The 135,003-nt window shown below is 39.0% G+C and overlaps 5 protein-coding genes across 10 annotated transcripts in view; 2 read left to right on the forward strand and 3 right to left on the reverse strand.

The window, feature by feature from the left end:
* The window catches only part of LOC127650967 (vacuolar protein sorting-associated protein 28 homolog), an 11,043-nt gene extending 5,335 nt beyond the window's left edge, over nt 1-5,708 (reverse strand). The window contains exons 1-9 of the mRNA XM_052136650.1: nt 5,665-5,708; nt 5,138-5,186; nt 4,964-4,992; nt 4,836-4,873; nt 4,533-4,622; nt 4,278-4,383; nt 3,235-3,336; nt 2,724-2,777; nt 2,516-2,607 (exon numbers count right to left, since the gene is read on the reverse strand). Of these exons, the coding sequence (XP_051992610.1) occupies nt 2,516-2,607; nt 2,724-2,777; nt 3,235-3,336; nt 4,278-4,383; nt 4,533-4,622; nt 4,836-4,873; nt 4,964-4,992; nt 5,138-5,177 (551 nt within the window). The 5' untranslated portion in view covers nt 5,178-5,186; nt 5,665-5,708. The remainder of the gene's footprint in view (nt 1-2,515; nt 2,608-2,723; nt 2,778-3,234; nt 3,337-4,277; nt 4,384-4,532; nt 4,623-4,835; nt 4,874-4,963; nt 4,993-5,137; nt 5,187-5,664) is intronic.
* Nucleotides 5,709-19,802: 14,094 nt separating this feature from the next.
* On the reverse strand, nt 19,803-71,361 carry LOC127650898 (adenylyl cyclase-associated protein 2-like). The gene is made up of 13 exons (XM_052136540.1): nt 71,238-71,361; nt 59,775-59,905; nt 52,934-53,034; nt 42,367-42,444; nt 35,658-35,801; nt 34,724-34,809; nt 34,233-34,338; nt 28,371-28,545; nt 28,075-28,247; nt 23,113-23,236; nt 22,920-23,002; nt 22,499-22,642; nt 19,803-21,295 (listed from the first exon to the last, which is right to left on the reverse strand). The coding sequence occupies exons 2-13, from the start codon at nt 59,893-59,895 to the stop codon at nt 21,212-21,214; spliced, it is 1,419 nt and encodes a 472-aa protein (XP_051992500.1). The 5' UTR covers nt 59,896-59,905; nt 71,238-71,361; the 3' UTR covers nt 19,803-21,211.
* A 2,482-nt stretch (nt 71,362-73,843) lies between these two features.
* Nucleotides 73,844-85,564, reverse strand: rbm24a (RNA binding motif protein 24a). 3 transcript variants are annotated; one of them, XM_052136545.1, is made up of 5 exons: nt 85,417-85,514; nt 85,069-85,269; nt 84,006-84,129; nt 83,537-83,591; nt 73,844-76,492 (listed from the first exon to the last, which is right to left on the reverse strand). In XM_052136545.1, the coding sequence occupies exons 2-5, from the start codon at nt 85,234-85,236 to the stop codon at nt 76,147-76,149; spliced, it is 693 nt and encodes a 230-aa protein (XP_051992505.1). In that variant the 5' UTR covers nt 85,237-85,269; nt 85,417-85,514; the 3' UTR covers nt 73,844-76,146. The 3 variants fall into 3 exon arrangements, with proteins under 3 accessions (XP_051992505.1, XP_051992504.1, XP_051992506.1); XM_052136544.1 differs by having other exon boundaries at nt 85,069-85,564; XM_052136546.1 differs by lacking the exons at nt 85,069-85,269; nt 85,417-85,514 and adding an exon at nt 84,715-84,967.
* Nucleotides 85,565-95,916: 10,352 nt separating this feature from the next.
* LOC127650899 (phosphatidylserine synthase 1-like) lies at nt 95,917-112,758 on the forward strand. Of its 3 annotated transcripts, none has more exons than XM_052136541.1 (13): nt 95,917-96,168; nt 96,824-96,915; nt 97,760-97,804; nt 97,899-98,023; nt 100,120-100,278; nt 103,012-103,163; nt 104,525-104,666; nt 106,013-106,125; nt 106,647-106,712; nt 109,358-109,457; nt 109,775-109,843; nt 110,784-110,850; nt 111,098-112,758. In XM_052136541.1, exons 1-13 carry the CDS (start codon nt 95,978-95,980, stop codon nt 111,184-111,186), a joined length of 1,410 nt encoding a protein of 469 aa, XP_051992501.1. In that variant the 5' UTR covers nt 95,917-95,977; the 3' UTR covers nt 111,187-112,758. The 3 variants fall into 3 exon arrangements, with proteins under 3 accessions (XP_051992501.1, XP_051992502.1, XP_051992503.1); XM_052136542.1 differs by having other exon boundaries at nt 111,101-112,758; XM_052136543.1 differs by lacking the exons at nt 103,012-103,163; nt 104,525-104,666.
* A 1,832-nt stretch (nt 112,759-114,590) lies between these two features.
* Nucleotides 114,591-135,003, forward strand: part of LOC127650894 (nuclear pore complex protein Nup153-like) — a 22,344-nt gene continuing 1,931 nt past the window's right edge. The window contains exons 1-20 of one of the 2 annotated variants that reach the window (XM_052136535.1): nt 114,591-114,698; nt 119,790-120,006; nt 121,756-122,040; nt 122,248-122,372; nt 125,064-125,192; nt 125,345-125,461; nt 125,660-125,704; nt 125,809-125,862; nt 126,601-126,741; nt 127,034-127,077; nt 127,212-127,332; nt 127,445-127,594; nt 127,724-127,825; nt 127,910-127,991; nt 128,078-128,173; nt 128,570-129,160; nt 129,628-129,825; nt 129,952-130,857; nt 131,051-131,383; nt 131,550-131,813. In XM_052136535.1, coding sequence (XP_051992495.1) covers nt 114,621-114,698; nt 119,790-120,006; nt 121,756-122,040; nt 122,248-122,372; nt 125,064-125,192; nt 125,345-125,461; nt 125,660-125,704; nt 125,809-125,862; nt 126,601-126,741; nt 127,034-127,077; nt 127,212-127,332; nt 127,445-127,594; nt 127,724-127,825; nt 127,910-127,991; nt 128,078-128,173; nt 128,570-129,160; nt 129,628-129,825; nt 129,952-130,857; nt 131,051-131,383; nt 131,550-131,813 — 4,078 coding nt within the window. In that variant the 5' untranslated portion in view covers nt 114,591-114,620. The remainder of the gene's footprint in view (nt 114,699-119,789; nt 120,007-121,755; nt 122,041-122,247; nt 122,373-125,063; nt 125,193-125,344; nt 125,462-125,659; nt 125,705-125,808; nt 125,863-126,600; nt 126,742-127,033; nt 127,078-127,211; nt 127,333-127,444; nt 127,595-127,723; nt 127,826-127,909; nt 127,992-128,077; nt 128,174-128,569; nt 129,161-129,627; nt 129,826-129,951; nt 130,858-131,050; nt 131,384-131,549; nt 131,814-135,003) is intronic. The other variant, XM_052136536.1, reaches the window with a different exon arrangement.

Here is a 135,003-nt window from a genome sequence, read left to right on the forward strand (position 1 = left end):
ATTTTTAGAAAAATTTTGAAGCTCTGTAGGTACTCATAATGCAACCGATAGGTTGGTGTAAGAAACAAATCGATAATTGAAATGTTTTTAACTTCACATCGTTGCTTCTGGCCAGCATCCGATTGCTGTTTGAAAAGACCTAACTCTTGTGTGACGTTCATTCCTCTGTTGTATACAAAGTGTGCACATCCGACTTCTCGCTTGAATGCAGCATTGCGCTTATGTCACGGATACGTCAACTGCTGGCAGGAAGCAAATTGTTTTAAGTTAATAAAGTTTTAATTATCGATTTATTTCTTACACCAAAATATCAATTCACTTCAGAAGACATTAATTGATTGACTAAAGTCATGTGGATAACTTTTATGCTGCCTAAATATGCCTTGTGGACTGTCAAACAGCAAGCAGCCTGATGGCACCCGTTTACTTACATTACAAGGACCTACAGGTGAAACTCGAAAAATTAGAATATCGTGCAAAAGTTCATTAATTTCAGTAATTCAACTTAAAAGGTGAAACTAATATATTATATAGACTCATTACAAGCAAAGTAAGATATTTCAAGCCTTTATTTGATATAATTTTGATGATTATGGCTTACAGCTTATGAAAACCCCAAATTCAGAATCTCAGAAAATTAGAATATTACATGAAATCAATAAAAAAAAAGGATTTTAAATACAGAAATGTCGGCCCTCTGAAAAGTATAATCATGCATATGTACTCAGTACTTGGTTTGGGCCCCTTTTGCATTAATTACTGCCTCAATGCGCGTGGCATGGATGCTATCAGCCTTTGGCACTGCTGAGGTGTTATGGAAGACCAAGATGCTTCAATAGCGGCCTTCAGCTCTTCTGCATTGTTTGGTCTCATGTCTCTCATCTTTCTCTTGGCAATGCCCCATAGATTCTCTATGGGGTTCAGGTCAAGCGAGTTTGCTGGCCAATCAAGCACAGTAATACCATGGTCATTGAACCAGGTTTTGGTACTTTTGGCAGTGTGGGCAGGTGCCAAGTCCTGCTGGAAAATGAAGTCAGCATCTCCATAAAGCTTGTCTGCTGAAGGAAGCATGAGGTGCTCTAAAATGTCCCGGTAGGCGGCTGCGTTGACTCTGGACTTAATAAAGCACAGTGGACCAACACCAACCGATGACATGGCTCCCCAAACCAACACAGACTGTGGAAACTTCACACTGGACTTCAAGCATCTTGGATTGTGTGCCTCTCCATTCTTCGGTCCAGACTCTGGGACCTTGGTTTCCAAATGAGATGCAAAATTTGCTCTCATCAGAAAAGAGGACTTTGGACCACTGAGCAACAGACCAGTTCTTTTTTCTTTAGCCCAGGTAAGGCGTTTGACATTTGAAGCCCATGTCCAGGACCCGTCTGTGTGTGGTGGCTCTTGATGCAGTAAATCCAGCCTCAGTCCACTCCTTGTGAAGCTCCCCCACACATTTGAATGGCCTTTTCCTGACAATCCTCTCCAGGCTACGGTCATCCCTGCTGCTTGTGCAGCTTTTTCTTCCACACTTTTCCCTTCCACTTAACTTTCTATTAATGTGCTTTGATACAGCACTTTGAGAACATACAACTTCTTTTGCAATTACCTTTTGAGGCTTTCCCTCCTTGTGGAGGGTGTCAATGATGGTTTTCTGCACAACTGTCAGGTCAGCAGTCTTCCCCATGATTGTGAATTCAACTGAACCAGACTGAGAGACCATTTAAAGGCTCAGGAACCCTTTGCAGGTGTTTAGCTGATTAGAGTGTGACACTTTGAGCCTACAATACTGAACCTTTTCACAATATTCTAATTTTCTGAGATTCTGAATTTGGGGTTTTCATAAGCTGTAAGCCATAATCATCAAAATTATATCAAATAAAGGCTTGAAATATCTTACTTTGCTTGTAATGAGTCTATATAATATATTAGTTTCACCTTTTAAGTTGAATTACTGAAATTAATGATCTTTTGCACGATATTCCAATTTTTTCGAGTTTCACCTGTATATAGCTTCAACATTTTTCTAATAATCTTAATTTGTGTTCTGCTGAAGAAAGACAGTCATACACATCTGGGATGGCATCGGGGTAAGTGAATAAGATCATTTTTATTTTTTGGTGAACTATTCCTTTAAAGAAGCCCTGTATGATTAGGCTTGTTTCAGCATTACCTAACCGTGATCAAATGTGTTTCTTATGGGGCCTCTAGATAAGGTGCGTTCTTGCAATCAACAGCTATATGTAGCGCAATGGGATAGAACAGAATGCAGGGGTATTGAGACAGTGAATCTATTTTTAACTTGATACTCCGTCTTAAAAAGACAACATGGCAAGAGATGTGATGCAACATTCAAAGATGTCTGCCTCCACGTTTGTGGCTGTAGCAACAATGTTTTAAAGGGTATGGATTTAAAGACATTATTCTCCAAGCGCAAACTGTCTATGAGCTAAAGCACACTGTTAGCATGCTCATTAAAGAAAAAATTTAAATGCAAAAACATCTGGATTAGCCTTACCAGAGGCTGACTTTGTCTTTGGCCTCTGAATCTGGGGGCATGTTGCTCATCCTGTTTATGGTCTCCATCAGCTCTCTCAGGTCAGGCTGGATCTATCAAACAATCATCTGAATCACTTAAAGTTTACAATCAGAATGATGTAAACAATATCTAAATTATACAGTCTAAAACTAAATAAGCTGATAAACCCATGCTGTGAAATGAGTACCTCATCCATGGCACGAATTTCGAGTCGAAGTTTGTCCATCACTGTGATAAAGAGCTGCATGGGAGAAACAAACACATTTAAAATGTTATTTGACTATTTTTTTTTTTTTTGTACGAAACATTTTACACTGTTCAAGACCAGTATAACAGTCAATATGGATTTGCTCACAAGCAAGCATTCAAGCAAGCAAGCTTTGACAGTTGTTACAGCAGCAGAGCTTGCCAGTCAGCAGTATATCAATGCTAAGCCACTTAATTTGTAGCCTCTCTTTATATTAGCAAGACGTCATCCTCAATGCGCCAAATATTCTAGTACTACAGTGGAGCACTGTGACAAATTACATATTGGCATTGTGGAAGGAGGGCTTCTAGTCTGATAAAATAAATCTACTTAATGGAATTGCTGGAACCCAAAGACATACTCTGGGCTCAATCAATAATACAGGGGCTTTAGGCATTAAATCAAGAAGGTTTTTCATTCTAGGAATCTCTGCATCGAGAAGTTAACATACAGATACTATGTCTGCAATGCAGCGATTCAAGTTGCCCTTGTCATCCTTGATGGTGATTGGTCGATCCTCTTTGATCCTCTCCATGGCCAGTGGACAGTCGAGCTGCCATGTACACAGAGGGCAAGAAATATTAATTAATTATTATTTTTTTATAAACAGTACAGCATACTAAATGACATGATAAATTAATAACAAATTAAGGACAGCATGTTTTAGACAGATGTCCCCTGAATATGCACAATGTCATGCACCAATACATTACCTGAAGTGGGAAACCCACATTGACTCCATTGTGAAAAAGGCCCAGCAGAGGTTGTAATTCCTTCGCCATGTTGAGGAAGTTCAACCTGCCACATGCACTGCTAATCTAGTTCTACTCACCAGTCATTGAGTCTGTCCTATGCACTTCAATATCTGTCTGGTTTGGTTCAGCTACAAAATCAGACATCAGAAGACTACAAAGGACAGTTCGGACTGCTGAGCGGATTATTGGTTGCCCCTTGCCCTCCCTTTAAGAACTGTACCCTTCCAGATTGAGGAAAGGGCTGGTAAAATCACTCTTAACCAGTCACCCTACCCACTACCTTTTTGAACTGTTGCCTTCTGGCCGCCGCTACAGAGCACTGAGCATCAAAACCATCATGTACAGTTTTGTCCCTCAGGCTATCCATCTCATGAACAGTTAAAACTATACTATAATTACATGCAATACACAGCCTAGTCAGTTATATTCTTTAACATATCCTACCTCTTCTGCATTACATTCCCTTGCACTGTATTTTACAGATTTGTATTTGTACGTACTATATGTATATTTTTGTCTTATTGTGTATTTCTATATATACTTATATTTCTATTAGCTCTTTATTTTTATTCTATTTTTGTATTTGTTATTATTATCTCTATCTTGTTGTTGTATTGTTTGTGCACTGGAAGCTTCTGTCACCAAGAAACATTCCTTGTATGTGGAAGCATACTTTGCAATAAACAAAAATAAAGAATTTAGAGATACTGAAAATAGGAAAATATGAACAAAGTTGTACCCTATATTTCCGGCAAAAATCATCGATGGAGCCCACATCTGATCCCTGGACCTGTTTGAAAGCAGCCTTATACTGGACTAGCAATCTTGAGCAAGCACCTGTGTATCTGCAAAAAAAAAAATATATATATATATATATATATATATATATATATATATATATATATATATATATAAATTAAAGCAATTATTTATTACATTTTGCATAAATAGATATAAGTCATGACATATAGTACAAAATGTGGGCACAACGAACTCATTGGGAGTCACACAGTCCTTAATGTAGGCTTTCTCTAGGGCCTGAAGTGTCTTCACCACAGCAAATAACTCTGCCATGTTGTCATACCTTTCAAAACAATGTAAACAAGGAAATCAAATGCAATGCAACAACACCATCACCTATATTGTCCTTCTATACTGTCTTTATTGTAACATCCAAACAACAAACAAACAAACTAAGAAGCTCATAATAGCTAAAGAGGTTAAGTCTCCACATTCCTGGATACAGAATACAATCTCTATCGCCTAATATGACATTGGTCAACTCTGAATAACTTACTTTTCCCTTTCTCTGGCATTTTTGTACAATTTCACTTCCTGTAATAGACAAATGAGATTAATTTAAAGAGGAGTCAGAAAAGTGTCATTACTATAACGTATCACAATAATTTTTAGTAACACCCGTACCTCATACAGTTCTGGTTTGTTGGCAGGCGCTAATTAAGTTAAAGCAGAAAATAAAACAGAAATAAAATATGACACGAGTCAAGAAAATGCAGAACTGTCATAGCAATGAATGTGACAGGCATGAAAGTACAAGTTGTTAAGATGCTTATGATTTCAGAAGATATTCTCACTCACCTCCTCCCATCACTCCAGATGCAGGTATTCCATGAAACATGATGAGGATCTACAAAACCATTTTAAGGAGACAATCAAACTATTATTTTTGGTTTAGCAGCGGGCCAATGTTATCAAATAAATGATATACACAGCGGCTGTATATCAAAACCCGAGTTGCCTATAGCTCAATACAGACCAAGGAAATACAGATCCTTCTAGAGTGAAAACATTTACGACATTACAATTTAGAAGTTTCACGACCTGTTCGACGCAATTCATTCTATGCAAATGGTTAATAAAAACGGGGATAACACATCTGGTTTTGATTTGTTTTATTTGTTGACAAATAAACAGCGATGCTAGCACAGAAAGCTAAGATTCCTACATTAATTTCGCTGTGATTATACAAGAGACATTGTTGTCACTGATTAACCCACACCTTAGTTAAGTATATAACATGGATGTGATTATGAAAGGATGTGGAATTAAAAAAGGTAAACGTATTTTTAAGCGAAAAAGCACAAGGAACAAGAGAATTTACTCACTTATATTGACGTCACCCACTGTTGAAAGCAAGCAGACGTCGCAGAAATATTCCGTCACATCCTGTTTTCTCTATTATCCCGTGCCGTCTTTTGCTTTTTGAAAGTAATATTGTTTATTTCTTCTTTAATGACAACACCACAGTAATTAAAAATGTGTAATATTTATTGATTTTATCGTTCAAAGAATACAGTGATATGTTTTGGGCATCTTACAGTGTAGTTGTACCTGTGTACTTTTTATTGGGAAGTTTGGGATTCCAAATCTAAATGTTTACACAGCATGTAATGACTAAATGTGCGTTCTAATAGATCGAGTGGTCTGCGAAGTAGACTTGTTTTATAGGTATTGCAGGTTTATTCACTTATGTTTATTAACAGTATAACTAAAAAAATAAAAAAAAGAGCATTTGTCGTTGTTCATTGTGCACTTTTGTATTTTGTTTCCCACTCGAATGCGTGACAAGTCGTAGTAACCAGGGGCGCTAGAGTCATTTAAAAGTGGGGGGTGGGGCACAGCTGTCAGTAGGTGGCTTGCACAGACCCAACACTTGCAGTGCAGTATTTATATATTACATTATATATACATTTTTATGTATGATATAAGCAGGGATGTAGTGCAGGGTATATGGCATATACCCACTTCTTTATAAGCCTGCATTGCGTATACCTACTTCTAAATCCCCTCTGATGCGCATCAATCCTGCATTAGACAAAAACATGACAGTCCAGCACATGAGTAGCTAATCCAATCGCAGTGTTTCCCATTCATTGACTTGTCTAATTTGCCCCACCACGGTCTCATAATGAACAAAAAACACTTCTCATCTAAAATATTTTTTGCAATAACATCAAATAAAAGTCTGTTTTGCGCTCTCTCTCTCTCTCGTGCGCCAGTCAGTTCCCTATCGAGAGGTCTCTCCTATTGCGTAAGTAGCTTACGCTATGGGAAAACTCAGTTTCTCGAGAAATATTGAAGTCTTTATGTAAAACGCATTGCAGCTGCACAGCAGACAGCAATGAGCGAGGCAGCTCGGTCATTGGCTGTGCTGCAGCAACTTGCTCGAACCAATGACGGGGTTCGAGCGCTCGCACGCTCAGAGCCCGCCAATATGGGCGTGGCTTAGGGCTATATATTAGGCGCCCCGTCATGAGAGTTCTTTAGATTTAATCTCCTTCAGCAAAGACCTTCTCTTTGCTGGATCCTCCGGATTGTTGGAGTCTTTCGCCCGCCGTCGAAAAGCCTACAGCAGGACCGCTAAGAGGACGCCGGCACCTTCAGCCGCCTTCGAAGCCTTCTGCTACGCCATCCGGCGCGCATCGCTGTATCCTTTTACTACAAGCGCTCGCCTCTGCAATTTTCAAGGCGTTGTTGCAAAAGCCTTCAGCCTGCGCCTCGTGCAGAGGCCCTCTTCCTGACGGGGATCGTCACATCATTTGCACTCGCTGCCTGGGACCGGACCACGCAGAAGCTGCTCTCACTCAGGGCGGATGCCCCGAATGTGACTCCCTGGGCCTCGCCGAGCTGCGCTCGCTTTGCCGCCACGCAAACGAGCCTGCTTCCACCGTGCTGCCGCCCCCTCCGTTCGAGCCGCGCAAGAAAAAGCGCCGCTCACAGAGGCTGCCAGAGCGCGTAGACTTCAGTGACGTCACGCCGGCCCAGTCCCCGCATGCTTCACCGCTACCAGAGATCTCCCTGCCGCCAGTCCATTTCACGAGGGCGGACCAGCACCCCTCCAACGGAGCGGTGGGTCTCGTCTCGTTCGGCGCGTCAGGGGACGACGATGAAAAAGATGACAGCCTCTCTATTGACGCTGCATTCGACGACTGGCCGGGCTCGGCTTTCGACCCCGCGCCATCGACATCAGCGGACACGAGCGCGGGCACCAGCATGGACTCTGAGATCGTCCGCATCATGTCCAAGGCCGTGGAAGACCTCGGGCTCGACTGGTCTTCTCCGGAAGAACCCGCCCACAGCCGGCTGGACGAGTGGTTCCTGCAGGGGCGCCGGCAGGCCCCTCGACAGAGACCCTCTCCTTTCTTCCCCGAGGTTCACGACAAACTGACGAAGTCGTGGAAAGCCCCGCATTCTGCTCGCCTGAAGCCTTCTTTTTCTTCCTCGCTCTCCACAGTGGACGGCGCGAGAGAAAGAGGCTACGAGGGAACTCCGCCCCTCGAGGAGGCTGTGGCTAACCATCTGTGCCCACCCTCCACCGCTGGATGGAAAGCCAAAGCTTCTCATCCCTCGAAGCCCTGCAGATCCACCTCAGCTCTCGCCGGTCACGCATACGCCGCCGCCGGCCAAGCTGCGTCAGCGCTTCATTCAGTGGCGGTTTTACAAGTTTATCAGGCCAAACTTCTCCGCACCATGGACGAGTCTGGACCTGAATCTGAGGCTTTCAAGGACCTGCGCAGCGCCACTGACGTAGCCCTGCGAGCCACGAAGGCCACCGCCCAATCCATCGGTCGGGCCATGGCGAACTTGACTGTCCTTGAGCGCCATCTGTGGCTGACGCTAACGGAGATGAAGGACGCGGATAAGGCACCATTCCTTGACGCGCCTATCGCTCCAAGCGGCCTGTTCGGACCGGCGGTAAAAGAATTCGCTGAACGCTTTACTGAGGCCCGGAAGGATTCGCAGGCTATGCGTCACTTCCTGCCCAAGCGCTCCAGCTCGTCTCACCAGAGACCGCCTCAGCAGCAGCATAAGTCTTCCTAGCAATAGGAAGAAAAAGAGAGAGTACGTGTCTCGCAAAGGCCGAACCGCTCTCTCTAAAACATGTAAAACATTACCCAGTCCCCTTACAGGCGGCTGGAAATGTCTGTACAGCAGTCAATGGGCCAGTCACAGAACTCGCTCACCTGCAATCAAACGCCGTTTTAATGGCGACACACAGAAATCACGAAAAAAGTCATTTTCTGCCTGTGTCACTAAGGGTTCACATGTCCACACTAAAGTGCGCATTCCCACATATCAATACTGTCCAAACAGTGCCAAATACTTCCCCAGCTCAAGCTGGACGTCCCATAAATGTAGATTGTGTGCCTATTGTCATGTATGCACCACTACACACAAGCACTGTTCCCACAGTTATAAACACTTCCCCAGTAAAAGCGGGAAATACTATAAATGTAGCGCGCGTGCCTGCTGTCCTGCATGCACCCCTACACACAAACACTGTATGCATAGCCAAAAAACCCCCGCCTCGAGCGGAAGACTTTATGAAAGTGGTGCGCGTGCCTACTACAGTATATGCACCCCCACCCATAAGCGCTGCCCATACAGTTTCAAACAGCTCTCTGTCTCATGCCGCAAGCATCACATATGCGATGCACGAGCCAAGAGACTCCCCGCTAAGAGCGGGAAGCTTTATGAATGTGGCGCGCGTGCCTATTACGATGTATGCACCCCCACCCGAAAACTCTGTCCATACAGTTTCAAGCATTTCTCCGACTCATGCTGCAAGCATTTCGGAGACAGCGCGCGTGCCTGTACTCTCACACGCACCCCTGCACTCGGCACTCAACACGGCTGCTCAGCGCGCACCTGCGCCTCTTGAGAGCGGTAAACTCAGTGTTAGCACAAGGCAATTTGCCGGTGGGGCCCATACGTCACTGCGACACGCCCCCAGCCGGCATTCAGCCCATATCTGTGCGAGCAAATGCCTGGGAAAAAATCCCCGACATGCCGAAATGGGTTTTGAACATAATAAAACACGGTTACTCACTTCAATTCGCTCACAGACCACCCCGCTTTTCAGCGGTGGTCGAGACGAAAGTGAGGAAAGATGTGTCACATGTTCTACGCACCGAGGTGCTCAAACTGATGGAGAAGGGCGCTATAGAAACTGTTCCTCCCTCTATGAGCGAGGCGGGTTTTTACAGCCGCTATTTTCTCGTCCGAAAAGGACGGTGGCCTCCGCCCCATCCTAGATCTCAGACATCTGAACAAAGCGTTAATGATTCGCTCGTTCAGAATGTTAACAACCAAACATATCCTCGCGCAAGTTCGCCCCAGGGATTGGTTTCTATCAGTGGATTTGAAAGACGCTTACTTTCACATTCGATAGCCCCTCATCACAGGCCTTTTCTGAGATTCAGCTTCGAGGGACAGTCATACCAGTACACAGTACTACCATTCGACCTATCATTGGCCCCCGTACATTCACCGAAATGTATGGACGCTGCACTTTCCCCTGAGACAGCGGGAGTGCGGATACTGAATTACCTCGACGATTGGCTAATCATAGCACAATCAGAGGGTCAGTTAACAACGCACAGATCTTGGATTATCAGCCATCTAGAATGCCTGGGTCTGAGAATCAATTTTGCAAAGAGCGTGCTATCCCCCAGCCAGAATATCTCTTTTCTGGGAATAGTGCTAGACTCAGTGCAGATGACAGTGCGCCTCTCATCAGAGCGCGCGCTCTCTATTCGACGCCTTGCAACATCATTCAGAACGGGCGCGCGTGCCCCCGTCAAACGATTTCAAAGAATGCTCGGTCTCATGGCCTCGGCATCAGCTGTACTCCAGCTAGGATTGTTGCACATGCGTCCTCTCCAGCGCTGGCTCAAGAGCCATGTCCCCACTCACGCGTGGCGCTCGGGCCACTTTTTGATCAGAGCGAATCACGGCTGTATAAAAGCCCTGACGCCCTGGAAAGCCGTCAACTTGTATCAAACCGGCGTGAGTCTGAGCGTAAATACGCGGAGAAAAATGATCACGACAGATGCCTCCAAAATAGGATGGGGGGCCCTTTACGACGGCAGGCCTGTTTCCGGCTTTTGGTCAAACCTGGAAAAGCGCCTACATATAAACTGTCTGGAAATGAAAGCGGTCGCCTTGGCTCTCAGAGCCCTGCTGAAAAACGAACACGTCCTGGTCCGATCGGACAACATGACGGTAGTTTCGTATATAAATTGCCAGGGTGGACTCAGGTCGAGCTCCCTGCACTCTATGGCCAGGGAGCTCATCTTATGGTCACAGCACCACCTGCGCTCGCTGAGAGCAGCGCATGTGCCAGGCGCCCTGAACCAGGGAGCGGACATGCTGTCCAGAGACAAGGTTCTCCCAGGAGAATGGTCTCTCCACCCCTGACGGTTCAGTGGTTATGGCAAACCTTTGGCGAGGCAGAGGTCGACCTCTTCGCCTCCAGGGAAAATGTGCACTGCCCCCTTTTCTTCTCAAAGAGCACGGACGCGCTCGCCCAAATCTGGCCGAGCCGCCCCTTGTATGCTTTTCCCCCGATCGCGATGCTACCTCAGGTCATCAGTCGGATCATGGAAGTGAAATGTGCAGTGCTCCTGGTAGCCCCACTTTGGAAAAACCAGACGTGGTTTCCAGAACTGATGCAGATGATGCAATCTGCCCCATGGCCGATTCCGTTGAGGCTAGACCTCCTCAGGCAGGCCAACGGGATGATTCTTCATCCCCGCCCCGATCTGTGGGCCCTCCATGCATGGCCCCTCAACGGGTTCCCGAGAACCTCCCCGGTGGAGTTTTGAGAACCATCACTGAGGCGCGAGCGCCCTCTACGAGGCGCTTATATGCCCAAAAGTGGAAAGTGTTCAGTGACTGGTGTGATACCAAGAGCTTGAACCCTAAATCGTGCGAGATACCAAGTGTACTCGCCTTCTTGCAAGAGCTGCTGGAGGCTGGCCGCACACCCTTGTAGCGAATCAGCTCTATATTCTTCCACCATTAGGTAGCGAATCAGCTCTATGAAATATTAATAATCAATCATAACTTGTTATAATCAATTATGAATATTTGGATCAGTTAATCGGGTTGACTTGATGTAGCTACATTAACATTACAACCAAATACTCGGTTCATCCCGTGAACACTCAATTTTGGTTATTAATTAATTAATTAATAGAAATGTACATTTCCGGGGCAAGGGAAATGTCTTTCTTACTAAGTATTAAGAGCAAGTAGTCAAAATCTATGATTAGTGACTTTAGATATGAGCTTGAGACACAGACAACTTTACATGTGACATGAACAAGACATTATTAACTAGACTAAACATTTAAACTACTCTAACATACATATACATACATTCATACAGTTTACCAAGGGAAAGAGGGCTGAAGCAGAATACAGGAAGGCAAGAAGTTATAGCATTGTTTGAAGTTCAGCAGATCAACAGCCTGAGCAAACCATCATATTAGTTCTGACACGCCCTTTTTAGAAAGGGGTTAAGGATACTTAATGTATCAAATAATGAGACTAAGTTTGATACTTGCATGTCCCATTTGAATTAAACTGTCCTGATGCAATTTGTTGAGGCTCCAGTTGATCTTTGATGATGTTGTCTTGATGAGAGAGAACCAGTGGGAGTCAGAGAATCTTTGGTGAATGGAAAGTCAAGGCCGTAGCCTGGCACACGCTTGGGAGTCCTTGGGGCCTTCTAGTTTAGCATCATTCAGAAAGAGGACAAGAAGCAAGAGAGCAGGAAGCAAGAGAGCAGGAAGCAAGAGAGAGCGAAGAGACGAGAGCTAAGAGCATTTATAACCTTATAAAACATGTCCCACCTCTCATTGGCTCGACCAATGAGAAGGGTTTGGGTTCCAGGCGGGAATTTGGTTTATTGCTCTTTGTTCTCACATTTCTCATTGCATGAGCAAGAAAGAAACTAGGAAATATACTTGTAATACTAATATGTTGTTGTTATCAACATATCATGTACACAGTCATTTCGATCTTCAAAATACCAAGTTATAGAGACCAAATATGCCATACATATGATTTCGGTTGACCATAGTATGCAAAGTCTGAAACATTAACCCATTAGTTTGCAAGAAAACATAGATCAAGCACATTTAAGGGAAAATGTGAGATGGCACATTAGATACATGTCAATATTTATCACATGGATATATAGAATATATATATAGGATTAACAGGGTTCATTTCTCTTTCTCAGTAAGAGAATGAAGGGAGGGTCAGCACTTCTCTGAACATTCCTTTGGAGGTCGTAAAGGCCTCCATTACTCTGGGCATGAGAGAGTTCCTTTGTCAAGGCTCATTTGCATGTTTATGACAGTAAGAGATTTTGGGCTGAATGACTCAAAAGATAGTAAAACATCGCGTAATATCATTCTACAGAGATCTTATATTCGAATTCAGCTCGGACAAATCGTAAGGTTTAATTTGATACCAAGAAACATGTGTTTAGTACACTTAGAAAGGGAATATACACTGAGGCTATTAAATATGAGGCCTCAGAGTTTAAAACACACAACGAAACAGTTCTAACGAGTTTGATATACCTCAGAAATACACAACATACAGGGATTACACGTATTTCATTAGCAATATGCAGTTCTGTGTTTAACTGAAAAACACACACACACACATTGTTACGTTCAAAGTTTCCCCCTTCCTGTCCACACGATAAGCACGTGGTGAGCATGCGGATGTCACATGCGGTTCTCTGTCAATAGTTCATTGTCTCTTTGTCAATGCATTTATTGTGCTTGTGGAGACTGGTTGGCGCTATTTCAGTAATTAGGGGAGTTTTTAACAGTAAGTTCTTGTTTGTTCGTGAATCTGTTAAGGCCACTGATCCTCCGCCATACCTTACACCCTCCACGCTCAAAGTCTATGTGGCTGCCATAGCGGCGTCACACAATCCTGACAAGGGACGCTCATTAGGGAAAAACGACCTAATCATTCGTTTCCTAAGAGGCGCTAGGAGGATGAACCCTCCTCGCCCCCCCTCGGTGCCGATCTGGGACCTGGCCACGGTCCTGGACGCACTCAAGAGTGCCCCGTTCGAACCTCTCCGAACCGTGCACCTTAAACAGCTCTCGCTCAAAACTGCGCTCTTGCTGGCGCTCGCCTCAGTCAAGAGAGTGGGCGACCTGCACGCGCTGTCATCAAGTGCTGCTTGCCTGGAATTTGGACCTAACGACTGCAGAGTTGTCCTTAGGCCAAAGCACGGGTATATTCCCAAAGTGCTCTCCACACCCTTCAGAGTACAGGTGATATCTCTGGCAGCGCTATCATCCCCAGCAGACAAAAGCGACGCTAATTTACTCTGCCCGGTCAGGAGGGAACGAGTATTGCGTAAGCTGCCGTGCTAGTGCTTGGTCAGTTTGCTTCAGTCGATTGAACCTAAAGAACTCTCATGACGGGGCGCCTAATATATAGCCCTAAGCCACGCCCATCTTGGCGGGCTCTGAGTCACCCCGTCATTGGTTCGAGCAAGTTGCTGCAGCACAGCCAATGACCGAGATGCCTCGCTCATTGCTGTCTGCTGTGCAGCTGCAATGCGTTTTACATAAAGACTTCAATATTTCTCGAGAAACTGAGTTTTCCCATAGCGTAAACTACTTACGCAATACTCGTTCCCTCCTCTCAGGGAACCAAGGTTACATTAGTAACCAAGTCGTTCTTCACCCATTGCTGTAAACTCACGCACTCACATATGCACTGAGTATTCCGTCCGTTATTTGATTGAGGAGGACGACGACAAAACTTTGAGGTAAGTAACGTTAACTCAGCCCTCTACATAGCGAGTAAATTACACACTGTGCGACCAAAAAACGTCTGTTATTAGCCACGGGCAACAAGTAAAGTGAGGCATAATAAAATGATGCCGCACTTTCAATAATGAAATTAACATTTCACTCGCTAGTTATTGAGTTGTGTAGTTTCGAACACCGAGTCCCTTTTACTGCATACAAACAGTTGAAGCTGGATTCAGCCTCTTTCCCTGCATGCTGTCTGATGAGCGCGGGAAAAGGCACCTGTGTCATTCAGTTGTGAAGATGAATTACTTCTCAAGCGTTCGGATGTGCACGCCGACTACAGAGACTTTCGCCAAACACCCGTGAAAAATAAACAAATATAAACGTATTAATTTTTACGCAAAGGACGCAAAGGACTCCAGTTTCAATTAACGGCCATGTAATGCAAATGGGTTTATTCACGCAGTGCAGCAGTGAGACAGAGGAGATGTCCTGCTCTATTTCTGTGGAGATGATCAAATGCAAGAAACATAATCTCAAAGTCTTCTTTCATGAGAAATAAGGGCTTGTGAGTTAATCAGAGAGCCTTAAAATAATGTGTATGTGAAGAATTTAAGGTAGAAATATTTTACTATTGCACAATACAACACAATACTGCTATACAGGTTGGCTGGGTCATAGTGAGTTTAACTAATCGTCATATTCGTGAAACACCCAAAACAGGCGCTTTAATCATCATAATCGCAATTCTTTTTTACAATACATTTTCAGCCCCTAATTTTCATTATTAGGTTCCCACATTGTGAATTGTTTTGTTATTAATACAGGTGAAACTCGAAAAATTAGAATATCGTGCAAAAGTTCATTAATTTCAGTAATTCAACTTAAAAGGTGAAACTAATATATTATATAGACTCATTACAAGCAAAATAAGATATTTCAAGCCTTTATTTGATATAATTTTGATGATTATGGCTTACAGCTTGTGAAAACCCCAAATTCAGAATCTCAGAAAATTAGAATATTGTGAAAAGGTTCAGTATTGTAGGCTCAAAGTGTCACACTCTAATCAGCTAAACACCTGCAAAGGGTTCCTGAGCCTTTAAATGGTCTCTCAGTCTGGTTCAGTTGAATTCACAATCATGGGGAAGACTGCTGACCTGACAGTTGTGCAGAAAACCATCACTGACACCCTCCACAAGGAGGGAAAGCCTCAAAAGGTAATTGCAAAAGAAGTTGGATGTTCTCAAAGTGCTGTATCAAAGCACATTAATAGAAAGTTAAGTGGAAGGGAAAAGTGTGGAAGAAAAAGGTGCACAAGCAGCAGGGATGACCGTAGCCTGGAGAGGATTGTCAGGAAAAGGCCATTCAAATGTGTGGGGGAGCTTCACAAGGAGTGGACTGAGGCTTCAAATGTCGTATTCCTCTTGTCAAGCCGCTCCTGAACAACAAACAACGTCAGAAGCATCTTACCTGGGCTAAAGAAAAAAAGAACTGGTCTGTTGCTCAGTGGTCCAAAGTCCTCTTTTCTGATGAGAGCAAATTTTGCATCTCATTTGGAAACCAAGGTCCCAGAGTCTGGAGGAAGAATGGAGAGGCACACAATCCAAGATGCTTGAAGTCCAGTGTGAAGTTTCCACAGTCTGTGTTGGTTTGGGGAGCCATGTCATCGGCTGGTGTTGGTCCACTGTGCTTTATTAAGTCCAGAGTCAACGCAGCCGTCTACCGGGACATTTTAGAGCACTTCATGCTTCCTTCAGCAGACAAGCTTTATGGAGATGCTGACTTCATTTTCCAGCAGGACTTGGCACCTGCCCACACTGCCAAAAGTACCAAAACCTGGTTCAATGACCATGGTATTACTGTGCTTGATTGGCCAGCAAACTCGCTTGACCTGAACCCCATAGAGAATCTATGGGGCATTGCCAAGAGTAAGATGAGAGACATGAGACCAAACAATGCAGAAGAGCTGAAGGCCGCTATTGAAGCATCTTGGTCTTCCATAACACCTCAGCAGTGCCACAGGCTGATAGCATCCATGCCACGCCGCATTGAGGCAGTAATTAATGCAAAGGGGCCCAAACCAAGTACTGAGTACATATGCATGATTATACTTTTCAGAGGGCCGACATTTCTGTATTTAAAATCCTTTTTTTTATTATTGATTTCATGTAATATTCTAATTTTCTGAGATTCTGAATTTGGGGTTTTCATAAGCTGTAAGCCATAATCATCAAAATTATATCAAATGAAGGCTTGAAATATATTACTTTGCTTGTAATGAGTCTATATAATATATTAGTTTCACCTTTTAAGTTGAATTACTGAAATTAATGAACTTTTGCACGATATTCTAATTTTTCGAGTTTCACCTGTATGTATGAAACCGTGACAACAGCTTGTCTCATTAGTAAAAATGCAATTTCATGACATCATAAAAATTGATAGAATGTGAAATTTTTACATTTTTAAAAAGCTAAAATGTGATTAAAATTATAAAGTAAAATCAAATAAAAATTACAATATACTATATTGTGTGAATATGAAGAGGATCCCTCTCTCAGTTTGCTTAATATAATTTTTTGTTACATTGTGCTTACATGAGGTCAAAAGTCTGGCGAGTAAAAACAAAAATGTACTCCAATGATGATTTATTTCTCCAACATGATCGTAGAGGGATGTTAACTAATATTAAATGTATCCACTGCATTTATACACTACTCAACACACAATTTATCATCATCAGTGTACAAGAGCAAACAGATATTACTGCTGAAGTTAGCATCTTGATGATTTATGTAAATTAACGTTAGCGTTACTAGGTTAATTGGTATAACGTTACACTGCTTACCATAGACATACTGCTTACGGTTTCACTAGCTAGCTATCATTAGCAGTCTGAGGTAACGTTAAAAGATAAAAAGCTGAAACTGACATCCCTAGTTTGTACCCTGCTTTTCAGAATGGTTGAGCATGAAATTGTTAAAGCTACAGTAGGTAGTATTTATTCCTTGAACATTTTTATATATATAAACATGGTGTCTTGTTAAATGAGGCCCTGTGAGAGAATAGTTAGCACCACAGACTCTAGCTCTGAGTGAAAAATGTGGGTCGGGTAGTGTCAATCCAGCAAATTTTAGACAATCACTTTTTGCGAGGGATGCCTTGGCTCTGTTTGTGAACTGCTCCCTGGCTGGGAGTGAAGAGCATCATGTATATGGGGAAGAATTGGGGGCGCTGTTTCTCAATTACATTTATTTCAAAGTTGCATGTGTGGATGGAGTCGATGGAATAAGGAATAGTTCACGCAAAATTAATAATTATAGTTGTCTCTTCCTATAGTCTTTGGGCCAGTATTGATTGCAAAATCTGCACCTCTTCTGTGGCTAATATTAATTTCATAATGATCCTTATTCCATGAAGTCAAGCAGCAGAAGTTAAGTGACAGTGTGCAAATACTATTGGCCCATTTTGGGGTGAACTAAATATGCAAGACTAGTCTTGCATGTCACTTTTTATAACACAGGGCGTTCATCCTTTGCTGGGTCGCTTTAAAAAAAAAAATTTGGGGCATAAATTAAGAGTATACCCACTTCTCCAGGCACCACTACACCACTGGATATAAGTATTATTTTAATATATGTATTATTTAATTTTAATATTTGTAGTATATTGAAGATTCAGTTATTGCAAAATAATTGTGAAATTTTGTAAAATTAGCTTAAAAAATTAAGGGCATCTTTTACACGTGACAATAAAAGACTGAGCCCAAGCTGGTCCTGAATAAATCATTTAATCAATTACAATAATGACAATTGTGAATGTGCATAATTGTATTTTTTACTCTTTTTATATGTATCCAAGAGTCTTGAGTGTTTTGACTATGTTCCCCAAAAATGTATTTGGATCTATTTAATGATTCAGTGACCATTTCTGGTGATGCCAGAAGGTGATGACAAATTAGTGTCTTGTGTGAAATTACTTAGTCACTGAATCAACGATCAAAATAATATTTTAATCCTTTAAAACTTTGTATGTCTACAGACCTACATAGAGACTTCACTAGAGGTTTTAGGCATTATATGAACAAAATGAATCTATAATTTCCCTACAGTTTGTGAGCTGCTGAGCATGACTTTTATCAAAAGACAATAATAATAGTCTTATAATAATTATAATTAACGTCCATACGTTTTTCATTATAAAAAAGCGTGTCTTCATACTGTATCTATTCACTTCACTAAAATGCATGTGTTCTAAGAACACAGCAGATCTATCTTTTTTTCCTATGAGGTAAAAAACAGGAGCTGATATTAAAAATATCTTTACATATTTAACACAGTTCTAGCAATCTGCTTAAATTGAGAGAAAAAAAGCCAAACTATTACCTCACAAACATGATGTAAAAACCAGAACTTATTGAAGACTCATGAGCTGATTTAAACTCCACTTTCAATGTGTGCTTAAAGGAATGATTGTCCTTTGTTTTTTCTGCAATGCATTTCACGTAATGCTGCCAATCAAGAATATGTCAATAAATAACACTCATTTGTGTGTTCCTCATCTCATGATTATTATTTTAAATCAACATCAATGCCGATAAAAACATGGATAAATGAGCATTGTTGAAAGCAACTTTGTAGAAATGAATGGAGCCGCATTGATTAGACTCTCTTACTGACGGCCTATTACATAAAGGTTGTTTCGACTCATAAAACTCACCTGTGATTGGCTAGATGGTCTCTCAATCAGCCCAAAATAAAAATAAAAAACACAAAGAATACCATATACAAATCAGGATTTAAATATTGATCTGTTTTTCACCCAAACTTATCATATTGCTTCGGAAGATATGGTTTTAACCACTGGAGTCGTATAGATTACTTTTATGCTGCCTTTATGTGCATTTTGGAGCTTGCATGTTCTGGTCACCATCCATTGAATGGACCTACGGTGCTGAAATATTCTTTTAAAAATCTTTGTTTGTTGAAAGTCATATATCTGTGATCGAATGTGGGTGAGTAAATTATGAGAGCATTTTAATTTTTGGGTGAAGTATCCCAGAAAATTTTAACCCAGAAAAATAATTTGTTAAAGAAATAGACACTTCTTAACCTTTAACATAAAGAAGGCTAAATCTCATGTGTTTTGTAACAGTGCAGTAGATTACGCAACACCATTCATCTAGAGATGTAATTCCCTGTTTGCCACCAGATGGCAGAATACACCATGGAATTCTTTGTTGTTCTTTCAACACTTGGGTGAAATACAGTGAGACATGCTTATAGAATTTGTATTTTGTGGTAGAATGTGTCACATTAAACTAGTGGGCATTTATACAAGTTGTCCCTTAATTTTTGAGTTAAAAGCATTTTCATTGAGTAATATATATTAAATTACTCTTTAGTAAGTACGTGCATGGTGCAAGGCAAATACTTCACATTCTGTTCTTGTTTGCCAAGTTGTTGTTTTCCCATTGCTGCTCTGTTTAAAGTCTACAAGTTGACTTGCTGTCAGGGTATGAATCTATGACCGTTTCATTAAAGAGCCATATTTTGACAAATTCCTTCTACACTTGTAGAAAGACAACTAAACCACTAATCTATACAGATGAAGGATATTGAGGTATAAAGTTCAATAAAGAACAATCTAGTGAGATCACAATTACTTTATTTGATCAAATATGGTAATGAATACATACTTCGGTAATGGTAAAGTACAATTTAAGGCATGCAATTTAATACAGTGTACACAAAGTGTACTCTGTATATTGCATTTCAGTAATGTTTAGTTAAATGGAGGCTGTTCACTGACCAAACAAATGTAACATAATTATTCCCTTTTAAGGACTGAAGAACGCTACATATTAACACATGTTGCATTCATTCAAAATGAGCTGAAGCACATGTTCAAGACGTTCCTGTTGAACACTTAAATCATGTACATTTACAGACAGTTGTGAAAATGAGAGTGCAAACATTATCTATGAAACAAACGTACTTTGTTTGCATTCTTTACCCAATAATGAGCTTTATTTAATTTATTTCTGTGACAACATGGCACAATGTCGCTACTCTCCTGATGGTACTGAATGACATCTGGGGTGCCAGTCAATACAAATCATTTTGACTTACAGGAAATCAGGTGGAAATTTCAGAAATGGCTGGTCTGAGATAATGAACAAATTTTAAAGAGACAAAATTAAGCATGCTGGGTTTTAAACTATATTAAAATAATATAAAATCTTATTAAAAAAAATACCCATAAAGCCACTCATTCATTTATCACACTCTTAGAATAAAAAGTGTCTTGATTGTGTTTATTTTCTGTCCACATTTGCACCTAGTCTGTGTCCGAAACCTGCAGATACAAGATTATCATGCCACTGAATTTAATTTAAAAGATTAACATGCTTATTTAAAATGTTTAAAAAGTGTATTAACTGAATCTGGGATCTGTAAACAATATGAAATGTCAAACCAGATGGCACAAAACACAAATGACCATTTCCCCTTAAAATTAAGTTTACAGCCTCTACAGGTGAGTAAATCAGAATTGTAATTCTGTTCAATCTGCAACCAGACTTAATCTTACATTTTGAGAAAACAGTCGCCATCAAATAAGTGAATGAATTCATTTGGAAATACAGTGCCTTTAATAAAATAAATTGACCCCCTTAGTGCTTTATCAAATTGTAATTATATTACTGCAAAGAACCATGATGTATTTAACTGAGAAATAATGCCATCAACCCAAAAATGTCAGAAAATTAAATAACAAATAACTTCTTAAACAGCATTCACTGACATACAGTTTTGCTTTGATGGCATTAAATAATGGTGCCATCAACTTGCACAATATAAAGGTGAAATATATCCAAGAACAGGGGCGGGGGCGGGGCGGGGCGGGGCATAATTTGTAAATATTGTGCTCTTCATTTTAATAGTCTGACCCTACAACTACAGCTCTCACAACCATATATAAGTTCTTAAGTCTTAGCTAACAGTGTGATACAATGAAAGTGCACGAAGAGTTCTGGGTAGGATGAAGATGAGCTGGAGGAGGTGAGGAATCAACCAGCAATCTTCGTGGGCTCTGTCACCAGACAGGATCCGTCCCAAACCGTTATAAACTGCTCAGGAACGGGAAACTCCCTCTGTCGATTACATATGAAGATATGTCAAATGTATGTAGAAAAACATTTTCAAACATAGCTTCAAGAATAATATCAATATTAAAAGTGAATAACATCTTTTCTCCCACATTTTAGAGGTGTTGTTTTTTTATGTTAAAATAGTGTGGCTCCCAACACAGGAACATTGGCTCAACCAATGGCTTATGTTCTGGGTGGGCTATCTGATTGGTCAACAAATGGAAAATAATGTAAGTGTTCAGAACATCATTATTTTATATGGTGACGCTAGTGGCGCAAAAATTACACACTTCACTTTTAACCTTGTGCGACCCCGCGTCCACATGTGTGGATGTTGTATTTTGGCTTCACTAAAGTTGACTGAAAGCTGTTTGCATTTAGTTTTATTTGATTTGCCGCTTTAAAAACTTTATCAGCATGCTGATAAAGATGAAGTCCACATATGTGGAAATTACGACTGTGTTCCCTCAAAAGATGAAAAAACATATTTTTCAACATGAACACATCTGTGGGTCAATTCACTTCATTTTAATATAAATGTTGTTATTGTTTTATTTTGTTATCACTGTACAGTTGTATTCATTAACATTAGTAAATGCATTCCTATATGCTATTCATGTTCACATTGAAAATAAATGTATTCATGCAAAAGCTGAAAATGTTTGCTTTCAGAGACTTAATATGGAGTTAGACCGCTCAACATGTTTGATAGAAATGGGACAATGATAATCAGTACATAGATTCAGAATTTTAAAATGCTACATTTTATTTTAACATAGTTGGCAGTGATTTTGATGATGCTGACAATTATTTTTAATCAGAATGATCAATTGAGCTTTATATAAAATCAGCTGTAATGTCTGCAACATTACAAAATCATGAATAACCAACACTCCTGGACACATAATAAATTATTTGATGAAATGTTTCTTTATAACTTGGTATTACATAACATTTAAAAACTTAGCCCAACTGTCCACATATATGGACATACATTGTTAGGAAAACTATTTGCTCTATAAATTATTTATTTATTTAATTTTTTGCTTGTTTACTAGGTGCTACTTGTTACAAATCAAAAATGGAAATGGAAAATGCACACATCAGTCATGTGGGTGTCTTAGGAGGTTAATATTAACCAGATCAAATTGATCAAGTTGACAATTAAATATGTTCTTATGAGATTGCCAGTGTAAATACACTTACATAATCATCTTCTCCCTCAGGAACAAGAATGTTCATTTCAGAGCTCTTGGCACTGACAATCTCACAGTCAAGTGAGTCCTTGCTTAAGTAGACATGGCACCCCTCAGTCTTGTTAATGGAAATGGTAGGAACTTTTCCCAATACCTGGGGGTGTATAAATTACACAAAGTTATGTATGTCATCATTCTCTTTTGTCATACATTGGGTCAAAGGTCAACAAATAAATGCCACAATGCTATTTAGCATTTGGACTTGTATAGACAAGGATATTCTTTATTAATTCTCGCAACTGTGGTCATTACTTATGCACATACATTACGTTAACTTTCTCTTTTATAATAACAACCTGGAGTGCAGATTGCTCGCAGAACAAAACACGTCAGCCCACAACTTATGTACAACCATTTACATATATTCTAACCTGAAGTTGAACGTCTTTGGAGTTGATGATTTCAGCAATGCCCACAACATTGTCAAACACAAGTCCAAGCTTCTTACAGTTATCTGTGAAGAGAGAGGCAGACGTTACCCAGCCGTGGTGTGCAGTGCTATGATAAAGGAAAAGATAACATTACAGACTAGGAGCAGCTGGTGTTAAGAGGTGCTCTTCTTACCAACAATAATGGAGTTGACTTTGCCTTTGATCTGGAGTGTGGAACTGCTACAACCAAAGATATAAACCACCTGTTTGAGCTCCGTCTCTTCTATCACCAGGTCATGAGCCTGTTCTTGGTACTCCTATAGGCCAAATGCACATAATAGTTCCACATGGCTTCAATGCAAGGACAGGGTAAATTAGCCAAGTCTGTAGGTATGAGCAGCTGCAAAGCATGTATTATAACTATAATACATTTCTACATTCATCCCATCCAAGATCCTAACCCTGATAAGTCTCCTTCAATTTCTTATGCCTGTGTTTGTATATTTATAGGCACTTCTAAATTTCAGACTAATGCTAATTAAGATAATATTAAGATAATGTTAATAAAAATCTATAAAGCATGTATCATGATACAAATATTGACAAGTTGCATGTACAAATTCATGTAATTATGCATTTTTTGCTGTGTTTCCATCAACGATCTAAAATGATATTGGTTCCAAAATGAAACCGCAATGGTCACCTACTTCAAACCATGTGCTTGAATAATCCAAAGTTTACTCATTCTATCAGGCTCATTTAAAGGAAATCAACCCTTTATTATAAAACTTTAAACAGTCAACCATTTGTTCTTTGAAAACTTTGGATTTATTTGCATTTTTAAACCAACTTAAATTAAAAATGTTTTAACTTTGGTAGACGGTTTAGTTCATTCATTACACTCCAAATGGAAGGTCGAGTCAGGCACATTGAGTTGTGGGATAGGTGTTTCTGTCGGGATCCTGTCATTTTGACAGTCGTGTTTTTAGTGGTAACAGGACCCTGACATCATGTTCTGTGTTTGTGTTTTCATGTTCAGAGCAGAAGTCGAGTAAGGCACCCGATCCCTGTCACTGTCAGCATTCACTGCCGCAGAGGCCGTTCCCCATTGAGTTATCTGATGCCGTTGATGAGCCTGTCTTGTTCCCTGTGGCCGTCGACGAGTCCATCTAGTTCCCTGTGGCCGTCGACGAGCCCGTCCTGTTTCCTGTGGTTTTTGACGAGCCTGTCCAGTTCCCTGTGGTCATCGAGTTGGTCCAGTTTCCTGTGGCTGTCGACGAGCCCGTCCTGTTCCCTGTGGTTTTCGACGAGCCTGTCAAGTTCCCTGTGGTCATCGAGTTGGTCCAGTTCCCTGAGGTTGTCGACGAGTGTGTCCAGTTCCCAGTGGCAGTCGACAAATATGTCCAGTTCCACGTGGTCGACAACGAATCCATCCAGTTCCCTGTGGCTGTCTAAAAGTCTGTCCAGTCCCATGTGACAGCTGATGATCCTGTCCAGTCCCCTGTGACTTTTAGCGGTCCTGTCCAGTCCCCTGTGATCGCTAACGATCCATTCCAGTCCCCTGTGATTGTCGATGATCCTGTCCAGTCACCAGCATTGTCTGCCCAGCCTCCTGCGGCCAACAAAGACCAGCTTGCTCGGTCCACTGCGGATCACCAAGAAGCGGAGGAGTCTGCAGCTCTTTCAACCCACAAGAGGAGAAGGGGGAGGAAGAGGAGAGGGGTCCCTGCAACAGAGTCTGCTGCAGCATTCCAGGAGGGGTCAGAGCATGCTGCAGCTGCTGCCCAGCCTGTCCCATTCCGACCCCAGTCCAGTGGCTGCCTAGTTTTTCCTGCCTGTGTGGCCACTGACCCCATCTGCACAGTGGTCAAGGACTATCTGTTGCTAAATCCAGCTGCTCGGGCCTTGCCTCAGGCTCCAGACTCTCCTCTGGCTCCGTCCTGGCCTCTGGTCCATCCAGGCCTCCAGGACCTTCTCCGGCTCAGCCCTGGCCTTCAGGTCTATCTAGGCTTCCAGATGCTCCTCCGGTTCCACCCTGGCACTATGTGTCACCCTGGACTAAGCTATCCCCCTGGTTTCACCCACCCTCCCTGCTCTGTCATCTGCCTCTTGGCCTGATCCATTCTATTTACCCAACCTCCTGATCCTGCCCCTTACTGGGGGCTATCCCCATAATGCAGGCTTCTTTATTTATTAAACAAACACAAAACACAAAGGAAAAACCCTCGATGGGGAAACAAACATAAACTAAGAACTCAGGCAGGGAAACACAGATCAGGCTTGACAACATTCAACGAACGACAAGGAGTGAACAAAAAGCAGGGCTTAAATAACCAGGGAGTGATGACTGAATTAGACACAGGTGAGAACAATGAACAAAATGGCAGTGGTGATGGCAGGTGGATTCTGGGAAGTGTAGTACATTTAACAATGACAAGTGAAACCCAGGGCAGACAACAAGGGAATCGTGACATAGCCCCCCCTCAAAGGAGCGGCTTCCAGATGCTCCTCAGAGAAAAATAATAAATGAAAAAAAAAAAAATCGTCCAAGGAGTGAAGGGGGGGGGGGCGGGGAGCAAACAGTCAGACCAGAGGAGCACAAGGGGCAAACAGACAGACCAAGGGAGTACAAGGGGAAAACAGGCAGTCCAAGGGGCACAAAGGGCAGACAGGCAGTCCAAGGAGGCACAGGGAGCAGACAGGCAGACCAAGGAGGCACAGGGCAAGGACAGGTTTGGGGAACCTAGGAGGCCACTGGACAGGGACTGGGTCAGGGGGCCTGGGAAGAGGCCACAGGACAGGGACCGGGTCAGGAGGCCTGGGAGGAGGCCACAGGACGGGAACGGGGTCAGGAGGCCTGGGAGCTGGCCACAGGGCAAGGACAGGTTCAGGAGGCCGAACCGTGGGAGGTAGAGCCGTTGCAGGTGGAGGCGTGGAAGTAGGTGCCGTAGGAGGCTCTAGAGGCGGAGACCTGGAAGGCTCTGGAAGCGGAGTCGATGGAGGTGGCACCATAGGAGGCTCTAGAGGCGGAGCCGATGGAGGTGGCGCCATAGGAGGCTCTAGAGGCGGAGGTCTGGAAGGTTCTGGAGGTGGAGCCGAGGGAGGTGGCACCGTAGGACGCTCCAGAAGCGAAGCCCTGGAAGGCTCGAGAGGCGAAGCCCTGGAAGGCTCGAGAGGCTTGAGAGGCGGAGCCAAGGGAGGTTCAGGGGCGGAGCCGCAGGAGGCTCTGAGGGCGGAGCTCTGGAAAGCTCGGGAGGCGGAGCTCTGGAAAGCTCGGGAGGCTCGAAAGGCGGAGCTCTGGAAAGCTCGGGAGGCGGAGCTCTGGAAAGCTCGGGAGGTGGAGCTCTGGAAAGCTCGGGAGGCTCGGAAGGCGGAGCTCTGGAAAGATCGGGAGGCGGAGCTCTGGAAAGCTCGGGAGGCGGAGCTCTGGAAAGCTCGGGAGGCGGAGCTCTGGAAAGCTCGGGAGGCGGAGCTCTGGAAAGCTCGGGGGGTACTGGCTCTTGGACGGTCATGGCCACTGGCACTGGCTCTTGGACGGTCGAGGCTACAGGCGCTGGCTCAGGGACGGTCGAGGCCACAGGCGCTGGCTCACTGACATCGGAGGCTACAGGCGCTGGCTCACTGACATCGGAGGCTACAGGCGCTGGCTCACTGACATCAGAGGCTACAGGCGCTGGCTCACTGACATCGGAGGCTACAGGCGCTGGCTCACTGACATCGGAGGCTACAGGCATTGGCTGGTTGGCCGTGGTTGGCGGAGGCTGGAGAGCAGAGGCCTTTCTTCTCCTCCTCCTCCGGGCGGATGAAGTTAGCAGCGCTGGTTCGTTGACTAAGGCAGGCATGAAGGGACGAACCACGGGCGAATGGAGAGTTACCACTGTGGGGGGAGCTACGGGGTCCTCCTCGACGACGTCCACAGTGAACGATGAACCGCAGGCTAACAGGGTCTCCTCCAAGAATAAATAACCAGGGAGTGATGACTGAATTAGACACAGGTGAGAACAATGAACAAAATGGCAGCGGTGATGGCAGGTGGATTCTGGGAAGTGTAGTACATTTAACAATGACAAGTGAAACCCAGGGCAGACAACAAGGGAATCGTGACAGTAATTAAGCAAGACAAAGGAGTCTGTAGTTTTGTTTCAAAAACATAAAAAAAAACATTCCCACCACAGAATTCCATTACATACAATCCAGAATTTGAGATGTGGTGGAAATGACACTGTGTGGGAATTTTCATTACTTTCAGATAAAAATGACATACTTTTCCTGTGATGCATGTACATTTACTGTTGGACATTGTCTGTAGACAAATTTACCCTTAAATAAGCAAGTTATGCCTACACTTCTTTAGTATTCCTCAACCTTTCTCTTATGAATGGTCTAAAGATAAAAACAAATGGCAAAATAAATAAAATAGTTTAATCACCATAAGTGCATAGGGTCTTTGGTGACCTGTAATTGTGTTGTGTATAAATATATATTTATATTCACTTCTATAAATTATATTTATATGCTTATTTTATATCTATTTAAGTTTACTTTTACAGATCTGTTCTTTTGTTTTTTACAAGACAAGTGAGTACCATATTTACAAATTACATGTACTATATCATGTATATTTTTTGCACAATGGTGGTGAATTATCAGTATCCTATATGCATGTACACATACATATTATACATGTTTTTTGTTATTCAAAGTGGCACGATTGCTTCAGTGATTGACTTGATTTGACATTTTTATTTGATGAAGAAACAACATGGAAGTAAACTATAGCAAGTGTAACATATGAACAGTATGATTATCATTATCATTCGGATGTACTACTAATATAGGGTGTACATGTATATTTAGTCCCTGTAAGTGCCTGAGAAAATACATATGTGTAACGTATGTGTAGCTTATGTGTTAAGTGTAGCTCAATATGCATTTGACAGACAGTTGAGTCTTACTTAATTTCAGCATGGAAGTAATGAATCCCGCTCTGATGTATACATCATATTTTGAACAAATTCCATGTTAACACAAAATCTGCATACTGTATAAATACTGTATTTATACTGCATTCTGTAGAAATAGTAAGATTAGTATGTATTAACACTGTTCCGGACATAGTCAGACACATGCAGGTTGAGGGGTCGAGGGAACCTACCACCCTCCACTTCTTTCCTTCCAGCTCCAGCACAGGGGAATGTTTCTTGGCAGGTGCACAGGCAGACGAGCTGGAGTTCTGACATTTGGCTGGAGAACCCTGGTGTGTCCTTCCCTGAGAGCGCAACGCCGGGTTCTTATGGGACTTCTGCTCATCACACACATGCTTTAAACCTAGAGGCAGAACATATCACATGACATCAGTGATGGAGTTTGTTTTGATGGTGCTATTGTAGCTGAGAGAGAGGTTTATTCTGTGTACTAAGGCTTTGTAATCTGATGTAATCTCCTGCTCACCTTTAGTGATGGCCTCTCCCTGGTTGAGCTGTGCAAACAGAACTGAGTGTTGGGCTGCTGAGTCATCTGATTTAGGACTGTTCTCCATGAACATTGGAAGAGGTCCTGGTGGTGGAGGTGGAGGACAGGGGCCATCTGAAGGAGGGGTGAAAGGAGGGGGATGGGCTACAGGACCCTGTAGAGAACATCTGGGTTAGTAAATGAGAAATAACTGATGGGAAGATCTGCTGAGCCCAGTATAGTGAGAAAATCAAAACTGATATCTGACTTATCAGGAAAAATAGTTGTTTCACGTCATAACTGTTATATTGTGAAATTTAGCCTGGCTGGAACACTGTGTTGAGCAATCAGCATCTGAATTATTTTGTAATATGGTACATTATCTTGAAGGTGCAGCAACATCTAATATCCAGCCTCTAAACCAAATGTTGGTGAGTTAGCTGCAACAGTTTCCCAATCCAGTAGGGGGTGTATGAGGCAATGGATTGGGTCTTTAGTGTCACTGACCTGAAACGGGGTTTAAAGTTGAGAGAACCAAGATGACCACCATAAAAAAAAATAAAAAAATCCTTACCAGTTGTATTCCTGGTATTGTCTGTAGAGTATAGTTTGCAAAAGGACGTGACTGAATCATTCATTTTCCTTCTTGCGTTTTAAACACCCATTACATTTACAGAAGTTTTACATTAGTTTTATCCAATCAAAGTCTTTGAAATACATGTATTGATTTCTCCACAAAACTGAAACTCTAATTATAATTTCTTGCTGTGTCTTGAAAGTAATCCAATATTTATTGAAACAGCAATGTTTCAGTCATGCGATCTTCAAGGTCAGGCTGCACAATTAAACAAATAAAATAAAATAAAAAATGAGCAGAAAAATCAAGATTAGAATTAAAGCTGTAGTCAATTACAGCATTCCATTTATTTCTATAAAATGCTCTATTGACAATGTGTTTTTGGAGAGATGGTGCATAAACCAATCGCAGACATATCTTTTCCTCATTTTGTGTAAAATGTATTAAAAGGATTAATAGAAGTTTTGTTTATCACGTTGTCACGTTGAGAGCCAAAGTTAAGTTCACCGTTTAGGCACTTTTTTATTTTCTGATGTATAAAACAGCAATAAAGTAATTCAGATGCAACATTCTCAGTGACATAAATTAAGATTACAATGTAAATTCTATTAGTTGAAATGTATCACAATTACGATATCAAGGGAAATATTCAACGATTATAATTTCTGTAATCCTCATGCAGCCCTACTTCAAGCCGTTATTCTAAACTGTCAAACATAATAATAATAATGAATGAGTATGTGTGTCAACCTTTGGTTGTTACTGTATTATACATTTCTTAATATCATCGTAAATATCAGGAAAAACCCTTGTGAAATGTCTCTTAAGAAACAGAATGGTTTGTGCTAAGTGAACAATGCTTTTGTTGAATGAATACTATCAATATGTGTTCTTTGATGAACTTTGACCCTGTTTACACATGGTATTTAAGATGTGTTTTTGGTGATGTGATCACATGTGGTCAGCGCTAAATCCAGGTCTAAACGGGGTCCAATTAAATTTGTGATTGGATCACGTAACCCACACACGAATGTGGTCAAAAATGGATATGTACGCATGGCATTTGATGTGTAAACTCTAATCCGTCCTGTTTGCATCCTGGCAGCAGCGAAGCGCCAAAGTTTAAACATTGCCGGTTACGAGCTGTTTAAAAGGAAAAAAAAGACATACACAAGCATGAGAACTTCACAGATTTTCTATAGTGTGTCTGAAATCAACATGCAGGGACACTTATGAGAAGCACGAACATTGTGGACACAGGAGATACATTTAAACGACCAGGTTGTGATCAGATCACCCGAGACACATCTTAATAGCAGGTGTAAATGGGGTCTTTCTCTATTAATCTGGTACTGAAAAGTACTTAATCTCAGTCATGTGTTTCTGGCATTATCTGAACAACTGGAAAATCTCTTTTAACAATATTCAAAGTAAAAGAACAGATCTGCATAGCACAGTTGGCTATTGTGTTACTCTGACTGCACACTTAAGCCTGTTTCGCATTGTCAGCACAGCTGCCATTGACAGTTGCACATGGTCCCCTCTTCAACACTTAAAGCAGCTTAAACAACTGTTGCACTCTCATCTTTTCCTGTCTTGTACGCACACACACACACACGTCTATTTCCAATACTTCTGCTGATGTTCAGCATAGGCTTAAAAGTTGGGGAAGTCCGCCTCTGACCCTAAAGGTCAATGCCTTGTTAGAAGGTGAAATGTCAGATGGCCTAAACAAATTGTTGAAGGAAGTGGGAATCATGGCATAACAAAGAGTGATGCTGAAACATGGAGTTTGATTGTGTGTGATATGCATTTAATGTGCAAGGATATACAGAAATAAACAAAGTTTACTAAGAGGTAAAATGTAGAATACATGAGAGGAGAGGTTGAATTACGAGGAGTGTGTGTGAGAGCAGGTGTGTAAGCCAGAGAGACACTAGGCTTTTGTTGGGGACATTTCTATGGTAAAACCCCCCATGCAAAAAGACCTTGAGGACCACCTGTCCACACCATACAGTCCTCAACACACTCAGACCCTCACGGCAAGAGGAACAGCTGACACACAGCTCGTGAGGGCTCTCAGGTTTCTGTTTGTGACACACACACTATTTCGCCCCCTGACAGGCAGGATTTAACATCCTGAAATGTCTCAGAACTAGGGGGAAGTGTGTATTCTCTCAAAAGCCTTATTCTGAGTTAGTTTTACACAATGGATACAAAGCAGTAAAAATATTTTCATTAAGAAACTAAAACAATAGAGAGAAACTTGTGTCCCAACATGGCAAAACATATATATATATATATATACACTCACCTAAAGGATTATTAGGAACACCATACTAATACTGTGTTTGACCCCCTTTCGCCTTCAGAACTGCCTTAATTCTACATGGCATTGATTCAACAAGGTGCTGAAAGCATTCTTTAGAAATGTTGGCCCATATTGATAGGATAGCATCTTGCAGTTGATGGAGATTTGTGCGATGCACATCCAGGGCACTGAAGCTCCGTTCCACCACATCCCAAAGATGCTCTATTGGGTTGAGATCTGGTGACTGTGGGGGCCATTTTAGTACAGTGAACTCATTGTCATGTTCAAGAAACCAATTTGAAATGATTCGAGCTTTGTGACATGGTGCATTATCCTGCTGGAAGTAGCCATCAGAGGATGGGTACATGGTGGCCATAAAGGGATGGACATGGTCAGAAACAATGCTCAGGTAGGCCGTGGCATTTAAACGATGCCCAATTGGCACTAAGGGGCCTAAAGTGTGCCAAGAAAACATTCCCCACACCATTACACTACCACCAGCAGCCTGCACAGTGGTAACAAGGCATGTTGGATCCATGTTCTCATTCTGTTTACGCCAAATTCTGACTCTACCATTTGAATGTCTCGACAGAAATCGAGACTCATCAGACCAGGCAACATTTTTCCAGTCTTCAACTGTCCAATTTTGGTGAGCTCTTGCAAATTGTAGCCTCTTTTTCCTATTTGTAGTGGAGATGAGTGGTACCCGGTGGGGTCTTCTGCTGTTGTAGCCCATCCGCCTCAAGGTTGTGCGTGTTGTGGCCTCACAAATGCTTTGCTGCATACCTCGGTTGTAATGAGTGGTTATTTCAGGCAAAGCTGCTCTTCTATCAGCTTGAATCAGTCGGCCCATTCTCCTCTGACCTCTAACATCAACAAGGCATTTTCGCCCACAGGACTGCCGCATACTGGATGTTTTTCCCTTTTCATACCATTATTTGTAAACCCTAGAAATGGTTGTGCGTGAAAATCCCAGTAACTGAGCAGACTGTGAAATACTCAGACCGGCCCGTCTGGCACCAACAACCATGCCATGCTCAAAATGGCTTAAATCACCTTTCTTTCCCATTCTGACATTCAGTTTGGAGTTCAGGAGATTGTCTTGACCAGGACCACGCCCCTAAATGCATTGAAGCAACTTCCATGTGATTGGTTGATTAGATAATTACATTAATGAGAAATTGAACAGGTGTTCCTAATAATCCTTTAGGTGAGTGTATATATATATATATATATATATATATATATATATATATATGTGTGTGTGTGTGTGTGTGTGTGTAAATGTTTGTGGACTTTTTATATTTTTTTATATTAAAATATACCAAAAATATGAATACAAATACATGTATATTTTTATAAAATAAAATATAAAATAAATATTGTAAAGCAATATTACACAAGTAAGAGTGATGCTGTGTCTATATATCAGCATGACTGTGATTCAGCCTGTTGTGTGCGTGTGTGTGTGTATATATATATATATATATATATATATATATATATATATATATATATATATTTAAAATCATTTATTTTATTTTATATTTTTAAGGTTTAAATAAAATATTTTTTATTTGGAAATTATGTTTCAAATACATTTTAGACAGAGGAAAATATCAATATGTTTGCTGTATGAGTCTATGTTATCCTATGAGGTGTGCCACTTCCCTTCTAAAACTTTTCTTGTAACTTCTGTAACCTTCTGAAACAGCATATTATAAGTCAACAAATTGTTTGTCTAAATTCAGTAAAAGAAAACACAAATGGGAAGGAGAAAACTGGATAAGCAGAATTTTCATAAATCCTGGCACTGGTTGGACAGCTGAACACATCAGTGAAGCAGTTAATTACCTGAGATTCATTTCTTTGTGCATTCAACCAGCCCCTTTATGACTAAAAAGAAAAATCTCCTTTTCTTTTTTCCAGTTTTAACTTTCTCTAATTTGAAACTGAAACAAAATATCTGAACTGAAAAAGGTCACCCCTGTAGTAGAAGCTTATTTCACAAGATACTTTCACAAGAATTTCTTTATTCAAGTATAAATACATAGGAAACAATAGTTAAAATATTCAAAAATGGAAGATATAGAAGATCAATGCATACAAAAATGTAAGGTGTTTAAGAATTCTACAATGCTTTGAATAATTTTATATTTAGCTGTACATATACATACACACACACACACACATATATATATATATATATATATATATATATATATATATATATATATACACACACACACACACACACACACACACTGTATCGAGACGAATAGGAGGGTGGCACCGGGCCGTGAAGACACACGCCTGGCCCTGAATTGGGGTACTCAGCCGGGAGGGGGTTAAAGACGAGCCAGAGGTGCCAGTTAGAGGGAGAGAGAGATACATGTGGCCTTGCTGTGTGTGTGTTTATGTTTGTTTTATGTTGTTTTAAGTTTATGTCATTAAAGTTTACTTTGACTGTTCTGCTGGTTCCCGCCACCTCCTTGCCCACCTTACCCCATTACATGTATGTGTGTGTGTATATATATATATATATATATATATATATATATATATATACACACACACACACACACACACACACACACACACACACAATCAGCCTCAACATTAAAAACCACCTGCCAGTCTGGCCATTCTCTGTTGACCTCTCTGAACATATATTATATATATTATAATTTGTCTTAATATTATTGGAAGAATGCACCTTTTTTATTTAAGATGATCATATGTAAATAATATGGGTCAGTTTTCATGATTGTATTTAGGAGATTTCATTTTCAAAAATAAGGCATAAAAACTACTCAAAAATATTTTATGTAATTTTGTAACCCTACTTTTTTTCATATCACATAGCACTTTTTACAGTGAAGAAAAGTGCAGATTTGTTTATGAATTTGAAAAGCAAACAAGTGGTAATTTATGGTTAGCCCAAACTATTGTGGTAATTCAAAGTCGCACTCACAGTCTTGTTCCAGACGAGTCCAGTGGTGTGGTGCTCCTTAATGTAGGTCTGCAGTTCAGTCCAGATGCTCAGATAGGAATGCACCCACTCGACATGACAAAGGTCACTGAGGTAAGCAGAGACGGGTGAAGGAAATATTAGGGAGCATTCAATTGCATCAACTGTAATATGATTTCAAATAAGCAAATAACAAGTATGATGTTTGTATGGGAATACTATTTTATTATCTAACATTTCATAAATGACAATATTGTGAGGGAAATTCACTATGAGGAGGGTTTGAGAAACCTGCTTGAAAAATGTTTTTTTTTTTAATTTCTTTTTTGAAGAAAGAACTGTCACCTTTATGTACCATGTTGTCTAACAAAGTACCACTGTAATACCACCAACTACATCACTGTAATATAGTAACCACTACAGTACTTTTTATCAGGGGAATTTCTCATTAACAAATCAGATTAAAATAACCTGATGTAAATAAATAAACAAACTTGTCTTTGTAGTCTTTCAGCACTCTGTTCGTGTAGAACATTGCAGCATCACTCATCTCCTTCACATAAGGCCCTGGTTTTTGACACTGCAAGACAAGAGAAACAAAAGCCATAGAAAGAAACAAAAAAACACAAGTTTCATGAACTTCTGTTCCAGCTGAAGCACTGGAATTCTATTGCATACATATTAATCAATTACGTTACTGTGGGCTGCTGCCGGACGATGAAAAGAAAAGCTTTTGAGAAGGATGCAAACACAACTTGAAAGAAAATACAGCGAGTGGTAGTTTAAAGCTAAACAATGATATAATCCAGATCTGTCTCGGTCCAATTCCACATTGTAGAGATTAGATACAGCCATCCATGGTATGAAGACCTCCATGTGTATGGTTCCAGAAGAGTTTACACAATACAAAATCAAATATCAGTTTGGTGGTCCGTTCAGTCCATGGAGGGCTTTCATCAATTCAACATTGTCTGATGACTGCATGATAAGGCACAGGCCATGACAAATTCTAAATGTGCAAAAAGTGACTCAAAACAAATAAGATTAAGTCATAAGTCAAACTAGATGCTTTTTGGATCGATTAGAGGGATTTTTAAAAAATTGGCAATTATTGTACATTTTGTTTCTGTGTTTCATATACAGTAGTTGATAGCTTATAAAACAAACAAAATGAATTAAATAAAATGGTATTTATGTTTACATAAAATGTATTATTGGTTTATATAAATAGGTTACTCATGAATACAATCTAAAACAAGTGACTGTTGGGCAGATATTTTGAGGGGAACTCAACATATAAAAGCAAAATGCTGTTTGATTGGTTGTGAATTAAATAATCTCTGACAAAGGCAAGACAAAGTGGCAGAATGTTCTCTCCATAGACTGCACAAAAACAGTCCATAGTAAGACAGTGGCTTTTCCACTCACCACAGCCACCCAGCCTAGCGCAGCAATGCTCTCGCTCACTGCAGACAGGTGATTGAACAGGCTGCTACCGCGGTTCTTCTCCCGGAAATTCTGGACCTCTTGGATCTTTTCTGAGAGGGGCCTGAGGAGGTCGGTCAGCTCAATCTAATGGGGCATAATAGACATAATTGACAAAAGTCATATGTGGAAATACATAGATATTTACATTCTCTGAAGAAAAAGTAAGTGGGCCTTGCCCGAGCAAACTACTGGTCATGATGCTAGCGTGTTCCTTGGGCATTGCTATGAAGTTGCTAAAGCGCTGCTAGGGTGTTCTGGGTGGTTTGTATAAGTTCAAAGAGCACATCCCCATGTCTTCATGATATTCTGGTCCCTTAGGTATGGCTCGGTCTGGCTTCCGGTGATGTTTTCATCCATTTTTCATTCGACAAGCAAAAATTGTTTAAAAATCCAATTGCTTGGAAAAAATCTCTCCACAATAAGTTGCACGATTTCAGGTATCACTCATGTCCATAGCACAAATGGTGAAGGACAAGTTAAATGCCCACATTTAATACTTAGGGTAAGGGTTTTACAAAACCCCTTTCTTACAGTATGGGGAATAATAATAGTGATGCAAGCACCACTAATAAACTTCTATTTGAATACAGTATCTCACCATTCTGCCTTTTCATTTTAAACAATGGCTCAACCATGATTTTTGTATAGATCTGAGATCTATTAGAAGATCTTCAACAGTTATCATCTAGTATGCTCATGAAATGTCCATCATGTTCTGTTATAATTCAATCAACTTGCTTGAATAATTCGACTAACCCAGCATCCCCAGCAGGCATCCATTCTTCATAGCATATTTATTAAGGCAAACAAAACAAGATTTTGTTCACCGAACTGTTGTGTAATGTTGTACAGTTCGCCCTGCTTTATTAAAGCAAGCACTCAGAATATCCGAGCCAGAGACTCCCGAGTGGACGTTTAATAGTGGGATAGTATTTTCCAATGAAATGTCCAGAGAGCTTCTCCTCCCTCCCACTCAGCATTCCAGCTAGTGATGGGAGAACCCCCTTGCCTTGTAAGGCCCTGTACTGTCCTCATGTTTACAGTTTACCTCTGAACAAGGCTGAGAGGGAACACACTGTTTTCTTTGTTAAATTAACGTTTTTGTATTTATGCTTGTGTTCCAGCAGTTGCCATGTCCACTGTTTCAGTTCTTTTGCTTAACTTGGTGGGAGAATGATGACAATTTGCTTCTCTGCACTAAAAATATCTCTCTAGGACTCATTGGCTATGGCCAAACCCTTGTTTGACTGCAGTGAAAGGGCACAAAATCATTCTTGCTTTACCATCACCTTAATACTAGGCTCTCGATCAAACTAACTGGGACCACTAACAGGTGATGTTCTTTACTAGAGCCAGTTGAACAGTTAAAACAAATTCAAAACCAAAAGTGCTATTATTAACTTTAATAAAATAATATTATTAACTAATTTTAGGTTTGGAAAAAGACATTTTGGCTAAAACAAGATAGCTATTTATAAAATTTAGCACTGCATACAACTTTTACAGCGAGTTGGCTTGTTTGTTGTCATTAGCAGCAGTAGGCTGATAAAAAAAATAACAAATATATATCAATATGGCAAATTTATTCCAAGCAAGTTTCCAACATTGTCAAATCACTGACTAGATATTTATCAAAATAAACAGTTTGAATGTTAATGTAATCTAACTTAAGAGATTCAAATCTTCTTCTGTTGGTAACCCCTCTACCCAACAGTGTAATAAAAACAAATGTGAGATTGAAAATATTTGGTTTTATTTATTTATTTATTCATTCATTCTCCCCAATTTGGAATGCCCAATTCCCAATGCGCTCTAAGTCCTCGTAGTGGCATAGAGACTCGCCTCAATCTGGATGGCAGTTGCCTCCACGCCTGAGACCATCAGTCTGTGCATCTTATCACGTGGCTTGTTGAGCGTGTTACCACCGAGACATAGCGCGTGTGGAGGCTTCACGCTATTCTCTGCAGCATCCATGCACAACTCACCACACACCCCACCGAGAGAGAGAATCACATTATAGCGACCACAAGGAGGTTACCCCATGTGACTCTACCCACCCTAGTAACCAGGCCAATTTGGTTGCTAAGGAGACCTGGCTGGAGTCACTCAGCATGCTCTGGATTCGAACTTGTGACTCCAGGTGTGGTAGTCAGCATCTTTACTTGTTAAGCTACCCAGGGCACAAAGATGAGGTTTTTAAAGTTAATGCTCTATTGAGTTTTACATCAACAAAACCACAAATGTCATTAAAGCAAATGTGACATGAAAACATATTTGCAGAAGAAAGCATTGTGCTTCCGTTCACTTGTGATTTGTGTGAAAGTTAATTAAAATCATTGCTGTTTTAGCACCTTAAGTGTTCATTTCACCAAGAAACTGCCAAGATACATACAACAAGCCACGTAGAAATTGTTTTTCAAAAATGTAAGTATAGCAACATAATCCTATGAGACCAGGTTGCATGAAACTATCTTGGGGGCCAAATGTGGCCTGCGGGCAGGTCAGTAGTTTGAGAACATTGCCTTAATGCCTTGACCGAACTTCAACTTCATAAAAAAACAAAATCCCATAAAAAGTGAAAAGATAAATTAACAGGACAGGCAGATAGTATTTAGACAGGATATGTTGCCACACAGTGGTTTTTTTACATCTATTTTTACTCAATTTGTCACTAAAATGTGACTCGTGAATTTGGTCATAGTGATACCAATGAGGTTAAACTGTCGAAGATTGTTGTGGTTTCCATGGTGTGAGTTTTTGTGTTTTTCTGTGAGCATGTCACAAAGTGATAAAAAGAGAATGAGGGAGGGTTGTCAGAGAGAGAGAGACATATTTACATAAATTCCACACATAATAGCATGAGCATGATTTTCATTTCTGCAAACAAAGGCACCTCTTTCATCCACTGCTCATACATTAATGCCCTTGTTAAGACACTGTCCAGAGTGTAACGTCTCTGTACCTTTTCTGCATCTTTGTGAACTTCCCTTCTCAACATGCTCAGTTGAAGAGCGGGACAGAAATAGCCTGCCTATCTCCAAGCTATGAATGGAGTCAGACAAGAATTAAGAGCTCTCTCTGCAGATTACGAATTATACAGAGAAACTGAGATTGCACAGAAGAATTAATTCACACATTATGTGAACATGCTGTCATTATTTACTCATCTTTAGGTAGTTCCAAACCTGTATGATTTTCTTTTGTCTGTTCCTCACACAAAAGCTATTGTATGACTTGGAATATAGCATATTAATCATATATACATAATTTATTATATTTTAATAGTATGTTGCTAGGGTGTGTTGCTTAATTTTTGTCATTTAGGAGCTTGAGAGCCCCAGTCCTCATTCACTTTCATTATATGGAAAAGAGCAGCTGGATATTCTTAAAATAAATCACCTTTAGTGTTCTATGGAAGAAAAAAAGACATACAGGTATTTGGAACAACTTTTAATTTTGGGATAAAGTAATAGTACTTACCCTAATGTCATCTGAAACTCAAAAGACTTTCTTTCTTTCTTCTACAGAACACACAAAGATTTTTTTGAAGGCTGAATGTCCTTACAATGTAATTCAATGGGGTTCAAAACTTTCAAGCTCCAAAAAGGACATTAAGGCACAAAAGGTAATCAATCCTGTACTCTTCATACATAACTCTTCTGAAGCTATATGATTTCATTTTTGGAAACATTTGGAACAAGCCAACTTGCATACATCAAATGCAGGGATGCGCTTATAGCCAATAAGAAATGTTTGCTTTGTTTTCACCCAAAACTATCATCTTGCTTTAAAAGACAAGGACTGAGCCACTCCAATTGTATGGAATACCTTTATGCTGCCTTTATGGGCTTGAAACATTTGGACACCATTGACGTTTTAGACAAAACATCAAATAATTCATCCTTCATAAACCTTTGTTTGTGTTCCAAAGAAGAGACAATGTAATTCAAGTTTGAGATGGCATGAGGTTGAGCAAATAATGAGAGAATTTTTTATTTTTGGTTGAAATCTTCCTTTAAGCACACTGCGACAATGCACCTTCCACAAATGTTATGTGTCACATGCACAAGATAATCGAAATACACAGTAACATTTAAAAAGAAATGACAGAATACTGGACTCAAAGTGATGTGAGGCATATTTGGACAGAGCACTGCTGCATTAAAAAAGGAATTAGAGAGAAACAGCTGCAATTTGCAGGCCTCACAAACACCCCTCATCCAGCAACAGGCCTGTCACGTGACCTGGGCCACAGACACACACCAGCTCAAATATAGAACATGCCCATAAAAAGCCACAGAAAGTAAGCTCAGTCCCGCACACACATATAAAGAGAGAGAGAGAGAAAAGCTAGAGGTGTAGGGCAGCTGTCCAGCATCTCTCCTAGGAGCTTCACACACTTCACCTACTGATGGAGGGGAACAATGGCTAAACATAGTGTGTGTGAGTGAGAGAATGTTTGTGGGCAATATTTATATACAGTTGAAGACAGAAGTTTACATACACTATAGCCAAATACATTTAAACTCAGTTTAATTTCTGGAATACTACAGAGATTGTCACTGGTCTTTTTTTGGCATTTCTAATTCAGGTTGAGTGTTTTTCATTCAGATTTGTGGGAATCAATTTGGAGAAATAGCCTCCTCCCCATACCCTGACCTTAGTAGTGATAGTTGTCCTTAATAAACAGTTACATTAAACAACAAGATTTGTACATTTTCTGTGCACTGCCACAAAGTAGCATAAGTCAAAATACTCACCCCCAATATTGGGTCCCTGGATATTTAAGTATGGCAAGGCTCCCTTCTTCAATATAAGTCTCTAGATTTTTTTGCCTCAAAAAATCAGATTGTTTAAGCCAGATGCACACTGTACGACTTTTAAAGTCCTTTACGATTGTTGCTTGTCAGACTGTACTATATGATCCCAGTGAGATCTTGGGCCATTTCACACGACAAGAGCTGCATTCGAATATGCATATTTTCCTACTATATACGGTAGTGTGCCAAAAACAGTACACCAATGGATTAGTATGACCGAATCCTCAGTATTCATAAAACAGTAAGCAAAAAAATACTCCTAATGACCTAATATTTCTGGCAAGATTGTAAAGTTTGCATTGACTGAACACTTTACAATCCCATAATGCCTCAGGAGCTGAGTTATATAAAAAAAAAAAAACAGGAGAACAGCGAGTTGGATGACTCTTTTTAACTGTAAGTGATGCATATACCAAGACAATTGTTCCTTGTACTTAAATGGTACTTGTTTAATAAAACCAGAGTAGATTGTTTTCGTAGTTGTTGTTATTAAGTCATTTATTTGAGTCACGAGAAAAAGCCTACATTTCCGGATAAGTATGTCCAGAATCTATTCCACTCACCTGCATACCTATACAATGTGCCTTTTTACCTGCCTAGAAGTACATGCTTCATGAAATGCAGTAAATATTCTGACAGCACGTGATTTGGACACAGCAAATATGCCAGACTGTACGATATGCATCGTAGTCAAGACTTATGTCACAAACATCCCAATTGACTGTGTTGACTGGGTGTTTCATCTCATCTGGCCATCGTAGGAGTCTTTTTAAAATGTCTGACATTTTCACTTGCATTGTACTGACCTACAGAGCTGAAATATTCTTTTAAAAATGATCATTTGTGTGCTGCAGTTGAAAGAAAGTCATACACATATGGGATGGTCTGAGGGTGAGTAAATGATGAGAGAGTTTTCATTTGTGGGTGAACTATCACTTTAAATCTTAGTCTCTGACATGCAAAGCTCTGTTAGGGCTTCAGAAGATGGCATATGAGTGATATGGACTACTATTATAGTATTGTTGTGATGTTTTTTTGTTGTTGTCCTTTTTAGAGTTAAGCAGCCTTTGGTCATTATTCACTTTCATTGTATGGAAAATAACACCTTGGACATTCTCCTAAACTTCTATTTTTGTGTTCCACAGAAGAAAAAAACAATCCAAATGATATTTGCAACAACATGAGGTTGAGTAAATGATGACAGAATTTTTATTTCAGGCTAAATTAGCCCTTTAAATACTTTTTGAGCCTCCATCCTACTCTTTTCCAATAGCCTGCAGCCTTCAAGTGTCTTCCTGTTTGGCCAACTGACAACAACGAACCAAAGTCCGCTGGAATGACATCACACTGGCCCCCTGCACTTCCCCCGGCCACTGTGTGAATGCACTTGGAATGTGTCGCATTGGCATTTTTTAACAGGAGAGGTAATCCCTATGTGAACAGAGACCAATGTTGCATGGCTGACCGCATGGCTCGGAATAGTATGGAGAAGAAAAAGAGCATTATAGCAGGTTGAAAAGAACTGAACTTATATCACCGTTTCCTTTAACACTTCATTTTCAGGTGGATACATAGTGGCTCTGTTGACAGACTGCACATGGACAGATTCATATAGGACATCTTTTAAAGAGATTCTCACAGCAGGCACTTTTAATAAACTAAACATTGTTGTAACTTACTCTGTAGTGTAAGATATGTTAACATTGCTCAATGTTAGGATGACTTCTTGTCCATGAAACCAGGAAACATCACACACCGTTACAAATTTACATCCATTTAAGTGTAATCATAAATGAAGCACACATAGGAACACTTTGGTTTGTTTGTACCTTTGCTGGCTCCTGGTGTGTGGTGGCCATTTTAAGGAAGGTACGCTGGACCTGCATGGCACTGTTAACAATTTCTGCCTGTCAGACAAAAAAAAAATGTATTACACTCTATAGACCGTGTTTTGTCTTTTTCTTTCTTTTTTTTTTTTAACTGTATTTTCATCATTCAAGATAGCCAGCTAATATTCATTCAGAATATTGTCATTTTGTAACATAATTCTAAACACACTTACAAAGTTATAAAAAAAACTGAAAACATTTAAAGAACTAATATTTGACATTTATAACAAAAAATACAAAAAACATGTTTATTCTAGAAAATCAATAATTACGCAACTACTGTAGATTAAATTGATACCAAACACCAAAAAAAAACTATTATTACAATAAATATCTCATTTAACTTGGTTGATCTTTAGTGGAGATGGTTCTATGTTCTATGTCAACTTGTGATTCGAGCCTTTTTAATTCATTCAAAAGAGAAAATCATCTCGAAAAGAGGTTTTAATTTCAATAGAATAACCCTGGTTAAATACTGGTATTATATAAAAAAGATTAGTTAAGATTTGTTCACTTATTCACTTATATGCCAGTAGGTTGCAACAAATAAAAGTCTTTTATGTGTTTTGAGTCATAAAACCATTTTCAAATCAGCGTGTCTACGAAGAGACTTTATCAGTGTTTAAACATCATAAACGTATTCCTTGCAAATGACAACAAAGCATATACATTTATGAACTGCTGTGCATGACCATCAAGGAACATACAAAAATTACGACCTAGCCTAAAAGTAATTACAGAGTTTACTTACGTCCTGATGTCATTGTAATGTCATAAGTGACTTTTACTCTTAATTAATTCAGCCCCATTCTCTCCATGTTAAACAAGATTACCAAATTAAATGAGTGACACGCCTCCTCTCCTTCAATCAGTCATAACGCATGCTGATCCTTGCTCGATCATGAATTAGATTAATAAATGGGGCGTATTTGTTCAGTGGGTAAAACCAATGATATACTCCTTCACAGTCCACACTCCAATGCTATTGGCTGGCACTTTAGTCAGGCAAGAAAACCGCCTTGTGATTCAAACAAGTGCAGTGCTGTGGCTGCAACGGTTTAAAACACTTATGTGCTGATTACAAAGACACAGATATTTAGAGGGGCTGAGATTGATTTTAGCGGGGGGTCTAGTGTCTAGTAACACCTTTGGGTGTCATTAATCCAGGGTTCCTATTCCTTTTGACCAAAGAATTTACCGTATATTCCAAACTTTTCCAGTTGTACGTGATTACTTGATAAGGTTTTTAAAAAATAAATGTATACAGTAGACATTCCACTCACAAAGAGCAAAGTCTAGCTGTATTGTAAAAAATAAAATCATTCTTAATCAGTTTGTCTTCTTCTTCAGTTAAAATATCAAAATATTACATTTACTTTCAAATCAAAAATGACATATTGAATGGCCGAAAGAATCGTTGCCAGAGCGAGGGAAGCATCCTTATATATTCTTGGGGTACAATTGACAGGCCTAGATGAACAAGCTCCACCCGAACTTACGTTTGGAACTTCATTACACAAGTTCGATGAAGTGTATTAAGGTAAACATATTTGGAGTGCTGACCATAGGGGAGGGGCTCAATCAGGGGACTGGGCTTGAGCTCTAAGATTCTCCCAAAAAAGGTGTAAAATAACATATGGACAGCGTGCCGCACATGGCTTTGATTAAGTAGAGGCAGTGATTGTGGAAAGCACTTTTATTTATCATTAGGGTTTATCATTAATTCCACCCCCCAAAGAGTGCTTCTAGGTGATGACCAGCTATGCGAGCTCTGAGAAACTGAAACAAAAACCATGAAGGCTATCACGCAGCAACACGTGGGGGTAGAACCCCTGTCAGGCAATCTAAGTTAAGAACTGTTCAATATCTCTGCGGTGACGTCTGCAGAAAGCAGGCCTGGGAGAATAATATATATGACAATAAAGTGACAGCATTTGATAAGTGTATGTGAGACCTCCCGCGGGCTGGCCTCAGTGGGATGGAACAATTGTCAGGGGAGATGGAAGCAGCTGCTTATGTATAATTGGGATAAGATTGGCAGGCCTAGATGAACAAGCTCCTTATTTGGAACATCATTAAGAAAAATAACCTTGTTTTCCCATTGAATTCTTTTGAACATTTTTTCATACCCTATTGGCAAATAAAGTTTTATTTTTTTTTTTAACCCTTGTGCATCCTTGTGGACATTTTTGGCTTTTTCAGTTTTGTTTTTTTGATAACTTTGTCTGTGTTAATGCTAACTGCATAAAATTGTCCACAGGTGTGAATTTTTATTGGAATTTTAATATTTCACCCTATTTTCTTTAAAAAAATATTTTTTGCACTAGTTACACAAAATAATCCCTCTTAGCGTCGTTTTGGACAAAAATGGCACATTGAAACCCATTAAAACTGCGATTTTTAATCCCAGTGCCATTTAACTATAAAATTATGCAGTCTTGTTTAACATGCTTTCATTATGTTGGCAAGGCTTCAAAATTTACATTTTAAATATGTTTTACCAGATCGTGCCATTTTTTCAGGTTTGGCATATCATCGCTTTTGTTGTTGTTTTCTGCTGTTTTTGGCTTATGCATATTATAGAGCCAATTAGATACATTATGAATATATAATTGTGTGAGTGTGTTGGTATGGATTTCAGAGTGTGGTTTGTATGTGTCTGAGGCTCTAATAATAAAAATAAAAAAAAATTCTGTTTAGCATTTATTAAATTGAAAATAATTATAATTATTATATTTTTTATAAAAAACAACAGTGGCATTATGTAAACAAACCGGCGTTTAAAGTGTTAAAATTCTGAAAATAAATGAATGTTTGGTAATTATGATTAGAACTGATGCTGGTTAAAATATAAGTCAGTGAAAGTAGAAAAAAATATTATTCTATAATATTTTTATGACACTTTTTTGACATGGCCATTTTTGTCCATTATGGACCTGAGTGGTAGCTTTTTTTTAAATCTGATACTGCATAAAAAATATGAAAGCATCAAAATGAAAGTTGTTGTTAATCATTGACATATCTGAGGCTCTAATAATCAAAGAAAAAAAATTCTGCTTAGCATCTATTAAATTGAAAATAATTACTATTTTTCATTTTTTCCTAAAAAAACAACAGTGGCATTCTGTAAACAAACCAGCGTTTAAAGGGTTAAAATTCTAAAAATGAATGAATGTTTGGTCATTATGATTAGAGCTGATGCTGGTTAAAAAAATTATGTCAGTGAAAGTGGAACAAAATATAAATCTATAATATTTGTATGACAGTTTTTGGACATGGACATTTTTGTCCATAATGAACCTATGTGTAACTTTTTTTAATTGATGCACAAGGGATAAGCATACACACACCCATTTTTTGTTTATCTTAAAGCAAGACTGAAAATCTTATGTCATTTTACTTCAAGTAAATGTATATTTTTTAAGAATATTTATATATTTTACTGAAAATTAAGACAAAAATGATGAGTAAGGAAATTATTTTTGTATTTATTTCTAGTGTAACTAGAAAAAAGTATCCTGAAATTTCCATGACGTTTCCAGGCCTGGAAATGAGATTTCCAGGTTTTTAACGACCGTGGGAACCCTGTTAATCACAATTTTCCCACATTCAACATTAGTAAATTCTCTTAGAATGGAATCCTTTGCTGCACTATTTGCTTACACTCACATAAGCACATTGAGGGAAATCCCACATTTAGGAAAATACTTCCTCTTGCACAACATGGGGAAAGCAATATGGAAGGTCAGTTTTTCCTTAAAAGGAGCTGATTGTAAAAGATAGACCACTGTTCCAGAATGTCTCTTTCAGCACTGATGAGAAACCTAGATTGGTGAATGTTGCCTTTCGAGGTAAAGAAACTTTACAGGAATTATTTAATTCCCACACTTTCAGGTTCAAAAGGTCAGATCTACAAGAATCGGACAGCATTTCAGATCAGCAGTGTGAAGCAGAAGAGAGGTAGATATTTTATGTGATGTTTTTTTTTAGAGCTCATCAAAAATATTTTATAATAGGAATCATATCATTGCATTAAACAAAATGAATGTGCTGCCACACCTGCACAGTTCAAGGATGTTGACCCAGTGTTTTTGATGTTAAAATACTTTCTCCTAAACCAGTTAAATGTACAGAGACAACTAAAGCAAGCCATTCGTACAACAGGTTGACTCCTGAGGAGTATAAACATTGAGTCTGTTTATCTGCACACCAATATGCCCAAAAATCAGCTTGCCTAAAAAATCTGACAAAGCAAGAAATCCATGTTCATGTGACATCTGAATTAATCACATTATTCTCCGCTGTTGATGTCAAACTGTAGAGGCATGCGCACAATGAGCATAATTTGGAAACGCCAGTAAGAATGCCGGTTAAGGTTTACATGCAACACTAAATTGCCTTAAAGGGCAAAAATATTCCCATGTCGATCAGTTTATTCTTATGCCATGTATGACATTACACCGATAAAGGAACGTCGATTATTGCATTTACATGACCACACGCATCCTCAGCTTATTAACCATAGTTTGTCAGGAAAAAGAGAGGCTAAGGACCCAAACACAGAGTTAAAATAAATACATTTATTAACACAAACCAAAAGGGCTAAAAGCAAACCAAAACACCCACAAAGGGGAAAAACAATAAACATAAACTAACAAAGGGGAAAAAACAAAGGAAATATAATCCAGGGCTGAGGCAGAGGGTAATGGGGAACCAGGACACACCGGACAGAACCAAGTGTGCCGTACAAGCCCTCAAAAGTGAAGCCAAAACGTCTTGATCGCCCCCCGGTGACTGGTCCTAGTATAGGTCATAAACCCCGCCTCCCCATGTTATTCAGCGGGACGTGAGACCAACTAATCAATTAAATAACACTTCACATATCTTTTTTCCAAAGATAGTTTCTGTCATTTACTGTAGTTTCTATCACGCTGATGTAATTTCAAGTGTTTGTTTTCAAAATAAGTTTGTTTTTAGTTAGTTATTTGATGCTATAAAAACGGTGCTGTGACATCATGATTGACAGCTGTGATTGACAGGTTCTCTGAGCGAAGTAGTCACTGAAGCACCAACTGACTTTTTTTTCGGGATCTTCAGAGGACTCCCATATGACTATGTGGTTAGTAGTTGTATTTACCTTATATTAACGAGGTACTGCAATCAGCAGACATCAAAATTGGAGAGGAACGGAGCAGACAGAGGCCACTTAAGAAAAGTGCAGGGGCGTGTGCTTGCAATTGATTCAGCGAGAGTGAGGGCGGGGCATTGATTTCGCGGCTTTACTTCCTGCTCACTACTGCGCAGGTCTGGTCCCGAAATCGCAACTGCGCAGACTTAAGTCCCAAGATGTCAGCGCCATATCGGGACACTGGCGGCTTCAGTTCTCACCAATGGAAAAGAGCGAAGGGGCATCGTCCATCTTTTTTTTACAGTCTATGGACCGAACAGGACTGGGACTGGAAGCAAGATCGACTGGAAGCACAAGACTGGAAACAAGGCACCGGACAGCAAACAGGAAGAGACAAAAATAGGGAGAAATCAAATGGGTTAACAGGGGACAGGTGAGGCAAATTAACTAATAATAAGCAAACAAGGGCAGAGAAACATGTGGCAATAGATAAATAAAATGCACCCGAATGGCATGAGCGCACATCGCCAAGTTAATAAGGCAATATATGCCCATGCCAACTGACAAACAAAGCGAGAAAATGCATAGCAATGGCAAACAATGCGATGCCACGCATTTTCACACTAAACAAAACATGAGTGTACATCGTGAGGCAAATGCCACACGATGCACGCAATAGACTACAAAAACAAGACAGGACACATGTGCGAGTGTTCGGCCACACACACAAATGACACCTTCGACTGAAGTGACAGAACCCCAGCATAACATGAAGACATCTCACGACCCTTGCACGCAACGCAACGCGAGCGGGACATGAGGTGCACCAGTGTTTGCGAGAGACAGAAAAACTACTGACGCAAGGTCATGCTGCCAAGATGGCATACTGCCAAGATGGCATAAGCGTGATGCACCCAACAGACAGATAATTAAAATTTTGCATTTTCATATTGATATACAAGTCTTAGCACCTAATTAGATAGGAGTGCGCTGTGAGTGCTTTGATTAGTTTTGCTGTAATGTTAGAAAATATGAAATGATAAATTAATAAATTAAATGTTGTTTATTTAATGTATATACATTTATTTATTATATTATATTATTAAATAAATGTATTAAATGTATTTGCAATGATGCTTGGTGCTGCTAGTGGCACATAAATTAAACAAATCATTTTTAAATTAAGCCATTTTAAAATATTTAAATTAATTTGAATATTAACATACATTCTAATCCTAACTTTTACAAACACCTTTTGGTCTTTTTACATGTGACATGTGATTTATCCCAAAAAATAAGTAAATAAGGATAGACAAACAAGAGCACAAAAACACAGGCACACAGGTCTATAGGACATGATAAGCTCTAATATACAGTAAAAGTCTCTGTTTTCACAGAGCCAAAGACACACTCATGACCATAAAGCCATTTTTCATCTCTTATTAGACCAAAAGGGAAATGTTTCCTCTGTGACTAAGAGAGCTACAGGAGAATTCCAGTGTTAACAAAGAGGACACATACATCACTCTCTCTCCCACTTAATTTCTTCTTTTTATTCACCCCTTCCCTCTCCCTCTTCTCATAATATTACATTCCACACTAGAACGACCCTCTGTGCCTCTGTGTACACTAAGGACATTGTCCAATGCCTAATTTCTAAAGCAGCTCTTTAGTTACCAATAGGTAGTGACTTTCCATGAAATGTACTGTAAGCCCTATAGGTCATTTTGTACTGTCAGTCAAAAAGACACCCCAACATTTCAGTCCTTGTTTACAGGCTGTCATCCCAGTGTCAACACAAAAAGTACCTTGTGTTAGGACAGACAGGACAAAAGCACACACAGACAAATGATGAATTGTGAGGGCTGATGTGGAGTGCCTGCTGCACCCCACACAACATTCTGATGGAGTTGGTGGCCAATAGCTTTCAGTTCAGGGCCTTTGGGACAGTATGAATTAAAAGATGGGGAGCACAAGCCAGACTTGAACCCTGGTCCCCATGAACCTTGGACTTCACTTATAGAATTGAATATTGTTTCCCCTTTATTCTTATACAAATAGATGGTTCACCCGAATATTAAAATTCCTTTTCTTTGCTGCAGATTGTAGCGTGATGACGTGGTGGATTTAATCCAATACAAAAGGGATGTTTGTGTCGTATTGGATGCTTTAATGAGAATGTGCAGAAAGTTTGAAGACATGATATACTGAATGTTTTTAATGCAAATGTTTTATTTAGCATGTACAGTACGTAGCTGTCACGTTGGTACATGAAGAGGAAAAGAGGAGACGTGGGAGTAACTTTTCAGTCTTTTAATGGTAGATGCAGGAGTGGGACAAATGGCATACAAGGAATCAATCTAGAGTGGAACACTACAAAGTAACAACTCAACATAACAATACATAACCAACTAGTAACAATTCAAGAACTGACAAAGGAATGGAAAAAACTAGAGGGTATTTATACACAGGTGCTAATGAGGGAATGGAGGACAGGTGAGGAGAATTGAAAACACACACCCTTTAATGGGTGACTCCTGGCACCCCAAAGATGGATGAGGAGGGTAGGATGATGCAGAAAGAGGGGAAGGATCCAGGAAGACAATCAGGTGGCCAGGGAGGACACCCCAGGGCAAGGACTGGGTCAGGAGGTTTGGGGGGCGGCCTCAGGGCTGGGATAGAATCGGGAGGAGGCCTGGGAGGGGACTGCATGGCAGAGACTGGGACAAGGGGCCTGGGAGGTAGCCACATGGCAGAGACTAGGCCAGGGGGCCTGGGAAGCGGCCACAGTGCAGGGAACGGGGTCCGGCGGTTTGGCTGCAGGAGGTGGAAACATAGGGAGCAGAGCCATAGGTGGATCCAGAGGTGGAGCAACAGGAGTAGGGACTTGAGATCCCAATGGAGGAGCCGGAGATGGGTCTGGAGACGGAGCCACAGAAGGAGGGAGGATTTAAGACTCAGGTGGTGGAGATAGTGGCGGAGCGGGCTGAACCGTAGGAGGTGGAGGTCCAGGGATTGAGGGCGGAGTAGAGGGAGACACAGAGGGCGGAGCCATGGAAGGGTCGACAGAAGCAGGTTGACCCGAGAGAGGCTCGCCAAAGGCAGGCGGAGCTTGGAAGGCTTGACGAAAGCTGGCGGAGCCGTGGAATGAATCCATGGAATGCAGAACCTTGAGATGCTCGAGGGGTGGAGCCGTGGAAGGCTCGAGGGGCGGAGCCATGGAAGGCTGAATCATGGTAGGCAGAGCTAGGGAAGGTAGAGCCATGGAAGGCTTGAGGGGTGGAGCAAAGGGAGGCGGAGCCATGGAAGGCTCGAGGGACGAGGCCACGGAAGGCTCGAAGACAGGGGCTGTGGAAGGCTCGGAGCAAGGAGCCGCGGAAGGCATGGAGCTTGGAGCGCAGGGAGAAACTCGTGAGCTCTGCCAGTGACTGGGGAATGACCTCCATGTTCATGAGTGCTAGCAGTGACCGGGGAATGGCCTCCGTGGTCGTGAGCGCTGGCAGCAACAGGGGAATGTCCTCCGTGGTCGTGAGTGCTGGCAGCGACCGTGGAACAACCTTCATGGTCGTAAGCACTGGCAGCGACCGGGGAACGACCTCCATGGTCATGAGCTCTGGCAGCGAATGGGGAAAGACCTCCATGGTCGTGAGCGCTGGCATCGACCGGGGAACGACCTCCATGGACGTGAGCGCTGGCAGCGACTGTGGAACGACCTCAATGGTCGTGAGCACTGGCAGAGACCGGGGAACAACCTCCATGGGCGCTGGTTATGGCCAAGGGTTCCACCATAATTCACAGTGTATGGGAAAAATGCCATCTCTGTGGTCGCTATTGCAGACTGCGGCTTGGAATCGACCAAAGGAGCTTGGAGTGGGTGAGCCCCCCCCCAAAAAAATTTATTTAGGGGGAATGTATGGAAAGGAGTTACCTTGGATCTGGACAATTGCGAGGGGTGATGGATGGAAAGTGTGGCTTGGATGTATTCCACAAAGGGAAGATTCTCCACTTCTGGAAGAGCTGTGGTATGATGAATGTTCAAGTTCAAGGAGAATTGGAAACAGATGACAATGATGAGGGTATTGCATTATGGGAAATGTAGTTGGGGAAATCTGAAGACAGATTTGATGCTGCAGGGTTTTAATGCAGAAGCAGAGCTGAAATTAAATGTACACTTTTCTGTTCATTAGCTGTATGCTTGCTATGATTTATATGCTTATAAATCCACCAAAAAGGAAAACAATTTAATTGTTTATATTTGCTTATTTGATTTACTTGTTGTGCTGTCCGAAATGTATGGTTTAGAGACTGAAAATATATATCAGTATATATATCTATTTATCTATATAATTATGCTCTTGTCTTACAGAGACAAGTTGTTTTATAGATGTGTGGAAGCAGTCGTAGGCATGTAATAACAAAACAGTATATGTATGAATCAAATAAAGGCTATATATTACTCAGTCTCTCAGTTATATACCTGACAGAGTATAAAATGTTTTATTCTATAATATGTGGATTATGGACAATACATGTAAACTATGACTAAATGAGAAAAAAGTACATGTTTGTCTTTACATGTATGTATCCTGCAGTGGTTGATTACAATATGGCACATGTAGAGCAGTCTTGTGGAGATAAAATACAAAACAAAGTACATATGCAGTATTTAAATGAGCACCAAACTTTGAAGCTGCCAGACAGAAAATAACATTTGTTATATGGATGAATTTAAACATTAAAGCTTATACAGACACAGATGTCTAGTGGTAGTTAAACTCCTAACATTTCATTAGCCACTAACATTGCCTGTCAAACAAAGTTGTGAATAAGGTAAATTCCATACAGATAACACTAAATAATATCATATGTGTAATAAGTTGTAAAAAGAATCTGATATAATATGCATCTCGCATGCACATTAAAAACATCCAATACATCACGTAAATCGACTACGTAGTGGATTAATCATGCTACAATACACAGCGAGGATTAATTAGCCACCTTTCATATTCATTGCATATTTTTTCCATACATTAAAAGTGAATGGTGTCTGAGGCTAACATTCTGCATAACATAAGAGTGATTAAACAATGACAGAATACAATTTTTATGGGTGAATAAAAAGGCAGCATAGTCATAGTAGCAATATTGTCAAATATAGCAGAGTTATGTGAACCTGGAAAGCAGCAGTTGCTGTACTGTAGGACCACTGTCAGTATGTGTAGTCATTTGGTACTATAAACTAAGGGCATTAAAATGACTGCACTGTTATTTGTTTTATACTGACTACATCTACACCTTCTCTTCTAATCCCATCTGCATTTCTATCTATCTATAAAATATACATTGACATATAAATTCACAAGTACACACACTTACATGTTTTACCACATCTCCACCAATAGCTGTGCTGGTCTTCATGTATTCAGACACTGGGCCATTTAGCAACTGGTCAAAGGCCTCCATGCACAGGGATTCACCTGAGAGAACCACAAAGGAGTAATGTACAACTGTGGCATTGCTGAATAGAGTAAGACCGGGGCAAGTTTTCACACTTTTTACTCCAGTGAATATTTCTCAGGGTAGCTTTATTTTTGAAAGTCGATATGTGTATAAGCATCTAGGCTATTCAGAAAAATGTAAAAGATAAAACTATGATGAAATGCAAAATAACACATGAAACCATTATTTTGGCCAACAAATATAGTAATAAATACATTGTGTAAATTTAAACACAATGACAAATTGGCTGACATATATGAAATGTACTCATGTCTTGAGAACACTTGTTGACAAAAATAGCATGATGTTGGAATTTGGTTTATAGGATATAATATAATTTAAGAGGATTTTGAGGTGTTTGAAACCAACCAAAAAAAAAAACCCTGCTAGACTTTTGACTCGAACTTATCGTTACACTATATAGCCCTTTTGACAATTTCCATGTGTGACAGCTAGCACCCCCCAAAAAATTCATAAATAATCTCCCCTAAACAACACTTTGTTGTGGAAGATGTTATAAAATGGCATTAAAGGGATAGTTCATTTTCAAAAATGAAAATTCTCTCATCATTTTCTCACCCTCATGCCATTCCAGATGTGTGTGTCTTTTTTGTTTCTGCAGAAAACAAATGAAGATTTTTAGAAGAATATCTCAGCTCTGTAGGCCCATAGCAAGAGAATGGTGACCAGAACTTTGAAGCTCCAATAATGACATAAAGAAGCCATAAAAGTAATCCATAAGACTCCAGTGTTTAAATCCATATCTTCTTAAGCAAGTTAGTTAGTTAATTGATAGTTCAGGGTTGCTGCAGGGATTTTAAAATACAATTTTAAGACTAATTCAAGACCTGGACAAATAAAATTAATACTGTATCCCCAAACCAACACAATCTCAAAATAAATGATCACAAAATCATACTTAAACAGGCAGGGGCACACAGTCAACATGGCATTAACAATGCTCATCACTAAAACAGGGTAGGCTGTATGCAAGTTTAAAATACTCAAGACATGTTTTCCACATATATATATCAAATTAAAATTAGTTTAGGTACCATTACATAAATAGATTAGAGGTCGACCGGTATTGGATTGTGCCGATTCAATATGTTGAAAGAAGGCCAGTTAATCTGGCAAAAGTAAAAATTTGTTATTAATCAATATTTGATTAATAGCATGGAACTTTAAACTTAAAAGAACTTTTAATACACCAGAGACCCTTTGACATGCTTGTGCTTCACTGCTCAAAGAAATTGGATATAAAAACCAGGGGTTGGAAGTGGTTAATTTTTAAATGTAATCTGTTACAGATTACTTAACAATAAATGTAATCAGTAACGTAATACAATCACAGCAATCTTAAAGTAATGTAATCAGATTACTTTTAATTACTTTTAGATTACCACAAGGGCACATATCTAAATAAAGTCAAGATTAAATAAAAATTAGATGTTCGCTGAGATATAGGGAATGAGACATCGCGTCGCTGACGCTTATGGGAAAAACTCCTTTTCTCAAATTTCTGAACTCCTATTGGATCACACCAATTCAGATTAACTGAATTGAGCCAATGGCATTCTTGCCCGCTCAGCCAATGACATTGAGTGCGTGGCTCTCAGCTTTCTATATAAGCAGGCGGCATAACGGCATCAGTCAGAATTTATCAACAGAAAATGGTGGCTGAGCCGCCTGATAGTGACTTGCGGTAGCGCGGCTAGCTACTCGATGTCTCGTTCCCTACATCTCAGGCAACCAAACTTACATATGTAACCGGAGATGTTCACTGGACAAATAACATGTAACACATAACGATTGGCATCGCTCAGTAGCAGGATGCTTTGCCTTTAAGAGGGCTCCAAGTGGACCTGGTAGAGCACAGCAAGGTGCACAGTCTGGTAGTGAAACAGAGTTTCACTAAGAGAAACACAGCACATATCTATCTTTTAAACAGAGAATGAGTGTCTAAGGCATGACTGAGACACAAGTATATTAATGTATTTGTGCAGGAAACACAGTAAATATAAGTGGTGTGGCCTAAGTGTGGCACCACTTTACATTCGAATGTCTAAAGCAGAGCCAAGACATGAGAGGTATGCATGTAGTGTAATTAGGCAGTATAAATGAAGTATGATGGTGCTTATCATGAAGGGCAGAGTATTGCTTTGTTGAATAGAAAATGCTAAGCGGACCTAGGAGAGCACAGGCACGTGCGGAACGTGAGCGAAGTGAATCCATCGAGTTCTCGAAGCGGACCTTAGAACACAATGAATTAATCCTGCTGCACAGACAATATTGGTGAAGCCACCGAATACACGTCAAGGTTGTAAAATCGTGCAAAGGTGCTGAGCGAAGCCAACCCACCGCCAGGCAGATTTCTTGTATGGAAACACACCCAAGAGGCGGCAATACCTATCGTTGAGTGTGCCTTAATGCCAATAGGAGATTTGTACACCAGTGTTATAGCATTGACAATCCAATGTGAGTCTCTGCTTTGAGACTGGCATGCCTTTCGAGCGACCTCCGAAACAGACAAAAAGTTGGTCAGTTTGTCTGAATTGGCTCGTGCAGGACACATAGGTTTGTAGCGCTCTGACTGGACAGAGCATATGGAGGGAGCGTTGCTCTTCTGACTGAAAGGGAGGGGGGGGGTAAAAGACTTCTAAAGTGACTACATGTGCCTTAAAGAGTGTAGAGAGCACTTTGGGAATATAACCTTTTTCCGGTCTCAGCGTGGCTTTAGATTTGCTCTGACCGAATTCCAAACAGGAGCTGTGCATTGAAAATACCTGTAGATCACTCACCCTCTTAACGGACACCAGGGTAAGATAGCTAATTTAAAGGAAAGATCAATAAAGGGGGCTTTAGTCAGCATGTTCAGCACCAAGACCAGGTAAGTAGGGATTGTAGCTTGTTGCGGAGGATTCAATCACCTCACGCCTCTTAGAAAGCTGACCACAGAACAGTGTCTACCTATTGGCATGTTACCTACAGCTGTATGATTTGCCAAAATAGTGGCTTCATATACTTTCAGTGTAGATGGAGTAAGACCTGCATTTAAGCGCTCCTGTAAAAAATAAAAAATGACAGAAATAGGGCAATTAATGGGAGCGTTTTGCACCATTTCACAAACACATTCCATTTGTAGGCATAGAGCCATCTCGTAGATGGGGGTCTAGCGTGCAAAATGTTATTCTTTATTGCCTGTGAGAGGCCTTCATCACCCAACGTGACCCGCTCAATGGCCACACATGTAGATTCCATAACTCTGCCCGTGGATGCCAAATTGAGCAGCAAGCCTGAAAAAGAAGGTCTCGTCTTAGTGGGATTTCCCACGGATGCGCATAAAGTCAGTCCGTGTCAGCCAAAGGTGTCGGTCTAGGACAACCAGATTTCCCATGGAGCACCCAATTGCTCTGGCGGAGGCCTTTGTTGCTCTTAGCGCCAGATCGATCATGACGCGAAGTTCTTTGAATATGTTCAGGTCGGGACCGGATTCATCCTTTTTTTAAGCATTTTGGCCTGGCAGACCTGGAGCACTGCCATCGTGTGCAAGGTGGTACCAGCTTGCCCAGCTGTATTATAGGCGCGTCCCGCTAGTATCGAAGTAAGCCAGCATGACTTAGATGGGGTAGTGGTCGGGATTGCAGGCCAGTTTGAGTCAAGGGACATAAGTGAGCTGCTACTGTCTGTTCAACAGGGGGAAGCGAGCAATATCCCATTTGGTCTCCGAGGACGACGGATGTGAAAGCTGCTGTATTGGAGGGATGCAGTTGTCGAGTATGGTGAACTCCACGATTTGAGAGTTCAACGTGGACCTCGGGAAAAAATGGGCCAGGTCAGTGTGTGCATTCAGCCTCAACCAGAGCTGCGTGGGCCAGACAGAATGCACAGCTCTTGTGACCGTCAGACGTGGGAACAGGTATACACATATATTCCCACACATACACTTACGCAATGGCATCTTGAAAAAGATGGTCCAATTAATGCAGGTATGGAAATATTTTACTATTTTAGCTCACCGGAGCACGGCAGAGGAACGGTCATCTTCAGGAAGGGACTGAGCTTCAGAAATGCATCATTTAGACATTTAAGACTTTTTATGACCTTAAACTTTGGAAAATGGAATTTAAGACAATTTAAGACTTTTAAAGGATCTGTGGGAACCCTGTATGTGTGGGTCAGAAACAGATCAATATTCTCCACCTTTGCCCAGCACCAACCAGTAGGTGGTTGAAAGTGAAAGAGTAGTTAAAAAATGTATTCTATATTGATCTGTTTCTCACCCACACCTATCATGTTACTTCTGAAGATATGGATTTAACCACTGGAGTCATATGGATTACATTTATACTGACTTTTTGACCTTTAAAGTTCTAGTCAGCATTCACTTGCATTGTATGGACCTACAGATATGAAATATTCTTTTTAAAATCTTAAAAGTTTTGCAGAAGAAAGAAAGTCATACACATCTGCGATGGCATGACGGTGAGTAAATAATGAGAGAATTTTCATTTTTGCATGAACAATGCCTTTAATAGTCACCCATATCTGAGTAAATGTGCAATTATCTGTTGGTATTTTCCAGAGGCTAATGTTGCTTTTCTTCTAAGAGAATTCTATTCCCATGAAGAAAGAAATTCCTAAATGTCACAGGTCTTCTCCCTGTGATAATCTGTTCAGTTACAAACAATTCTCAATTCATTCATTAAATAAGACCAGAACACCATTTTTTCAGGAAAGACCTTGTACAGTAAATAAAAAATAATCTTATAGTATATACAGTGAGGAAAATAAGTATTTGAACACCCTGCTATTTTGCAAGTTCTCCCACTTGGAAATCATGGAGGGGTCTGAAATTGTCATCGTAGGTGCATGTCCACTGTGAGAGACATAATCTAAAAAAAAAAATCCAGAAATCACAATGTATGATTCTTTAACTATTTATTTGTATGATACAGCTGCAAATAAGTATTTGAACACCTGTCTATCAGCTAGAATTCTGACCCTCAAAGACCTGTTAGTCTGCCTTTAAAATGTCCACCTCCACTCCATTTATTATCCTAAATTAGATGCACCTATTTGAGGTCATTAGGTGCATAAAGACACCTGTCCACCCCATACAATCAGTAAGAATCCAACTACTAACATGGCCAAGACCAAAGAGCTGTCCAAAGACACTAGAGACAAAATTGTACACCTCCAGAAGGCTGGAAAGGGCTACGGGGAAATTGCCAAGCAGCTTGGTGAAAAAAGGTCCACTGTTGGAGCAATCATTAGAAAATGGAAGAAGCTAAACATGACTGTCAATCTCCCTCGGACTGGGGCTCCATGCAAGATCTCACCTCGTGGGGTCTCAATGATCCTAAGAAAGGTGAGAAATCAGCCCAGAACTACACGGGAGGAGCTGGTCAATGACCTGAAAAGAGCTGGGACCACCGTTTCCAAGGTTACTGTTGGTAATACACGAAGACGTCATGGTTTGAAATCATGCATGGCACGGAAGGTTCCCCTGCTTAAACCAGCACATGTCAAGGCCCGTCTTAAGTTTGCCAATGACCATTTGGATGATCCAGAGGAGTCATGGGAGAAAGTCATGTAGTCAGATGAGACCAAAATAGAACTTTTTGGTCATAATTCCACTAACCGTGTTTGGAGGAAGAAGAATGATGAGTACCATCCCAAGAACACCATCCCTACTGTGAAGCATGGGGGTGGTAGCATCATGCTTTGGGGTGTTTTTCTGCACATGGGACAGGGCTGACTGCACTGTATTAAGGAGAGGATGACAGGGGCCATGTATTGCGAGATTTTGGGGAACAACCTCCTTCCCTCAGTTAGAGCATTGAAGATGGGTCGAGGCTGGTTCTTCCAACATGACAATGACCCAAGCGCACAGCCAGGATAACCAAGGAGTGGCTCTGTAAGAAGCATATCAAGGTTCTGGCGTGGCCTAGCCAGTCTCCAGACCTAAACCCAATAGAGAATCTTTGGAGGGAGCTCAAACTCCGTGTTTCTCAGCGACAGCCCAGAAACCTGACTGATCTAGAGAAGATCTGTGTGGAGGAGTGGGCCAAAATCCCTCCTGCAGTGTGTGCAAACCTGTTGAAAATCTACAGGAAACGTTTAATTGCAAACAAAGGCTACTGTACCAAATATTAACATTGATTTTCTCAGGTGTTCAAATACTTATTTGCAGCTGTATCATACAAATAAATAGTTAAAAAATCATACATTGTGATTTCTGGATTTTTTTTTTTAGATTTTGTCTCTCACAGTGGACATGCACCTACGATGACAATTTCAGACCCCTCCATGATTTCTAAGTGGGAGAACTTGCAAAATAGCAGGGTGTTCAAATACTTATTTTCCTCACTGTAGATCAGATAGCAGCAGCTGCCATGTTTGTGTGCTCTACATTTCACTTAGTGATTATTAACTTATTAGCTCTAGTTCATAAATCTTGTAATTCCATTGAGAAAAGCTTTTTGTCAGAGACCCTCCCTCAGAGGAAGATTACAAACTCTGCTCAAACACATTTACAGTACTACAAACAAATTGCTATGGTATCCATGAACAGTGACTGACTGTCATTAAACTCAAGTGTTTCAATGACGTAAGGGTTATTATGTGATCGGCTTACAAGGTGCACATTATCCATTTTGACTGTAAACAGACTCAAGGTTGTAATCTCTGCTTTTTATTAATGTACTTATGGTACCTCCATTCATTATGCTGTTGATGTCACCATTGACTAAGCCCACAGGATAGTTCTGCAATTTGATGGCCACGGCCTCCAGATGAATCACAGCCTGCTCCAGTCGCTCAACCAGTGCTTCCATAGCAACAGTCCTGTGAAAACAGAGAGATCAAACTCTTGGTCTGTGCTAATTGGGCGTTATGGCCCATGAAAGCTGTTAGATTTGTTGGGAATTCATGACCTGAGTACCAGCCCGTTCAATAGAACAGTTTCCGCTTTTAGTTTTCTGTAACGGTCACAAACACAACAGTGTGTAACCCAGAGATACATGGCAATAAAACTTTTAAAGAAAGTTTTATTAAATTTTTAGTGAATTCTTTAAGGTGAAGGTGAGGTAAGGTTTACAAAAAAAAAAAACAATACTTGCAAACAATACTTTTTGTTTACATAAAAGGATAGTTCAACCAAACATGTTTCACACAACCTAATTTTGTTTCAAACCCACATGACGTTTTTTCTGCCGTGGAACACAAATTAGATGTTAGGCAGAATGAAAGAGAATGACAGCTTCAGTCACCTTTCACTTACATTGCATATATTTTCCATACATTTAATGTGAATGGTGACTGAGGCTGTCCTTTTGCCTAATATCTCCTTTTGTGCTCCACAAAAGAAAGTCATATGGATTTTGAACAAAATGATGGTGAGTAAACGATGACAAAATGTTCATTTTTGGGTAAAGGATTTATTTAAAGAATATTCTTAATCTAAACTAAAAAAAAAGAAACATCCCTTTTTCACTGGACAAAAATACAGGACACTGTATTTTAAAGATAATTTTGTAAAAATCCAAATAACTTTACAGATATTTATTGTAAAGGGTATAAACAATGTTTTCCATGCTTGTTCAATGAACCATAAACAATTTATAAACATGCACCTGTGGAACGGTTGTTAAGACACTAACAGCTTACAGACGGTAGGCAATTAAGGTCACACTTATAAAAATTTAGGACACCAAAGAGACCTCTCTACTGACTCTGAAAAACACCAAAAGAAACGATGCCCAGGGTCCCTGCTCATCTTCGTGAACGTGCCTTAGGCATGCTGCATGGAGGCATGAGGAATGCAGATGTGGCCTGGGCAAAAAATTGCAATGTCCGTACTGTGAGACACCTAAGACAGCGCTACAGGGAGCAAGGATGGAAAGATACACCTGCACAGGATCAGTATCCGAACATCACACCTACGGGATAGGTACAGGATGGCAAGAACAACTGCCCGAGTTACACCAGCAACACACAATCCCTCCATCAGTGCTCAGACTGTTTGCAATAGCCTGAGAGTGGCTGGACTGAGGGCTTGTAGGCCTGTTGTAAGGCAGGTCTTTACCAGACATCACTGGCAACAACGTCACCTATGGGTACAAACCCACCTTTACTGGAACAGACAGGGCTGTCAAAAGTGTTCTTCACTGATGAGTTGCAGTTTTGTCTCACCAGGGTGATGGTCGGATTCGAGTTTATCGTCCAAGGAATGAGCGTTACACTGAGGCCTGTACTCTGGAGCGGGATCGATTTTGGGGTTGAGGGTCTGTCATGGTCTGGGGCGGTGTTTCACATCATCATTGGACTGAGCTTTTTGTCATTACAGGCAATTTCAATGCTGTACATTACAGAGAAGACTAGGGTTGGGCGATGTCCCCTAAATTGGCAGTTGACGATGTTGACAGTAAAACATGACGATGGACGATGATATCGTCGGTGGGGGGGGATTATAATTTCATATAATTTTCAAAAATTATATGAAAAATTATAATTTCGTTATTTTACTAACCCAACTAATGACTCGTCGACGCTTTATCAGTAGGTTGCACGACACGTGAAGCATTTTTTATTTTTTTTAGCTTTCACTTAAGAAGAGTTGTGCACTATTTATTTTAATATATCTCTTTACATAAATACTATTTTCCACTTAAAAACTATAATTTCGTTATTTTACTCACTGATGAGCAAAAGGTCGAGGCAGAAATGACCATGTACCTGCAGGAAATGGCCATTGATGGGGAAGAGGACCCGCTGACTTGGTGGAAAACGAATGACAAAAGGTTTCCGTTCATGGCAAGATTAGCACGGAAATATCTGTGCATATGTGCTACCAGTACTCCATCAGAGCGGGTCTTCAGCACAGTGGGTAGTGTAGTTACTCCAATCTGCAGCTTATTAAAACCAGATAAAGTGAATATGTTGGTATTTCTGGCCAGAAACATCGAAATTTAAACATGGTCTATGGTGAAAGATATTAGATTTCTTTACGCATTTTTCGCCCTCCGTTGCGGAGCTATTCGATTTTGCATATTATTTTTTTTAACGTTCATTTGTGTAGTTCATATGACCACTTTACAATATTTCAATAACATAATTTATTTTGTAGCCTGTGCTGAAGTTAATTGTGCTGCTAATTATAAGTGAAATGTTAATGCCGAGTTTCGGTCTGAGTGTTGTTCCGTTTTCTTGTTCTTTATTTGTTGTTCTTCTATGTTTTAATAAATGTGTGTTATTCATATTCACCTTGTTTCTTTCATTTGATTTGACATTATGAATTTATGGCCAAGGAAATTTTTCTTTAAAAGTATTAACCAGACAAAAGTTATTTGACGTTCGCTGGTCTGGGTTTATCTTAGGGGGCTTTCACACTAGCACTTTTGGTGCGCACCCCGGTTCGAATGACGTCAGAGTTCGGTTCGTTTGGATGATGTGAACGCTGTCTTCCGAACTCGGGTGCGTACCCGCGAACCGTACTCGGGTCTGTTTAAAAAGGTGGTCTGGGGTACGGTTCATGTGAACTCCAGTACGGTTCGCTGCTGATATGAACGCAATCGAACCAAACCGCGGAAGTGAACCGCTATTGATGACGTATAATGTGGTCGTCAGTCTCACACGCGTCACTTTCAAAATGTGCGGAAAGAGTTTACTTTCGTGCGTGCGCGTGCGTGTGTGTGTATACACTTACCTTGACGAAAACGGGATTGACGCACACGCACTGCAAGCAGAGAGATGATTTCTGCTTGCCTTCGCAAAAATTGTTTTCAGCGGACAGCCCGCTGTCTTTTGAACGATTTCAGTATTTTTGCGGCAGACAGACGCAACTGTGTTTCTGTATCTTGATGTTGAAAACAAAACCAAAGGTTAAAAAAAAGAAGAACAAATGTGAACCGAGCAAGTCTATTCATTGAATTTTGACGCCTTTTCATTTCGCGGTTATCAAGCAACATGATTACGCACCAGCTGCAGCTTGATGACGCAAGCGTACCGCGGTTCGGATACAAATATAAAATGTGAACACAGTCAATCGGGGGCAGGGGGGAGGGGGGAGCAATCGAACTTGGGTTCGGAACAGGCAATCGAACCAAGTGTGAAAGCCCCCTTAAACTGCCGCTTCAGTGTACAAGAGCTGTGACAATGAGCAAGATTTTCTGAGACACTACAACTACTAATAATTAATTAATAAAGGCTATTTTCTTGTAGCCTACAACATAAAATATTTTAATCTAAATGTACAGTGTAAGACATGTAAAAAAAGACAAGAAGCTAACAATGTCAAGATCAATATTTGTGTAGCCTGCCTGATACGGTATTTTCACAGACTAACACGTCACGTCTCTGGCATATACCACAGTATTTAAAATAGCATATATGCATTAGTTATATTCTCAATTTAATTTACAGAGCAATCCCTGCAAAGTTTTTAGGTTAACTATAGAAGAGACTAGTGAGTCACACTAGCAAGACTCGCAAAAGGGGGCGTGGCATCACAATGGTGGCTCTACATCGTGATGTTGGTCAGCCATCACGATAGACGATGATATCGTCCATCGGCACAACCCTAGAGAAGACATCTTCCTCATTGAATAGCCTTCATTCCTCAAAACAATGATTGACTGATGAGTTTTTAGAGAAAGCTGTTTCTTTTCTTTGCCATTTTTTACCTAATATTGACATTAGGACATGCCAGTCTATTGCATACTGTGGCAACTCAAACACAAACACAATGTTAAGCTTCATTTAACAACTATATGGCTTTTAACGGTGTTTGATATAATGGCAGGGGATTTTCTAGTACCAAATTAGCAATTTAGCATGATTACTCAAGGATAAGGTGTTTGAGTGATGGCTGCTGGAAATGGGGCCTGTCTAGATTTTATAAAAAAAATAGTGATGGTGCTGTTTTTTACATCAGTAATGTCCTGAATGTACATTGTGATCAGATGAATGCCACTTTAGTGAATTAAAGTACCAATTTCATTCCGAAACAGCAAAATCGATACATTATTCCAAACTTTTGGCTACCAGTGTACATTCATTAGCTAGATATTTAGAGAAAATGTCATTAATTACTTTCTTATGCCAGGAAAGAAATTGAATCTAATAACCCAATATGATTTATATAACTGAACAATAATATCATCTATTGAACCATCTCTCTGATCATATGAACTGGTGCTGTTCTAAAAACTGCCCTTGTCTCTATTCAATAAGAAATGGTAATCTTGTCTATCATTTCCAGTACAATTCTTTCTTAATTATTAAGGTTTCAACTCAAAATATTGGCAGGTTAAAAAGAAGTGAAAGAGAAAAAGAGTGAAAGTAAAGAGTCTGTTATAAGCAACCCAGCAGTGTGCACCATGTAATAAAAGTGCATTGTGCAGTGCTTTATCGATTCAAAAGTCCACATTGGAAATTTGCAATTCAAAATTCAAATGTAAACCTTATTTTTATTTGAAAATTATTATATAAAATGTATGAAAAAAAACTGCATTTCTAGGTCAATAAACAAATAAACACATTTGTGAAATTGACCATGTTAACTCAAGTATGAAAGCTCAGATTTGCTTTCCTCCATTGAAACAATGGAAGACACTATGGAACATTCTGAAATCATGCTGGGATCACATGGCTCATCAGGTTTTGCACAAAAACCTGATGGAGTCCATGACAGCTCAAGTACATGCTGCCATAAAAGCTAAATGCTAAGGAATTCTGAAACTCATGTACATTTTTCAGTTCAACTCCTTACTAAAGTGTTTATGCTGTTTTGTAAAGAAAAGAAAATGTATAAAAAATTGGAAAAAGCTAAATCGAAGCATTTTCACAAGTGAACTCAAGACTTTTGAACCCCATATATGATCAAATCTAAGTTAAGTTCATGAATTTTGTCATGACAAACAGAGTACAAGGAAATTCTATAGAGCTCACATCATCCTACAAGCGACACTGGACAAGCTGGATTAGAATTTGAGCACCATCACACAATACAACATCATAAAATAGCACTGAGTAGCTAACAGCACAGCACAACCACATGGAGGCAAGCACTGATTCATTCACCTGCACATCGAAGAGAGCACGGATAACAAAAGAGCTGCATTTAACATGTAGCTACTAAAAGAACATCTCTCTCTCTCCCTGACACACATCAGCAGTAATTAATAGTTACCCAGTGTGGAAACGCTCACGTCATCTTGTTATCTCTATAGACTAGAGAATTCTCTAGGCCCTGCCAAATGCCTAACCTGGGACTCAGTTGGCTTTTTCAGAAAGGCAGAATAAACCCTGAGCTTGTGACACATTCACACAGCAGCAGAACACAGTTGTCCATCCTGTTTGAAGTTCAAAATACAGTTCTGTTCATTCACAGTTCAGATATGACAGACATTGACATCTGCATTCAATAAATGAAGTGACTCCCTTAAAGGGACTGTTCACCCCCCCCAAAAAATTCTGTTATCATTTACTCACCCCTATTGCAGACCCAAATAACATTCTTTCTTCCATGGAACACAAAAGGAGATGTTAGACTGAACGACAGCCTCAGTCACCATTCACTTTAATTGCATCTTTTTCCCATACAATGAAACTGAATGGTGACTGAAACTGTTCTGCCTAACATCTCCTTGGGTTTTCAACTAAAGAAAAAAATCATGAGGGTTTGCCATTATTTTTGCAATTCCAAAAATTACACACTTTACACACAGCTTTATAATTGGACTTTTGCACCTTTCAGTCCATGTCTGTTTGCTTTAAATAAGTATACTAATGTATTCCTAAAAGAAAATAAAACTGTCTTAGCACATTTACACATTTTAAATTCACAGACTTTCTCTTCTGAAAAATACTAATGTTTTTGATTGTGAGTCATCCAAAACATTGTTGACTACACAAATTTTTGTCCAATCAAATCCTCTCTAAAACGAGAATGTTCCTCCCCTTGCAAACAACCAGCAAGTTGCAAATCATTGTTAATGACTGTGACGTACCTAAAGCCTATTGGTTATTTAAAAAAAAAAAGAGGAATGAGCCTTTCAAAATGTCCCACCACAACTTCCTATTTCAATAGGAAATACGTCAACAAAAGAAAGAAAACTACTCGTCAAGCCATTTCATGGGGTCTTTAAGGTAAAATAATAAGGTAAAAATGGGTAAAACAAAAGAAAGTGACCCATTTACTTTTTAAGTTCATAAGCTGAGGTTAATGCTGCTTCGAGAACAACATCAACAGCTCATCGCTTACTGCCGCATCTGGTACGCTTCAGGGACACGTCACCGTGCGACTCATGCTTGCAGAGGGAATGGTGTAATATGTTAATACGTGTGCTAAAACAAAAATACACCACTCACTCCTCGCTCACGGAGGATGTATGAACCCAGCATTATGTTTGTGGCTAGAAGTCTGCGAGTATATACATGCAGCACAGCTGTACTGAACAAATATTGCAGAACTCCCTACAGTTTCTTGGTACTCTTATCTATTTCTGAATATCTATTCTCAGCTTCATAATGCAGTGCAATGCTTCACCTAGACACATGGAAGAGGGGGTGATTGGGGGCATGAGCTTATGTGGTAAATAATAGTGTTAAAAATAATAATATGAATAATAAATCTTTTAAAATACTTGTTTCAAGTTCTTAAAATGTAATCTTTGATTCCAATTTGGTTGCATACCAAATTTTATTTGCCATAATAAAAAAATATATATATATATATATATATATATATATATATATATATATATATATATATATATATATATAGATATATATACACTCACCTAAAGGATTATTAGGAACACCTGTTCAATTTCTCATTAATGCAATTATCTAATCAACCAATCACAAAGCAGTTGCTTCAATGCATTTAGTGGTGTGGTCCTGGTCAAGACAATCTCCTGAACTCCAAACTGAATGTCAGAATGGGAAAGAAAGGTGATTTAAGCAATTTTGAGCGTGGCATGGTTGTTGGTGCCAGACGGGCCGGTCTGAGTATTTCACAGTCTGCTCAGTTACTGGGATTTTCACGCACAACCATTTCTAGGGTTTACAAAGAATGGTGTGAAAAGGAAAAAACATCCAGTATGCGGCAGTCCTGTGAGCGAAAATGCCTTGTTGATGTTAGAGGTCAGAGGAGAATGGGCCGACTGATTCAAGCTGATAGAAGAGCAACTTTGCCTGAAATAACCACTCGTTACAACCGAGGTATGCAGCAAAGCATTTGAGAAGCCACAACACGCACAACCTTGAGGCGGATGGGCTACAACAGCAGAAGACCCCACCGGGTACCACTCATCTCCACTACAAATAGGAAAAAGAGGCTACAATTTGCAAGAGCTCACCAAAATTGGACAGTTGAAGACTGGAAAAATGTTGCCTGGTCTGATGAGTCTCGATTTCTGTCGAGACATTCAGATGGTAGAGTCAGAATTTGGCGTAAACAGAATGAGAACATGGATCCATCATGCCTTGTTACCACTGTGCAGGCTGGTGGTGGTGGTGTAATGGTGTGGGGGATGTTTTCTTGGCACACTTTAGGCCCCTTAGTGCCAATTGGGCATCGTTTAAATGCCACGGCCTACCTGAGCATTGTTTCTGACCATGTCCATCCCTTTATGGCCACCATGTACCCATCCTCTGATGGCTACTTCCAGCAGGATAATGCACCATGTCACAAAGCTCGAATCATTTCAAATTGGTTTCTTGAACATGACAATGAGTTCACTGTACTAAAATGGTCCCCACAGTCACCAGATCTCAACCCAATAGAGCATCTTTGGGATGTGGTGGAACAGGAGCTTCGTGCCCTGGATGTGCATCCCACAAATCTCCATCAACTGCAAGATGCTATCCTATCAATATGGGCCAACATTTCTAAAGAATGCTTTCAGCACCTTGTTGAATCAATGCCACGTAAGAATTAAGGCAGTTCTGAAGGCGAAAGGGGGTCAAACACAGTATTAGTATGGTGTTCCTAATAATCCTTTAGGTGAGTGTATATATATATATATATATATAAATAATGTACAACATAACATATCAAGAAGTTTTCTCAGGGTTACACAACATGACCTGAACAAAATTTGCCTTTTCATGAAATGTCCAAAAGTACTCCACACTCAGTCTTAAGGGACTAAAGGTGTCCACTCTGTTTAATGGTTATTGTCAACATAACCAACAAAATGGCTACCTTGTTGTTGTTGTTGTTGTTGTTGTTTTAAACTTTATTTGTTTTCGGCTTTTTTTAAAAACATAAAACAATCAACAGAACTTAATAGAACAAATAATACATCAGTAAACATCTCATGACGTCGTAAACACAATCCATTTTTCCCAGTATCACAAATATTTATCCACATTTAGTGAAAAAGTAATTCTCTCCAAGCTTTGAACATTGGTCACAATATCCATCCAATCAGTCTTTGTTGGAGGCTCGGTCTGTAGCCATTTCCATGTTACAGCTTTCTCGCTGACTGCTAATAATATCTTTAATAGATATTTGTGAGCTGCTTAGTTGCCTATATAGATTGTGGAGAGAGAGCAGTCAATTCAATCACCAAAAATTTATTCCATGTATTACTTGTATTACCTCCTGCCAGTATGAGCGAATGGCTGGGCAGCTCCAAAATATATGAAAATGATCTACCAACTGTTCCCCACATTTCCACCAACACAGACCCCTTCCTGTCTCGCCCGTCTGAACAGATTTTAACCTAGTGTTTACAAAATGACTGATCAAAATCTGGCAACAGAATTCTGTCCAAAGGTACAGATCATATATTCAACCAGTCTTCCTCTGATATGGCCAGACCAGATTTTCTCCCATTTTAAATCTAACCTTATTTGTTGAATGTTTCTTAATGGACTGAATAGTGGAGTATAATTTTGAGACACGTTTCTTATCGTCTTTGTTTTTATAGATGTCAATAAATATGTCGATTAAATTGGTATCACATTTCCCCATAGATCTTATCTCATCATTGAAATAAGTCCTGGTTTGTGAATCCCTTAACCATATATATCCAACATTTTCTGAAAGCTATCTAATTCTCCCTTTGATGATGCTAACTCTATACACCTACATGATAGTTAAACCGCATGACTTGATTTGGTGGGCAAAAGTGTTTTTAAATATGAATCATTCATATTTTAAAACACAATTGTTTCACTTCTTATGTTTTAAGAAGTAATAATAAAAGGTTATTCTGCACCACTCATGCCAACATTCCTTTTTTCAAGAATAGAGCTGGAGGGAGTAGTGGAGCGGCATGATTTTGCTTGTTCCAAGAGCGCTCCACTAATGTTCTAACATGGGCAAAACACCTGTTAACGGACCTTAATGCAATAAATCACCACGTGTTAAGCAGTGTTGAACATTGTTGGCATGAAGGAAAGATGGAATCTCTGATATAACCAGAAAGAATTTGATAAAAAAAAAAAATACTAATTTAAAATCTAGCAGCACTTGGTAATGTTCGACCTATAGTGCGAAGGTTACTTTCACTTTCTGTTTTCACGCTCTCTATTATTGAGTTAAGCTTGCGGTAAAGCTGACTTAACTACATGCTTGTGTCTCATCTCTTTATTCTTACAGCAACTGGCATTTAGTGAAAATTAATGATGGGATGGCGAAGTAGAACAGGAGTGGGGAGGTGATAGCCACGATCAAGGGTTTGTTGTGGAATCCTAAAAGACATGTCCAGAAAACATGATGATAATACATTCACACATGGAGAGAAAATCTAAAGGTCAGTAATACAGATATTGCCTATTAAATATTTTGCATAATCATTTCAACATTCTAATCTAATGCATCTCAATCTTAACTGTAGGCTATGTCCCGCATTAAATAGAATTGAACTTTTAATGATGTAAAACACCAACTGATCTAATCAACATGTTAATATTGCGTAGTTTGATTTTAATCGATTGCCATCTAAATTTATTTTAGTGCCAAAGGCTAATTTATACATTTTACATTTGCACATGAAGAAGCTCAGCAAATGCGAATATAGGAAGATTAAAAATCTTTAAAAATTCTGACTATTCAAACTATTAGACATATAGTTTTGATAGTCTTATCTAGTTTTGATTAAAAAAAAGTGTAGAACATTCTAAGAATGTATTTTATTTTTCGTTCACAGAATTATAGGGCAAGGTTCATTAAAAGAAGTGCAATAATAGAAAATATATGCAATATTATAATACAATATTATAATACATATGCCTAATAATGTTTTTCTTTTTTTGTAATTTATTTATTTGATTTAATTTCATGTTTTGTTTTTGTTCTGGTAATTTATACATTTTTTTCGTTTGGTAATTTATATATATTTTTTGTTTGTTTATTTATTTTTGCATGCAGCAATATATTTAATTGATCAAACCCAGATAATGCTGCTAATATGTTTCAAAATAAGATATACAATAATTTAATTTAGTCTTGGGCTAATGTTAGTGTTCTAATAAAGCACGTTGTAGCTTCTCTTCTAGTATTGTGTATTTATTTTCATGTAATACACCTTCGGCATGGAAGGTTGTGATATTAAAAAGCATAGTGAAATAACTTTACAGTGAAGAGGTAGTTAGGTGCCCATTTTGCCAAGGAGCGAACACGGAGCGAACACTCCACTCACATCTGTTGCCAACCCTTACTTACTTTAAAATCAACAGTAACATTTACCGTACATTTCCAAATGTAACACTTAAAATACAAGGTTACAAGAGAGCATCTTAAATGGTAGTGCGTATCAGTCTCACACAGCTAAAGTAAAACAAATATTATAATTAATATTATTTTAAATAGTCGTGTTTGTCGCCTATCTCGCGACCAGCACATGGCTGGATGCACTGATAGGACAACTGACAGATCCAGCGAAAAGATAGCGCATCCTGCCCTCTGACACAACACACCACAGAAAACACAAAACGGTGCTAGTTTGATGGTAACCTTTGTTGTCAATTGTGTTTTAAAATTAATGCCAGCACAGCGAATGCGTGTTTCCACACAAAATAACATGCACTTTTCAATGAGTACCTCCCACCAGCTCCGTTGAGCGCGCGACCAGACATCTATATCTGATCTTCCCCCCACACACATTAGTAACTTTTAATCAAACACATAACAGCACACGAGTCATTCTTAACGGAATATTACCTCTGATAAGGGATCCGGGTCTTTTTCTCACACTTTCTTGAGAAAAAGCTTTGATGTGGATCGGCTATGCAGGTCTGCTCTTGGTGTCCCAGCTCTCCCCGCTGCCATTCAACTGAGCAGCCGGTCAGCACGCTTCCGGAACTTCCATATTTGGCAAAGATGAATCAGAGAACGCTTTGGTGAAAGCAAGCCAGCTTGATTTAGAAGCTTTCTAAGAAGTCTTGATAAATGTATACGGAAAACAGAAATATCTGTCATTGAATATATTTGCACGTGCACTTTATGAAGGAATGTGTAGGTCTTATTTAGTTTGTGTAGTCTCAGTTGGTTCTGTGTTTGTCCTATGTTGTTTTATGTAGCACCATGGTCCTGGAGGAACATTGTCTCGTTTTGCTGTGTACTGTAGGCTACTAACTGTATATGGTTGAACGACAATAAAAACCACTTGACTTAAAGTGCTACAGGAAGCGTGGGGTGAAATGTCACCTGAGTATGGACAAACTGACAGCTAGAATGCCAATGATCTGCAAAGCTGTCATTGCTGCATATGGAGGATTTTTTGATGGAACTCTTTGAAGTAGTTTAAGAAGTTATGAACATGTTTTTTCATATTGTAATAGTAATTTTTCTCATTATTAATGTCCTGACTATACATTGAGATCAGTTGAAAGCCTCTTTGGTGAATAAAAGTTCCAATTTCTTTCCATAAGAGCAAAATCTGTATATTATTCCAAATTTTAGGGACGACGGTGTGTGTGTGTATATGTATATATACTGGAGAGAGAGAGAGATTGCACTCACAAAGAGCAATTCCTGGACAATTTTAGAGCATAGTATATCTGAACAAATGTATATTGAACATTTATATTATTATTTTTCAGGCCTTGTAACCCTGGGCATTACAACAACTATTGGTTTTCTTAAGTTGCATTAACTCTTGAGTGGCTAATTATCTATGCTCCACATTTAGTTCTTTTGATACCACATAACAGATTAGATTATCCAGTAATGCAGCTGTCAACTGTTATCAGTCGTCAATGTCTCCTGATTCAGAATCAATCCCAGTGGTATTTTCTTCCCACTATCATGCCTGACATTTGACAGTCATCCCTAGTGATGTGTGGTGGAAAGTTTCCACCACTGTTGTGTCATAATCGTACCGAGATACGAGCCTGCGTCAGGTTACACACCGGGCAGAGATAGAACTTACCCAAGAACAGACATGTGCACAGACTCGGCCCTTTGGCATTTCTTATTAAGTAGTGAAGCCTTGAATAATTAATGGAGACCCTACAGATCTCAATTATGTGTGTTGAAAGGTATACAGGTGCTGGTTTGGTTTGGTTTTAAGTACAGATCAAATATGGGTGCTGTGAGAGTTATATTTCAATATAGGATCAATTTACAGGGGATTTGAGCCTGCATCAGAATTTAGGGCTGGTTTATAGTCATTACCTAAAGTGCTATCTTCTGAACACTAGAAGATGGGTACAGCTAGGTCAACATGGTGGATGTCAGATCAATGACAGTGATTTGGCAAACACATTGCTCAATCTATCCCATATCCAGAATCATCAGGACATAAGGTTGGCAAACACAAACGGTCTATATAACCGTTGAATTAGATTTAATAAGGCTGCATGAGTTTAACAGACATATTCATTATTCAACGGTCCTATGAGATCAACATTTAATCATACATGTTAGTTCAGCTCTTCTCCCTTCTATGTTTCATCCTCACACTCTGTTGAGATGGAAAGCCCATGATGTGTGTCAAATTAATATTAGTTTTGAAATTAACCTCTTATTTTTGCCTCAAATTCTTTTCAGAAGTTCCTCTGACTTCATCAAAACCCAGTAGAAGTCTGTTCAATAAAGTTGAAATTTTGTTCTCATAAGATTAAGAACATTAAGTATCAGTCTGATGCTTTAATGGTAGAAAGCAATCTTCAAGCCATTAAAATGACTATGGGGTCTGAACATTTAGTAAAACTTAGCTTTTAATTTTTTGAAATGGCTAAGAAAGAATTTCCAAAGAATGAGGGTAACTGATAGCATATCTTTAACGTCTCCATTATCAAACAATGCTGGTACAGAGTTTGGGGTGAGTTAAACTTGTCACCTTACAAACCAGCATAAACAAGGTCATAAATAAGCATCTCTGTTTATGGTGAGGAGAGGTGGCACTCTGTGTGTTTATATGGCCTGCCAAGCCTTTCTGCTTCTTTTTCACATCTTCATCCACCAAGCAACACCTGATGGCTTGTTCTCTGTTACTGTCTTGTGACTACAGTAGTACGGCTAACATCTACTGCCTGTCTAAATAAAACCCCCAGGAAACAAAACATGAAGGAAGAACTGTTTAGAAAAGCACCTTATAATAATAGTTTTGAATAGGGATGATTCAATGACTTGTGATGTAGTACTGGCCTAGAAAGTGTGATTTTGAAATACAGTGTTTAAATTACACAATATAATTATTTTAATCCATGAGCACACCTTACAGGAATCCAATGCACTATAGTTTACAATTACAGCTGTCTCCTAATGGTAATTTTTTATAGTTGGTGATAACAGTCTGGGCAAAGAACAAAGTGGTTGAGGTTTAAATATAGAACCTTTTATTTCCATTATGAATAAATAGTGTTGAAAATCTGAAATAAGGCTTAAATACCTACAGAACGTTTGTATTTATATAGTCAATAACACTTTATATGCCCAAATCCAGTGAAAATGCAAAATCTCCTTGGTTTTTTTCTGATGTAATACTTTTTTTTTTTTTTTATGATTTCCCTTGTAAGAAAGAGTTCAAGTATAAAAATTCTCAACAGTGTAAAATAGCCCATCTGATGCATAAAGCAATATAAGCACAGCATCCATCCTTGACATTGACAATACATTCTAGTGTATGAAGCAGCATGTCCCTTAGGTTTTGCCAGGTTGTCCTTTTTTAAAGTCTTTTATACAGTTGTAGATATGACAAATTGAGATAACATGCCTGGATTAACCGGCCTGCAATAAAATAAATGTCAATAGGCATTTAACTAGCCAATATTTAATGTCATGTTCTAAAATTCCAAAAGGTATAGAGGAAAAAAAATATTGTACAGTACACATACAGAAATTTATCTTAAATAAGTCCTACACCAACATTTTTGGTTGAGTATGTTAATAATACTACAACTAAACCTCCTCCATAACTTATAATAATAATAATATGCCATGAGATGAATACATTATATCCATACAGTACCGCTTCTAAATCTGCGATCTTAGAGCGCAACATAAGTCAACTCAAAATAAATATCTTAAATAGCACATCTTTTTTATCTTTAAATAGCATTACAAATGTAAGGCACACAAAGAACCCTATGCACATACTGGGATCCTTTTCGCTTTAGTGCTGTTTTGTAAAGAGTTGCTCATTGAAATACATAGACCTTGTAAATGTGTGCTGGTGCTCAGACATAGCTCTTACTGAACATATAAAGATTGGAGATCATTTATCATTGGTGTTGACTGATAGCGGTCCATTTGTATGAGGTGAAAAGCTTCAGTTAACCCCCTCACTTATTAAGGTTCCTCGTGTTGATCCAGCGAGGAGTCACTCATGAGAGAGATCCATAGAAGAGGATATTGGGAGATACTGGGAAGATGTGCAGGAGGTCTTTGCTCAAGTACCCAAAACTTCTCTAGGAAAAGGACAGGGACTGTTGACAGAGCCGTCGCAGGACCTGCTCCAAAATGGGTCCAGGAATGAAACAGTGAAGGCTCAACAGACGAGCACCAGTGATCTTTCCAGAGCACTCAGTGAATGTGTGTCTATCAGTGCCCGTTTCTTTCAACACAGCTGTTGCTCTCTGATTCTAGTACTAGTTTCTAACACTGAGCATTTTCCCCAAGTCATTTTCCCTACATAGTCAGTTTTTTTTTTTGTCCGTGTAGATGTGTTTATGCATATTTCCTCAACCCAAGACAAACAAGTTTACACTTAAATCTGTGTGTAACTGAGTATGTGTTATTCCATGTGTGTTTGTAAGCATATAATACAATATATTGCAGTCTTATCGTCTTTTGTGCCTTCAAATTGTTCGATGCCCTTTGTGGGGGAGCAAGAGAAAAATCACTCCTTTTCCTACACTTTTGTCCCCTGGTGGCATGTTTGCTTTGCATAGGTCAAGAGGTCAAGACAGGAGAAAGGGAGGACATTCAGCATCAGATAGATAAAAGGTAGTTCAGAACACATAAAACATGCTAACACTGGATCTCTCTCCATTCGCCACAGTTAGGTCTACTTATCCCTGATTGGTAGAGTTTGTCTTTTCTAATTAGCTGAAAAATGCTCCATTTCCCTGATGATAAAAAAAAAATACACTTGAGAAGACAGAACAAAAAGAGCCCTTCAAAAAATTAGAATAAATATAAAAAGGTAAAGGGGTCTTTGAATCAAAACACTGTGGGACATTTCCAAGTGTCTTTCGGAAAAACGGACGCCTACATTAATGACAGCATCGGGACTAAAGGTTTCGTCTACAACGCGCCTATACCACAGTGATTAGTCGCTGCATTCCTCCTTTCCCAATAAATATTCTACTCTAATATTAATTATAGTAATCATGATAATATTGATAATGATCATAATATAAAGCATGATTCCGTCTTTTTATGCAAACTTTTTTGTTTTGTTTTCTTTGTTTTGGTTTTAATCACAGCAAGTTGGAAAGCAATGGAGTTTCCACCTCACTAGTAATCTCTACCAATTACTATTCTCCTCCTGTACTCTCCCCGTCTTCCTCTTGCAATCAACCTGCAACCAGCACCCATTTACTTCATCATTCAACATCATCATCTAGTAGCAGCCGCTGGGTGTCAACCTCCCCCGCACATCTCCTGTTCGCCCCATTGGTTGCTATTGCATCCGTTCAGCTTGCAGCTGCTGGGGCTGGTACTGACCGAAGGCCACAGCGGCTGCGGCAGCAGATCCCGGAGCAGCGGTGGCCAGAGGTTGCTGCATTGCATAGCCATAGCCGGTGGTAGCTACGTAGCCAGCTGCAGCAGGAGAGGCTGCATATGGATATTGCTCATAGGCTGCGGCAGCCGCGGCAGTTGCTGCGCTGGCGTACTGAGCGTATGCTGCGCCGGTGTAGTCGATGTAAGGCGAGGATGCGGTGGCGGAGGCCGCAGTTGGCTGGATGTGGGGGATGACCATGCTGGGCTGCATGAAGGCTTGTGGGTACACGTAGTGAGTGGGGATCCTGTGGGACATAAACACAGACAATGTGTTAGTCTTGACAACAACTAGAACTATGAAGAACCACAACCACAATGCGGCCAAGCACCCAATTTCCAAAGTTCAGTAACACAACGGAAATGCCTGCTAGTGATTATTAGAGAGATAAGGTTGCCAGAATAGACATCTCTCAGGAAAACCATGAGAGCCAAGGGAGTGACCTGAAACTGTGTATTCTCCCTTAATGTGAAGTGTTAAAATGTATGCACCACTAGCAACACCAAACAGAAATGCAAAACATTCAATTTGTAAAGTGGTTTACCTATCATTCCCCCATCGGCCATTGGTTAGACAAACACAATCAATCATTTTGGTTTACTTTTCTCTACGTTAAAGCTGACGTGCAGCTGAATATGTAGAGAAAACTATAAATAAGCCATTTATAGGTTGATTTTTCTCTGTTTGTTTGAACGTCCTGAACACAAATACAACAACGATAGTCATATTTCCATTGCATCCAAGTAAAGAAATTAATTTCAGCAAAAATCTAAATATCACAAAAAAGATTTAATAATTAGCAAATAAAGCCCATCAAAATCATCACTTCTGGGTAAACTGCCACAAATCAAGCAGTTTGAAAACAATGTTTATTTTTGCAATTCTGTTTGGTGGCACGAAAAATTTACACACTTTAGCTTTAAGCTGAAATAGGACGAAGAAGCCTATTTTATTATTGGAAAAATTATACCAGCTTTCAATAGATAACTGAAGCACCAGGATCTACAGAGGCTGAAGCCATGCTCTGTCACAAGCGTACAGCACCCTGATGCTCATCCTGTGAACAAGGGGAGAAAAGGACCCAGGAGAGGCAGAGAGGAGATGAGGGGAGCATTGTGAATATGTCAAGGCCACTTTGACAGCTGGACAGTTTTCAAAAAGGGACGCTGCTGGCTGTTTCCCCCTCCGCACTTAGACAATGAGCCAGAGGCTGGAAAGCGCACACAGAGGGGAGTTTTGATTAAATAAGCAATCACGAACAATGTGCCCATTCTGCCTTTCATTACGTACCCCTCTGCACTTTCAGAGGGGTTTACACATTCACTGTCTGCACTGAACACACTTGTGAGAACTTTTAAAATTGGTTTAAGGGATGATACGATGTATTGAATGACCTCACAGTTGCTAAATATAATGCAATAAGACTATACAACATTAGGAGTAATTATTTGTGAGAACTGGGTGTGAGATTCTCATAAAAAATTCCCCTGAATTGAATTATTTACATTAAGTGCTTATGATGACATTTTATTAAAAGTATAGTCCACCCAAAAACAAAATGTCTGGCTTTATTTGCTCACCCTCATGTCGTTTCAAACCTGTATGACTTTCTTCAATAGAACACAAGCGATATTTAGCATCAGATCCAATCTGCTCTGACCCTGGTCACCATTCGCTGTAATTGTCATTCTTTTTCATACAATGAAAGTGAATGGTGACCAGGTTTCGACAATCTGTTAAACACCTCTGTTTGTGTTCCACCAAAGAATTTCAAACAGGTCTGGAACAATATATGGCTATATGAAGACATAAATGAATAAAAGAAAACTATCCTTTTGAGGAACTTTTATAAAACATCTACTTCCCAACTGGTATTCAAAAAATGTATGAGTACTGGCAGAATTAGAAGCCCATCGTGTGGCTTATGGTTAAGAAAGTTATGAGCTAATGGAGTCCAACATTTAAATATTTCTGAGTTGATGTGAAATAGAGGAAAAAGGAGAGAGAAAAGTTCTATCATGGCAACCCTATTTGTAGCACAGCATTGTATCAGTCAAACCTCAAACCCTAACCACTCCCAAACAAAATCCCAAACTCTGCCACAAATCAATGAAAAAAAAAAAAGCAGCAGAAAACAGGGCAACAATACATACTACCAACATCAACTCAAAAAACCACTCACATAATGCCATAAATAAAAGGGATGATAAAAAACCTTCAAGTGTTTTTTTCATTCAGGTCAAAGTTGTTCCTATGAGACGTTCCATAGATGCCTTGACAGCCTAGGTAACAGTAGGGATTATGTTAAGTAGACTACCACAGTAAGACATATACAAAATTACAACAACATAGTGTAGGGTTTAAGCATGGAAAAGATCACATTCAATCAGCACAGGCACCACAACAAAAAAGCACCACATGCTGTGCATTTACACTTGGGGCAAAAATGACACTGAAAGTGACAAAATGCACCAATGTAATGCTAATATAAAGTGGGTTTTGATTGTACAGCAGCCATATTTGTTCAGATTTAGAATTCATTTTAATTAATTGATGCAATTGTAGTATGTCTTCACTGGATAACACAGTTATATTAAATAAATGTTTATTAAAATAATGCCCACATAAAAAGGTAAAAATGCCCTGGAAAATCAATACCATGGAGCAAACATTGCCCCTTAGTAAAAAGGATCATTTCTGACACTGGCACAGAGTGCACCTCACTATGAATTAAGAGACTTCTTTTAAAAATATTAATCCTTTTACAGGAAGTTCAGTAGCAACGAATGCAATGAGCATAGAAAGTGTTTCTTTCTATCTAGCCCAATATTAGACTGGTCTGTTGTTATTCAACTTACAGTGGGATGCACCCAATAAAACAAGCTGTCTAAAAGCAGAGACAAAAATATTGTGCACCCCCGCTTCCTAAGTTACTATACTTTTTTTTTTTTAATACATTTTGTTTTTAAACAACAATACTATGCTCTTAATTGTTTGTTTTTTTGGCAACATGGCTCTGAGCCAATACTGACTGGGTGACTTGGGAAACACTGGATGATTTACATGATGGCTTTAGATCGTAAAATCAACAGAACCTGCCCTAATGGAAAACAGGATATCATGTTCTCTCAATGTGGATTAAAAATAATTGCTGTTACTGTGCAGCAAAACAGTGCACAGAAATACAATTGTTCCTCTATCTAGTCCACTGCAGCCTGGCAATTTGAGATTCACATAAAAATAAAAGGACAACTTCAGACTTGCGTTCCACAGAAACAGACGCAGAACACCTGTTGTCATCTGTGGAGATCCAAGCTTTGCAATCAGGAGCTGAGAAGCTTTTCTATAGACAGCGAGCATGTTTCCATGCAAGATATTACACTGGTTATGCTTAATAAGAAAACAAAGCATAAGGTCATGTAAAAGCCTTAAACAGTTTTCTGTTTGGAGTAAAGGTCATGAACAGCTTAAGCATAAACCAATTGGCACGCTTCGATTTTTGTCCATTACCCCGAATATGCATTGTTTGTAAACACCATTACCGCCATTCTACAGTTTTATCCAAATGTGTGCAAATGCTGTGCACCTATATGTTCACGTTATGATGTCAAAAGCAGAGAATAACCCAATGATTGATACATAAATATTATGTAAATGCAATGTTCTTGCATTTTTGAATTAGTTCATTTTAGTTCTATAACATCATAGTACTGATCTTCTTGTAAACACTTAAATTTACTACATTTTATTAAAAGATGCAGGGTACCTTGTCAACATCTGAATAGGTTCTCTTTAAAGACTTTAAATGTATACCAGAATAATGCATGATGAGTTCAAATAGTCTATGCTAAGCTCATGTGAAACTCATGTCTAAAAAAGGGAGTTGTAAAACAGGCATGACTTTGCAAATTTCACACCTGACCCACATATTATAGTCCAAATTTGACTACTGACACCATGTGGCACACATCACCCCACCCCCACTCCTAGTGTCAGACCCCTTATCCCATGTTAATCAACAAGGACGATTTGGCTAAACAAATTACGAAAAGCGTGTTTCGGAAGGCTTACACAAAAACACTAAAAATAGAAGTGAGGGGCAGATCTCATTGCATGCGCCAAGGGCCCAAAATGTCTATGGCATTCTCAAGTCTTTGGAAGCCCCTGGCTGTCTGAGACCTGGGGCACTGGCCCAATCCAGAATTAAGCCCTGTTTGGCCTCTGAATAACACTCATTAACTGCTCCATGGTCAAAGTTTGATGGCCCAATTCATCAGACACATGGCCTCATGCCACCTCCTAAGAGGTGCCATCTCAGTGTCAATGGGGCACATGTTGGGCTTTAAGTTTATCTCAAAGCTAAATGTCAGGAGCAGCCCTGCCCCCCAAACTGAGAGAGGGAAAATATATGACAGTGACTGTAGCGAGAGAGTGTAAAATAGAGAATGTTAAAGAGCGAGAGAAGGCTTTATGCGATTGCAATGTCAGCACTACAGCCTTTGTGCAAAACAATGGTGAAGCTTGTTTTCCTTAACACTGCATGGGGCCATGTGACGAAGGCTCGCTCAGGGGGCTGTGGCATCCAGACATTTGTTTGGTCACAGCAGAGGGCTTAAAACACATGCATGCATGTATGTCGCAAACACACACACGCACGCACACTGTGAAATCTTCCACAGATTAAATAATGACAACAAAAATGTGTTATGCCTGCTCATCGTACAGTAAATTGTTGTTTATACAGTATGTCTTTTTCCTTTGGAATAAAATGGATATCGTTTTGACCAGTATATTCTTTTCATGTACCAGTTATTTAATTTCACATACACCAATAAACAGCACTATTTGACAAAACAAGGCCATTACTCTGTGCATTCAGAGGTAACAACAGGAAAAATTGTGTTCACGGGTAAAGGCCAAAGTATATTTTCCGCCTCCGAGTTGCAGATCGCTCCGTGCACAGTATGTGTGACCTAAATTTCATCATAATCATGACCGTGCTCAAGCCACATTTTCTTGATTTGCAGATGCGGTCATTGTCGGTGCACATCGCTGGTGAATGCGCCAGCCATTGACTCTACTAAAAAGTATCACAAAGTTGTTTTAGTGGGCATGCATCAAATACGTTTGTATTTGCTCACGGTCAGAAGAGTATAACAACAAAGGCAACGTTGTCGACCAGGCGTGAGTCAGTCCGGAACATGCAAAAATGAAGTATACCTAGGCCATATCATACTTATTTCACGTTTTACTTGCATCATAACTCGACATTTTACGTAACAGACTTTCATTCTTAACTGAAAAAGACGTTGTATGTTAATCTTAGACATAGCCCAAAAGAGGACTAAAATGTGTTTTCAACCAAATAGATCACAGAACTACCATGCATGCATATATATATATATATATATATATATATATATATATATATATATATATATAAAAATCTTAATAATAGTAATTAATATTATTAAAATAAATAGTAATAACAATTAATATTAAATAAAATATTCCTAATCCATTTTATGTTTTTAATAAATCGCAATAATATCGGTTATCAGATACTTAAAACATAAGAATAATCTGTATTCTATAGATCATAAGAAAACAACATCATCAAATGAGTGTTTACATAAACTATCTTGCTCCGATAATGCTTAAGCCAACAACGTGTGTGTGGTAATGTTAACACCTTAAACATTTGTCCTATATCAGGGTAATGTCATAAATGGATTAAGCATAAACCGATCAGCATACATCGAATTTTGCCCATGACCCCGATTTCGCTCTGCATGTAAACATCTTTCCCAGCTTTCTTACTGGCTTACCCAATGTGCGCAAGTGTTGTGAGCATGACTGTTGATGTTTTGAAGTCAAAAGCAAAGAATAATTTGATGATTTTTAAAATATCATGTGAAACCATTTTCTAGTGTTGTCAGAATTTTGACCAAGCTGATTTTTGGTAGTTCAAGCTAATTGGTGTGCATGTAAACACAATCATTGTCGGTCAAGATTTAGACGAGGACCAACATGAAAAGGTTACATTTTCTGAATGGTTTTTAGAATCCATAAAATTAAAAAAAAAAAAAAAATGGATAACAGGCGATTTATGAGGACATCGTGACAGAGAGAAACCGCAAGAATCTAGGGACTCAGGAGCCTATACAGGACGCCATATAGGGCTAGAATAGAGAGAACAGTGGACAGAGAGAGAGAGAGAGAGAGCTGAAAAAGAAAGAAGCAAAGAGACAATGGAGATGGGAGAGAATGGTAAAAAAGGGTGAGTATGTGTCATAGTCTCAGTGGTGAGTGTGACAGAACTCTCAATCAGTGAGCAAAATAAAACTGCAACGTGCAAGTTTGTAGTCAGGCTGATGGGTTGGCGTGATGAGGGGAACGGCACACAAAACAAATGGCACGCACTCCAATAACAAGACACCAGAAAACAACAAAAAGTGAATAATAATAATAATAATAATAATAATAATAATAATAATATAAAGATCAAAACACAAGCTCCAGCAATTAAAAATTTGAAGAAAATAAAGAAATGAAAGCCAAGTAAAATCAAACTTTGCTCCTTGGCAAAGTCATCACTCCTTCACAACACTGAAATTCAGCACCCCAAAACCAGGCCCCCCCACCCTTAAATAAATAAATTAAAAAAAGCACACAGTTAAGCTATCAAAACCACTTCATAACGCACACACAGCTCTATGTACTATTAAAAGTGAAAGTCCAAACCAAAATAAAACCAACGTACATGCATCTGTAATCACCATTTCGAGCTTGTTTGTGTGTGTTTGAGTCTACAGGTACTGTAGCTACTGATCTGCACAAAGCTCTCACAGCTATTCCTCAAACCACCAGTTATCTTAACCCAAATCGAGCCTGTCGGACCAGAGAAAGATATACAGCATTGAGTGTCCAGCGTAAAAGTTAATCTTACGCACAAGCGCACACACACACACACACACACACACACACACACACACACACACACGCACACACACGCACACTCTTTTGATTACACACACATCCATCTAATTACATCAATGTATTTAACTAGGTCAGAAATTGTGAATAAGCATTGAATGTCATGTCTTGTTCCATCTTATCGGAGTATAAATGATTGAATTTGAGTGGAATGAACAAGCATGACACATCAAAGTATCAGTAAAAAGGGGATTTCATAATCAGGACCTAAAACTGTTGTGATGAGTAAAACAATCAATCAATCTATATATCTGTCTATCTATTTTTGGCAGTTCTAGGTGTTGCTGTCACTCACCCATATGGTCTTTGGATGAAAGCTGGGTGAATCTGAGGGACACCAAAGGTAAAACCTGCACACAAAAGCATGTGAATATATTAAAAGCATGTTGACAGCTTTCTTAATACCACCCAACTAAATATGATGGCTGTAAGTGATTGATGTTAAAAATCCCTAATCTTTCTTTATGGAACTACTGAAAATGTTGTGATATATTGGCACTTCATTATCCCATGGTGTAGGATACATGAAGTTCAATAGACTGCGGTTTATCGCATAATTACATAAATCAAGTACTTTTGTTGGAACAAACCGTTTGAAAATACATCCGTTTTGCCACTCACGTTTAACCCTGCAGGATTTATTGGGAGTTGCGGTCAATATTTTCAGATTGTAAAGTGCCAGAGCGTTGGTATCCAATGGCTTCCACTCATGATTAGGATCTTTTTATGTCCTCGCTCTGCATAGCAACACACAGTTGCCTTACCTGGCTGCATCACCCGTGGCTTGGCTCCCAGATAAGCCAGGTTAACATTCGCCTTCCTGCCATCAATGATGGGGTTGGGGTCCTTACAAGCTCTGTCTGCCGCAGAGCGGTCTGCCATGGTCACCTAGTTTGGAATGGACAGAACAAATAAAGAGGTGCTCTGCATAAGTCATAAACATTAGTCAAAGCAACAAATCATCAGAAAATATAAGGCTAGCTCTTCTTTAAAGTTGAAAGGAAGAAGGAAGTTTGTGAAATATCTAGTGACATACTGCAAACACAAAAGCAAGGTTTTCTCTTTTTAGCACTGAGCTTGCAACTGAAAGCCACTGTATAATTTCGATCATTATCTAATCCTCATGACCCCTGACCCAAATTAAACTCAATGTGTTGTGTATAAATTAGTGTCTACCTTACTCATTCTTGGTTGTCTGGCAAAAATAGTTAAAAACATAAATAGTTAAAGCTTATTTCAAGCACTTCTACGCCTTATTCCTGAATGTCTTTGTAAAACAGGCTACACCAGACATCATTAGTTTGTTGTGAAATCCGTTGGTGTCCCCCACTTCTGCTGTGTGGACTGTTAAAGCTTTTCAAATTGGCTTGTTTACTCTGTCGCTGTGGAGCTCTTATCAGGGTGCTTCTAGTCAAACACGACAGCTGAGCCAACATGCAATTGTTTTTCAATGTAAATATGCGCTAAACATACGTCGTTGACCGTTGCGTCGTTTCTTGTTGTTTTTTCAGCGTCTAGCGCAAGAGCGCCGTGTTTTTAAGACGCAAACACCTGCGTTATTATATTTTTGCGCTTATTTCCGTCTTACTAAGCGCGCGAACGCAGAATCCGAACGCAAAAGCGCGCGAAGAACAAACTGCGTTTTCCCGCATCAACTCAAACTTATATGAACCATTTCACTATAGGGAAGCTCTGGTGTGTTGCCATTCAAATTTGTTGTGTCATGTTGTCACAGCCCTGGCGCATGTCCAAACGCCTGCCTCAAACGCTTGACAGCTTCTCACTTCATGTATCTCCTAGAGGAATTAGGAAAGGGGGAATACTTACAAATCCATAACCCCTGGACTTTCCAGTCTGCCTGTCGGTAATCACCACAGCCTCCTCAATTTCCCCAAACACTTCAAAGTATTTCCTTAGACTGGAATCCGTTGTATGGTACGGAAGACCACCGACAAATATCTTGGTATACGTGGTGTCCTTTTGGGTGGTATGCATCCTCACAAAAATGTTCAAGTGCAAAAATAAAGGCTAAAATTAGTACGGGGGAAGAGAAAAAAAGAACAATCAAACGTAGTGCAGTTTTAGGCTTGATAATTAACTGTTTCGCTCTTTTATTGTTCTGTAAAATATTCACGAGTTCCAAAAAGGTCGATTTCCGAGCAATATAAAACGCACTCTAGATAGGTAGATTAATTTGCCATCCCTTGGTAAGTCATGTGGAGCGGGCTGAGCCTAGGATCATCAGGTGGGTCGAGCTCCTCTTCCTAACTGACGTGACTTCTAAAAAGTGCGTGACCCATTCCTTAAAGCGCACGGGTAACCACACCCAGGTGACTTTTGAGGGAGGTACGAGCCACGCATAACTAAACGCCCACTGCACGCGCGGAACAACAGCTGGACAGCGCGCACAACGGGCATCTGTGTGCCTTTGTTGAAGAACTGTATTGACATTTCATACAGTTGTTGTCTCTGTAAATGCATGCAAATGTGTGTGTGTTTAAGATAATTTGTGCGTGCGCGTGTATGTGTGGGATACAGAGAGGCAAACATAGAAAGTTAAAAACAAATCCCAAACGCCAAACTTTTATGTATTAGAATAGTAATGTGGCGTAATTTTGAGCACAAACTAAACTACAGACATCGTTTTGATAACAACAGAGGCCAACCCATCATACATGATCAGACATATCGTGTCTGTTAGGATAGCTTGGCATGTGGTGATGAGGTAAAAGAGTTCTCCAGGTGAGGGCGCTGGTGCGCGTGTGTTAAAACAGGAAGACACACAGATGTGCATGAGGACGGACGCTTTTAAATGCTGTTTCATTGAAACTAAAACAGAACGAGTGTCTGGACATGTTTCCAAAGTCTCTCACTGCGTCTCTGCTTGAGCGTGTGCGTGCGTAAAAGCGCACATTTTGTCTTGTCAACATTTTTATAATTTTATTTTGTGAGCATGTGGGTGCTTGACAAATAAAATCGTTTTCCAACTTCAAGATTATAAATGAGTATTTCTGTAACTGACCACCTTTTCAGTATTCCCCCATTTTTATCACTTAAATCCATTCACTTGTTTGTTACACAAAAAAGCAATCCACTACAAACTACTAATTACTTCTATAACATTGTTAACTGAATACTTCATCTGAAAAGAAATCACAGTTTTAATTACTTTACTTCTGATTTTCTTTATAAACCAAGTTTTTTTTCCATTCAACAAATTTGAGATGTTTCTATTTCTTTCTTATTCATTGTCGTACACCCTTCAGCTGTCACAGACACAAACACAAACACACGGATATTTGAACATATTAATTTAGATTTTAAATGTATTATAAATAAATTATATTATTTTACAAATATGTGTAACTCAAGTAATGCACTGTAAGTTATTACCTTAATTGAAAGCCAGTGACAGTAATCGCAATACTAGAATTAAAAAATGTAATGCATACATTAATTTGTTGACTAAAAGTAATTAGATTACAATAACTAATTACTTTGTAATCATATTACACCCAGCACTGCTGTTCAGCCAAATAAGTATTCCACAATCATTTATGTGAAAAATATTGCAGTTCTCTGAAATAGTCATATATATATATATATATATATATATATATATATATATATATATATATATATATATATGACTATTTCAGAGAATTGCAATATTTTTCACATAAATGATATATATATATATATATATATATATATATATATATATATATATATATATATATATATATATATATATATATATATAATACATTTTAAACTATCTTAGGCAACAAAGATTCCTTATAGGCTCTCAATTAATATCATAAATGGTCCTAAAAACTTTATGTGTGACAAGAATTAGACATAGTTTTAGATTTTTTCACTACAGGTACAACTGCTAATGTTTTTGCTTTTTAATGATTAATGATCTAAAATGTCCTTGACATATGTGCAAGCCACATCTTTGCAATAAGCATCAACAATCACAGTTGCTGACGTCAGACCATCCCAATCTCCTTTTGGACAAAAAGAACAGATGATTTTCTTGGTCTCCATACAACTTGGAGGAACGTGATACTTGACTCAGTGAATTATTAAATGGGCTTTTCATTTAGACCAGGCAACTTCCAAAGCACTCGGTTGATGGAGTTTCTGTGGAAGCTTGCAACCCGAGAACTAGTCTATGTAGTGTGACCCACCAAGCCATGTTGAGATCCTGAAGCCCATAGATGGATAATTGAAACTTTATATAAAAAATGTCAGGCAGCAACTTGATAAAGTGCTTCCATGAGACCACTAATTTATTCATTATGCCACACGCTCATTAGCAATGAGTGGAGGCACCGTGAGGGAGATGGCTTTGTGTTTCATCAGGATTACAAAAGGAGGCCTATCTTCTTACAGATGCTTGTCTACATTTACCTACAAGACACTGACTTGATCATTTTCCTCTATGGTCCACCAAAGACACACTGTATCATTGTATTGGCAATCAATAATAATAATTTGTAAAAGAAAAATGTACAGGCCAAAGTTCTTCTCCTTTTCAGGCTGAAACACAAGATAATAATTGGTAAATTGCCTGAGCAGTTTATCATAAGCCTATTTACTGGTCAAACAAAAAGAAAGACCCTGTAGAGAGATTTTGGAGAGCCCTCAACACAATCCACCTTTCAAACACAGTCACTCACAAAAACACACATTTACAGCTTTCAGAAGTGAATGGCTCTGTAAGACACACACAGACACACACACAATAAAAATGTTAGGTTTAATAACCCTAAATATAGGTTTAATTGGTTTTTATTAGATGGTCAAGAGAAAACTAATTGTGTGGTTCCTGTATTTTTGTGCCTGAATCTCTGACACTTATTTTAATATATATATTTTTTAAAGTTTCTTAAAAGGGCTGTCTACCGAGAGCTAATTTGAATGGTACAGCATGCCTGCTCTGAGAGGGGGCATTTTCAAATACAACAGGTGGGACCTGTCGGAATGTCAGTGCAGTCAGACAAATCAACGGCAGCTGTAACAGCACACACTAAAGTACAAACACAGACACTCTCACACACAAAGCACTTAACAGATGAAAACACATCTTAAATGATACTCAAGACTAGTTTTATATAATTATCAAATTGCATGAGGCCTAGTTACGCCACCATAATTACAAAGAGTCCTCTCAGATTTAGAAAGAAGGCAATTTTCTCGTCAACCTTCTCACTTTATGCTCTCAAAAAAAGCCAACTCGCGCCATCTTGTGGACAGCACTTTCCATTCAGCGACAGACAGGCAATTACAATAAATGGTTAGGTCAATTCATTGGTCATTTATAGAGGCAATGTCCACACTAATATGTTTTCGTTTGAAAACTCCGTCTTCAGTTTCCTAACCTCATTCGCGACGGAAAAAGCTTTTCAAGTGTGGTTGAGAGATGTAAACAGAGACAATAATGGAATATTCCAGGGTTCAATACAAGTTAAGCTCAATCCACAGTATTTGTTGCATAATGTTGATTACCACAAAAAATTATTTCGAATTTTCCAAGCGTTTCTTAAAAATAGGAAAAATCTAGGTTACAGTGAGGCACTTACAATGGAAGTGAATAGGGCCAATGTTTTGAGGGGTTAAAGGCAGAAATGTGAAGCTTATCATTTCATAAAATCACTTACATTAATGCTTCTGTTATATTTGTGTACTATTTGAGCTGTAAAGATGTTACATTTGTCATTTTTGCAGGACTACAGGGTTTGCGGGATTACATCATCATGTCAACGAAGTTTGAAAATTGGAAAACCTTTACACATTAGGTTAGTACGTGATTTTATCACACTAAAATCATGTTATCATATTGTTTTCATCTTGTGGCAATACTTTTGAAACAGTGAGTATTTTGATGTTTATAGACTGGTCCCATTCACTTCCCCATTCAAGTGCCTTTTTTGATTGCTGTTGAAATTAAATTCACTTAATTTGTGTTGAACCCAGAATATACCTTTTATGCGTTTCCAATTGAAAAAGTGTAGGTGTGGACGTGGCCTCAGTCACCATTCAATTTCATTGACCTGACCAAAATAAATAAATAATAATAATATTTATTATATTTATTATGCTTATGAGAATTATAAGATTTATGCTTCCCCCACAAGACTTAGGTCAGTAACTGTATGAAAGAAATAGTTGTGAACTTCTGCCTTTCATTAGCAAAAGCATTGGCCACTCATACAGATTTTAAACACAATTCTTAACTCGTTATTCTGCTGCCTTGATAGTAACTCAATGGCCCCTGTTGACACTAATTAGGCACATATTTTCCATTTCTTTTTTCCAAACAATAATGTGAAAATTAAAGTCAGAATTTGATCTGATTAATAGCCTGTGTTAAAATAATCATGATTGACAATGACATGTAAAATGCATGTGCAACTCTTAGAATGTACATGTGGGAATATCCCTAACCTGTCTTAGTCTAAAAGCCTAAAAGCTCTCATCCGTGTCTTCAATCTGTTGAAAGGTGGAGTCATTTTCTAGTTCTGGGGAGTCAGTTGGTCTTTGGCTCTCAGACTCTCCATTGATTCGTGTCTGCAGCTCTTTGGTTCTGGTTGGGACAGGAAGCAGTTCCTCTGGGTTGAGTTCCTCCTCTGCACACACTGGGGCAGCAACACAAGATCGTGCTGATTCGGTCCTCAACCCGTGTTTCAGGTCCTCATCTCCCTCCTAAAACAAATACATTTTCATCCAATGATTCATCCTACTAAAATTGTATCAGAACAAATCTGAGATCAACTGAGATCAATTAGTTAAGTCATTTTTAATGCATAAAGATAAGTGGTGAATCCCATTAGTGATCTGCTTCACCTTTCTCTCTTCAACTTCCCATTGACTTCTATTATTTTAATAGTGAGCTTTTCATATTTCCTATCCTCTACCCATCCTCCTAAACGTAACCCTTACACAGGCATTATTTAGTGTTTTTATTAAGTGTTTTTCCTCGTGGGGTCCGAGGAGACAAATTTGTCAAATGTGTAAAACTTAAAAATAGAAATAGAAAAAAATAGAAATAATGAAATACTTTTGTGAGTACACTGCCTTCTTTACCAGTGTAATGACTATATTTATGCAATCCTTCTTGATCTCAATGAGAGAACAGGTGAAATTTGTGTAATCATCACAACAACACTTAAGACTTTTGACACTTAATATTTCTCACCATGATATTGTTGGATTCCCCACTGCCTCCCTGTCTTTGTTGAGCAGGAATAATTCCCTGGATAGCCAGCTGCTCCAGAATTTCACTGGACTCAGGTCTGTCTTGGCTCTGCTGGGCCAGTCCAGGACTCTGGGCTAAATATCAGACAACATAAGTGTCAAAATAAATATTAGATTTAGTTTGATTTACCCCATACTTTCTTTCTTTTGAAGTTATCTTGATTTATGCACAAAACAAAATAGATAATTTATGTTATTGATCAGATGTACAATGTCTTTGCAAAACCTCAAATGTTTGCCATGCAGTATATGATTATAATTTAGAGTGAAATTACAGAATTTATCAACAACTATTAAAAGCAAAACCTTGCAGTGGTGGAAGCAGTCTAGATACAGTTCCTGGCAGAACTGTCGGCTCCCCTGCATCTAGACTGACCCCGCTGTCTGTGGTCATTTTGGACACGGCGGAGTCATCGCGGCATCCCCCCTGAGCAACATGCCCCAGAGTTTCGGCCTACAAAATAACAGCAAAAAGAGTAAGTCCCATATAAGTCTCCCAGTAATGGAAAGGGCTGCATATTGGTCATTGACAAATAACGTTATCTGAATTAATTCAAAATGAGAAATCTTTTAAAAGCTAGTCTAATTTTTAGAAATGTAATCTTTGTTTACATGTTGGTTTAATACTTTTTTATAGCATCTAATAATTTGTTTTAATGACAAGTAAAAGGTATTAAAATGCATTCCTTTCACCTTAAAAACACGTGAGTGCACACAACTTAAAATAATAATAATAAAAACAAAATCTAAAAAAAGCAGTGTTCAGGTTTACTCCATTTGACCCAAACAAAATGTGCCTTTTCACAAAAATGTCTCAGTATCTGATAAAAAATAAATAAATAAATATATAAATAGTCAAGGGGGTCAAAGGGGTCTTTCTTTTGTCACATGACAGCAGAATGGCCTGTATGTTGGTTACACCACCTGAATTTGATTTGGTGGACATCCGTTTTTCAAATATTAATAAAATAAAAAATAAAAAAACAATGTTTAGGTGCTTATTTTTTTAAATAAAACATTATTAAATATTATTCCACACTACATTGGAACTCAGAAATTGAAAGCATGTTTATAATAGCAGAGATGTATTCAAGGAATTGTTTCGTATGAACTTAATTTTCAATGTGCTTATGAATAATATTATTTTAAAAATAGATATATGAGGTCAAATCATTGACGCATATAACGAAACAATTACAGTGTAACATGAAGGTGTAATTCTTATATTGTTTAATTATTCATCCACATTATCTATTAAACAACAGTCGTGGGAACAAGAGTATTTCATATCTGTCAACATCATACTTTATAACTTCATTTAATATGCGGTTCCTTGTTTATATTTACAATCATTTGAAATCGAAAAAAAACAGACTGTACCTCATTTCCGTTGCACGGTTTCACGGGTTCAACCACCGTGATTTTGGAGCTCCCACATCCCATGTTTATTGTTCAGGACGGCACGATGTTTCAACGCCGCTCCGAAACTATTTGATTTGTTGAAGTTCTTAAACACTCTCGCATTCCAACACATGAACCACGACAGAGCGACTACCGTTGTCATGGACTCTTTGCGTTGCTAAGCTCAGTTGCTACAATAAATCGGACCCTGTTGTCAGAGGTCACGATAACCTGTTATGTTGCCTTGCCTCTAATTTGGTCAACAAAAAAAATAAAATAAAAATAAAATACAGATTTAGAATGGCAATTGATCATTGCTGCAAATTAGTCACTAGACTACTTAAGAATTTAAATTCACTAACAAGAAGATTATTATTATTTTTTTTTTTTTACAATTTTCAAATTAATTCTAAAATTCAGCTATTCACAATGTCTGTATATTAGTAGCTTTCATTGTCAAATTTAGGTAAACTCAAAGTGCAACTGAAGAATTTAGCTAAACAGAGTGAGTGTGCCATTTTTTCTACCTTTGAAAGAATATAGGTGTACAGGTAACCTCTGATGTCATGACCAATCCCATTTATTCAGGCTCTGGGAATAGAGCAGCCTATATTTGTTTGGTGTTGTACAAAAGTTCTACAAAATGAACAAGTTTAAAAATGAGACAGTATGAATCACACGTGTAGCCATATACTGTAAGCTTAATGGCTGCATACATTACTCTCTGTTCTGTAAGCAAATCAGTGGTACTTAACAGCATTTGGAGCTCATAGACTGAGCTTGTACAGTACATTTCCTTTTATTGGTAATATTACATGTCCGATTTATCATTATTTGCTCATTGTAGCACCGAGTACACCCCCCGCAATACTACATAAATGTTTGCCGATCTGTGCCAAAGCCTTCACATGGTCATGAACCAGGTTTTTACAAATTTTCCATCACATTTGTAGAGAGCTTTCTCATGTGTGCTTGACTCAGAATCTTCAGTCATCTTTTTATAATTCAAGAGCAAATCAGGTAATTTTGGAGTTCCTTCCATCCAACATAAAACAGTGACTAGGCCTATCCGTTTGTTTTTTTTTTTTTAAATGATGATTCACTCCATGGGAGTGCACTGTATTTTAATGACACCATTTTGTCGGAAAACAATGTGGCCATGTGTGACACGTGTCACTTCCTAGACATATTTGCTCAACTACAAAGGCAGTGTAATGTTGCTGGCAAGGACGATGATGATGGAGTGATGAACCCAAGTGCAGTTTATTAAACAAAAGTTAGATCCAAAAACCCTAACTAGGTTAGGAGCAGAGCAGGGGCGAAAATTTCATCAAAATGTTGGGGGGGACAATAAACATAACAGTTCTCAAGAGCAATTTTTGAAGGGGACACCAAGGTTTTTTTTGTTGTTGCCCCGTTTGCATTTGTATTATTTTATTTCTTAAACAATTATTTTAAGAATATATCATTATATTATTTACAATACACATATTTTAATGATATTTTCGGGGGGGTCCTGACCCCCCCAACCCCCCCGCGATATCCGCCTATGGAGCAGAGGTTTGCTTGTGACATGGCATGTAGCAGTCTAGGTTTCGACTGACACATGGCATGGAGCAGACTCAGGCGTGGCGGTGACATGGCATGGAGCAGACTCAGGCATCTAGGAATGACCTCTGTGGTCTGGGGCAATGACTGAGTCTCGGAAACGACCTCTGTGGTCGTGAACATGGGCAGAGACTTGGAAACAACCTCCGAGGTTGTGAACATGGGCAGAGACTTGGAAACGACCTCCGAGGTCGTGAACATGGGCAGAGACTTGGAAGCGACGTCTGTGGTCATGGACATGGACAGAGTCTCGGGAACAACCTCTGTGATCATGAACACAGGCTGAAACTCAGAGACGAAATCCCTTCTCCTCCTCTTCCTCTGCGAGAATTTGGCGGTGCAGGCTCTGGGGCAGATGAGGCTGGCAACGTTGGCTCGTTGGCATTGGTAGACATGGCCATTGGCTTGTTGGCCATGGCAGGCATGGGCTCATTGGCAATGACATCAGATGCTGGCTTGGTGGCCATGACATAAAACTCTGGCTTGGTGGCCATGACATGAAACTCTGGCTTGGCGGCCATGACGTGAAATTCTGGCTCGGCGGTGACCATGTCGAGGAACTCTGGCTCGGCGGCGGCCATGTCGAGGAAATCTGGCTTGGCAGCGGCCATGTCAAGGAACTCTGGCTCGGTATCTGCCTCCTCCACAGTGAACGCGGAACGGATGATCTGCAGGGTGAGGTCGATATATTGGGCCAGATTGAGGGGACTGAGACCGCCAGGCATCAAGGATGAAATAGACTTAAGTCCAAAGCAAAAAATGTCCTTGAGGGCAACCTCATTAAAGTCCACTTAGCTGGCCAGAGAGCAGAAGTCCATCACATAGTTCAACAGGGGACGATTCCCCTGACAGAGGCTCAGACGCCAAACTGCTGGGTCCATTGTGAGGTTGAGTATTCTGTAACGTTGCTGGCAAGGACGAAGACGATGACTATGCAGTGACGAACCCAAGTGCAGTTTATTAAACAAAAGTGAGATCCAAAAACCCTAACTAGAAATGTTAAACATGGACTGGACTGGACTGGACTTCACTTGGCTTGACTTGACCAACAATAAAGTTACATTAACAATACTCCACAAAGGACAAAGGCAAACATGGGTAACAAGCTAACAAGATCACCAATGAAAATACAAGACTGATAACAATATAACAAGACAATGAAACATGAATCATTAACAAGACAAGACTAATAAACAAAGGAACCAATGAGAAAAAAACACATGAAACATGGCAGGAAAAGGATAATCACAGGACTGGACAAGGAAGTGAACAAATTTCAAAATGAAGGACCTGAAGACATGAACAGGACTACATTTTCAAAATAAAAGACATGAAAAGCAGGAACCAACAGAATAAACATGACAGGCAGTGATGAAAATATATTTTTTGCCCACTAAGTGACATAATCAGTAGTCTGGCTTGCATATTACTAGTTTGGTTGGTCAGACTGAGTGAATTATTATCAAGCTTTTAGAAGCTCTTTGATGCGAGTTCTCTTTTTTGCAGTGCAGATAATACTGCATTTCATTAGAACAAATTGCATTTATCCAAAAATAAATGGATAAATTGCAGTGTTGCATTGGAAACAGTTAATGATAAAGGGTGTCTTACTGTAATATCCAATAAAAAAAAATACTTTTCCTTAAAGGGATAATTCACCCAAACATAAAAATGATCTTTTCATTTACTCACCCACATGCCATCCCAATTGTGTGTGACTATTTTTCATCTGCAGAACACAAGCAAAGACTTTTAAAAGAATATCTCAGCTCTTTTCATTTTTGGGTGAACCATCTCTTTAAATATGAAATATATTTTCCAGAAGGAAAGAAAGAGAGAGAGAGACAGAGAGAGAGAGAGAGAGAGAGAGAGAGAGAGAGAGAGAGAGAGAGAGAGAGAAAATAAAGAAAGAAAGAAAGAAAGAAAGAAAGAAAGAAAGAAAGAAAGAAAGAAAGAAAGAATCGTCTGTCCTATAATATACAACCCAAAATTTTACTTTTCTTGAAGCTGACAAATATTTTCCAAAATGATACACAAATGATCTTTTACTAATAATTTTTTGTCATTTCAAATTTAGTAGGGATTTTTTATGTAGAAAGAAAGAAACTAGGGAAAGCAAGCAAGCTTTATAACTTGACCTTTCAAACTTCCCCATGTAGATCTCACGTCATAAATCCGCTTCTCGTAAGCGCCCTGTCAGGCCAGGAGATGGTACTGTCGCTCATCATTTCCTCCGGCAACACCCCCGGACCCTGAAACGACCCCGCCTCATAAAGAGCCCTGCGAATGGAAAAAGCTCTTACACAGCCCCCTACGCTTTACCAACCAATGGAGTCGACTGTCTAAAGCAGTGCGGTGACAGCGACTCTACCCACTCAACTTCAGTGAAGTTCGGTCAGAGAAGCTCGGTGCTGACGGAGAGGAGTGATCTGGAGTCGCTCGCTATTTATTTTTCTTTTGAATGAGATTTAGAATGGCGCCCATTGAGGGGTCCAGGATGCTGAGTAAAGATGATGTCAATTATAAACTTCACTTTCGGATGATAAACGAGCAACAAGTTGAGGATATCACCATTGATTTCTTCTACAAACCGCACACCATTACTCTACTGACGTTAACCGTTGTCAGCATAATGTACTTTGCTTTTACCAGGTAAGTAAACCTGGCGAGCACACATACCTGTCAGCATGAGAACGGAGGAGATAAGGATGGCAGCATTGAGCGTGAGACAGTAGAAACACTGCTGGCTCTGACTACATGTCTTGAAGCAGCATCCTCCTATGTGTTCTGTTCGTGACACTTCAGCTTAAACGGTTTAGTGGCAGCCCGATGTTTTTACGCTCAAATAATTTTTTCTTTTATTTTTTATATATGTATAAATACATTAGACTGTTTTTAAGATTTACGTGTTTTATTTATTGATTTGCGTAATTTTTAACAAAAATAGAATACATTTTATTAATTTAATTTTGTTAAAAATAATGCCATTCAATTTGATGGGATTTTGTTGAACTTGAATTGAGTAAATCTTTTTGAGTATATAATGCTGCCAAAGCGGTTCACTTTGAAAACATCTGCTCTTTGTAAAAAAAATAAAAAAAATATTAACAATTAAATGTAACTTATTTGTTTATTTATTTAATTGGTAAGTGTCATCTAAGTGTCTCTGGGACTGAACCATCCACACACCCATACTTACTGTTATATTTATAAAGAAAAAAAATAATAATATTGTAAGAGGTTTCATTTTTTTATGAAATCATGGGGCTCTGATACACTGTCTGTACCACATTTTTTAATGATGCAGGGATGATGGTGATTTTGACAATAACCTGCGTGTGGGTCTGCTGTTGGTCGTCTCTTTCTTTCTTGTTATCAGTGTTCTGGCCTTCCCCAACGGTACAGTCAATGCTTGTTTTGCTTTCATATTAATAGAAGTCATATTTTAACTGGGTATAGACTGTCTGAGGGTTATTTACTTAACACTGCAGATGCTTTCCATACATATTTTAATTAGAGTTTTGCTGCATCTATTGACTACACTGGAACACTACTCCACAAATTTGAATGTCCCTTTTAAATATAAATTTTCCCTTAAATTTATGTATGATCAGCCACAACATTAAAACCACCTGCCTAATATTGTGTAGGTCCCCCTTGTGCCATCAAAACAGCGCCAACCCACATCTCACCAAATCTTCTCACCACAATTGTACAGAGTGGTTATCTGAGTTACCGTAGACTTTGTCAGTTCAAACCAGTCTGGCAATTCTCTGTTGACCTCTCTCATCAACAAGGCATTTCCACTTTTGATGCCACACTCCAAATCACTGAGATCACATTTGTTCCTAATCTGAAGCTGAAGCTCCTGACCCATATCTGTATAATTTTATGCACTGCACTGCTGCCACACGATTGGCTCATTTGATAATTGCGTGGATGATTGTTAGTGCCAGACAGTCTCTAGAATTTAATAAAAACATCCAGTGAGCGGCTGTTCTGTGGACAGAAACACCTTGTTGATGAGCGAGGACAACAGAGAATGGCTAGAGTTGTTCAAACTGACAAAGTCTATGGTAACTCCAATATCTGCCCTGTGTACTTGTAGTGAGAAGAATAGCATCTCAGAATACTATTGTGAGATGCAGGTTGGTGCTGTTTTGTTTGCACGAGGGGGAGCTACACAATGTTCGGCAGGTGGTTTTAATGTTGTGGCTGATCAGTGTATCTGTAAAACTTTTAGGTCCTTTCACAAGACCACATCCTGCTATATGGCGCATAGTTTTTGGTGAGTGATTAAAAACAGTCTTTTCTTATATGTTTGCTTTTCAGCAGCTCTGATGACTCAACCTTCTAAGTCTTGATTTATTGTCACTTTTCAGGTCTCAGTGTATTTTACTTCCTCTTTCTGGTGTTCCTCATCTTTCTGAACTGGGAGCAGGTTAAGACAATTTTATACTGGCTGGACCCCAATCTGCGTTACGCCACTCGAGAGGCAGATGTCATGGTAAGTCATCTGATATTATTTTGGAGAACGAAGCCCATGACAGATAACTAAACATGAAGAGCTATAGTGATTTGTGTCATCAGTAAAATTAAGGTTAACGTTTGGAATGGAATACTAGCTTACTACTTATTGAATATTACACTGTATATACTATGTACTGCCTACCATTTTTTTATTTGCATACTGTCTACTGTATACGTTACATGCTATATACTGTAGCAATAGCAAGCGTAGTATGGTAGTGCAATTTTGAACATGGCTTGGCCATGGGAAGGCCATGTATTGATCTCTGTGTTGCTGTACCCATAATACTGTTTTTAAATTAACAGTAACAGTTATTCACATAGAGCTCTAAACACCTGAGTTAGAACTCACCTCTGTGGTGTGGTCCAAGGTTTTCTACCCTCTTTGAACTTATTAAGTTATGTTTATCCAGGTATTATTTTCCTCTATGGATTCTTGCAGGGTCTAATTAATTTTAAGTACCTCGTTTGAGGGTGTGACAGTGAGATTAGAATCTCTGTGTGAGTGGAGAAAACTTCCAGGGTGTATGGCGCAACATGCCATTCTCCTTTTACATACCAATATGAACAGGTTGCACTTGCTGTGCTAGATAATTATTATTTAGATTATGGCTGCATTACATAAACTGTGACTGTGTATCTTAATCTGAGATTACTGATCACAATAGGATCTTTGTCTGTGGCTGCACAATCTTATTAATTTGCTTAGGCAATTGTGGTCATCGTGGCAGACTAGTACAGTGCTTAGATTATGTCTGGTGTGTGTCCACTGTGTGTGTGGCGTTAATCCAATTAATTATGATTAATGATTGTAAAGACATAAAGCTAGTTTGGTTTCCAATTGGCTTAGATGACGGTCTGGCTTCGGATGTTCAGCCAGGACAGAGATTATTTGAATCTCTGTCCATTGACATCAGACGCCATGTCCTTCCATAGATACTGCTACTGCAAACTCTCACTTTCTGTATCTCAGTTGAACTGATTTGTGCCAGGTCAGATGCAACCAAAGTGCAGTGAAAAAGATAATTAATTAGGTATGCATTTTTTTTGGCAGAGGCTATTTGCAAAATGTAAATAGCAACAAAAGAATCTTCTTTTGGCAAATAGTGGCAGATACGTTTTGCACCCCTATTTAAATACTAACATACAGTGTTGGGGCATCACTGCAGTGTGTTTATTTAGAGTCCCACACACCCTACACCAACCCCTATCCTTACCCGTAAACCTAACCTTCCCTGACAAAAAAAATGGATGCTGCACACTGGTGGTGGTTGAGGAGATTCCCCCTATAAAAAGTGTAAAGCACTTTGAGTGCCTAGAACAGCGATATATAAATGTAAGGAATTATTATTACACTCGTATGGTTCTAAACCCATTTGGCTTTCCGTGCCGATCCTGGCCAGTTCCCATGGTTCCGGTTTCTTTTTCTACTGTGGTGCTGTGAAATCAGGAGAATATATGTAACAGATTTGTCTTTTGCCGACGGCGTGAAAGGTAAACATTGGAGCGAGTGCACTTTGGAGGATGATCGCAATTACCATGGTTAATTTTACCCGGATTAAACCTTTCTCTCAACTCCCTACCTTCACCAGGACCAAATCACAGTGATCAAATTGACCTTTATGTTTATTTATTATTCTAAGTAGTATTAAATGAAATATTAAACAGTGGATTCAGGAAACAAGATAGGAAAAAGTTGGACAAAATGTGGATTCGAACCCGGGTTGTCCGCATGAAAAAAGCACATTCACACCGTTATTTCACCCCATGCCACTGCAGCGACACTTGGGGCTCAATGCAAATAAAAGAGTTTGTCTTCAATTTCAGTGTTTCCACTAGACTATTGCAGTGCAAATAGCCATGCTGTGTGGAAGGTGCTATTCACTCCAAGTGTTTATTTTTGTTAACAGATAATTTAGAAAATTGTTGCTCATAAATCCCTGAGAAATATAACTGATGTATAGACAATAACATATTCTAAACTGTACATTATTCAGACGTTTTTTAAGGCATTGATATCAATGATATCAATATAATACATTGTCTCTATTGATACTTTTACATTTTCTATAGGAGTATGCCGTGAACTGTCACGTGATCACGTGGGAGCGCATCCTTAGTCACTTTGACATCTTTGCGTTTGGTCATTTCTGGGGCTGGGCTATGAAAGCTGTACTCATCCGCAGCTATGGCCTCTGCTGGACCATCAGCATCACATGGGAACTCACAGAGGTAATGAACACCCCACTTTTAGCTCCTAGGTGTCTTGAAGTACATCTATAAGACAATAAAACAATCTGATATAAACTAATTTACACTGTAAACCTTAATGATGTCATTACTGTAAAAATCATGTTGTCTTAATTAAGTATTACTTGAAATGTCAAGTTTTGGACTCATAACTCAAATATTTAAGTTCATTGAACTTATTTTATTTTTTAAATCCATAGACTTAAGATTTTAATTGTTAATAACTCAAACTACTAAGTACAAAATTGAGGCTACGGGGAATACCCAGCATCACTTGCTGCTTGAGTTTCCTTGGTCAGAGGGAACAGATTGAGGAATTTAAATAATTTTTATTAAGAATTCATAGATGTGTTAGCTCTTTTGTTGTATTATTTATGCTTTGTTGCAAATAATTGTTTAGTGTAATGTCACTATTAGGGTGATCTGTGTCTCTTTGGTCAAGTTGGACCCTGGCCACACTATCTCAGATCTCTTTGTGTATGTGCAGCTGAAGTGCATATATGCATTTCTGTAAAGAATTATTTAATAGAACTAGAATTAGTTATAATCTTTATTTGAGCTGTGCTGTTTTAAAAAAAAAAATCTAAAATGGAATCAATTAAATTAAAATGTTCAACAGCAGAAACAACAATATTTAAATTCAAATCAAATCTGAGTTGTCTACATGCATGCAGTTAACTCAACTTAAATATTTAAGTTCACTCTACTTACAAGTTAACTGAACTTAAATACTCAAGTTTTGGTAAACCCCATTACTCAATGGAATTGATGGATCGAGTGTACTCAGTCATGTGAGTGCAATGAATTTATTAGGGTTTTCAGTGTAGATTTGGATCTGGGATTGACTCAGATGTAACAGAAGTGTACTCAATAATTTTTGTTAATGTTTTGCTGGCCGACATGGCAGTTGCCATGGACTTATTATGAGACCAAGAGTAAATGCAACATCAAGCAAGAGCCAAAGTTTTTGGTTACTGTCGAAAGATGTGTGATTAATTATTTTCGCCATTTCTTTAGAGGTAAAAAAAATTCAAGTGGAAAAAAATCACTTGGTGCACTGTTGATGTCTTAGTTTTGTGGATATGATTTGCAACGATGTGTGGGTGGGTGAGTGGGTGTGAATGTATTTCCCAATCAAATAGCTTTAAAATAAGTAGCTTGTAATGCAATGGAACAGATTACACAACTTCCTCTTAATTTCATATTTGTTAGCAGAATGTATAATCCTATTAGTCAAAAGAGACATTTGACAATAAGTACTTTGACTAAGAATGCAGTTATCAAAATGTAAAAACACAGCCTTGAATAAATGTAATCATGTCATAAGGGGTAACCCTGCTCTACATTTTATTGATGGGTGCAGTATGACTGTGGGTTTTATAGTTTATGGCAAGCTTACAGTTTAATACCATATACATGTGACTATACATCTGACACAATGGCCTCTCTGTATATTCCTTCAGATTGGGCCCTATTGTAAAACCCTCCTAGATAGAGGGACATATCACAACTTGTTATTTTAAAGGGATATTTGACTCCAAAATTTGATCATTTACTAGTTACATTTATGTCAGCGCCAAGATTCTCTGTACAAGTTACATTTACAGCCAGCAGCCATATCACCCTGCAGCTCTCGCCTGGTTGCCCACTAAAGCTAAGCTAGGTTGCTGGAAGTGGTCCAGTTTTGGAGGCCAGGAGGAGGTGCTCACCTTGCAGTCTGTGTGGGTCCTAATGGCCCAGAATAGTGACAGGGACATTAAACCAAGTTCCTGACGCTCTGTGGTCATTAAAATCCCAGGACACTCCTCGAAAAGAGTAGGATAACCCTGGCCAGATTCCCCCCATTGGCCCTTATCTATTATGGCCTCCTAATAATCTCCATCCCTGAATTGGCTACATCACTCTACTCTCCTCTCCACCAATAGCTAGTGTGTGGTGGGTGTTCTGGCGCACTATGGCTGCTGTCGCATCATTCAGGTGGATTCTGGTGGTGGTTGAGGAGATTCCCCCTATACTATGTAAAGCACTTTGAGTGCCTATATATAAATGTAAGGAATTATTATTACACTCATATGGTTCCAAACCCATTTGACTTTATTTCATTTGTGGAAGGAGATTTTTGGCAGAATATTCAATCTTAAGCTGCTTTTCCACTATCAGACTGAACGGTTATTTTCGCAAACCCATGCTGTTCCGTGCCGATCCTGGCCAGTTCCCATGGTTGTGGTTTCTTTTTCAACTGTGGTGCCCTGAAATCATGAGAATGTACACAACAGATACGTCTTTTGGTGACGGCATGAGAGGTAAACATTGGAGCGAGTGCACTTTAGCGGATGATCGCATTTTCCGGTTTTAGTACTGGTTTTTACTCTGCTATTACAAAGGAAAGACACGTTCCACGTTGCAAAAAGGAAATCAAAGAGCAAAAGACCAGAGGTTTACCATCATATGCAGAGGGGTTGGAGGAAATTGGCTTTAGTCACAATTCAATTTCAAAGTATGGCAAAAAAAAAAAGCAATAAAAGTGAATGGTAAGGTTATCAGTCTCTAATATTCTGCCTAACATATCCTTAGTGTTTCATGGAAGAGGGAAACCATAGGTGTTTGGATCAACAGTTGACAGAAGTATAATTTTTGGTTGAACTATGCCTATAACTCTCTATTTCTTTTCTCTCTCCCATTGTCACTCTTTCTCTCGCTCTTTCTCATTCTCAGTTGTTCTTTATGCACCTCCTGCCCAATTTTGCAGAGTGCTGGTGGGATCAAGTCATTCTTGATATCCTGCTGTGTAATGGAGGGGGCATTTGGCTTGGTATGACTGTGTGTCGCTTTTTAGAGATGCGCTCCTACCACTGGGCCAGTATCAAGTAAGCTTTTGTCAATTTTATTCAGAAATAGAAATTAGATATCTGTTTTTGGCATAACACAGGATTTTGCAAAAAATTCTTGTTGGATCAGCTGAGCAAAGGGTTTTCACTTCATTAGGGATTCAAAAGATAATTGGGAATTGGTGCATTTCACATGTGTTCAGGTAGTGTTGGGTGTAACGCGTTACAAAGTAACTTTAAATGACTTTTTCCTGGTAAAAAGTTAAGTAAGGGATTACTCTTCATTTTTTAACTAATTATGATGTACTTGCGTTACATACTGCATAGACTTTAAATAATTCCATATAAAACAATATTGAATTGAAAATCGAAATTTAACATCTAATGATAACATTTGCCTTCTAATTCAATGTGGCCCCTTTAAATGTATTGGCAATATGCCTGCGCGTGTGAGCTCGCACCACTATGTTGAGAAATATCTCAAGTGAAAAGATGTCAGAAGATACCAATGGCTATTTTACTAAATGGAAATATCCCCATTACTGTCAAATGCAAATAAGAAAACAAATGCAGACCCAAAGCACAAGCAACTTCTAAAGCACTTGAGAACATAGATATACTGTACACGTTGGGAAATTGCAGGGGCTGTTCACACCGAACGTATTTTTGCGCACGTCTGCACTGTGTTTAAATTGTTTTCTGATGTAATTATGCCTTTGACTGCTTCAGCAATTCTTGCCTTTTCTTTCGAGTCTCACGCAGGACTGACGGATTTTAGACACTGTGTGAAGTTAAAAAGTGTTTCAATATTTAAAAATACACCTCGAGACACCTGCGTTCTGTTTCATGTGTCGCTACATCTAGTTTGTTTTTAGCACAGAAGCCACTAAGATTCAAAGTTCAAGTGTAAAAGAGTACTTCATCTGACTGTTGCATCGTTACACATGATTCCAGATTGTAAAGTTTCAGTCTAAATAAAGTTTCAGCACGTGATAAACAGTAAGCCGATATTTTTTCCCTTTGCTCTGGTGTGTTGAGGGGCCGCTGCAACTGTTTATTTATACTTTATTGTTACAATGCTTACATGAAATACAGCCTTACAAATGCACTTGCTTGGGAAGAAGTTATATAGAGAGTTCGATAAATTTTTTGTTACAGATTTTTATTAACCATTTAGGAACAGTTCAAGAATAATTTATTTTATTTTATAGGATTTATTTGAAAGAATTCAAATAATTATTTGATGTCTGTCCATTTATTGTCCATCTGGTCAAAGTTGATATGGGTTTTAAAAAAGTAATTAGTAATGAGTAATTTAATTTCTTTTCAAACAGAGCAATTAGTACAGTAATTTACTTACAATGTAGAAGATGTAATTAGTGGTTAAACACTGTGTTCAGGGATATCCACACAACCACAGGCAAGCTGAAACGTGCTGTTCTACAGTTTACTCCAGCCAGCTGGACATATGTGCGCTGGTTTGACCCCAAGTCGTCCTTCCAGAGAGTGACTGGCATCTACCTTTTCATGATTATATGGCAGGTGTGTGAAGCCATGTGAATTACTTTTCTAATAATGTACTCTGTCTCAAAAATTTGGAAATACCTACTCAAGCTTTCTGATAAATTTCTTTCAGAATAATAGTTAAGACTAGAAGTAGACTGATATGTTGGTTTTACAGTTTAATCTGTGCCAATAGTTGCTTTTTGGAATGAAAAAAAATCAGTCACCTCGTATGAGATTTTCTGTATCTAAATCTGTCATCATTGATAATATTCATTCATATTTTTAATCCTCACTTCTATGCATATTTTGATTAGATAATCAAATATTGTAAATTGAAGCGAGGGCATGAAAAGAAAAATGCGACTAAATAGAAATGTGCCCATCAGCACATACATTGTGTCTCCAACTTCATATCTTGTGAACAATAATAAAACTTATTCCTCATTAAAACACATTTGGTGAAAAATATAGGCCATAAAAAGCTTAATTTGGTACATAGACTATTTAACTGTACAGGATTGTAATGGAGCCAAGTCTCTGACATTTAAAAGATAAGAGTCCTCGGGGGGCCTGGGTAGCTCAGCGACTAAAGGCTCTTGACTACCACCCCTGGAGTTTGCGATTCCAGATCCCAGGGTGTGCTGAGTAACTCCAGTAAGATCTCCTAAGCAACCAAATTGGCCCAGTTGCTAGGAAGGCTGGAGTCACATGGGGTAACCTCCTCGTGGTCGCTGAAATGTGGTTTGTGCTCGGTGGGGCGCGTGGTGAGTTGTGCGTGGATGCCGCGGTGGATGGCATGAAGCCTCCACATGCACTATGTCTCCGCGGTAACACGCTCAACAATCCATGTGATAAGACGCGCGGATTGATGGTCTCAACTGATGCAACTGAGATTTGTCCTCCGCCACCTGGATTTGACTCCAAATTGGGGTTGAGTCCCCAGTGAGTTTATAGTTAAAATTAAACTTGTTTATAGCCTTGTTTACTGGTGAAAGTCCCGCATTATGCACCAAATATTTTGTTTTTCTGCTTATTGAGATTTTGGTAACTGCATCTGGGATTTTATTAATGTTTGACTCTTGTAGCCTCTATGTCTCTGCCCATCAATCATAGTAAGGAAAGAATAAGAAAGTTTAACATTCTAGAAATCGTTTTAATAATTAATCAATTATCCGCCTTTTCCACCTCCTTAGTTATCGTATTTGCAAAATCCACTATTGGTCGACCTCTATATAAGACAACACAACTGGAAGTATGGCAAATTTGTAGTGACTAAAAATGTTAAACAAATCAAATCTATCTTATAATTTAGCTTCTTTCATGTAGCTACCCTTTGCCTGCTCTTGTTTTATTACACGTTGTTCTGCCCCCTCTCTCAACAGCTCACCGAGTTGAACACATTCTTTTTGAAGCACATCTTCGTGTTCCAGGCGTCTCATCCTCTCAGCTGGTGTCGGATCCTCTTTATTGGGATCATCACTGCCCCCACAGTGCGGTAATGTCCAATTACTTCTTCAATGTGCCAATAAAATTCCTCAAAAAAGAAAGTTCTTCACAAAACACACCAAAGCATCAAGACGGGCATTTTGGTTGATTTCACCATACACAATATACGTTTTGTTTACACACACAAATGAACACATAGTTTTTATGTTGGCTTCAGTTCGAGTCTTTAGAGATTCAAATCATTATCTTTAAAAAGTTTGATTTACCAAAACAAAAACTTTTTATGGAAGGGCATGACAGAGGAAAATGAGAGCTAAGTTTTTATAATCTAGTTTTATTATTAATGCGTTTGTTATTTACAGCATATATTGTAGAGCACAAAGTGGTGATCCTTAAATAACAATGCAATAATGGCACCTTTCCATTCTGTCAGCCTTATAATGCATTCTAAATAAATAAGACTCATCTTGGACAATGACCATTTGGCAGGTGTATATGCACACACCCATTGTAATGATGTATAATGTCAGAGGTGTCATATTACTCATATGACTTATTGTTTGGATTCAGACAGTACTACGCATATCTGACAGACACCCAGTGCAAAAGAGTTGGAACGCAGTGTTGGTTGTTTGGGTGAGTACCTGTTTGTTTATTTGCAATGATATATATTCTGTGAAAGTGCTATGTAATACCTCCATAAATAAGGATCGTTTTTTTCTTTCGGTTTAACCAGTTTGAGTTTTTGGGGGCATACAAACAGTAACATGATAACTTCACTCCCTTTAATTACTGGACTTTTTTCACATTTTTGATTGCTAGATGGATGCATATATTTGAAGATGTAGGTATGTATTGTTCCTCAAGTGTTAAAGGGATAATTCACCCAAAAATAAAAGATTCTCTCATCACTTACTCACCCCCATGATATCCCAGGTGTGTGTATGACTTTCTTTCTTCAGCAGAACACATTTGAAGAAAATTAGAAAAATATCCTTAAAATGCAAGTGGATGGTGCTCCAATGTTTGAAGCTTCAAAATTCACAGATTGTCAGCATAAATGTCATCCATAAGCCTCCAGCTGTTAAATGAATGTCTTCTAAAGCGACACGATCACTTATGGTGCAAAAAAATATAATATAATAATAATTTTATATACTCTAAATCATGCTTCCGGTCAGAAGCACTACGTACGTATGACATAATTGCACGCGAAAAAACATGCGAGAACTGACAGAAGTGCGACACAGCCGGAACTGCAGTGCTGTTTACAACTGAGTAGGAGGAATGTTTTACAGTAGCTTATTTTTTTTTATTTTATTTTTTTAGATCTGTATTCATCTGTTTATTTACTCACAATGGTGCGTTTGTGTGCTTATACTGGACGTCTCAACCGATGGGAGAATGTGAGATTACATCCGTATCCTGGCAAAAGTATACGTCACACATTTAAAAGGCATATTTAGGCTGCATAAATGTAATCCACATGACTCCAGTGGATCAGTTAATGTATTCTGAAGCAAATCGATACGTTTGTGTAAAAAATAAGTTGATAATTAAAACTTTGTGGCCTATTTATGGCTTTTGGACCGTCAAACAGCAAGCAGCTTGATGACACCTGTTTACTTGCTATATATGGACAAACAGAGCTGAAATGGACAATTCATACACATCTGGGATCAGAGAATTTTAATTTTGGGGTGAACTAATCCTTTAATTCATGACTTTTAGTGATGCTTTTGTGGTGAGCCTGCCTGAAAAAGCCATTGCATAGAAAATGTTGAGCATGTTATATAGCTCCATGTCAGTAAATCCAATTTAATGAACTCACCACTGCTGTTTTTACCCCAAATCAGCTGATTTGAGTTCTGTTTTCCAGAGTCTCACTTTTTCCATTTGATTATAAACAATGGGCCCATTTTCTCTTGGCTTAAATAAAGCTTTAGGACTGCCAAATTACTCCTACACAGTCTGGTGACCAGAGTTAACAAACCTCACTTTTGGATTTTTGTGTATGAGTCCTACAAGTCTAAAATACCTAGAGATTTCCCATTCTGTCTGAAACACAAACAGTATGTGGACCAAACAAGTATAGGACCAAGTTTTTTTTTAACATAATTTTGCACAAACTTTAATGCCTCCTACATTACTTTTAAAGACTGGATTGTGGATTGTGGTACCATTCATATTACACAACTGTCTGTCTTGTCACTGAAGTCATAGAGTTTTCAAATTACATGAGGAATCTGTGACAGTTGTGAAAACATTACAAAACATTTCACTGTTGACGAATCCCTGATGACTCTGCCTAGACTCCAAATTACGTTTTACAACAGAGTACATGTGAGAAGTGATACGAGATACCGGAGTGGTGGTGGTGGCTGAGTAGTGGGCTATAGCACATAACTGGTAATCAGAAGGTTGCTGGATCAATCCCCACGGCCACCACTATTGTGTCCTTGAGCAAGACAATTAACTCCAGGTTGCTACGGGGGAATTGTCCCTGTAATAATTGCACTGTAAGTCGCTTTTGATAAAAGTGTCTGCCAAATGCATAAAAGTAAAAGTAAAGTAAAAGAGATACGAAAACAAATGCACGATCACATGTTATGCATTTCAGAATATGATGTGTATGTTTTTAATCGCATAAAGGCATCATATATTTTATTGGTTACAATACGAAAAAGTATCTCCTTCTGAAAAATCTACCTATTTGCTTACCTGACTGCTTACCAGAATTGGCAATTTCTCCACCCGGTTGTGGTGAAATGTCAAAATAGGCACTGGTACTCCTGCCAAAGTTCCAAAACTTTTTCCTCCATTTCTTCAGTCCAATGAGACTTTCTTGATACCACAGCCAAGCTAGTTGATGTTCTGTTGCAGGTACATCAGGACTTTTCCCACTGAAACTTCCCGTGCCCCATTTCTTACTCTCTCATTAGCTGTAGATAAATGCTGCAGTTGTCAAAACATATTTCACAGTGCACAATTTGGAATCGCAAACAGGTCCAGATATTTAACATTCTAGATATCTCGCTGACATCGCGACGCTTCGGTGCTTCTCTCAAAACGCGTCTTTGATAATTCATACATTGCGATCGTTGCTCATGGGAGGAAGCTCCATTTTGCCTATGATTTTGGGCTTTTGACGGCGATCTTCACAAAACTGTCAGCGAGTGAAAATCGGGCCTAAAATTGTGTAGTGTAAACTCGGCATAAGACATAATTGTGCCTTATAAATATTTCAGTGAATGAGTTTATAATTGTGTTCCTCCTTATAGGGCAATTGCTTTCCTGGAAGGCCTTGCTTGTGTCAAATTTGGACAAGACTTGTTCTCTAAAACACAAGTCCTGTATGTGGTCCTGTGGCTTTTGTGTTTGGTGAGTGTTTGTGGTGAAATATTTGTCATTTTTTAAATAGTCTGATTTTAAAATATTAAACATTTAACAAGTCTTTTCAAAGAAACGCTTTATATTGAATACATTATATTGGAAAAAATTTAATGCCTTTTTGCCAATTGTAAACAAAACATACTGTTCATGTTGTCTATATATGTAGTTTATATATCTATACTTCACACTGAACGTGTGTATTTTTCCTTTATATTTATATATATATATATATATATATATATATATATATGAGTATGTGGTGTCTTTCTCCCTGTCAAACACACTCTTTCTCATCATCTTGTCAGGCTTTCATCACTTCTCTTTGTCTCTGTGGGATGGTTTGGTATGGGCAGAACTATGGAAAGAGACTGAAGGTAAACCACTGTATTCAGTGATCCATTATTGCCATAGCATGACTGTGACTGAAGAATAGATGTACTGAAAACATAAATTAAAATGGGTTCTTCAACAAGATTATGAAACTGTGCTGTCACTCACAGTTTTGCAACTCTTGTATCAGAAACATCTCTAACAGAAAGCACAGGGTGATATTTCAATGCCTTGTTTCTTTACAGCTGTCTTATTGAGCATTGATGATGTCATAATGATGTAATTGTGTATTTTAGTGCAATATTTATTTACATTTTTAATTTTGATGTAAACTTTGTCCTCCTGGTTTACTTGATTGTTGATAAACCCATTTAGAATGTTCTGGGTTCAATACAAGTTAAGCTCAATCAAGAGCATTTATGGGTTAATATTGATTAACACAAAATATTATTTTAACTCGTTCCTTCTTTTCTTTAAAAAAGCTCAAATCTGGGTTCCTGTAAGGCACTTACAATGGAAATGAATGGGGCCAATTTTTGAACACTAAAATACTCACCGTTTTAAAAATATAGCCACAAGGCATAAAGGATATGCGTGTAAACATGATTTTAGTGTGATAGAATTGCTTACTAAGCTAGAATTGCTTACTGAAACCCTAAAACGACTGTACAAATGACAATTTAACTTCAAAAACAACTTTATGGCTCAAATAATACACATGTTTTAACGGAAGAATTAATGTTAGTGCTTTTATAAAACTAGAAGCTTCGCCTTTCTGTGTTTAAACCCTGAAATAAATTGCCCCCATTCACTTCCATTGTAAGTGCCTCTCTGTAACCTATATATATTAGCTTTTTTTTAAAGAAAAGGAGGAACCAGTTATAATTACTTTTTATGGTAATCAACATTATGTCACAAATGCTGTTGATTGAGCTGAACTTGCATTGAACATGGAATATGCCTTTAATCTCTTATCTTTCACAGAGCATTACAGACTGTGATGATAACGCCTCTATTTACCCGTGTGGTCACATTCCTGAAACTGCCAAAGGTAACACACAATCTGATTTGTCCCAGAGTGCTTCACAAAAGACAATAAATACTTAGACGTTAATCTTTTTGATGGGATGTAGCATTTTGTGTGTCTTTGTTTTGAAATAGTTAACATGAACATTTTTTTTTTTAAATAAATGCATAACTTTGTATTTAAGGAGGATTTGTACGTTTATTGCACCTTAAAAATCTACCGGTATGTGGATTTATGTAACATTTTTACTTTATTTTATTGCTATTATTAGCAGAGAGGAACTCCAGTAATAATTCGTCCCGGAGAAGAAAAGGAGGCTCAGGCAAAAGCAAAACAATCAATGGAACAAGCGGCAAGTAGTGACCACAGGTAGAGAATGGTTATCTCTCAATGGTCCTGGACACACAAAGGGTGTAAGAAAAAATCTGGCACAAACGGTTGGAGAGGTAAAACCGTTACCTCGATGATAGAGTGGAGACACAAGAAAGTGGATCTATTCACAAAATACACATTCCAGACGACAGCAGCTCTGTGTCTGCACTTTGCACTTGTTTGTACAGTATTTTTCACAGCACTCGGAAGGAAATTTTGGAAAAGAAAAGCTTGAAGCTTTGTGGTATGCCAGCTTTATGTTAAATCACACCATATACACTTTCTAATGGCTTTGATGTGGCTTTAAATGGCACGTTCCATTTTAAAGAGTGTCAGAAGTCTGAGCCAGCCGAATGTGTAGGTTGACCCACCTAATAAAATAAGTACAATGATTCCAAGCTTTGCTGTTAAGCATTCTGGTTATATTTAATTTATTGCAATCTGATTATTCAAACCCTACTATTTTTATTACATATGTTGTTGATGCAGACCAAGCTCTCTCAGATTTTGCACATTTTCCTCCACTTGCCCTGGAAAAATCCAATAAAATAACAATAATAATAATTTAAGCACTTTAGGAATTTAATATTAATGCACTAAGGAAACAATGTTGTCACAGAGGTACCTGTGACTAAAGTCACAATGGTAATGGTTTCAACTTTTTCATTCTTCTTATATTTCCTCTTAAATTAAAATTGTGTAGAGCCAGTGTGAAGGAGAGGCAGGTCTTGATCTTTTGGATTTAGAGATGTTGATTCAAATGAGCACTTTTGGCGATTTTTGAAGGTTGTTTAAAATGTCCCAAATTTGTATGCTGTAATGTCATGATTTTCTATACTTAATAGTTTTTTTGCATGTTGGCTATTGTAGTAAAAGAGATAACTAATTCCTTGTGTGATTTTATGTGTGTGTGTGTGTGAGTGTGTGAGTGTGTGTGTGCGTGCGCGCGTGTGTGCGCACATGGATATTATTTTAGAGAATTTTCTTTTGTGAAGCCTTTAAATGACTCTGCAGTTTTGTCACTTAGTTGTAATTTATATATATAAAAAAACACACATTTATTGACACATTCCTAAAATACTTTTTTGGGATTTGATGTCTACTGTTTTTATAGTCAGCAATAATATTTTTCATGGCTATTAATAATACTAAGTGTAAACATATGTTACTACAATATGTTTGCTGTTTATTTTGCCTTTACATTACATTTTTTATTTTTTTCGTGGATCACATTAATGACCAAAACCCAAGTTGTAAGTAAATAGTTGTTCAGAATATATCTGCAATTTTTTTTTTTCAAGCAAGGTTTACAGTCATGAATTTTGTATGGATCTGCAGTTTTCACACCTGAAAGCCACAACTAAACTGTGTGATTCAGTTGAATCCTGAAACTATTTCCATATGTGATCATTTCAAGCCTTTAATGTGACCATTTTGCTTTTGATTTTAACAGCTTGTGAGTAACATGGCAGTAAAAAAAAGCAACTACTCTCAAATGAGCATTTTGCTTTAAGTTTTAACACACTGATAATGTGACGTGCAATAAAGCTTTCAAATGCAGTTTCCTAATGAAGATTCTTTGTGTCTTATTATTTTAACGATTTGTGTTGCTCTCAAAAAATATTTTTGGCAGTTTTTCAGTTTAACTAATTTCAGTTTCATAAATAAATTCCATTAAAATGCATTGTTAATGTTCTGCTAATTAAATTACTAAAACATCAAATATTAAGTTTTTTTATTATTATCATCATTATTAATGATTCAACGGATGGAATTTTGCTATGAAATTGAAATGTGTAAATCTTCAAATAGTTTTTTTTTGTGTGTGTGTGTGTGTGTGTGTGTGGAAGTCTCAGTTTAGGAATATCAGAATTATTTTAGAAATCATATGGCAATTTTAAACAAGCTTTTCAAAGAAGCTGGCTTTTTAGAGCAGGCTCCAGTGAAAAGAGGAAAATCCCAAAGCGAAAAATAAAAGATGTTAAAATAAGTAGATGTATTATTTCCACAGTAATTAAAGTGTTCTTATACTGTAGTACTCAGTCATTCCATGGAAAGTAAATCAGTGATCAACAGCAATACAAGACTGTTGGCATTCTCAAGATAACAGAAGCACAAGCCCAAGGCAGTGATAATATAGGTCATGTATCGGTTGTTCAAACAACCTATAATGCTACAATGTCTTACCTTTAGGGACTTTAGGGCATGTCTAATAGGTTGTTTTATATAATTCAATTACTCTTACAAATCAATGCAACAAAACCTTCCATATTTTAAGACAAACAAATCAAGTCAAGGTCATATGCCATTGTAATGTAGCCAATTAGTTTAACCAACACCCCAAAATTGTTTATTTGATTAAGGAAAGTGGAAGTTAGCCTGTACTAGTACATTCTTGAATAAAGTAGGCCTTTAAATGGACAGTTCACCAAAAAATGAAAACTCTCTCATTTACACAGATTTGTGTTACTTAAAATTAAGATTTTTAGAAGAATATTTCAGCTCTGTAGGTCCATTCAATGCAAGTGAATGGTAACCAGAACATCGAGGCTCCAAAAAGCACATAAAGGCAGCATACAAGTAATCCATACGACTCCAGTTGTTAAATCCATGTCTTCAGAAGTGTTAGGTGTGGGTGAGAAACCGACCAATATGTAAGTCCTTTTTTACTATGAATCTCCAACTTTGACCAGCCCCAACCAGTAGTGGTGATATGCGCGAAGAAGGTGAATCATCAAAAAACAAAAGAAGAATGTGGAAGTGAAAATGAGATTTATAGTTAAAAAGGATATAAATATTGATCTGTTTCTAACCCACACCTATTACTTTGCTTCCGAAGACATGGATTAAACCACTGGAGTCATATGAATTACTTTTATGTTGCCTTTATGTCATACATATCTGGGATGGCATGAGGGTGAGAAAATTATGAGAGAACAATCCCTTTAAATAAGCTGCTGGGCAAAATAAATATTCAATGATTTGTAATAATATCGAATATATACTGATGTATTATTATTTGTAATAAAAAACTATTTTTTATTTAATAATTACAATATGAGTCGGCCAAAACAGTGGTTTGATATGTTTGTATGTTATCTTTTACATTTTGTTTCATAAATGTTTTTGTGCTTTATAATGGTTTTATTGATTGAATTGGTCTGAAACCATTATAATAAGCCTTTAAAAGGCAATTTCCATTGTGACAACTTAGCCCACTTAATATTTGAAACTGACTTTCAAACATCAACAAGTTCTATTTTATTTAGCCAAGATTGTCTGTACGAGCGTTTTGATTCCCTTCCGAACTACATTTCCCACTACGCCGGCTCCGCACTGGCTGATGGTATATTGGAAGGCAGCGTGTGACAGCGGAGCTCCATCCGGCGAAGCGCTACTGAGCAGACTCAATCTAGTTAGCCATGGCGGCGACAGGAGGAGGGAAAATCAGATCAAGAAGATATCACATCGCTTCAAAACCATACGCCAAGGGCAAACAGGTAAATAAAACGAAAACCCAGTCACTACAATATAGATTTTAGAGCTCTATATTTCAAAGCGGGGCGGCGCATTGGCGGCTGTTAATGTTTTTATGAAATGGAGACGTTTTGCGGCCTGTTTCAGGCCTGTTAACGCTCTTCCAGCACACGGTCCCTTCACTGTTACCACAATACCGCCAACTCATTTGACTGAAGAGTCATAGCAATTAAGTGAAAGAAAATTTGTGAAATGTCACGTCATAGTTGTAGAATTCGAAAGTTTTTTTTTTGCTTCTCACTCGCAGCTGCTTGCGCGCTTGTTTGAAACCGGTGTCGTTAGCCGTTAGCTGTTGCTCTCGCCGGCGTCAAACATAATTTATCTTAATTTGATAAACATAAGAGCACTTTAACAACATTTAACTTTGTTTACCTCTAAATGGAACATGTTTGTGCTCCTAAAGCTCAAGCTCCCTTGAGGGTAACATGAGCTTTAGAGCATTCTTGTCAATATTTTCTCGCATTTTACTCCGTATCATTTGTTTGATGTCTTTTATTTGATTTAATGTACACTGGAAGAGTCCAGCCTGTTGTTAACATGCTTTGACAGAGCAGGAAAGTGCCGGCATTTAATGCGGCGGGTTTGCCTTCATGGTCCGCTGAAGAAAGGCGGGATGGGATGGCGTGTTTGCGTGCTGTGGCGTGTTTTCAGTGGGATCTGTACAACACGCTCTCACATGTTGGTGTTACTATACTTGTGAGGACATCTCATAGACTTTCATGTATTTTATAACAGGCTAAAGATATATTCTTCACCTAGCCCTCACAGAAACCTGTAAACTTAATTAGATAAACATAATTTAGCTGATTTTTCAGCCTATTTTGCTTGTGGACATTTTAAAAAATGTGGTCCTCACGAGTATAGCTAAACTTGCCACACACACACACAGGGGAAACCCTGCACTAACATGCTGCTTTGTTTATGGATGGTTAGATGATGCAGTGATTAACTCAGGTTCATGGATTTATGTGTTAGGATGATCAGTGTACAGACAAACAATTTCTTTGTTTTATTAGAAACTAGTAATCATTTTCAACCGAAATAAATCAAGAGTTATGTGTTGCTTTTATATCTAGCATTGTATGAACCAGAATATGAAAATCAATCTTTGTATCTTGCATGATATGCAAAGAGGTTCTACGTTGTAGGCAAATTAAGTACACTAGAGAATTACAGCATTCATTATTTGTAATCAACAAACATTATTGTTTCTAACAGTTTGCTTTAGAGCCATCAACAATGGCAGAATGTGTCATATTCAATGTTGAGCCCACATACATCGAATGAAAATGTTTCTTTGAAAGGCTAGACTTTCCATACATGTATTGCACAACTTTTGCCTGTTAGTCTGTTCTGATTTCAATATCGGTAACGTCAAGAGTTGAGAACAAATGAAGTTAAATGTTACTGAGATTAATATACGGAAAGACTAATGTAGACTAATATATAGGAATACAGTAGGAATGTTTAAACCAGAACAAACTTAAATACCAACGATTAAAAGCTAATATAATGTAGACTAATATATAGGAATACTTTATATTGGTCTACATTATATTAGCTTTTAATCGTTGGTATTTAAGTTTGTTCTGGTTTAAACATTCCTACTCTATTCCTATTTCCTTTGATTTAGTGATTGCGATTCATTTTGTTTTATACAATTTACATTGAAATACTTAATTGTGGGGATAAACTGGATGCCATATACTTTATGTAGGCTACACATCCAAAACAAGCCTAGAACGGTTTCTGAGTTACTTTTTTAGAAATGTTTTTTTTTAATCAGTAAATGAAGACAGTGCCTGAAGTTTTCACATTCTCTTAGAAGCTTGAAAACACAACTGTTATTCAAATAATTCACACCGAAGTGAGCAACGCATTGGTCTGATCACAATGCTCAACCGTTGCAAAAACATGTTAAATGGACTATTAAATATACCTGTAGGGGTGTCTATAACGTACACTTTTTACGATTAGTGAATTAACCCTTCTCTAAGCCCCAACCTTCAAGCATTTCTGACCAATCCTGTCTTTGCAGCTGTTGGTTTCTGTAATTTCTCTGACAAGCGATTTGCTTTTTTCCAACAAGAGTCAATGAGAATGTACATTTGAGTAGTTTTAAACTAAATTATATAGAAATTATCTAAAAAAAAAATGTTTGATATTGCTGGGTCCCTTGTAATAGTGACATGAGGTACCTACCTAGAGAGGATACACGCAGTGTTTTTCCTATTTATTTATTTTTTATCGTAAATTATTTGAATAGCCCGGTAAGGATTAAACTGTGTCAGCTCTCATACCCAAATTAACTTGTATAATATCAGCAAGGACACCTAGATTTGGTCCAAGTTAAATTAAAGCTAATAACATCTTAATGGGTTTATCAACAATCAAGTAAACCAGGAGGACATGTGAATTAATGTATGTATTGATTCAGGTATTGGTAAATGCAATAGTAAATAAAGCATTTGCAGTATCATAGTGAGTGTGTTGTGAGATGTAAGCAGCTCTGTTCACTGTTTTCAGTTGTGTACTCGCCATCAAATTATCTTTTCTCTTTTCAATTTAGCGATACTGTGATAATAGTTTACCTGATATAGTTTTATTCTGATTCATGGTCTCCACAGTTTTCAATCAAATTACTATGTAATTTAACAGTTTCTTTAAAAACAAACATCAGATAAATATGCTTTTAAATGCCATTTTCATTCCAGCTCACGTAAGAAAATCGGTTCCGTTTGAGAATATTTTGCCAAAAAGCTGTTTACTCCAATCTCCCATGCAGAACTTCCCATAGAATGAAAAGCTTATCAAGAGCGAGTGATTGTAACCAATAGGGGCGGAGATTAGCGAAGGGTTAATTGTGGCAGCTGTTATTTTAACCTTGATTTGTTGGATAATTGTGCAGCCCTACACTTGGATTTTATAACTATATGATCGCTGCTGTTATACAATATGCCGTATTTGTGGTCTCGTGGTATGCCCGTTTTGGTTGATTTGTCCATTTATGCATCACCATACCATGTTTCTCTGTTCAATAGCACCGTTACACAATGAATTGCACTAACAATGCACATTACAGATTAATCAGCATGTTTAGTGAAGCTCTGCTGTCTCTGTGCTGAGAGACATGCTTTCAGGTTTGTTGACTAGATTAGATGACGTCAGGCTGGAGAACTGTGAGGAAGGACGGTCTGCATTTTGACTTAAGTGCATGTTTTTGAAGCAGTACGTTCCTGCACACAAAGAAACTCCTTTTCTTAAGATTTCTAGTAGTTTCAATTAGCCATGCTGACCTTGGATCACACCATGTGTGTACTGTTGTCAGGAAGTAACTTATGTTGCAACATTAAGCTCATGCTGGAGGACACAGCCATGCACACAGCTGGCGTAGCATGTACATGCGTTTAGCATTTCCTAGTTGTCTTGAACAACTACGCACTGCTTCACTACGACTCTGCTCGCTTTTTTGGGTGTTTCCACTGTGGATAGCACCTGGTACCTGATACTTTTTTTAGTACCACCTCGGTCGAGGTTCCAAGCAAGCCGATACTAAATGTGATGTCAAAATCCTGCAGATCATGGATTGGTCAGGGAGAATCGTCACAACCAGCGTCACTGGATTTCCAGCACGCGACATCAACCCGCTAGTTTTAGTAACAGCGATGGCAGCATCATTTGTTCACGTGACTTTCCAATTGTGAAATAAGAAATGGCTGTGCGCAAAACAACGCTGTGGTCAATAAATGAGGTGCAGAGGGTCCACTCGTTAGTGACGAATGAAACAAAAAAGTCTCTCAGGAAGTGTATCAGCTGTTGGCCGCACACGGCTACCACCGGACCTACCAACAGTGTAGGGAGAAGTAAAACAAAAAAAACGTAAAAGTGACTACAGAACCATCAAGAAAAAGTGGGAGTGGTTCGACCAAACGAATGCTATCTAGACTGGTGAGCAATGGGAGGGAGAGTGCCTTGGACTCAGCCACGATGTTGTTGTGGTCCGGGATGGAGGATGGTAGGTTAACTCTATACGCTGGTTGAAAGCTTCACTTTATTTAGTTGACCAGCTACTGGAAAGCTTGCTTGTAAAACAACCAGGCCAAATCAACTGTTACACTTGTGTAAAAGCACAATGAGCTAGTAGCTAACAGCTAGCGGTTGTGTTATTGTTTTGGTCAGTTTGTGTCATTTTTAAGATGATGTCACAGCAGTAGAGGTGGCGCAACTATGACGATCATCTTCTAATCCCACCCTCGTTGAGGTGGCACTAAATTGCAATGGAAATGTAAGCTCAGAAAAGTGAAGCGAGTAGAGTTGAGGCGAGTCGAACCGTAACGTGCAGTGGAAAAGTGCCATAATGCTTGCACAGTGGTTTGGTTCCCAGGGACCCTTTTAGATGACAACTGAAGCTCTCAGATCCCTGCACTCTCTTGCTTTAATGACCAAACTGCATCCACAGTATATTAAATGGGGACACAATTCCTTTTGTTAAGTAGTTTGTTGACGTTTAGGATGTTATCTTTTCGTAGGTATTGGTGGCCATTGCATGCTTGGTTAGATAAGTTGAGGGTGCATGAATATGGTTATTGGGAAACCCATTCTAGTCTTGAGTTTGGAGAGCTTAAAGTTTTCAGTCTGTCAACTGTTCACTGCTTTCACCCCACAGTGCCAAAGGTTTGCTTTGAGTTGGTCCATGTTTGGATCCCTCCTTGAAAGTAAATCTGTGGGATTTTTTTGGGCTGCAGATGAAAATCATCATTCTTATTGCTTGGAAAATGTATGGCACTCCTCAAGTGATTTGATCCAGCCATATTTGTTAGCACAAAGGGCATTTAAATTTGCTCAATACTTGGCACCACCAATTAGGTAATATAGCTTAATTAAATTTAAACCAGGTTGTCCTCCAGTGATTCTACTGAGGAGGTTAATCCTGCATTTGTACTGCCGAAGCTTATATCAGATCTGCATTGTTCATGAATTAAAGGTTCTCTATGTTTGCTGTGGTGCTTTTTTGTATCTCTGTTTTATATGCGAATTATGTTCTTTCTGTCCAGCAGCAGCCAGGCCTGATCAGTCGAGTGACGGATACAGTGAAAAGCATAGTCCCCTCCTGGCTGCAGAAATACTTCAAAAATGGAGAAGTTGCAGAGGGTGAAGAAGCTGCAGTCAGGGTGGAGCGGAACAATGTGGCTCCTCCCCCCAATGGCAATGATGATGGTGCCCCACACCCAGATGGACGAGACTCTCCAGAGCCTAGCACAAGTAACACAGGTATGTTGTGGACATGCTGTCCTGCAGATGCACACAAGCTCTATTCCAAAACGTCATGAGCTTCCTCTCAGTCTGCTGTACACATGGGCATCTATAGCCCCTTATCCATCATTGGGCCGTGTTTAAGCATGGTACGGAATGGTTACAGTAGCATTTCCACGTGAATGCGATTCGGCACTTTTAAAAACCGTTCTCAGCCTGGAATTCTGAGCACAGTTAGCTAACTGTAATGAACCATGCTGGTGGGATGGCTTCAGTACGTGGCAACTCATTTAGAGTATCTTCATGATATTATTACAATGGTTTAACTAGTTTTTTTTTTTTTGTCTGGGAAAAGTAGATTACTTGCACATTAAAAATCCAAACATATTAATATTTTCTCATGTACAATTTTCATATAATATAGAATATTTTATCAATAAATATATTTTTTTATCTAGGCAGGGAACTTTTACTGTTCTGTGTGTGTGTGTGTCTGGTGGCATACACAAGCACTCTTGATGGAAAAGCACTCTGCATTTTTCTCTTTGGTTTCTTTTCAAGTCATGGGTCGTGTTGTTTGTGTATTGGCAGACTAAAACCAGGGAAAATGGAACATGCAACCATCCTCAATAATGCACTCGCTCCAATGTTTAGGCTGCCTCTTATTTTGTTACTGATATTCTCCTGATTTCAACCCTCTGTAGTAGAAAAAGAAACGGAATGGTATGAATTTGCGATTGGGATCTTTGTAAGATATCGTTGGTATCCTATAACATCATCCGATCGCCCAGCCCTAATGTGCACTTTCTGTGAGGAGCTCCGTTTGTGTGGCATCTGTGAGTGACCTAGAGATTTCGTTAACTCAATCATGCTAATGCCCTTTAGAGGCATTAAGGATTTGCTATTACTACTACTACCACCAATAGAGACTGAAGTTAGCTAAAGAATATTATTTTCTAGACCAAATACAAAATGCACACTCAATAGATGAAATGGCTAGGGGTGTGCTGATCTAAATTGGCCAATCTTCATCTTAAATCTGTGATTGGCCATCGGCAGATCATGCCTAGCTTCAGGGCAGATCTCTCTCTCTTTTTTTTTTTTTTTTATTGCTGTACAAAATCACAAAATCATGAGTTATTGGCAAATAACTAAGCATTCGTAAATGTATACTTTCAGACATGCTGTTCTTTGAATGAATATGCCTTTATGTATAAATGTTAAGGTGCCCATTTTCAAGAATATGTTTTATTAAATTATAATAATATCATTAGTTTCATTATTTTGGTCTCAATTTTACTTTTAAAAAATATATACAAATTCCATGTATTACATCTAGAAATTGCATGTATTTTATTGAATATATAATGTGCTTGGTGAGTGTATATTGTGTAACATGTTTGTTGTTTAAATGTACTATTTACACGTATTTACTTAGAGACAGTGTCGTTTTAGCACTTGTTCTGCATCTCTAAGACTAGCATCAAGTGATTGGTTTGGTCGAATGGCTTACAGCATCCTTGCTACAGTATTTAAGATTAGAGTTAAATGTTTCTTTGTTGTTTTTCATAAATACTGTAGAGAACAGTAAGGGTATTAAGAGACATGACTCAATGACAAATGGACTCGTCTTTGGACACACATTATACAGAAATGGTCAACTTTTACTCTCAGCATGCAGTGAAAACTTTGCCACTATGACGTGATGATGCAAAGGGAAACAAGTTCTGTTATCGGAATGTAATCATTTGTTGAATTAATTTTTAGAACAATCTACAAGCAGGGCATCACTGAACTTCCATGATGCTCTGTCAAGGCCCCCACTCAATCGCACCAATCTTCAATTCCCCTCTCTTGATGGCTCTCCTGCACTAGAGGGATCAAGTTTCCTTTTCTCACAGCCTTCCACATCTACAGCACCCTTTTCGGGAAGCCCTTTCGCTCTAACCTCCAACTTTTCCCTGGTGAAGGAGATCAAGGATTCCAGCTCTCAGCATGAGGATGACAACATCTCTACCACCAGTGGCTTTTCATCACGTGCATCTGATAAAGGTAAGCAGCAGTGTTTATTGCACAAGCAATTGATTATAGCATTGCATCTTGTCAGACTTATAAGCCAATAAATTCTGGGCAAGGGCCACTTAAAAACACTACATTGACACAATAGCTTGAATATATTTTCTTAATATAATCAGATTAGAGACTTAGTTTTACAAAAGGTGTAGATAGAACTATGATCAGAGCTTAATCTTTTTACAGATGTGCCCACGTCAAAGACTGTGCCACTCCTCTGGTCACCAGAGATGGAACGCACCCACTCTGGATTACAGTCTGGCATCAAGAAACCAGCCTTCAACCTGTCAGTCTTCGGCACTTCCTCATCAGTAAGTGTTGTGTTAGTGTTGCACAATTTGGACAGTAAAAAAATCAGATTGTGTTTATTTTTTTTCGCAATATGAAAATCTAAAAATTTGTGAGTAATTCCTTTTGACCAAATTGTTTTAATGTTTTGCCCATTTTCTGCCAGCAATAACAAGACTTTAGGTTCTCTTTAATGGTGCACACAAGTCCTCTCGTAAAACCCCCCCCCATCAAACTAACCTTTTTCATTTTAGCCAGAAATAATTAAAACCGTCATCTTATTCATGTTTTAGCTGTTCACTGGGATGTGTTTTTGTCCAATATGTGATGGGCTGTCAGCCCACTATTTATCATTATGTTTTGGAACCCAGTAAACTTAAATAAAATGTTACAATAATATAGTGTTCATTATTTTTATTATTATACAATAGTAATATATTTCTGTAATAGAAATATTTACTTGCAATAGACATTGCTATGCGATCCAGTTAAACCATGGAGCTCTTAATCGTCAAGCTTTTATATTGGGTGTATGAAGACCTTTTGGATACGAGTTAACATCCTTATCAACTGAATAATGTGCTTCTCATTGTAAAATCTCCTCTGTCTACAAAGACCCAGTGCCATGCGGTATATTATTTGTATTTATATATTTATTTATTCTAACACCCAAACATATTTGGAATTTGGAAAGTGAATCTGGAGCTCTTTTAATACAGCTCACTCAGTGCACTCCAGCATATGGAACCGAACACGGAGCACATCTGAGTTGTGGAACACACAACCGCTGTGAAAACACTGTATTGATGCGCTAATACAGATAGGACAGAGCAGCACACAAACGTTAAAAGAAAGCAGCGTGCGTGCACTTCTTTTAAATCGCAGCCCTTTGCAGTTTAATAATCACACGGTCATATCGTGATTTAGACTTAATTTTGATTTATTCTGCAGCCCTTCATATTCTGCAGCCCTTTTTTCCCACACTTTTGGTTGCATCTAAAATGGTTTAAATATTTTTTGTTTCACATCAATCTACACTCCATACCCCATAATTGCAAAGCGCAAAACAGATTTTTGATAACTGCAGATTTATTAAAAATAAAAAACTTAAACATCACATTGACAAGTATTCAGACCCTTTTGCTATGACACTTGAAATTTAGCTCAGGTGCATCCCATTTCTCTGGATCATATTTGAGATGTTTCTACACTTTGACTGGAGTCCACCTGTGGCAAATTCAATTGATTGGACATTATTTGGAAAGGCAAACACATGTCTATAAGGTATCACAGCTGAAAATGCTTATCAGAGCAAAATCAATTCACAAGGTCAAAGGAACAGACAGGACAGGATTGTGATCTGGGAAAGGCTACAAAAAAAAAAAAAAATAATTGGCTGCATTGAAGCATCCCAAGAGCACAGTGGACTCTATAATTCTTAAATCAACAAACTGAGCAATCAGGGGAGAAGGGCTTGGTAAGAGAGGTGACCGAGCCACTCCGTTTGAGCTCCAGAGATCATGTGTGGAAATAAGAGAAACTTGAAGTTTCAGCCATCACTGCAACACTCCACCAATCTGGGCTTTATGGCAGGGTGGCCAGATGGAAGCCTCTCCTCAGTGCAAGTCACATGAAAGCCTGCTTGGAATTAGCAAACAAAAACATCAAGGACTCTCAGACTGTGAGAAACAAAATTCTCTGGTCTGTTGAAACGAACATTGAACTGTTTGTCCTCAATTCCAAGTGTCATGTCTGGAGAAAACCAGGCACCGCTCATCACCTGTTCAATACTATCCCAACGGGGAAGCATGGTAGCATCATGCTGTGGGGGTGTTTTTCAGCGGTAGGGACTTGAGGACTGGTCAGGTTTGAAGGAAAGCTGAACGCAGCAAAATACAGCAATATCCTTAATGAATGCCTGGTCCAGAGCGCTCGGGACCTCAAACTGGGCCAAAGATTCACCTTCCAACAGGACAATGACTCATTAATTACACTGCCAAGGCAACGCAAGAGTGGCTTAGGGACAACTCTGTGAATGTCCTTGAGTGGACCAGCCAGAGCCCAGACTTGAACCCAATCAAACATCTCTGGAGAGACCTGAAAGTGGCTGTCCACAAGTGGTCCCCACCTAACCTGACAGAGCTTGAGAGGATCTGCAGAGAAAAATGTTGGAAAATCCCCAAATCCAGATGTGCAAAGCTTGTCACATTATACCGACTTGAGTCGATCATTGCTTCCAAAGGTACTTCAACTGAGTACTGCGTTAAGTGTCTAAATACTTATGTCTGCGTGATAGTAATTTTTTTTTCTTTTTAATAAATACAGTATGCAAAGTTATCAAAAATCCATTTTTTTTGCTTGAGTGTAGATTTGAAGTGGAAAAAATTATTAAAGCTTTTTGGCATGAGGCTGCAAGAAAAAAACAAGGGGGAAAAAATGAAGGGGTCTGAATACTTAATGCATTGTATTTTCTCTTGTTAGCTCATGCCAGGGCAGAGGTGATGGATTATTTTCATTCATCACTTGTACATGCAAATTATTCCAAAATTTGAGCACAGTGTAATCGGCACATATCGATACACCAAAGTATTCTATACTTAATTTGATGATGAAGGTGTTCCTTTAAGGTAAGGAATATACAGATTTTGCAATGTCACCTCTACACTAATGGAGAACAGAAATAAAGATTGTTTTATACCTGTGCTCTCTTGTAGTCAGTGTTAAATAGTTCAGTTCTGAACTCCAGTCAGTTGGGGAATTCGCCCTTCTACCCAGGGAAGACCACATATGGAGGAGCTGCTGCGATCAGAACAGCTCGTACACGTCCTGCTACCCCTTACCAGGTCTGCACAATCATGTCAGTGTTAAACTCTGAAATGTGAATAAATATGCATTACTTTGCAAAATATATTGTTTGTTACATTATCGGGCGAAATGCTTGTTGGTTTCAGTCCCTCTTTTGACTGATGCAGCATTCTGGTCTTTGGTTCCTCAGCCTCCTGTTAGGAGACAGATAAAGGCAAAGCCAGCTGGAACTCAACCTTGCGGAGTAACCAGTGCTACAGCTAGACGCATCCTTCAGTCGCTGGAACGCATGTCCAGTCCTCTTGCTGTGAGTACACAGACTGTGGTCACTTATCTAGATTCCAAATTGTAATACTCAGCCTGTTGGTTGGAAAATTGAATAAAATGGCAGTTGGAAAAAAAAACTTTTCTGTTCCTGTCAAATCAATGCTAACTGAATGAAAATTGGCATTAGATTTTGGCAAAAATAATATACTTTATTAACATGTTATTGTTAACTTTTCAGGATGCAAAAAGAATTCCTTCTACAGTTTCTTCACCTTTGTCAACAGTAAGTGCAATATCAGTTTTACATTGCAACAATGTCAAGTTGTCTTCAATTGAGTTCTTTTCAAGTCACTACAGTTTTTGAAAGTTCATTGTTTTATCTTTCAGTCACTGAATCAAACAGACCTTGACATTTCACATTTCCAGTTGAAGAGGAAAAAGGTAAGTGTATCTTTAAAAAAAAGTGTGTCTTAAAATCTGAACACTACCACAGCCAATAAAGATTAATGCCACTGAGTGCCCGTTAAAAGGAGTAGAAGGGCCTGTTCTTTATTTTAAAAAGAGAGATCACAGATGCATAGCGTATCTAGAGTAGTTCCTTGTGGTTGTTGATGCTTTTAAATCTATGTCTTGTAAAATTGGCAACATTAATTTTTGCTTGTGCTGATTGTTAACAACTGTGGCAGCTGGCCTCTTATCCCAAACAATATCCTCATTCATCAAGCACCAGCAGCCTAAAGTCTATATAACCATTTGTGACAGATGTACCTATTCCAAAATATCCTGAGCTGTGAGCATGTTCAAGTTTGCGCTCTTACACATCAGAGTAAATAGATGCTTGTATTTACAAAATCCACGAGTTAACATTGTAACACTGGTAGGATTCAGAGGTTGTTTTAGATATGCATATAGATATGTAGTTCTAGGAAAAACCCAATATTTTAAACCAAATATTTATGGCACTATACCTGTATGGCACTAGGTCAAATGCAAACTAATACAGTAAAACTCAACAATAACTTTCCAAAAACCCGTTGGATGGCAAGAGGAGCACAGGGAATGTGTGAGGTCTAAACAAAAGCTGCCAAAATTCAAAATAAGGGTTATTGCAAATTCTACAAGAAGTTTGGGGGAAAGTATTTGTTTTATTAATTGAGATGTTGCTCCATTTACTTGCAGCTGGAGTCATCAGTCCCTCCTGTGCAGAAGCTGGTGGTCCCAGCAGCTACTGCAGTGTCTGGTAACCGTTCGATGTCCTTCAGACCATCACTCACCCCAGGTGGAGTTAACAGAGTCTGCGAAAAAGCCAACAGAGAGAATGTGAGTACAATATTTAACACATTGTACACTGTATACATTTAAAACACCTACTTCAAAGAGCAGAAAGCAGATCATTTTTGATGCTCCCCTTTTAATTAAATAAATGGAGTACTTTTAGTATGCGTTTAAATTGGTTTATAAAAAATACACAACACCTTCAAAACAGAATTTAAATTAATTCTATTCACGCAATACTTTTAAAGTGCAAAAAATAAAGTGAATTATAGCAAACACATCAGTAATTTACGCTCTTCACCGCAACAGTGAGCTAAAGGACTTTTCTCTTTTGCAGCCTGCAAGACAATCCCCTCCAATTTCAGATAAGATCCCTCCCAGGTAAGAATTTTTTCATGGTTGTTTTGAGTTATTTCTGATAGCCTAAAAGAGAAGATAATCACACATTGTTTATTTTCTTGCCTCCATAATCTTTGTAAATTGTGCCATCATCTCCTAAACTCCTGTGTCCCCAGCACAAGCATTTTGTCCTATCCCTTGTCCAGCACCCCAGCGGCCAGCAGCTCTAGTTCAGGAGGGGGCAAGATGAAGAGAGAAAGGACTGCAAGACCTTCTACCAAAAGACTTGATGATGAGGTCAGAGACTGTGCATCAAACACTTTGGACAGAACTTTGAAAATTTGAATCTGGTGTGGTCCGTCACAATAGTCTGGTGCTGCTGTTCACACATAGGCTGTTCTTCTTTCAGGTTGCTGAAGAACCAGACTTGCCACCAGCCTCACTCCCCAGTAATTTCACATTGCCCTCCTTTAGTTTCTCCCCTCCTCCTCCCACTTCCTCCCTGACCTCCAGCACAACACCACTTACAGCGGTCTCTAATGGTCCTGCTGTAAACAAGGTAGGTATTGACTGTTTCAAGTGTCTTCTCAGCAAACGGACTGAGGTCCTTATGGAGCAAATATGTTGAACAAAATTTTGCATAAAATGTATAGGAAAGTATTTCTAAAAAAAAGTTTTTGTTAATCAGGAACCAGCATCTGTCCCATCCTCACCCCCATCTGTCCCCTTCACATTTTCATCACCTTTTGTCAAGGCAACAGCTACCAGTCCTCCATCTTTTTCTCCATCAGTAAGTCTCCTCAGTTCATTTTGTGCCTTACACATTTAACACAAAACAAGCATCAATAGAATTATAATTTTTTCCCTTATACAGTCTGGATTCACCTTCAGTGCTCCCACCATGAAAACAGGACTCTCTTTCTCCAACGGAAATCTCACCCAAACAGTAGAGCTAGGTATGGCTTGTTTTGCCAAGCAGATGAGTTCTAATTTGATGTCAGTTTATAGAATCCGCCTCATTTCTTTCCTCCATGTTTTGCAGTAAGATCAGCTGCCAGTGAAAAGGAGTTGGAAGAAACCTTCAAACCTGCAAAAGTCTTAAAACAGGGCAGTGTGCTGGATCTACTGAAGGGACCTGGTAAGACTTACTCTTCTTTTCATTTAAATCTTGTTTGTTAACGGAATGGTTCACCCAAAAATGAAAATTGTCATGTATTCCTCTGATGGAGTTCCAAACATTTTAGCTCACTTTAGTGGAACACAAAAAGAGATGTTAGGCAGAATGTTAGCCTCGGTCACCATTCACTTTCATTGCAATTTTTTTCCCCCTCCATACAAACATTCTGCCTGACATCTCATTTGTGTTCCACAGAAGAAAGTCATATGGGTTTGAAATGACATGAGTGTGAGTAACTGAAGTCAATTTTCATTTTTCGGTAAACTGTCCCTTTAATGCATTGAAAATGTAAGGTTTGAAAGGATTTGCCATGAAAACATGTTTCTTTTGCATGTGTTTGCTTTTTCTATTCTGTAGGATTTTCGTCCCCTACTCAGAGCTCAGCTAACAAACCCTTACAGACTGCATCATTGACGCGGAGTACAACCTCTGCTCCTCTTTATAGTTTTGGTGATAAATTTAGACCTCCTGCAGGATCATGGAGCTGCGGCACTTGCCTTTTGCAGAACAAGTTCTCAGACAATAAATGTGTGGCTTGTCTCGCACCACAAACTATTACAGACTCTAAATTGGACAGTAAACCTGCTAAGACCTCTGCAAGCATCAGTTCTGTCTTTGCCCCTCCAGCTGGTAGCTGGGAATGTGACACATGTCTGGTTAGCAACAAACCAGAAGTGGTTAAATGCGTAGCTTGTGACACAGCCAAACCTGGGACTGGAGTGAAATCAAGCCTGACTCTACCGGCTCCCTCTGAGACCTCATCCAAGCTCTCTGCTGCCCCTTCAGCCTACTCTATAACCACTGTGAGCACCACTTCTACAGCAACTGGACTGTTAGGGTTTGGGGACAAATTTAATAAACCAGAGGGGGCTTGGGATTGTGATGTGTGCTGTGTTCAAAACAAGGCGCAGGATGTTAACTGTGTTGCCTGTCAGACCCCTAAACCAGGTAAGTTTCCAGTGTTGGTGTTTTTTGGGGGGATTCGGAGGAAAAACACAATGTGTCAAACATCCTTCTATTGCTTGAAAAATGGATACTGCATACATTTCCAAGCAAAAAATATGAATTGCAGAAATTAACGCATTCATTTTCAAGCCCTAATTATTATTATTGTTAATGTTATGTCTTTTGTTTTTAATTTTTTTTTTTCATCTATACTCTTTTGCTTGTTTCACACTGAATTTCCTATCTGGAATGTACATGCTTGGGAAATTTGACAATAAAATGTTAGAATATACAGCTGAAAACAACAAACTGTTTAGTAATTTTGACCATGCGGATAATCTGAGTTCAGAGTAGAAAGGGAGAGGGGTAGAGTCCTAGTATTATCTGGCCTGATTATCTGATATAGGACACAAAGTTACTAATGCTAATAATTGTTGATTCTGAAATGGCTAGTGTTTGTGGTATTACAGGAGCTGTAGCCACACCGGCCCCGACTCCTGCCTCTGCACCTGCAAGCACTGCTGCACCTTTGTTAGGATTCGGAGACAAGTTCAAGAAACCTGAAGGGAGCTGGGAATGTGAGGTGTGCTGTGTTCAGAATAAGGCAGAGGACCAGAAGTGTGTGGCCTGCCAGTCAGCAAAACCAGGAGCTAAAGTAGAATCCAAAGGTAAAGTGCATTGCATTTATATTTCCAGAAATCATTTCAGGCTTTTTGTGCAAGGTTCAGCTTTAGAGAACTATTGCAATTGTACCTTATAACATGTTGATGACCTGTATTCCTGCTGTGTTTCAGGTATTAGTTCTTTTGGCATTCAGTCCAACTGTACAGACTCAAGCTCGTGTGGTTTCAAGTTTGGTACCGACTCTATGGACTCAACCTCTGCTGGACTAAAATTTGGGGGCACTTTTTCAGATTCTTCTTCCAATGCAGGAGGATTTAAATTTGGATTGGGGTCCTCTGGTGACTCCACCTCAAATTCGGGATCCTTCAAATTTGGAGGCTCTTCCTCCGATACCTCTTCTGGTGGCATCAAACTTGTTAGTACCTCCTCAGAAACCACAGCAGCAAGCACAAGTTCAACAGGGGGCTTTAATTTTGGTAGTTCTTTGACCACAACTCCTGCATCTACAAATGAAGAGAAGGTGGCTGAGTCTCAGAATTCTAGTGCAGGATTTAAATTTGGTGGCAGTGGTGGAATCACTATTGGCTCTGAAAACTCCGGATGTTTATTTGGAGCTAAACCTAATGAGAAAATAAGTTCCAATTCATCATTTAGTTTCTCAGTGCCTGAGTCCAAGGCAAAGAAGGATGATGCTCCTGCTCCCTCAGAAACTGTTTCAACCACCACCACCACAACAACAACAGCAGCAGTAAACACCATCCCTGATTTTGGCAAAGTAACTGAATCTTCTCCATCTGCCCCAAAGTTTGGGGAACCAGCAGCTAAAGAGCCAACACGGGGGACGTCTCCCTTCACCTTTGGAAAACCAGAAGAAAAAAAAGATGCCTCCATGCCCTCGGTTGCGTTCTTATTCAGTTCTGCCAAGGACGCTGAGAAATCAACGGCATCCTTGGGCTTCTCTTTCAGCAAGCTGGACCCTCCAAAAGATCTTCCCAAGTCTACATTTGCATTTGGTAAACCTGCTGAATCAACAGAACCCCCAAAGCCATCATTTGGTTTTGGACCGAGTGTGGCAGGTAAGCAAGACCAGGTGTTTAGTTCTTTTTCTTAAAGGGCTAGTGTACCCAGGAGTTGTGATTTTATCACCCAAATGTTGTTTCAAAACCATATAACAGTCTTATGTAACACACATTAAGATGTTAGGAAGTATGTTTATGTTATTCACCATTCACTTTTAGTTGCTAAGTTTGACTCTTATGTACTTTCCAGACACGTCTGCTCCAAAACCAACTTTTGGCTTCATGGCCAACTCTTCAAGCACCCCTGCTTCCTCCAGCTCCACCCCCAGCCTTTTTGGCACCCCCACTACTTCTTCCCTGGTCCCCACCTCTGCTCCAACGAGTACCTTTATATTTGGTCAAAATTCCTCCTCTGAACCTGCCCCAGCAAAGTCTTTTGTGTTTGGACTGCAGCAGGACAGCCAGCTAGCACCTTCTGCTGCACCTACCCCAACACAACCTTTCCAATTCGGCACAGGCTCAAACTCTGCTGCCCCTGCTTTCACCTTTGGTGCTGCTGCGTCCTCCACGCCAGCCTCTGCCGGTTAGTTTACCACCAAATATCCCATTCTGTCTTAAAAGCTTCTGAGCTTTGAGTTAACAAACGGATGTCATAAAAAAAGAATGTTCACATTTTTTATATATATATGAATGAATGAATGAATGAATCACAATGACTTCTGTTTTATGGTACTTTTTGTCTCTTTCAGCTCCTGCTTCCTCTGCCAACCCTTCCCCATTTGTCTTCAGTTCTACCACACCCTCATCTGGTTTTGGCACTGGGCAAACCCCCATCTTTGGACAGGGAATGTCTCAGAGCAGCGCTCCTGCGTTTGGGTTAGCAGCACCTTCATTTCCAACCACAGCCTCCCCAGCCACTACCTTCAGAGCCAAGCCCAGTTCTGCCCCTGTATTTGGCCAGCAAGCCAACCCTACACCTACGTTTGTACCTGCTGCTGCCTCCACTGGCCGAGGTTAGTGTCCCTGCCCTTATTGTCTTGAAATAAAGAGAATTTTTTGGGCTCTTACCGAGAATCTCTATAGACGTACCAATGTTGATCCTTTACTTGCACTAACCTTTAGAAACTTGTGTGATGCTTTAATTGTGATTTACATAAGCAGAGTTTGCATAGTACATTACCAAAATAATTCAGTTAACCGGTTAATGTTTCTAACAGTTCAAATTTAGAAGATGGCTTTTAAGGTTGTTATGGGATGGGAATCAACAGGAACCTGACCATATGATGATACATTGTTAGATGGTCATGTTACGATAATGTTGCCATATTCTAATATTGCATATTTTTTTTTAAAGCTACTTGTTTCTCCTTTATCTGCTTTAGACACTGGTGCTTAGCAGAACTATATTCTTTACTTGTTCTGAGTGCGAGTTTTGGTGAAAGAAGTCAATTATAGCCCTTTTCCACAACATGGTTCGGGGGTGGATTCCTGGGCTGGTGTGAATTCTCGAACTGTTCTGTGCGTTTCCACCACAGAAAAGGCCGTTCCGGGGCTGAAAACCTGGTTCGACACTGGCCCCAAAAACGTGCTGGTCTCCATGCAGGAACCGATTACGTCATGGGGCGAAGGGCGGTATAAAGTTTCATCTCAAGTTTTCCCAAACAGTTGCAACCGTCTGCAGCAAAGAGTACTTTGCCCTATAACAATAAAAAATAAAAAGAGCACTCTACTTGCGATATGATCTTTACGGAGATCTGAGATAAACAGGGTAAAAAATAGTGTATGAGAAGATGAAGCACGAAATGATGCATGTCGGGTGCAATTGGACAGTTGAGTTCAAACAAATTGAAAAAACACCTAAGAGAGTGCAAGGATCTAAACAAAAGCATCACATTTTTTTTGACGAGGACACCAACCAGCCTGCAATCTAACCGGGGCGTTGAATTCAGTCAATCACACTCGAGGTAAACAAAATGCTGCTGTACTCTGCAGCTGATCTCAGTAAGAAATTAAATTAGCCAACGTTGTTAGCTTTCCATACACTGGTTTCATCTTATTTTGTGTGATCTGTTCTGAAAGGTGATTTTTGACCAGCTACTCGCTAAGTTCGGTAGATCGTGGCTATCTGTCAATTAAAGCGGTGGGATTCCCAAGACTAAAACATAATATTATATAGAGATGTCCCGATCGATTGCCCGCCGATCAAAATCGGCTGCAATTAGTCTTATATCCGTGATTGGCTGATTGTGCCTATATTTAGGGCCAATCTTTTTTTGCAGCATGCAGGCAATCACACATACACTGCTCTAATAAATGAGTGCTTTCTCAGCCTTTGAAGCATGACAGAATGGCCTATGTAGGGTGAGTTGTTGGCAATTCAAAGCATTCACAAATTTAAACTTTCAGACATGATGTAATTGAGATGGATATCAGAGTTGTTACGGTAGTTATTTGGACTCGTTGCACAGTGAACAGGAAGAGGATAGTGAGGCTGCTAACATTTTTAAACGACAAATAAACATGCAAATATATGACATGCGTTGTGATAATCAGACGTTGTGTTGAAAGATATAGACTGTTTTGAGCAATCATGAGCACTTTTAGCATTACTCTCTTTAACATGAGTGCTCTCTGTGCCACTCAAAGACGTGCTCTCAATATCTCATCATCAGTCACTCATCCTTATTTAAATCAGATAAATGTTGGTCACAATACTACTAATAAATATAACTTCAATAACGACACAGCATCTTCATGCATTTGCTTAATAATTAGTGATTTGAGTTTTAGAGCTTGTTATGAATATATTGTTTCTTATTTTTGAATGTATCTTTGCGTGTGATGTTTTTACTGGTTGTCAGTATGTCACAATGGCATTTGTGACACTTGATATTGACAACAGAATTATTAATAACAGTTTCATTATTGTTGAACTTGGGCCTGTTCAAGGGTAAATGTTTACGCCACTTAAGTGGAATTGCGAAATTTTGAATGAGTTTTTATATAATTTTTTTTTATGACTTCAAGTCGAGCTGTTTACACCATATGTAATATTTCTATTCATCCATACAGAACTCCGTGGATTTGTGAATAATTTTTTTACCTTTTATATTAAAGTTAAAATAAGCTATTACACCATTCTAAGTAGAAGTTCATTTTATATGTGAGTTTTATAAAAATGCTAGCTGCACTAAGTTATATGCATTAAGCTGAAGACATCTTTTAGTTACTTTGTTTACGTAAATATTTTTGTAAACAAACAAAACAAAAAAACAGAAAAGACTCTGCAGCTCTTATCTAGGCAAATACAAGTATCGGATCGGGACACTGTATCTGCAGATATTGAAGTATCGGGGGCCAAAAAAGCTGATCGGGACATCCCTAAAATTATATGTTATGGCAAAAATCCACAACCATCGCTGCACCAATGTTGTTAATGATTCCACTGTTACAGTTTACAGAACTTAGCAAGTTAAGCCATAGTTCATACAAAATATTGTAATTACATTACCTGTTGTCTTTAGCATAGATGTCACCTCTGAAAATCTTGAGCGATGTAATTGTTTGATTGCATTACTCTTTGTTTAAAGGTTCAATATGTAACAATTTTCATGTAATAAATTGTTTTTGCCAATGTGGTACGGCTTGTATCGCAACTTTTATAAAATCAGGACTTCCTAGGTTGCTTAGTAAAGCCTGTAGACTGATTTTCATGCAACTGGCTTTAGTTCACTTAACGGCCACGGGTGTCATTGATAAGTGTTTCTGAATTTTACATACTGCACCTTTTTAAATATCTCATCAAAAACAAGATTAAAAGCTGTATACAAATGCTGTGATGCGCCACGTATGTTTGTAGGCAGATGAGGTAGCCACGTGAAACTATATAGGCCATTACGTCATTGTTCAGTTCTTTCAGAGGAAAAAGCGTGGCCAGTTTCCAAAAGGTTCCAGATTGCCCCGGCCGTGAACAGTGGAGCACAGGCTCTGCATGAGAACCATCCATTTTGTGTAAAAGGGCTAAGAGTGTACTTTTTAGACCTAATGCTATGATACTATTCGTCATCTCTGAGTTGCTTTGGATAGTGGTCAATCTAAGTTCCCCCCTCCAAAAAAATTGTGAATTTAAAAAAAAAAAAAGATTCTGTGCATGAGAATATTGGTACAATTGCAAAACTTCTCTATCCATCATGATATCCAATA

Source organism: Xyrauchen texanus, chromosome 10 (genome assembly GCF_025860055.1).
Source record: "Xyrauchen texanus isolate HMW12.3.18 chromosome 10, RBS_HiC_50CHRs, whole genome shotgun sequence".
Classification (NCBI taxonomy): Eukaryota; Metazoa; Chordata; class Actinopteri; order Cypriniformes; family Catostomidae; genus Xyrauchen; species Xyrauchen texanus.

Coding starts and splice junctions, on each gene's coding strand:
- LOC127650898 (XM_052136540.1), bottom strand. CDS start 59,895: ATGGAAGCACTGGTTGAGCGACTGGAGCAGGCTGTGATTCATCTGGAG. Junction 42,445..52,933: donor GTGGAGATGTGGTAAAACAT/GTAAGTGTGTGT, acceptor TTTGTCTGACAG/GCAGAAATTGTTAACAGTGC. Junction 28,546..34,232: donor GACTCGTCTGGAACAAGACT/GTGAGTGCGACT, acceptor TGTTCTCTACAG/GGTCCTGTAGCCCATCCCCC.
- rbm24a (XM_052136544.1), bottom strand. CDS start 85,236: ATGCATACCACCCAAAAGGACACCACGTATACCAAGATATTTGTCGGT. Junction 83,592..84,005: donor GCCACGGGTGATGCAGCCAG/GTAAGGCAACTG, acceptor TTTTGTGTGCAG/GTTTTACCTTTGGTGTCCCT. Junction 76,493..83,536: donor TTCATCCAAAGACCATATGG/GTGAGTGACAGC, acceptor TATGTCCCACAG/GATCCCCACTCACTACGTGT.
- LOC127650899 (XM_052136541.1), top strand. CDS start 95,978: ATGAGATTTAGAATGGCGCCCATTGAGGGGTCCAGGATGCTGAGTAAA. Junction 100,279..103,011: donor TCACATGGGAACTCACAGAG/GTAATGAACACC, acceptor TCTCATTCTCAG/TTGTTCTTTATGCACCTCCT. Junction 106,713..109,357: donor ACGCAGTGTTGGTTGTTTGG/GTGAGTACCTGT, acceptor TCCTCCTTATAG/GGCAATTGCTTTCCTGGAAG.